This window comes from Oreochromis aureus, linkage group 22, assembly GCF_013358895.1.
Source record: "Oreochromis aureus strain Israel breed Guangdong linkage group 22, ZZ_aureus, whole genome shotgun sequence".
NCBI classification, from domain to species: domain Eukaryota; kingdom Metazoa; phylum Chordata; class Actinopteri; order Cichliformes; family Cichlidae; genus Oreochromis; species Oreochromis aureus.
Window position 1 is genome coordinate 36,107,020 of NC_052962.1, and position 144,179 is coordinate 36,251,198.

The following is a 144,179-nucleotide window of genomic DNA, read 5'->3' on the forward strand; positions in this document are numbered from 1 at the left end:
CACCATCATTTAGACAGGGACTGAAGTATGGGTGGAGTTTCTGAATGAAGGAGCAGCTAGTAAAGGAGTAGATAAGAGCTGCAGTATCCACATCATAAAAAGAGACCAGACCCTCCTCATAATCCACAAACACCCCCACCTTCTCAGGACCAGACTGAAGACAGAGACGGACTGAAGGGCTAGCAAAAGCTCTGTACTCATTTCCATTTCTCAAGCCTTTACTCCAGAAACCATCCTGAGGAGTCAGTGTGATTTTTCCCTTCCTGTTGACCAACTCGCTGGCCACTCCTGAATCCCATGCAGTCTTTCCTTTAACCTGAACTTCGAAATAAAATCTGCCTGAAGATAAACTCTGCTTTCCTAAAACATTAGGACATGGTGAAAATCTCTGTGGGATGTCTGGAAGATTCTTCCTCACATCACCACAATGCACCTGTTTTCCATCATCAGATAGGATGAGTCTAGAATTTGCTGTATCAGGATCAAGAGTCACATCCACTGCATACTGCTGGACCCTCTCCAGCTCAGCCTCAAGCAGCTTCTTCTTCATGCATTTCCTGAGTTTCTCCTCCAGCTGAGCCACAGCTCTAACCACAGTTCCCTCATATGAAGGTGGATGAACTCTGATCTCTGTCCAGTCCTTTGTGGGTAGAACAGTTTTCAGGGAAGCGTTGGAGGAGGTGTAGGTGGTCTTCAGAGTGTGAGAGCTGCTCCAACTGAGAGCTTGTCTTCTTCAGCTCAGAGATTTCTTGTTCCAAATCCTTGATGAAACCTTCAGCCTGTTTCTCTGTTGTCTTCTGTTTGCCTTCAATCTCCTTCATGAGCTTCATTCCTCTCTCAGCAGACTCCTGCAGAGCAGTGAACACCTGCAAACCTTCTGCTTTCTCTCTGTCTGCAGAATCTTTACTCATCTTTACTGACTTTTTGATCTCCTGAATTTTCACTTGTCTCTTCCGGATCATCAGCTGAATTTCAGCCTCTGTCTTCCACAGCTCTGCCTTCTTTCCCTCATATTCTTCTCTCAGAGGAACAAACTCATGAGTCTTGTGTTTGAAAACAGAGCAGAGCGTGCAGACACATGTCTGGTCAGTCTTACAGAACAGCTCCAGAGGTTTATCCTGCTTCATACACATCCTGCCTTCCAGGTTCTCCACAGGCTCTACCAGCTGATGTCTTCTCAGACGTGAAGCTGTCAGATGAGTCTCCAGGTGCGCCTCACAATAGGAGGTCAGACACACCATGCAGGACTTCAGGGCCTTCAGTTTGCTTCCAGTGCAGACGTCACAGGGAACCTCTCTTGGTACGGCAGCTTGTTGCTCTGAGTTGGCAGACAAACTCTGCAGCAGATCATTCCTGCAGATTCTTTCTAAAACCTTCCTGGTCACCTCCACAGCTCCAGGAAGAGTGTAGGTGTGCACCATCAGGTCCACGGTGTCCCGTCTTTTTGTCGTCTGCAGTCGGCTCTTTTTGATGGTTGGTCGACTTGCAAGGACTTCGCCCTGCTGCAGGCGCCACTTAAAGCCTTCAAACTCATCATCTGTTAAATCTTCCAGGGTGTTTAGGAGCTCCTCTGGTCTCATCATGGCTTTCTGATGAAGTCAGAAGAATATTTTAGCAGTTATACATTTGGGAATATCCCCCATTCACGTTAGCAACAAACAGACTTTTTTCCTTTTTTCTGTGGGTCTTTTACATTGAATGAATTAAATTGTGTAATTTAAACTGTGTTTGATGAAAAATCAAAGGAAGGAATCTAGTTCTGCCCCCTGTGACCCTGAATATTATAAAATGATTCAAGCAATCATTTTTCTAGCTTTGGTAGCTAACCCTCGAGCAATGAAAGGCAAGAAATGAAACCAGACTTCTTCCTGGTGACTCACTTCTTCTGGCAGGGACACAAAGGTTGATGATTCAGGTCCTGTGTTTTCATGACCTCACTGAGATCAACAAATGCAAATAGCTGCCTGTCCCTTGATGATGCTTGTAGATATACTTGAGTTTTGATTTGTTCGGTCCCTGTGTCACTGTCCTGGGTTTTGGATCCACAGTTTTTGATTACAAATTGGTATGGTACATTTATCACATACATGTCAATAATAAATGGACGCCTCCGTCTGCTGAGGAAGCTCATGTGTTGTCACTGAAAGCTCTTCAGCAGGTACTGTCTGTATCTCAGGGTAAGATTGTTTCATCAAATGTTTAGATTATTTAAAATAAGACCTCGTGTTTTCTTTGAGTTGTATTGAGTTGAATTTCAAATATGTTAATGACAGTTTTTTTTTTTTGCTTACCTGATTGTTCATACTTAACAAATCATAGATTATATTGATATCATCTAGTAAGAAACTGGGGTCAAAGGTCAGGAAACATTTTGAAATAACTGTTCCACTTTGCTACCTCTTGACTTTTTTAAAAACAAAAATGAAAAAAAAAGGAACAGCATTTTCTTTTAATGTATGTGTTCATTTATGATTGGATAAAACCCCTCCCCCCTCTGTGTGTGTGTGTGTGTGTGTGTTTGTGTGTGTGTGTGTGTGTGTGTCCTCAGTGAACTGTATCAGTCTCTGCAGTATCTTCCAGCTGCAGCAGTCAGTTCAGTTTCTGTTCAGTCTGACTGAGGGAGGTTTTTGTACGACTGTTTTTCACTGTGTGAACACCCACTGACTGTTGATGACATGAGCACTCTGACAGTAATAAACTGCTGCATCTTCAGCCTGGACTCCACTGATGGTCAGAGTGAAGTCAGAGTTTGATCCACTGCCTGTAAAACGAGCTGGAATCCCTGATTCTCGAGTGCTAGCATAGTAAATGAGCAGTTTAGGAACTCCTCCATCTTTTTGTTGATACCAGGCTAAACGGTTCCCACCAGCTACACGCTGACTGGTCCTACACTTGATGTTCACAGTTCCTCCCACAGTAGAGCTCACTGCTCCAGGCTGAGTCACTGTGATCTGTCCTCTGGACTCTGAGGATACAGAGACAAAAACATAAAGCAGCTTCATGGTTTTGTGGGCTTCATTTCAGAGGGACAGATGTTGATAGAGGAGAGGAGTTTGATTCTCTGGACTTTACCTGTGAAGCAGCAGCAGAGGAGAGTCCAGATGAGGACGCAGATCAAAGTCATGTTTTTGATGAGGAGGATTTCTGTGGCTTCTGTTGTGATGAAGGACAGCTGTCAGTCATCCAGTGTTCAACTCTCAGGACTATAAACTCTCCCAGAGCACTGGAGCATGGTGCTGCTGATGCAAAGTGCTTCTCTATGGAAATCATCTGACTTTAGCTGTTTATCAATAGATCAAACAGTATGTTTGGAATTTATTCTGTGCACGATGACTATATGCAACATTTGACTGCTCTTGTTTATGTCATGTCCTCAAAGCAAATTGCTTATTTCCCCTAATTATCAGTGAAATGAAATAGAATGCATAATCTTTCTGTCTATATAAAATATGATTTATATTTATTAATTATATTTAATAATCTATTTCAAATTTGTTGATTCCAACTTTTTTGCCTGGTAACAAAATTCTAAAACCACTGACACTGGAATAATGTTTAGAATTAGAAATCACTTACCGCTGTGGTTGAAGACTCTAACTTCTGTTCAGAAATTGTTCATTTATTTTTCTGTACTTTTTTCAAAACTAAAAAAAAATATTCTAAAATCTACTCTACACACACCTTGAGGCCATTGAAATGGGAGACGTTAAAGAGATAGTGAGACTCCTTCTCCCTATCAGGGATATAAATCCTTGGGTGACTGCTAAGCAGAAAACGGTCATAATTCTCTCTGTGAGGGAGAAGGTATGACCATTGTTTGGGAGGGTAAATAAGAGTTCAGGGCAGTGTCCATTCTCAGAAAACTGTTTGGTGTTTGATCGGAACATTTTCTCCAATGCAGTATTTTTCAATTTCTTTAATAAACCTCACTTCAAAAGACACGCTCACCTGGTAGTTGCAGTTTTATTTAAGATTTTCCACAATGATCTTTTTCTATAACTCCATGTATTTCAATGTAACATAAGTTTTGTGTGTTTTCAGTTGAAGGTAATACTGTAATTAAGATTAAGAGGGACTTCTTTTTTTTTTACACTTGATGGTGGAAATACCTGATGGCAGTGTAAGATCTATTAAAGGTTATTTGATAATGTATATTGTGTATTTATGACTTAATAATTTTTACACTAAAGACAGTATATAGGTTGTGTTGTGGTTGACTGGGTGAGTGAGTTGTTGAATTGTCTAGTTTTTATTATTCTGTGTAGTTTGTTTTTCATTTCTATTTGTTAGTTTGAGTTTTTTTCTTTCTATTATATTTTTAGTGGCTTGTGTGGATTTTCTTCTACTTTTTTTCAATGTCATTGTATTTTATTTATTTATTTATTTCGTTATTGATTTATTCTTTATCTACAGTCATTTGTTTCTAGGAAACATGCATCGTTTTTCACTATAGGATCAGATTTTTGATTGGATGTTACCGGTCATGTGACCATTCACAGTTGAGTAGTGTTTAGTGTTTCATTGAGTGATAAAGAGCTTGAAACATCACTAGTTGCAAGAAACACATAAACTGGAGTTCTGCAGGGTGGGAATCGTGAATTCTTTTTTCTTTGTCTCATGTTTCTGGCTCTACACCTTCCCCACAGGATGAGGAGGATGTGCTTAGATTTCTTTTTGTGCTCCATTGGTCTTTCTCCTTTTATATCATGGAGGATGAGATCAGCTTTGCTGGAAATTGTAGCTCAACCTTTGCTTTTTTCTGTCTCTGTAATATTATACAGCCATACACAGGATACTGTCACAGTCCAGGTGAGCTGCTGGAAAATTCCACTGAGTCCATTTTCTCCTGTGCCTGCCCCAGGGCGGAGCTGTCATCACCTCAGCAATCTGATCAGGATATTTAAGTCCAGTGTTGCCGTCTCTTCACCACCAGTTTGTCAACTTACTCACATTGGTAACAGGCTCTCATGTTTTTTTCTCAAATCTATGTACTTACCATGTTTTTTTGTGCTACAGTTCTTTCGTAATGGCACGGCTCCACTCTTCAGTTCAGCTCCTCACTTGGACACCCAGACATACTCACTGCCATTAATGCTCCTGTCATGGCCGGGTGGCCAACACAGGAGAGTGGACTCAGTTGCAGACAACGCTTGGAGGCACAGGAAATGTGTAGTGCTGAACTTTATTACAGAAAGTCAGGGGTGTCAAACAGTGAAAGCAAAAGCAATAAATGCTTAGCAAGTAAACCATAAACTAAAGGCGAGCGACCCAAAAACAGGCTCTATATTACAACTCAAAATAATACTATGATCTAATATGAAGTATGATGCATTGAACACTTGCACAGTACCAAAGCATAACTAAAAGAATTGTATGACACGCTATGAATAATCCTACGAGACACTTCTAGCAGTACTATGAGTCACACAAAATCACAACATTGAGCTAGAGCTTTGAGCTAGAATGTCACCTTCCTGTCGTGTTTACAAATTAAAAAAACTCATAAATATTGTGTTTTACATCCAATTACCTCAAGGCCTTATGACATCCTCCACACTATGCGCGTGAACATATAAAAGTGATGAGCACCTCTTTCGTTGAATTTTGAGTGTTTTAATCCATTTTGTTACATCCGTGGTGTTCCCGGTCAAAAGTGACTGCCATAGAAAATGAATGGGAATCCACCCCCCACCCACCCCTCTGGCGTCTGACCCACTGAATGACCACTAAATGTTTCTTATGTTAATTTAAGATCTGTTAAAACTGACTGATCAATTGTGACTGGAACACTAAAGTAAGGGGGGGATGCACACAACAGGAGGGTTAACAGGACAGTGATGGAGTCACTAGTTAGTGTCACTAACCTGACACTAGTTAACATCCAGTGTAGGAACCTTGAAGCAGGAGGCAACGGGTAGTTATGAGGTGGGGATCTCAGAGTCATTGTAATGAGGGAAACAGGAGTTAACAGGGATTCCAGATGCAGATCTGGAGAGAGAGTAGCAATTTACAACACTCTTACTTATCGCAGGTGGAGGTGAAGCATAGAGAGGAAAGACTCACTCTGAATGAAAAGTCAGAAGGTGGTTTATTTACCTGGGACACCTACTTTCACCTGGACCATCTTTCCCCTCTATGCTTGTCGAAAGTAACATTCTCTGTTTGCAAATGTAACCCACACACAGGATCTGCGTCCTGAATTGTAACTAAGAGGTTGTTTCCTTGTTTCAGTGACTTTGAGTTTCACGATTCCTCCCTATCTCACTCATATCCATTTCCCAGGTTCCTGCTCTGGACATTACCAGTGTTGGGTTCCCAACTCATATCCACAACAGCCCCAAAGCTCCCTCATGGACTCCCTCACTGACCACTTAATGATTGATGTGCACCTCGTTCTCTCAGTAGTGTTTTTAGAGTAACTCATGTGGCATTTCATTGTAAGGCTCCGGTTATGTAATTTCTCAGGTTGTGTTTGTGTTGTGCTTGTGTTACTTTTTTAGGATCCAGCAGATCTGAGTCTAACGTTCATTCATAGTATGTCTAAGAGGCATTGAGTACATGGCTGTTGTTTGCTGCTGGCCTTTCCTTAGTGCATTGTGAAGTGCATCAACCTGTTGATCTAGTATTTGAAGTTATAGCCTAAGTCAGCAATACCCGCATTTATGTTATTACCACGAGTTAGCAAATCACACTTAGCATCGCTTTAATTTAAGTGTCACCCTGACATTCCTGTTATACTCTGTAAATAAAGTTTTGAAATTTTTGTATTCACTTTTGAGTGGTGTCTGCACCTGAGTCCCTTCACCTGTGTTGCCCTGCCGGCTGTGACACCCTGACTTTGGCACAAGTCATCTCTTTTTATGTGACATCCCCTTGCGATTAATACATGAACAGGATCGCCTTTCATGTGTCCCTGATTAGGCTTAATTGCTTTTATGTTTGAAGGCTTGCAGTGATGAAATAATAACTCCCCTCAAATGATAAAGCAAAAGCAACGAGCCTTTTTTGAAAATGTAAGGAGTAGAAAGTAAAAAGTAAGAAAAAAAAGTAAAGTATGCAGCTCAAGCCCTTGCAACTGTCACAGTATATTAAAAGTAGTCTTAGAGAGCTTTAAAGCATAATTTTTATTTTTTATGACAATTTTAATATTTATTATTCTTCTGTTATATGATGGAAGGTCACTCAGTGACTGGTGGAGCAGAAAAAACACCTGACAGAAACTTCTTAAAGGAGACAAACAACTTGTGGTTCCTGTCCTCTAATCTGATATTTGTTTTCTAGATGACACCCGCCCCACCCTGACAGTGCTGCCCCCCTCCATTAAGGAGCTGGAGAATGGGAAGGCCACGCTCACATGTCTGGCCAACAAGGGCTTCCCCTCAGACTGGAGTCTGTCCTGGAAGGTGGATGGAAGAAGCAGCAGTGACGGGGAGGAGAGCAGGAGCCCTGGTGTGCTGCAGAATGACGGCCTGTATAGTTGGAGCAGCACCCTGAAGCTCTCCACATACCAGTGGATGAAGGTGGGCTCTGTGACCTGTGAGGCCACCCAGGGCTCCCAGACTCTGGTCTCAAAGATACTGAGCAGAGATCAGTGTTCACATTTGTGACCTGACTCACTGAGACTCTGCTGCTGCCCTCAGTCTGTTCTCTCTCTGTCTCTGTTTCACTCTGATTTTAAATGTCATGTTTTACTGCTTGTAGTATTGCTAATGATTAAAAAAATAACAATAAAATTTTCTTCAAATGGTGATTTTCATGTGTTTCAATTTAACTGTTGTTCTGTCTGAAAACCATCCTGAGGTTTCAGTAAGGATGTTTCCACAGATCAGCACATCTGTCTCTTACACACATTTATGACACTCACATGTGCTGATTCACTTTACATCAAACTCTTGAATGTAGTTATTATTAAATACTGAGAAATAAGAAAAATGAATTGCATCCACCAGCTTCACCCAGGTATGAGTAGTTTCTTTGTTGTAATTTCCATCATGTATGACAGTGATGGCTTCCTCTGGGTGTAACAGAAACAGTAAAAGATCACGACGGGTTTCTGTAACCTGTATTTGACTAATGATGACACACTTCCTCGCTTTCTTCAGTCAAAGCCTGACTTTAGAAAAGATGAAACTAAACAGGAGACCTAAACGGTGTGCAGTCACTCATGAGGTGGGACACCTGGTCATCTTACTTATCTGCTCTTATTCAAGTGTACTGGGGACAAAATACTGCATTCTTTATTTTATTTTTTATATATTCATTTATTTATTTTAACAAGAAAGACAAGAAAGTTAATTTAAAAAGAGGCTTTTGAACATTTAGTGTTATATTTTTGGAAAAGTTTTGTGAGGCAGTTCTGCCCATTGATCCATCCAGTCATTGTCTTCTGCTTATACAAAGTGGTGGGTTGTGGTGTCAGTAGACTACAGATGCATCCTGGACTCTATTGTATTGATGGTCAAAGTCTGTGTTTGATCCATTGCCTGAAGTCGGGGATGCACAGGTACTAGATAAATAAATGAGGAGTTTGGAATTTTCTCTGTCTCTGTCTTTGTCACAGTATAATCAGGGTGTGTGAATGATGAAGATAAACATTCTGACTGATTGTACGCTTGATGGTGGCGGATCATCCCAGAGTACAGGTCACTGCTCCAGGTTGAGTCACAGTGACCTCGGGCTTGGACTGGAATGAGAGAGTCAGTGACATCATCATTGTGCTGCTGGTGTGTGAGTGGCTCTGAAAGGCCTGGACAGCCACTGATCAACACTGGCCTCTTAACAGCTGTGAGCAGAGAGGCAGGACACATATGCAAACACACAGAGTCAGTCAGCTGCAGCTGTTTCCAGCTCAGTGCTGAGAGCATCACAATATATATTTACATTATTTCTTTAAACAATGTCTTTTTATTAAGAGTTTTTCCTTTTATACATATAAACAGAAAGAAAAGAAAAGGATTACAGATGATCTGTACCTACGGGTTAAGTAGCCTGCACATTTTGGCTGTGAAATAAAAGGAAGAAAAAGAAAAAAGGGAAATAAAGACAAGAAAAAAAGAGAAATATAAACATATTTATGATATTTCGTAACGTAATCGCTGCAAAATAATCCCATTTATTCCCACCCAGGTCACTGCCCTAGACCTGTACACTATATTTCCACACCTGACATAAGAGAATTTGCTGAATTTTTTTTATAGATTTTGAAATGCATCAAGAAAGGGACCCCACCTGCTGTGAAATTTCCCAGTAGAGTGAGTGTCTTATTTTTTCCAGTTTTAGACACACCATGAGGTCACATAACCACTGTTTGTGAGTGGGAGGCGCAGCGTCCCGCCACCTCATTAAGATTGCCCTCCTGGCCAACAGGGAACAGAATGATGTCTGTTTTTCAGAGGCCGGTAGAAGCACCTCATTCCCCCTGATGCCAAACAGAGCAAGAAGGGGGCCAGGGCCCAGCGTCACACTGAGAATCCTGGACAGGGTATGAAAAACATCTGTCCACAACTGAACGAGACCGGGACAAGACCAGTACATGTGGATCAGTGAGGTTTCAGCAGTTTTGCATGTGTCACAATATGGAGTGATTTCAGGATAGATACGAGATAATCTGGATTTTGAGAAATGGGCTCTATGCACCACTTTGAACTGGATTAAACAGTGGTGGGCACATAATGATGTTGTGTTGACGTGTTTGAGTATAGAGGCCCATGTTTCGTCAGAGATTGTCATGTTTAAGTCTTCTTCTCACAGTGTCCTGAGCTTGGATGAAGAGGTATGTGTCAAATTTAACATTTTATTGTAAAGCAAGGAAATCAGCCCTCTACTGGTTGGATTGAGTTGTAGGATAGTTTCTAATAGTGTAGGCTCTGGTGGAGCCTGAAGTCTGGGAACAAATAAAGTGCCTGACTTGAAAGTATCTGAAAAGGTGTGATGGTGAAAGACTATATTTATTAGCGAGTTGTTCAAATGATGTTAGTTTGTAGGCTATGAATAGGTCCTTAAAGCAAGTTATTCCACTTCTCTGCCACTCCACAGACCCACCGTCCTGGATAGAGGGTTTAAAGAGATGGTTAGATGCAATGGGGCTGAGAAGGGAGAAGTCAAAGAGTTTAAAGTATTTCCTAAACTGGCCCCATATTTTTAATGAGTGTACCACTACGGGGTTGGGGATGGAGTTGAATGAAGAGGATGAGAGTAGAGAACAAAGTGCAGCTGGTAAGGATATACTGTTGTCACTATGCAATTCCATAGTCACTCAGTCAGGACAACCACTCCGATTGTGGTGAAAATACCAGAACACCGAACATCGTATGTTAGCAGCCCAGTAATGAAAACTAACGTTGGGAAGTGCAAACCCACCCTCAATTTTAGATTTTTGAAGATGCATCTTATTACCTCGGCCAACGCGGATGCAGCCTGTGACACTCTCCACTCAGTGGTCAGCAGACTGCAAACACAATCTCCGAGAGCCCTCCTCATAATTTCAGGGGACTTCAATCATGCCTCACTGGACTCCACACTGCCCACCTTCACCCAGTATGTGACCTGCCCAACCAGAGACAATAAAACACTGGACTTACTGTATGCCAATGCTGAAGAGGCATACAGTTCATCAACTCTCCCTCCCCTGGGCAGATCTGATCACAACCTGGTGCACCTTGTCCCTGTGTATGAGCCCTTAGTGCGCAGGGAGCCACCAGCCACCCGCACAGTGCAGAGATAGTCGGAGGAGAGCGAGGAGGCTCTTAAGGATTGTTTTGAGTCGACTGTGTGGGAGGTGATCTGTGACGACCACGGAGAGGACATCGACAGCCTTACTACATGCATTACGGACTATATTAATTTCTGTGTGGATAACACCGTACCTACCAGGACTGTACGGTGTTTCTCCAACAACAAACCTTGGATTACCCCAGAAATTAAAGCTGTCCTCAAGAAGAAGAGGAGGGCCTTCAAATCCAGAGACAAAGAGGAGTTGAAAAGGGTGCAGAGAGAGCTGAGGGGACTGATAAGGAATGGGAAGGATAGCTACAAGCAGAAGATGGAGAACCAGCTTCAGCAAAATAACGTTGGTGAAGTCTGGAGAGGCCTCAGAACCATCTCAGGCCACAAACATCAGAACTCTCTGCCTAGGAGGGATGTGAGGTGGGCAAAGGAACTGAATCATTTCTTCAACAGATTTGATTCAGCCATGAGGCAGTCTCCAACATCGGCTGCAGACTCACCCACCCCCACTGCTGCTGTTCCACCTCTGACACCTCAGACACTTCACACCTCCTCTATAGGGCTTTGGAGCGTGATGTCACAGGGGTGGGCGTGGAAAGGATTTTGGCCCGATCCGCCATTTTCGGGGTCTAGCAAGTGAAAAGGGAGCGAAGGCACACACAACAGCCATGGTTCGTATTTGCTGTGTGGTCCGCTGCAATGTTCGATCGCACGACCGGCAAGAGAATAAGCTTGAAAAGGGTTTGTCTTTTCATTCTTTCCCAACCTGGAAGCAACATGAGGCAGCTCGTGTATCGATGTTACCAAACGAAGGCGTCTAGCCTGGATAGCAGCTGTGAGACGAGCTGATATCCAGTTCTCTTCCATCTCCAAATATCTGTTGGTGCTCCAGACATTTTCATTCCGGTAAGTTCTAAATATGTTCATATCACTCTTTATAGCCTATTAGTTTTATTTTCGATGCGCTTTGAGGTCATAGCAAATTAGTACAAACATCCTACTGAGTGATTTTGCAGAACTACCTTCTATTTATAGAGTTGCTAATTATTTGGCATTATTGCAGCAAACCAGCCTATGAAATGGATGAAACACATCGTGACTGGGTGCCAGCGCTACATAACGGACCTGCTTCAAACATACCACCATGCCAATCAGATTACTTCTTCCATGTGAGGGTGAAGAGGTGACCCTTCTGGATAAGATGGTGAAGGTTTGCTGCGTTTGTTGAACAGTGTTGTAGTAAAACCAGGGAAAATGAAACTTGCTCCTGTTAAATATTCTTAAGTCTTTTGCTGTATAAATAGTGGTATTTATTTTCAAAAGATACAGTAAATAATGTTAGTAGTGTGTGATATCATGTAAACACTGTCATGATTTTATGTAAACATTTTGTCTTTTATAAACTATAAATGACATGGATTCTACATTGTAACTGTTGTGATGTTCTATAAAGTGGTTTTAATAATAAAAAAGAGGCAAAAATTAGTTTGTTTCTTTATTCAATTTTTGAACGGTGGTACTCAGTCAGTACATATTCAGTAAATGCAAATTATTTACATGGCAGTGCACTTCAGGTATAAATCTAGACCCCTAGATAAAACATTATGGCATTATAGCAGTGACAACTCCTCCACAGTAGCAGGTGGGATTTTTCTTTTTTGAGGACGGCTCCTTTTACCTTTCAATACGGATGGTCTGTTTATGTTTTGATCAAGAGCCTTTTTTTGGGCAGGTGAAGAGGAGAAGTCTATCTTATGGCCAACCTCTGGCTGTATCTTGGTCACATTACCCAGCAAAACCCAGTATGCAGGTTCATCTGTAACAGGCCTTGTGCCACGGATCAACACTGTTGCTTCTAGATTAAACAGAAGAGCAGCGACATGGGTGCAGGTCTCCACGACTCCGGCCATACAGGTGCAGTGGGCGGCTTCAACCTTCCCTGTGATGCTCACAGTGACCCATGGCTGCAATGCTGTTCATTCAGTCTTTGAGAGTGCAGCACCTGAAACACACACAGACAAAGTTCAATTAAAGACAAGAACTATGAGCCAAGGCCGACATAAATGTGTTTTATCTACTTTATCATAAATGTAACAAAGTGTTTAGAAAGTTAGCACATACATGTAATTTTTCATTTCTTTATGTGTCCATCTATAGAACGCTGCATGTTATATTCTAAATCTGCCTGTTCTCTGTCAGAAACCTGCCTGCAGAAAATGAACCTAAAGTATGTAATGCAAGGATGTCATCACTTTCAAGATGGAGAAAGCATAAAGTGACAATTATGAATCACTTAATATGATAAGGAGATTCTGCAGGTCATTAATCAATGTATAAAATTAAAATAAAATGTATTTTTAGTGACACAAGATACAAATATTGAAGCAAGATCTATAATTAGAATTATTTATAATAAATATGAATAAATCAGTGCAATTTCTTTAACCATAAAGAATAACTAAATCCTTCAGGAGAATGTCACATCAATGCACTGAACTCACTATGTTATCCCTCTAACAGCCTCCACATGTTCTCACTGTAATTTCCCCCTCATGAATGAATTTATGCTGCACTAATCTGAATGTTTGCAGGGAAATCAAACGCATTTCACACGCAGTACTCGAGCTGACTTACCTTTGTTTGAATGACAACTTGTACGCGCTGACTCCACAGATAAAGTACGAAAATATGTCAGGCTATAGCGGTTGCTCTTCAGGGTTTCTACTCCACGGCAGTGTTTCATACGGGTCCACATTTCCAATGCACGCAATTTTCTGCAAGTACCGCTGCTTCGCCTCTGGACGCAATCGGTCTCTATACCGTCCGTTTTCTTTGGAGCTGCTTTTAAGCATGATTCTTGTCGTTGTCGTTCCAACACTGTGTCTCTTGATTCGTAGACCCCGAAAATGGCGCCGCGCTCCGCGGCGTGACGTCAACTCCAAAGCCCTATTCACCCTGCTCACTCCTCCCCACCCCCAACAACAGCATCCAATACACACTCAACACAAGGCTCCAGCCTGTCTCTCTCAACCACCCAGGTTAGGAGGGAACTGAGGAGGATTAAAGCCAAGAAGGCAGCGGGTCCAGATGGCATCAGCTCGAGGGTCGTCAGGTCCTGCGCGGACCAACTGTGTGGTGTGATGGAGCACCTCTTCAACCTGAGCCTGAGGCTGGGAAGAGTCCCACAGCTCTGGAAAACCTCCTGTGTTGTACCAGTGCCAAAGACTTCACGCCCCAAGGACCTCAACAGCTACAGGCCGGTGGCTCTGACATCCCACCTGATGAAGACCCTGGAGCGGTTGGTCCTGGCTCAGCTTCGGCGCCTTGTGAGCTCATCACTGGACCCACTTCAGTTTGCCTACCAGCCTGGCATTGGAGGGGATGATGCCGTCATTCACCTCCTACATCGTTCCCTCTCTCACCTGGAAACCGCTGGGAGCACTGTGAGAATCACGTTCTTTGATTTCTCCAGTGCCTTCAACACTATTCTTTATTCTATTCTATTCTGAAGGACAAGCTGGAGAACTCAGGAGTGGACCATCACCTCACTACCTGTGTTCTGGACTACCTCACCGACCGACCACAGTATGTGAGGACTCAGGGCTGTGTGCCGGACAGGGTGGTCTGCAGTATGGGGGCCCTACAGGGAACGGTTCTGGCTCCGTTCCTCTTCACCATCTACACTGCAGACTTCTCCCACAACTCCACCCAGTGCTTCCTGCAGAAGTTCTCTGATGACTCTGCAATAGTCGGCCTCATCACTGATGGGGACGACAAGGAGTACAGAGGACTGACTCAGGACTTTGTGGACTGGTGCCAGCTGAACTACCTCCAGATCAACACCAGTAAAACCAAGGAGCTGGTGGTAGACTTCCGCAGGCACAAACATCCTCCACGGCAACCACTGAACATCCAAGGTATGGACATCGAGGCTGTGGACAGCTACAGGTACCTTGGTGTTCATCTGAACAGCAAACTGGACTCGACTCATAACTCAGACGCCCTCTACAGGAAAGGGCAGAGCAGGCTGTACCTGCTGCAGAGACTCAGGTCGTTTGGAGTGGAGGGCCCACTCCTGAAGACCTTCTATGACTCTGTGGTGGCCTCAGCCATCTTTTATGGTGTGGTCTGCTGGGGCAGCAGCATCTCTGCTGGGGACAGGAAGAGACTGAACAGGCTGATCTGCAGGGCCAGCTCTGTTCTAGGATGCCCTCTGGACCCAGTGGAGGTGGTGAGTGACAGGAGAATGGTGGCTAAGCTGTCATCCCTGTTGGACAACATCTCCCACCCCATGCAAGAGACTCTGACAGCACTGAGCAGCTCCTTCAGTGGGAGACTGCGGCACCCACGGTGTGGGACGGAGAGACTTCGCAGGTCTTTCCTCCCCACTGCTGTCAGACTCCACAACAAAGACTTTAACTGATCAATCACACACATCCACAAATGTGCAATAACACTAATGTGCATAACCTTTTCTGGCATCGTTGTATTTTTACTGAGTTGTATATAGCATTTGTATTCTATTTTTATCTTATTGTATATTTTATTCTATTTTACTCTACTGTGTTTATAGTATTTTATTTTATTCTGTAACAGTTGTGTACTGTATTTATTCTTATTTTATTTTATTCTAATTTTTGCTTCATAACTTTTGCACTGTCCACTTCCTGCTGTGACAAAACAAATTTCCCACGTGTGGGACTAATAAAGGTTATCTTATCTTATCTTATCTTATCTTATCTTATTAATCCTTGGGCGTTTACCCTGCCATACGTAAGATGAAATGACAGAATCCAGCTCACTGAAAAAAGTGTTGGTAATGAAAATGGGTAAGGCCTGGAAAAGGTATAAAAATTTGGGTAGAATGGTCATTTTAATTGAATTGATACGTCCTAAATTTACTTTATTTACAAGTATACTTTTTGATTAGATTAACCAACAAGCTCAAGGATTTAGATGAGAGATAAATATAAAGTGGACTAATTCATCTAATTGTATTTTAATGTGATTGATCTTTGACCTTTGAATTTATGCATTTATTTTAAGCAATGTCAAACCTGATGTCAGTGTTTGTGTTTTTATCTTTAGTACTGAAACCTTCTGTTGCCATGGTTCAGCAGTGATGCCTGTCTGTTGCCATAGTTACTGAGCTCAGAGTGGGAAATGAAAGATCAGCAGAGTTGAAACTTCTTCTACTGAAATCCACAGCTGGCAGTCCTTCTCTGAGCAGTGGTTGGAGCTGCAGCAGGTGAAGGTCATGCTCATGTCTGACCAACAAGGTCATCTCCTCAGACTGGAGTCTGTCCTGGAAGATCATCGTAGCATCGATGCTAACTTCTAAAGTGTTTCTGTTTGAGTGCAGCTTGTTGAGTATTGCAGCATCGACAGCGATCAACTTGAAGGAAAATGATGACGGAGGAAAAAATATCTTTAACATTTTGGGAATATTATTCCACGTTAACACCCACCAAAACCTTTCCTCGTGGATGCCATTTTTGTTGTGGTACAGTGTCTCTCTGTCAGGGACAGGATTACGAATAGGGCTGGGTATCGTCACTGATTTCTAGAATCGATTCAATTCCGATTCACAAGGTCCCGAATCGATTCGATCCACGATTCGATTTAATTCGATTGATTCAATTCGATTTGAATCTGGGAACTTTTGACAGTCAAAAATATTATAATTCAGATCAGTACATTTACATATTGTTGTATCAATAAAATGGAAGCTGACACACGCAAGACTTTATGAAAGGTGTGAGCGTCACAGCAAAGTGTCAAAGTAGCTAAAGATAAAACACAGAAAAACATGAAGGTGATTTTCCTGGCTTGGGATTTTATAAAAATATTCTGCAGTACATCAAAACGAAAGAAACTCATTAATCAACATATGGACATTACCTCTGACATTACAGCGGTTTAATTAGAGACACGGCTGAGCGTTTTGCATTTTGCATAATTTTAAAAAGTTTAAATTTGTTCAGTATTGAACGGCAGAAATGAGGTTTTTTTTTTTTTTGGAAGAATGTAAAAGGAAGAAAAAAACAGCGGCCGACAGCGCTGTAAACAACGGTAGACTTGTGCGTAACAAGCAAGCGAATAATGCAGAAAACGCTTTTTAGACGGGAAACTGAGAGAGACAGAGAGAGGTGGAAGCAAAACAGTAAAAGTCAGAGTGACGATGTTTATGTGAAGCGTAGTTTGGATCTTCTTTTGCTGCTGGTTCGGTCAATATTGTTTGGAGCGAGATCAAACTAACAGCTTTAGAATCAGCGCAAAAACGGCGTGAACACAAAGCGCGGAGCCGCCGACAGATCAGAATCAGCCAGCTGTCAGCTTTCAGCCCGACCGTGTCCGTGCCGTCAGGTGAGAAAGGCGACATCTCACTGATTCTGATCCACGCTGTGTGTTTACGTCTTTGTGCAGAATCCGTGTTCCTGCTCTCATTTACTGTCTTAGCTGTTTGGTGGTTGTTGAAATTTTTTGAGATTTCACTAGAGATTCTGGCATTTCGGGTAAAAAAAATTTATATTAATAAAATCGATTCTGGATTTTAATGAATCGATTTTACGTTTTCCAAGCCAGAATCGATTTTAATCGATAAATCGATTATAAAAACCCACCCCTAATTACGAAGCATACGTGACCTTACAGTGAAAACAGTGCCCCCTTGTGGTGACAACTAAAATATTGCCTCTCTGTTAGACAATAGTAACCATAATGGAGTTGAACACATTCTACAATATGAGTACACACAATGTATATCTTGTATGTATAGCTATTGGTCAGTTCTGGATGGTGAGGGTAAAGTCAGTCAGAAGCTGATCAGAAGCTCCAGACTGTTGGTTTGTAACATGAAGAGATTCATAGTTTCTCTGGGTTTCTGAAGGTAATTACTATGTGTGTTTCGATATTGAACATATACATTGTGTAATAACTGTTGTTATAACATGTTGTGGAGTAAAAAAATAGTAAAAAAATAAATAAATAAAACTTCCAGTTTAACCCTGTCTGGTCCAAGTCATCACTGAAGAATACAGCAAACCCTAACTGTTCATCTGGACTGTATCACTTTATCAGAATCTGTGTTTTTTAGCAGTCAGTGAACAAAACGAAAGAACACAAATGACAAACAACAAAATATAATCCTGAGACCACCAAAAGTAACACCTTCAACTCATCTATAAATCATTTCCATAAAAGTTATGAATGGAATTGGTGGAAATGTTTAGCCTATCAGGAATAAGTCTGCAGTATTGTGGGAAAAACTCTGAACAACCTATCAACAGGCCTGATATCCCATACTTCAAGTTTATTCCCAACAGGACACTCCAGGGGACACAGTCAAATATCTGCAAGTCCACTGAACTGAACTGCTGGGCAAACTCTCCATTCACCCTCGAGTGTCTTCAAAACTTTAAAGAGCTGATCCTGTGATCCACAAACAGGACAACAGGACATATATTAAGAAAGGAGAAATATGACTGATTGTAAGAAATTCTATTAATGAAGTCAAACTTACTAATGAAAAGATGTTAGTAGTTTAATTTAAATGCAGTGTGTGTGTGTGTGTGTGTGTGTGTGTGTGTGTGTGTGTCCTCAGTGAACTGTGTCAGTCTCTGCAGTATCTTCCAGCTGCAGCAGTCAGTTCAGTTTCTGTTCAGTCTGACTGAGGGAGGTTTTTGTACGACTGTTTTTCACTGTGTGAACACATACTGATAGTTAATCTCATGATAACTCTGACAGTAATAAACTGCTGCATCTTCAGCCTGGACTCCACTGATGGTCAGAGTGAAGTCAGAGTCTGATCCACTGCCTGTAAAACGAGCTGGAATCCCTGAATATCGAGTGCTAGACCAGTAAATGAGAAGTTTATGAACTCCTCCATCTTTCTGTTGGTACCAGGCTAAATAGCTTCCACCATATACCCTCTGACTGGTCGTACACTTGATGTTCACAGTTCCTCCCACAGCAGAGCTCACTGCTCCAGGCTGAGTCACTGTGATCTGTCCTCTGGACTCTGAGGATACAGAGACAAAAACATAAAGCAGCTTCATGGTTTTGTGGGCTTCATTTCAGAGGGACAGATGTTGATAGAGGAGAGGAGTTTGATTCTCTGGACTTTACCTGTGAAGCAGCAGCAGAGGAGAGTCCAGATGAGGACGCAGATCAAAGTCATGTTTTTGATGAGGAGGATTTCTGTGGCTTCTGTTGTGATGAAGGACAGCTGTCAGTCATCCAGTGTTCAACTCTCAGGACTATAAACTCTCCCAGAGCACTGGAGCATGGTGCTGCTGATGCAAAGTGCCTCTCTATGGAAATGCTCTGACTTTAGCTGTATATCAATGGATGAAATTGTATTATTGGAATTTATGCTGTGTACATTGATTATATGCAACATTTGACTGCTCTTGTTTATCTCATGTTCTCATAGAAATCCCTTATTTGTATAATCTCCCTGTCTAAATAACATAGAATTCATATAGTAATTATATTTAATAATTTATTTGAAATGTGTTGATTCCAACTTTTTTTCCTTGTGACAAATATCTTAAACCAATAACAGTGGAATAATATTTAGAACAAGAAATCACTTACCTCAACAAACATGTTTTTATATCATCTGATAAAATTGATATGAAGAGTGAATTATTATTTTGATCTTAATTGTTTTTATATGTTTCACTGTGGTTGTTTAAGGCTTTGAACTGGTGTTCAGAAATTATTTACTTTTACAGTAAAAACAATATTTTAAAATCTATTGCAGTTTTTAAAAAGTAATTTAACACAAAGAAATATCTTGTTTTAGAGTAAACTTTTAATATTTATGGTCTTTCTTTCTCCTCATATCAGAAAGGATGAGATCAGTTGTGCTGGAATTGATTTTTTAATCTTTATCTCTTTCCAACTAGAAATGGACTTTCATCATTTCTAGAATGTATTTTAGTGCAATATAAGTTTGAGTTTTTCCTTTATATTTCTTATAGATTTGTGGCTTTTCAGTTGAGGGTAATATTGTAATTAAGATTAAGAGGAGTGTTTTTACACTTGATGACAGAAATACGGCAGTGTAAGATCTATTAGTTTTTGATAATGTACATTGTCTATGTACATTTTCACATTTTTTTACACTACAGACAGTATACAGGATGCATTGTGGTTGACTAGGTGAGCGGGTTGTTGAGTTGTCAATTATTTTTCTGTGTAGTTTGTTTTTCATTTCTATTTTTTGTGGCTTGTGTGCATTTTTTCAGTATATTTTATTTATTTATTTGTTTATTTATTTATTCTTTATCTAGAGTCATTTGTTTCCAGGAAACATGCATTTCACTTATATATTGTTTGGCTAATATGGGATCTGATTTTTGATTGTTTGACTGTTGTTACTGGTCATGTGACCATTCACAGGTGATTTAAGAAGGCACTGCTTGGTGTTTCATTGTGTGATGAAGAGCATGTGTGCTTGAAACATCACTAGATGTGATAAATAATGAAACTGGAGTTCTGCAGTGTGTGAATCCTGTAATTGTTTTTCTTTGTCTCGTGTTTCTGGCTCTAAACCTTCCCCACAGGATGAGGAGGATGTGCATAGATTCCTTTTTGTTCTCTGTTGGTTTTTCTGCTTTTATATTACAGAGGATGAGATCAGCTTTGCTGGAAATTGTATCACAAAGTTATTTCTTTCTATGTCTATAATATTTAAACAGCTTATGGCGTACATTGGATACTGTCACAGTCCAGGTTAGCGACTGGAAAATTCCACTGAGTCCATGTTATCAACCCTGCCAGACCTACTTGGATGAGGGTGTCTAGTGATAATGGCCAAAAAACCCGATGAATCCAAGGTCCACTACTGATGATGTGTCCCAAACTGGTAAAGTGTCTGGGCTGCCTTTTCTCATAACAGCCGTCCCTCAAGATTTTCTCCATTTAAAGCAATGCATTATCAGGGACTGTAACATCTAGTCCTTTTTACTGAATCTCCTGTTCCTCCCCTGGGGCGGAGCTGTCATGACCGCATCATACAGTCTACCACTGGGACTTTAAATGTATTTGTAAAATTTAAAGCCATTGAAGCAACATTAAGAATACAGATTATGTATATTTTTTTTAATTTTTGTTAAATTTCTTATTTGTTTTTCACTGGCAGGAGAAAGCACTCCCTGGAGAACAGAAACAACATCCAAGGCCTCCCTGAGTTTGAAGCTCAGATGTAACCAGGCGTGGCAAAAGTACGTAGAAGAACAGGCGCTACTGTTAAAAAAATATGTCAGTAAAAGTTGAAGGAAAATATCTCTATTTTCTGTTCCATACATTGTGGAGGGTGCTTTGTCTCTAACCAGGAAAATGTGTGCAGTCAAGAGTTAAAGTGGATTCAGCAGGTGGGGAAACACTAAAATTGGTTGTAATGGCTCAGTGTGGGGGAAAAACAAGGTGCAATAATTTTTACTGAGAGCTCAAGTAGATTTTCTTAGTGTGCAGGCTGTGATCAGCTGACCTGCTGCGCTTTGAATTCAGCTGTGTACATCCACAAACAGATGCCAGCAGATGTTTCAGGAGTTGTCCGGGCTGATTTCCATCCTCTACACTGACAGGACACTGTTTATGATGTCTGTTTTCTAGATTGTGTGAATGTGGAATTCAGTGAATGGATCTCAGCATCATCACCTAAAATTCAGGCGAATCTCTGCTACACTTGATGTAACCTGACTGTCACAATAAAACCACAGCCACTGTGAACCACACTGTAAAAAAAAATAAAATAAAAAAACAGTAATATTCCAGCAGCTGCGGCGCCAAAATAATACCAGAAAATACCAGAAAATAACTTTCTCATAAAAATACGGTTATTTTCAGTAATAACAATACAATTTGCTGCCCTAATTGTACATGGGATTTTGCCTTTTTCAAGTGCTTTTAAAAATTAAATTAGGACAGCCAAACCCATCTGTTCTCTGATTGGATTGTTACATTTGTGATTGACATGACATTGACCAATCAGATGAAAGGAAGAAAAATAGGGTCAAAATTCATAATTGTAACTTGCAGAGTTTCACATGTTTTTGGTTTTTTTTTTTTTGTTTTTTTGGCTAAGTCCACACACAAATCTTGTTTTACACACACACACAAATTCTTTTTAACACATACGAATCTTGATTTACAAGTACTATAATATGAATAAATGTAATATTTATGACCACAATTTGAGCCCATAGACTCTGTCCCCTCAGACTGGACTCTGTCCTGGAAGGTGGATGGAAGAAGCAGCAGTGACGTGGAGGAGAGCAGGCGCCCCGGGGCGCTGCAGAATGACGGCCACTACAGCTGGAGCAGCACCGTGAAGCTCTCTACATACCAGTGGATGAAGGTGGGCTCTGTGACCTGTGAGGCCACCCAGGGCTCCCAGATTTTGGTCTCAAAGATACTGAGCAGAGATCAGTGTTCACATTTGTGACCTGACTCACTGAGACTCTGCTGCTGCCCTCAGTCTGTTCTCTCTCTGTCTCTGTTTCACTGATTTCAATTCTCATGTTTTACTGCTTGTAGTATTGCTAATGATTTTAAAAAAAATAACAACAAAATTTCTTCAAATGGTGATTTTCATGTGTTTCAATTTAACTGTTGTTTTGTCTGATAACCATCCTGAGGTTTCAGTAAGGATGTTTCCACAGATCAGCACATCTGTCTCTGACACACATTTATGACACTCACATGTGCTGATTCGCTTTACATCAAATTCTTGAATGTAGTTATTTATAAAAACTGACGAATAACAGAGAAAAATGAATTGCATCAACCAGAGCAGTGGTTGGAGCTGCAGCAGGTGAAGGTCATGCTCGTGTCTGACCAACAAGGTCTTCTCCTCAGACTGGAGTCTGTCCTGGAAGATAATGGTAGCATCAATGCTAACTTCTAAAGTGTTTCTCTTTGAGTGCAGCTGTTGGAGTGCAGCTGACTTCACTCTGACCAACAGTAGATGGTGAGAGTGAAGTCAGTCTCACACTGATTCCCACTGAAATGATCAGAAACTCCAGACTGTTGGTTTGATACATGAAGAGATTGATAGTTTCTTCGGGTTTCTGAGGGTGCATGTTTTTGTAATTACTATGTGTCTTTTCATATTCAATATATACCTTATCTAATAACTGCTGTTATAACATTTTGTGGAGTTTAAAAAAAGACTAACTTCCAGTTTAACCCTATGTGGTCTAAGTCATCATTGAAAACTAAAGCTAACCCTAACTCTTCATCTTAACCATAAAACGTGGATCTGTGATTTTTGCAGACAGAGAAGAAAAAGAATGAAAATGACTAACAAACATCAAAATATAATCCTGAGACCACCAAAAGTAACACCTTCAACTCACATCTATAAATCATTTCCATAAAAGTTATGAACAGAATTGGTGGAAATGTGCAGACTATATGAATGAGTCTGATTTATTGCAATAATGTGGGAAAGACTCTGCGGACTGAACAGCCCATCAACAGGCCTGATAGCTCATACTTCCAGCTTCTTCCCCACAGGACACTCCAGGAGACACAGTCAAATATCTGCAAGTCCACTGAACTGAACTGCTGGGCAAACTCTCCATTCACCCTCGAGTGTCTTCAAAAGTGTAAAGAGCTGATCCTGTGATCCACAAACAGGTCAAAGCACCTGTTCTTCCTCATGGATCCAAACTTTGACTAACAGGCAGCCTCTCGGTGTGAGAACCCTGCTGCAGATGTTTCTAGAGAGGCTGAAGAGTGTGACCACCTTAAAAGATCCTTTGTCTGTGTTTATTTTCATTTATATTTTATTAAAGGAGAAATATGACTGATTCTAAGAAATTCAACTAATGAAGTCAGACTTACAAATTAACAGATGTTGGTAGTTTAATTTATATGCAGTGTGTGTGTGTGTGTGTGTGTGTGTGTGTGTGTGTGTGTGTGTGTGTATACTCAGTGAACTGTATCAGTCTCTGCAGTATCTTCCAGCTGCAGCAGTCAGTTCAGTTTCTGTTCAGTCTGACTGAGGGAGGTTTTTGTACGACTGTTTTTCACTGTGTGAACACAGGCTGACTGTTGATCTCATGATAACTCTGACAGTAATAAACTGCTGCATCTTCAGCCTGGACTCCACTGATGGTCAGAGTGAAATCAGAGTTTGATCCACTGCCTGTAAAACGAGCTGGAATCCCTGATTCTCGACTGCTAGCAGTATAAATGAGCAGTTTAGGAACTCCTCCATCTTTCTGTTGGTACCAGTGTAAATAGTGGTAGATGCTCCAAACATGAACATTCTGACTGGTCCTACACTTGATGCTCACAGTTCCTCCCACAGCAGAGCTCACTGCTCCAGGCTGAGTCACTGTGATCTGTCCTCTGGACTCTGAGGATACAGAGACAAAAACATAAAGCAGCTTCATGGTTTTGTGGGCTTCATTTCAGAGGGACAGATGTTGATAGAGGAGAGGAGTTTGATTCTCTGGACTTTACCTGTGAAGCAGCAGCAGAGGAGAGTCCAGATGAGGACGCAGATCAAAGTCATGTTTTTGATGAGGAGGATTTCTGTGGCTTCTGTTGTGATGAAGGACAGCTGTCAGTCATCCAGTGTTCAACTCTCAGGACTATAAACTCTCCCAGAGCACTGGAGCATGGTGCTGCTGATGCAAAGTGGCTCTCTATGGAAATGATCTGACTGACTCACACATTTTATGATGTTGTTTTTCTTTGTATAAAAAAAAATAAATAAATTTGAGAAATACAAATATTCAGTTCAATCCAAATTGTTGATCGGTCTCTTCATCTGTATATTAGTTTATATTATATTAGGTGGAGGTAATTATGGTGTACAAAGCTGACGTACAAGCTTAATGTCCAACTATTTTCTTGTATTCTGTAACAACTCTCGATATTGTTATTTTTGGTCAGATAAAAATGTGAGGAACATGATAGCATATAGATCTGTCTCTCTTATTTTTGTTTTCTTTTATTCTTTTCAGACAGTAAACATTCATTCTATAAATAGATTCTGATTCCATCGGTCAGCTCTCTGACAGCACTTCCATTCTGCACATTTCTAGATCTTTCCTCAGGTTTGTTTGTACAGCAGGATGCTCTTCCTTAATGTAGCGATAATATGAAGGACAGCTGTCTTCAACATAACATACTGTTTCCTCTCAGTGATTCCTGATTGATTAAATAATTCATGGCAGGTCAGGGGGTGAGGAATTCCAAAGTCAAGGGGCAGAGCAACTAAAAGCCCCGCTCCCCATGGTAATAAGACGAAATGAAGGAACAGAAAGAAGAAGAGAAGGATCTGAGGCACCGGGATGGGATGGACATCTGTACCAAATCAGGGAGATATGCTGGGGAGAGAGAATGAATAGCCTTAAATGTGTAAAGGAGTATTTTAAAATTAATGTGGAGTTGAACCAGGAGCCAGTGAAGCTGCTTCAGGATAGGGGTGATGTGGTGAGTAGAGGGAGTCCTAGCAATAATACGGGCAGCAGAGTTCTGGACACGTTGAAGCTTGTTGATAGATTTTTGTGTCCGGCCAAATAAGAGTGAGTTACAGAAGTCAATCCGAGAGGTAACGAGACTATAGACGAGAATAGCAGTGGCATGTGGAGTGAGGAAGGGGCGGAGGCGGTTGATGTTACGGAGTTGGAAATATGCTGAGTGAGTGATATTATTGATGTGAGAGTTAAAGGATAACGTACTGTCAAGACATTAGACTTATCTGTGTTGAAATTGTTCCTTTCTGAATGTCTGTTATTTAAACCCACTTAATTTTCCTACAACATTATTTTTTTCATACCATTTTAAAGCTCTTTAAAGAAGTTAAACATTTTCCACTTTTATTTTTATATTCACATCACATGTGTCCTTTTTACAAGTTGGCTCTCTGTGTTTTGAGGTTCAAAAGCTTCGTCCAGCACTATGTCTGGACTGAAATATTGAGAACTGAAGAGCAGAGGGTCTCTTTTTTGCTGCATGCTTACACATCACACTAGAAAACGGTTAGAAGGATATTTTCTGGGCCAAAGGGAGTCCGAACAGAATGTCCCTGTCACGACCTGCAGGATCGTCAAGGTGCTGATCAGAATCTCTCTACTCCTAGCCCTCCTCCTCTTCTCTTTTTCCTCTCTCTCTCCCTCTCCCCTTCTCTCCCCTGTTTTGCCGGGGCGGAACTCATGGCGGGTTCACGCCCTTGGTCCACGCCTTCCCGGATTGTGCACACCTGGGCCTCATCAGACCAGCTGGTATATTAGAAGGAGGAGATCAGCTGTTCAACGCTGGATTGTTGTGAAGGCTCTTGTCAGTACACGTCTAGCTCAAGTTTCCTGTGCCTCCGTCTCAGAGACTTAACGAGTGTTTCTTTGTTCCTAGATTCCCCGGACCCGTCCCCGTGTTTCCTCGTGTGGAGTGTGGAAGGAGTGACTGGTCGCTAGCGGAGAAGAGAGAGGTTGAGCTGAGCGTGTGTGTGATTTCCCCGTTTTCCCTGGAGCCCTGGACCCCTGCCCCTCACGTCTTGTATATAGCACTAACCCCGCACTGTCTGTACATACACTTGGTGAAGATCTGTAAATAAACAGTCTCTGTTTAAACGCTACTCAGGAGTCCTGCGAGTGGATCCTCTAAGCAACCCGTGACAGTCCCGAACTAGATGAATAGAATCAGTATCAGGATAATATTAAATAATCAAGGCTGAGCAGGCAGGTGTTTTTGTCTCTGTCATTCCAGGAAAAGGAGCTGATAATGAGGGAGGTGAGCGGAGAAGGAGGCTCGAAGGGAGACAACAGGGTCTTTCTGAGGTTCCTGTTTGAGTATTTCTCTGCAATTACAAACTCTGTGTAGACAATCTTGGTATGAAATAAAGCTGACACTTGTGAGATTTCATCAAAGGTGTAAATATTACAGCAGATGTTACTGTATCAAAGTTACTGAGGCTGGAACACAGAAAAAGTACGTAGATTTTTTTCCTCGCCCAATTTATTTTTGGATTTGATTGCATATAACCATTTTCTAAATATGCTTCACAAGACAATAAACTCCAGAAAACCAGTGATTAACATTTGAACATCATCTGTGCAAAGACTGATGCTGCTGAAGTGAAACACAGAAATGTTACAGTGGGTTGTATAAACTCATAGTCAGGCGTTTTGCCAATTGGCACATTTTGGTACCATCTGTGAGTTGAAATTTCTTAGTTATTGAACAGCAGAAATGATCTAACTTTATGTAGATGCTGTGGCGGGGGCGTGGTTTGCTGGCCTGCTGCAGAGGAGGGGTGACACAGTGAGCTCTCTGGGCGGCACGGAGGCGGGAAGGGAACAGGTGTACAGGACTGTTTTGATGAGGGAGATGTGTCTTATGTGTGTTCGCAGTGAGAAGGAGCAGATGATGCTGGGAGAGAGTCGGAGTGGCTGCGTCCGAGGCGGGTGCCAAAAACCGCAGATTATTGCTCAATAAAAGACAGTCTAAGCATAAACCAGACGTGTGTGTGTGGGTCCTGTGTTACAGATGCCTAAAGACGCTTGTTTCGAGAATATTTTGAAATGAGCTACAGAGAAATGGCATGCATAAGTCTTGATTATCATATTTGACTTTTTGACATATTTGTGATCTTCTTTTGCAGCTGGTTCAGTGAATTTTGATCAGAGCATGAAGAATTTGTGAGATCTCTGCTTTTGGAAAATGTTTCATTTTCCTGTTAGATGCTGAGAAGTGAACATGGGGTTCAACTTGTGTTTACGCAAGTTTTGCAAAATGACACAACTGCTCTTTTAATTGTTTGTTGTTTTCACTGTGTTTGGTGGTTATAGAAATGATTTATATGAGCTTTTAGCTGAGATTCAGAGGTTTCAGTGGATACCACACATGCTGGTATGTACATAGCCGACCTCGTGTTACAGCTAATGAAACAGAATCACCCCCCTTTGTCCCCAGTACCAGTGGCGTTGGGGCTCAAGAGGTAGATGCAGCCTCATATGCTGATGGAGAGACTTGCCTCTCATGTTAAACTTCCAGACCAAAACTTTCTTAGTGAAAGGGTCAACAGGTTCTCCTTAACGGACAAATGTAGGATTGTGTTGAGCTCTGCTTCACCTCAGGGCTGTGTTCTGTTACCACTTATTTCATTATTGTGTTGGAGGTGTGGTCTTTGGCTCCACTGCAGGGGAGGGGTGGTGCAGCAAGCTCGAGGAGCAGTGTTAAGGTTCAAATATATTGAGGAGGAATCCAAAATAACCACTGACCCGGCCCTGGTGCAATTAGACGGCATTTTAATGAACACATGTGTGAGTTCAACAGCCCAATCAGTATTGAACTCTCTTACAATAGTCAGACAAAGGCTTTATAGGGTTAAGATAGTACAGCCCCTTTCTTCTGTTGTCAGGCAGCCTCAATATAGCATACGTCACTTCAAAACCACAAACGTTCTGTTGACAACTTTTAACATAGTTTTAAAAAGAACATCGTCTTCGGCTCGACCCCAGGTGCTTTCCCCAGCTCGTCTTCGCTGTCGCTTATCTCTGGGACATCTGGTGTACTTCCTGGAACAGACTGACACGTACGCACCCCAACTTTGCAGTTATAGCAAAACACATCTTAACTTCTTACCTACTAAATGAGTCTACTTATCTGTATGTGTATGCGTCAGCTTCTGCTGCCCTTTGTTTCACCCTTCACTTCATCGGCTAAACCTCGTAACCTTTCCACCAGACAGAAGGCCAGCATGTACTGAAACTATGTGTGTGTGTATGTGTGTAATAATCTTGACTGATATATAAAATATATAAAACAAATGTTTCAATCTAATACAACTACTTGAAGCATAATCAAAGCTTAATCAAAGATAAATGCAAAATAAAATAACCTGCTCAAAATTCTTGCACTCAGACTCTGCTTTCGGTTTCACTTCTGCAGAAGCATGCCTTGCAGAAGTGTTTCCTGTCTCATCTTGGCACAGAGTTACTCTACGTGGGGGCCTTTTCTTTCACCATGCAGTCTGCATATAAACATTTAAGATTATAAATTCAACTCAACAGTTTAAAGTGGTTCTTCTTGGACCTGTAATAAAGACTAATATAATACCAATATATTTGAACATCTGAATGCATTTGGATGCAACATCACTATTAATAATGAAATGGTAATGATGATTATAGAAATAGCAGCAAATAATAGCAATAAAATATTTCTCCTTTTGACAGCAGTAATCACACTCTCACCTTTTTTCAGTGACGCTGGGACCTGAGGTGAACAGTGGAGACAACTGCAAAGCTGTCTGGCCAGAGTGAGAACAGAAAGAAAAACTGTGTGTGCTGTAAATAAAACTCTCCTCAAGCACGCTGCGCCTCACGAGTCATGACGGAGGTTTACAGTTATGTACACCAACAGCTGCAGGACTTATGAGAACAGATTTATAATCAGGGTTTCTGATGACACCGTCCTCTTTTGTGAAGTGATTTGTGAAATAATCTAATGATAAATATTTGAACCTAAATAGTTTCAGAAGCTGTAACACTGAGAAGGAAGTCAATGTTATTCATGGACTGGACGTCCAGATTGTACCAAGATATTTGTAACTCAACACAATCTTTCAACGTCAGCTCAAGTTTAATGTGAAGAGAGTCCATCGTAAAACACGGTCAAGAGAGAATAAATAATCGTTAAGAAGGCTGAACTCTTTTAGTTTAACTTTATAGAAAGGAACCTGGAGGCCAGCACGTGGATGTGGACCCAAACACAGATTCAATCACAGGAAGTCGGGATAAGGTTCCCTCACAAGCTTTATTATGCAACACAATAATAAACAATGGCACCGGAGAAGATTTCTTAGCGTGGGGATCACAAAAGTGAAGGTTTTGGCAGGTGGAGTGGAGGTCGCTCCAGTGGAAGCGATGTTGGCTGGGTGAGCTGGATGGATGAAGGTTTTGAGCTCAACATGATGAATCCAGTGATGCAGAACAGTTGAAGGCAGGAGAGCAGACAGGTGATGAAACATGAGTCTGTGAACATGAAGCAGCATGAGCATGACCAGCGTAAAGGTAGGTATGCAAACTGCTGATAATGTGACTGATGGATCTGAGAAGCTACTGAGAGCACAAGGACAACAAGGAAAGTTAAACACAGCACGAGACGTAAGGTGGCCTGTAACTGTCACTTCCTGCGGGGGGCAGATCGTGTGGCGTGTGTGTGGAGGACCCAGGTGTGGACACAGATGAGGAGACAGAAGAATTCCAACAAAAATCGAGCCTGTATTTGTCTGAGACTCAGGAACAGAAAACCAGGCAAGAACAAAACTAAACTTAAACCTATACTGGTGAAAAACTGAAATGACTATAACTTACTATGAACATGATGCAGCGGAACATGAAAGAAGCTATAAAATATCTATGAGAACCAGAAACATGAACATGTCCTGCACCACATCATGAAAGACCCGAGGTGACAAGAAGGGTGAGGAAACAGACGGCATGATGAGGAACGAATGGAAACGCAGACTAAATACACAAGAGGTGATCATGGGAAGTGGAAACACAAAGGAAACAGCTGACACAAATGCACATAATGACACACTGGGGAGGTATAAAACTAAGCACACTGACCAAGGGAAACACAGGACCTTTACAAAATAAAACAGGAAACACAGACAAGACAATACCAGCTTAACAGACATGGCACACATGATAAACTAGACAAGAACCCAAACACAGAAACCAAGGTGACAATGATAAATAATGGCTAACTTTAACCTCAACTAAAAGTTAAATAGGAATAACACATGAACTATAATCGCAAATCTAACATAAGACGAATACAAAATACACTCAGAGCGCTGGGTCAGAAACCCAGCCAGTGACAGTAACTAACATGTTTTGAGCAGACAAACCAGCAAAGAAGAGATATCGATGCTGGTCTTAAATACTGCCGCTTGTCCTGGATCACAATCAAGTGAGCATGGCAGGTGTGCTGACGAGGGCTCCGCCCAGAGGTGGAAGCACAGAGACATCATGGAAAAATACAGCCAACTCCCCCTGACCATGACACTTTTAATGTCCATTTATAGAAAGTCATTTCTTTAACTGCTGGTTCAGTGTTTTATTTATAAATACCTGCTCCAAAACCACGGAGGTCAGGCAGAAAGATTTGTGTTCACTCTGAAAATGAAGAAGGAAAAAAACATTATTATCCATCCTGAACGTGTTTTGTCATCTGAGTTCAGGAAGTTGTTCTCAGGTCACCGTTACCTTGTACCTCAGTGTAGTCAAGTCAAGTCAAGTCAAGTTGGCTTTATTGTCACTTCAGCCATATACAGTTGTACACAGTGAGGCGAAACAGCGTTCCTCCAGGGCCAAGGTGCTACATGCAACATAAATTTACAACATAAATTAACAGAAAAAATTACTAAACTAGCTAACTCGAGACAGGGCAGACTGACCTAACATAAATTACAACATAAATTAACAAAAACTGTCTAACTAAAACTAACTATTCTAACTAGGTAAGTAGTGCAAAGGAAACCGTAAACATACTTGGTATGTAGGTAGTGCAGGAACAGTAAACATAAAAAAATATTGTGCAAAAAGAGCATTTTCAGAATGATGTGTAAGTCCAGTCTCAATGCTTTGAGGTAGTTGAGTTGAGCTGAGTGATAGTGTGTGTGTGTGTGTGTGTGTGTGTGTGTGTGTGTGTGTGTTTATCAGTCCAGTTCCTTTTTGTTGAGGAGACGGATGGCTTGTGGGAAGAAGCTGTTGCACAGTCTGGATGTGTGTGCCCTAATGCTTTGGTACCTTTTTCCAGATGGCAGGAGTGTGAAGAGTGTGTGAGAGGGGTGTGTCCGATCAGCCACAATGCTGGTGGCTTTGCGGATGCATCGTGTGGTGTAGATGTCCTTAATAGAGGGGAGAGAGACTCCGATGATCTTCTCCGCTGTTCCCACTATCCGCTGTAGGGTCTTGCGGTCCGATATGGCACACTTCCCAAACCAGGCAGTGATACAGGAAGCTGGTGTTGAGGGACCATCCGAGGTTTTTCTCCAGGTGAACGCCCAGGAATTTGGTGCTGTCGACGATCTCCACGGAGGAGCCGTTGATGCTCAGCGGTGAGTGGTCGCCTCGTGTCCTCCTAAAGTCAACAACCATCTCTTTTGTCTTGTCAACATTCAGAGACAGGTTGTTGTCTTTACACCAGTCCGTTAGCCTCTGCACTTCCTCTCTGTACGCTGACTCGTCGTTCTTGCTAATGAGACCCACCACGGTCGTGTCATCAGCGAACTTAATGATGTGATTTGAACTGTGTGTTGCTACACAGTCATGAGTCAGCAGTGTGAACAGCAGAGGACTGAGCACACAGCCTTGTGGGGCCCCAGTGCTCAGTGTGGTGGTGCTGGAGGTGCAGTTTCCGATCCGTACTGACTGAGGCCTTCCGGTCAGAAAGTCCAGGATCCAGTTGCAGAGGGAGGTGTTCAGGCCCAGCAGGCTCAGCTTTCCGATCAGTTGTTGGGGGATGATCGTGTTAAATGCTGAGCTGAAATCTATGTACAGGATTCGAACATGTGTGTCCTTGTCCAAGTGTGTGAGGGCAAGATGGAGTGCAGTGGAGATGGCGTCATCCGTTGAGCGGTTATGGCGGTATGCAAATTGCAGTGGGTCCAGTGAGGGGGGCAGCAGGGTCTTGATGTGTCTCATGACGAGCCGCTCGAAGCACTTCATGATGGTGGGTGTAAGTGCAACAGGACGGTAGTCATTGAGACAGGACACAGAAGACTTCTTGGGCATGGGGACGATGGTGGTGGCCTTGAAGCACGTGGGAACGACGGCACTGCTCAGAGAGATGTTGAAGATGTCGGTGAGAACATCTGCCAGCTGTTCAGCACATTCTCTGAGCACTCTGCCTGGGATGTTGTCTGGACCAGCAGCTTTGCGTGGGTTGACTCTGCATAGAGTTTTCCTCACCTCAGCTGTAGTGAGTCACAGCACCTGGTCGTTCGGAGGAGGGGTGGACTTCCTCGCCGCCACGTCGTTCTGCCTGTCGAACCGAGCGTAGAAGTTGTTCAGCGCATCTGGAAGGGAGCCGTCACCATCACAGGCAGGTGTTGTCGTCCTGTAGTTGGTGATGGCTTGTAGAACAAACAGAAACTTCAAATCCTTCATTCCCTCAGCTGTTAGATTCCTGAACGCTGACAGGAGTCATTTAGATGAATGTTTCTGTGATTGTTCATTTTGAGACATTTACCCTTCATATTCTATTTATTTATTTTGAACATTTTTGTTCATTTTGATGTATTTATTTACTTTTTCCTTGACCTCATTGCTTGTTTATCTCTGCCTTGACCTGCAACAGTGCTTGTGATTATTGTTTAAACACTGTAGGCTGTGTGAGTTTGACCATGTGAGCAGGTAGTGTGGGAAAGCTGCAAACAAATTTTGGAATTAATAAATTATCTGAACTGTGAATCTAATTTTAAAAATGCAACTTCTAAAATCATGTTGCATTATTTCTTGTTTCAGTTCTAATTTTTATAAAATTATGCAAACAGTGAATTATTTTGTTGAGTTTGTTTGTTTCAGAGTCAGAGAGCCGTGTCTCTCTACAGTCAGAGGTTTTTGTACGGCGGCTCAATGAGTTTGTATCACTGTGGTACACGTTCGGTGGAGGAACCAGACTGGATGTTAACTGTAAGTACATTTGACTCATTTATGAAGCTGAAACCTGCATCATTAAGTTTCATTTCATTTCCTTCTACATAAATACTTCATGTTTTTCATAAATATAAAATCTAATATCAGTGTAAATTTTGAATTTAGACTAAAATCATCTTGTGCATTTATTTTTACTGGAAATTAAACTTTTAAAAAGTTTTTTTTCTTGAAGAAAAGTAGAAAAAGTTTATATATTTTACATTTCCATAAAAGTTTTGTCTTCGACCTTTTGCTGCAAATAACGTGACATCCATTTAAAACTAATAGTTCTTACAGATTTAACATTATTAACGACACATTAACAGTGTGCTGTCTGAGGTTTGATCATTTTATGAATTTTAAAGTGTGAGTAAGTACAGTTATCTTTATTGTTCCCAAATAGAGTAAAAACAAGTCTATACTTTTTTTCTTTTTTACATACTAAATTGTTTATGACAAAATTCTCACATTTTAATTTTTGTTTGTTTTCTAATTATAAAACTAATAAATTATTCAAACATAACACACACGAGAACATCAGAAGTCAAAGAAATGCTTTAATATTTTTATCTTTGGTACTGAAACTCGTCTGTTGCCATGGTTCAGCAATGAAGCCTGTCTGTTACCATGGTTACCAAGCTCAGAGAGGGAAGTGAAACAACTGGAGAGCAGTTTCACCCAAACTCCCAGTTTCTCTAACATCTATTCTCTCTCTCTGCAGTGGGTCGAGTCCCCCCCTCCCTGACTGTGCTGGCGCCCTCTAGTGAGGAGCTGCAGCAGGGGAAGGCTACAGTCATGTGTGTGGCCAACAAGGGCTTCCCCTCAGACTGGAGGCTGTCCTGGAAGGTGGATGGAAGAAGCAGCAGTGGAGAGGAGAGCAGGAGCCCCGGGGCGCTGCAGAATGACGGCCACTACAGCTGGAGCAGCACCCTGAGGCTCCCTGCAGACCAGTGGGAGAAGGTGGGCTCTGTGACCTGTGAGGCCACCCAGGGCTCCCACACTCCACTCTCACAGACTCTGATGACAGACCAGTGTTCCCAGTCCTGAGCTGACTCACTGGGACTCTGATACTGGCTTTAGTCTGCAGCTTCTCTCAGTCTGCTCCCTCTGTGTCTGTATTGCTTTGATAGTTTTCATGTTTTCATGCTTGTGGCACTGTTGATGGTTTTAATACTTCAAATAAAAACTGAGGTCTTCAAATAGTGGTTTTCATGTGTTTCCATTCAGCTGCTCTTCTGTCTGATAATCATCCTTCAGGTTCAGTAGTGATGCTTCCATACACTGAAAATCTCTCCTTCAGTAACTTTTACTGAGAGAATCACATGTGCTGTATCACATCAGAGTGTAAATGTAAAGAAAAAAAATATACATGAACAAATAAAGCAATAAGTCAATAAATAAAGTCACAGCCAACATTTGCTCCCTGCTATAAATAGTTTTAAAACCTTTTTCGTTTTGTAGTTCTATTCCCTGTTGGGTGTAGCAGAGGCAGCAAAAGATGGTGACAGAGTATTGTAACCAGCATGTGACCCATGATAAGACCCTTCTTTATTTTATTCAATATCATTAAATAAAAGTCAAACATAAAAAATAATATTTTTCTAAAAGTGACAAACTCTAAAATGAATTCATGTTTCATGTGTGTTATTTGAAGTTTAATTCTGTGTGTGTGTGTGTGTGTGTGTGTGTGTGTGTGTGTGTGTGTGTGTGTGTGTGTGTGTGTGTCCTCAGTGAACTGTATCAGTCTCTGCAGTATCTTCCAGCTGCAGCAGGCAGTTCAGTTTCTGTTCAGTCTGACTGAGGGAGGTTTTTGTACGACTGTTTTTCACTGTGTGAACACAAGCTGACTGTTGATCTCATGAGCACTCTGACAGTAATAAACTGCTGCATCTTCAGCCTGGACTCCACTGATGGTCAGAGTGAAGTCAGAGTTTGATCCACTGCCTGTAAAACGATTTGATATCCCTGATTCTAGAGTGTCAGCAGCATAAATGATCAGTTTAGGAACTCCACCGTCTTTCTGTTGGTACCAGGCCAAAAAATGGGTATCTAAAAGAGAATAAACATCTTCACTCGTTGTGCACTTGATGTTCACAGTTCCTCCCACAGCAGAGCTCACTGCTCCAGGCTGAGTCACTGTGATCTGTCCTCTGGACTCTGAGGATACAGAGACAAAAACATAAAGCAGCTTCATGGTTTTGTGGGCTTCATTTCAGAGGGACAGATGTTGATAGAGGAGAGGAGTTTGATTCTCTGGACTTTACCTGTGAAGCAGCAGCAGAGGAGAGTCCAGATGAGGACGCAGATCAAAGTCATGTTTTTGATGAGGAGGATTTCTGTGGCTTCTGTTGTGATGAAGGACAGCTGTCAGTCATCCAGTGTTCAACTCTCAGGACTATAAACTCTCCCAGAGCACTGGAGCATGGTGCTGCTGATGCAAAGTGACTCTCTATGGAAATGATCTGACTGACTCCAACACAGAGTTGATTAATCTGATTATAGAATTTTCTGAAGAGGAGGAATTTCTCTTTATGCCTTTGGATGAAAATCATTGTTAAGTCTAATTGTTGAATGTTGTCATTGTTTTTCCTAAATTTGTAGAGTGTTAGTTCAATCTATAGGATCAAGACATTCCTTTGATCCTGACCACCTCTCCAGCCGCTCTGTGCTCGGGGAGGTTTTATTGTAGCTACATTCTATGTGGAAGATCTGTTTCTTTGGTTGTAAGCTTCCTGCTTTTATGACCCTTTTAGTCAGCATGAGGTCACACAAACGCACCCCCATGACACACACACACACACACGCACACACACAGACACACACACATTCTCACATGCATACACACACACACACACACACACACACACACAAACACACACACACACACACTCTTGCACATGCATACAGGTGCTTACACATACACACACATAGTGCCTTGTCTTAGAACCATTGGGGGGTTTTTCTGTGGGAGGTGCTTGTGTTGTGTTGTATTGTGTATTGTAACTGTCATGTCAATAAAAAGGCTACGAGGAAGCTGCTCTTTGAAGGATTTGGGCTGGAGTCAGGTGAGGAGCGTGAGCTCCACGAGCTGGTTTTGACCCAAACTTCCCTCGTTAGTGGGTTAAAAAGCCGGTTGAAGATGTTCTGTCTTGTTTTCCGCTCTTCATGAGGAATAAGTCTCTAAACTAGCGGGGCTTGTGGAAACACAGACCCAACAATCATTTTTTTTAAATTTTAGACAAATTGAAATTAAGCAGAGGTTGTAAGTAACGAAGTACAAATACTTCATTACTGTACTCAGGAAGAATTTTTAGATATCTGTACTTCTACTTTTTACTTTTACTAACTACATTTTAACTCAAATGTCTGTACTTTTTACTTCTTACTCTTATAAGAAGACTAAGAAAATAAATATACACTTTAGGACCAGGGTTAAAGGGATCAATAACAATTTAAAATTTATAATTTACAGTTTGATGATTTAAAGTTTCACACACAACTTGTCGAAAGGGGAGGGGGGCCGGCTGTTTCCAAATAAAGCACATTTCATTCATAATGTTGTAAATCTAAGCCCATTATGTATTCATGATTTGAATCCTGGGTTGTGTGAAATCCCAGAAATAAACCCGAGACAAAGTGACTCTCTGAACTAAGGTGTAGGTCTATTAGGTTATGTTGTGGTGATCCTCGAGTTGGGGGATGGGTGTTCATACTGGAATGCAAAATTAAAACCAATGGTTGATGTAAAAGAAAAGTTCAAAGCCATCAGGTGCTCAGTTTAGAAAAAAGAGAAAAGAAGAGGAGGAGAAACGAGCAAAAGATACAGGTAAGCAGATGTGTCATTGGATAATGGCAGGTCATCCTGAAACAATCAGAATCAGAATACTTTATTAATCCTGAAGGAAATGATGTGGGTAACAGTTGCTCCAAGAAGAAAAGGCAAAAATAGTAACAGTAACAGACTAAACTCCAAACAATACATTACGTTACAGATTTTAATATTAATTAGTCAGTGTCAGTTGTTGATTTGTCCTGTTCTCATTGTATGACGAATTAGGATGGCTGTTTGGTAGCCGTTTGCATACAATGCATACTCTCTCTCTCTTCATATGTGTGTGTGTGTGTGTGTGTGTATGTCCGGGGGGGGGAGTGTTCGCCCGGGGCGCCAAACAGGCTAGGACCGCCACTGCTCATGTGTTTGTTTTATCTCTTTATGCATTTCTATTGGTGTTATTTCAGTTCTAAAATGATATCTGTTCCATGACAATTTCTGAGCTAACAGGCCAGAGAAGAAAAAAAAGGAAGGGGAGGGGGGAGGATGTAACTACTGCAACTTTTAGAAAAAACAAAACATAGAGCACATGGAACACAAAAATATGAAAATGCACAGATACATAAATCAACAAGCTTGTTGTGGTGTGTTTGTGAGAAAGTGATTGTCTGTGTTTGTGGGAATCCACAGTAACGCCCCCAGAAGCCAGAGGCAGACAGTGATAGAGCCAGGAGATCAGTTTGTCCACATAAAGACCACTTTGTTTATCCAATGTGGCACCAACCAAACAGGCCAGTTCTACTCTGGAGTAGAAGGTAATGTAGTGAAAGAGAGGCCAGTAAATCTGTCTTCTCCCAGTTTTGAGTTGTTCTAGGATAAAGCTTCATTTAGGGAAGGAAGGACAAGAGCAGGTTTCATCTCAGGAGAGACTCTGAAGTGAAGAAAATTAATGCAGATACAACCACAGCCAGGACTGAGAGAAAGGTTAAAAATAAAAAGGTAGAAGCAGAGATTGTCATTAAATTGTTTTGCAGCTTTTTTCAGTATTTCTGATTGTTTTATAAATTTCCATATTTAGTAATAAATATTATGTTGTGCATAATTTCAGATTTAATTTGAAAATATCAATTTTAGGTATTTCTTGTAAATTATGTCCACCGGCCACACTTTGCTGATCACTGTTCTGTGGTGCTCACCTTGCTAGGCTAATGAGTTAGCATCAGTGACTGAGATAATATCAGTGCATAAATTCAAGAGTTCGTTATAATTCATCACAATTAACACGTGAGTTTCTCACTGAAGCTTCCAAGCTGACAGATGACGTTGTCTTAATCCAAAAACACAGTTTCATCCACTAGATCTTGGGCCAATATAGTCCCAAGAAGCATTAGTAGTATACTTACTAGGTAATGTATACTTAGACTGATTTCCTTTCTATATGTTACATTTAGACTAATGTTTAAAAGTTACTTCATTTAGCAGGGTGTAGCTTTTTTCTCTTCTTATTCTTTCTTATACTGGAACTTCATTTTTTTTGTATAAGGAGGTACTTTTAAGACACCTCTGCCTAACTACAGTGAACTAACCAGAAGTCTCGGAATATGCTCTGGTGGTCATTTTACACAAGTTCAGGTGTCACATCCATGAAACCTACACCACTAACCAGCATCAGTCCTACAACTTCACTCTCAAATTTAATAAATTCTGGGACAAGCAGAAACTGTATTTTTAGCGGTGCATTTTGTGGCAGGCCAGACTGCTATTAAATGCACTCTCCTATAGAAATAATTTCTTTGTAGCACCACTTCATCTTGTTCAGAAGAGATGTCCTGGATATACATGATAATGTAACACGGGTGTTTCTGTTTGTTCATGTTTAGCGCGTTGGGTTGTGTTTTTAAAGCGACTGTTACGTTTTTAAACCATTTTATGCGACAGGTGTGTGTAGCACTTGTTACACATCTCAATGGGAGAGCCATAGTCGACACTACACCTTTACCTGACGTACAACGTGATGTATGGTGCACACGTCGGGTATTCACTTTCAAAACAACAATGGCGGATAGAAGATATTGATCGAGGCGGTTAATGCTCCTTTCGCTGGTTGCCAACCACCATTAAATAACAACAAGAAGAAAATATTGACCTGCTTTTCTTAGTTGTGCACATTTAAGACGCAATTCAGACTCAAACAAAGCTGCAAAGCAGGAGAACAACATGACCATCAACTATTCTGTGCCACAGTCCCAGTTTGCTGCAGCACAGAGTGATGATGAGATGGTGGAAGAACAACAGAGACAATTTACGGACCGTTAAGATGTGCAACTTAGAAGTAGTCAGAGGTAACTGGATGGAGTTCAATCAGGTTAAATGCACAGTTGATTGGATTATATCTGAAGATCGTATGTTATTCGTGACAACTCTGCTAGACTCCAATTTTCTCATCCAATTAATGCGGGAGTATCTCAAAAGTAAATGAAACATCTAAACTTAACACTTTTTCCCTAATACTGACTGACATGGGACACACCAAAGTTGAACTTGAACCAGTTAATCAGTCTGAAGGTAAGTGTTTTTTCACTTATTTGAGAGAATGGTAAATGGTAAATGGCCGGTACAAGGACAGGACACAGTTAATCTATTAGAAGACAGGGATTCACAGCACAATACTACTGATGAAGATTTATTTCTATATCGATTGGCTTTGTTTTATTTAAAAATGCAGGCTAAAATGCTCTTGCCAACCAGCACTATACAGTGCACCATAGAGGAATTTCAGGATCTTCACAGCTGTGCAATGCACGATGTTCTGGCAAAACTGTCTGACAAACTGTCTGCATTTAATATTCCACAAGCAGAAGTGGATAACATCATTCAAGAACTTTCACAGAATGATCTCTTAACACTGTACAATAAAGGTGTGTTGAGATCTGACAAAACAAGGAAGACATTTTTCAAAGAAAATTTCAGTTATGTGGAACCCACTCAAATTTTTTTAGGATCTGACAGTACAAGCAAACAGCGTTATTTTCAGTATGTGCCAATTAAAGAAAAACTGAAGTCTCTCTTGAGACAACCCACAATCTGGGAACAGTACAAACAGTCAAAACTGCGCCGATCACCAGACATGGTTTTAGAGGATGTGTCAGACGGTCAAAATGTCAAGGATAATGCACTTTTATAGCACTATCCATCATCTCTTTCACTCATTCTCTACCAAGATCCATTTGAAGTGGTTAATCCATTATGGTCTGGCAAAAAGAAACATAAAATCCTGGCAGTGCACATGACTCTAGATGAGATCTTACCACACAACCGGTCCTCTGTTGATGCAATGCAACTTGTTCTGCTTTGCAGGGACACTGACTTCAAAACTTTTGGCCATAACAAAGTTTTTTCCAGTCTTATTGCAGACCTTAAAGACATGGAAGAGACAGGGGTTCTGGTAGAGGATGGAACCATAATGAAGGCAGCTTTGATAGCCATCTTAGGAGACAATCTGGGCTCCCACTGCGTAGGTGGTTTCACTGAGAATTTCAGCTGCAGCAAACATTTTTGCAGATACTGCTTAATTGACAGGGAAAGCTTTATCAATGATCCACTATCACTTGGACAAAAAAGAACAGCTGATAACTATAAAGACAGTGTTGAGGTCCTCTCTACAAGTGACCACTCGGTTGTGAACGACATTAATTTTTGACTCTGTGTTTAATTCACTGAAGTATTTCCATGTGTGCTCTGGGTTACCTCCATGTTTGGGCCATGATTTATTTGAAGGAGTGGTTTCCAGTGACTTGTCGCTATATATTGATACCTTTGTGCAAGTGGAAGGGCATTTCACATACAACCAGTTAAACAGAGCAATTGTACAGTTCAAACACGTAGGAAGTGATGCTTTAAGTAAGCCATGTGAGGTGAAAACAGGGCAGAGGCTGGGGGGTTCAGCAGCCTCTGTACATTGGTGAAAAGATAAAACATCCTGTGGATAGTGAGGTTTGGCAGTTATGCCTTAAACTTAGAGACATTGTTGATCTTGTATGTGCCCCCCAAAATAAGTCACAATGACATTGCCTACCTAAAGATACTGATAGAGGACTATATACATCTGAGACACAGTAGGTTTCCTGACAAAGCTTTAAAAGCTAAACATCACTATTTGTTACATTATGCAGAGCTTATCCTTCACTTTGGACCCCTCATTCGTTTGTGGACCCTTAGGTTTGAGAGCAAGCACTCGTATTTCAAAGCATGTACAAGAACAGTGCACAACTTTGTCAACTTATGCAAGACTCTGACAGAACGGCATCAGTTACTGCAGTCCTACCTCTCAGTGGGCCAACTGTTTCCACCTACAGTTCAAATCACTGGAGAAGCAAGTAATTATAATCATCTTTACAACGCTGTCATTCAAGAAGCTGCGGCAAAAGCAGGCTGCACCAATCAGACCACTTTGGATGTGTCAGCAGTTGTCTACAAAGGTACCAAGTATGTCAAAGGCAATGTTTCCTTTGTAGATGACACTGATGATGGCTTGGTTTTTGGGAAGATAGCTGTTATACTTGTTAACGATTCTGAATTGTACTTTGTGCTCAAGTTGCGTCACTCAGTACTTCTCATTGACCTTGGCACTACTTGCGTTGCCCTACAGAAAGAAGTGTGTGTGTAAATGCTGACAGTCTGATGGATTATTACCCACTACCACTTCATAACATGGCAGGCCTTTTTGTTGTCTCCTTACACCTTAATTCTTTTTCAGGGATAGAAATTGAAGAGGAACTCACAAGCCTCCTGCCGGCACTAGACAGAGAGAAAATAATCTGCATTGTACAACATCTGACGGACGTCATTGGTGTACAACAAAAAAGTGATCTTTTGTTTGTGGAGGCAGAAGATCTCAAACCCTTTCTCACACCAATTCAAATACGTAAACTACTTCTTGCATTTAAAGGAGGTTTGTGTAGGTTCTGTACAACTCACAGACTTGAGTCTATGATTTGAAGGTCACTCATAGACTCGTATGTCACTGATTAGCTTGATTAGCTGTTTTTTTCTCTTCACCATACTACACATGTACTTTGACAGTATAATATTGAAGAGCGTTTTGGGGCTCACATTGTCTGGTAGATAATTAACACGGAAAACATAAACAAAAGTAGACACTAAATCTAACACCATTAACCTTTCATTGGTAGTGGTACAACTAAGGGTGGAAATTGTGACATACTCTAAAATATATCGTATTACAACTTTTCAATGCAAGACCTTGAGTTTGTAGTTCCTTTGCAGTCCTGGGACACAGCTCATCCAGAGGACAGGAGAAGTATGGTTAGAATTGTTGTGGAGGCCATGCAAGTTCACTGCAGAAACGCTAAACGTGCATCTTGTGAAGAAGTTGCTAAAATCATTGTAAACAGATGCCCTCAAACATTTGCAGATTTTACTAAAAGGGAGAAAGACTGGGTTGTGGACATTATTCACTACTAAGAAGCATCAAATCTAGAGTTGAACATGTTAATCGAGATAATACAACACATAGACTTCATCAGACAAAGAGAACCAGGAATGAGGAAGACTGCAGTCCCAACAGTAGTGCAACCTCACCTAAAAAAGTTAGATGCCTTGTTGATAGCTATGGTTGTATTAATTGGCAGCCAGTTGAACTTCCTGAGGGGGAAACACCAGCTTCTTTAGAGGAAAAGAAACACATCCTGTTAACAATTTTTAATTCACAAGGACCTGGAGCTGTGGAGAGACCTGATGTGGATGACTTCATGTGCCTCACATATATTTCTCAGGGGCAGCTTATCAACAGTTGTCCCTCACTTTCAGTAGCTGATATTCAGGAGCAGTGGCCATTCTTGTTTACTCGGAAAGGTCTTTCGAACCACTTTTACAAACTCACACGCATCGATATCAGTGAGCGCTTAGGTCAGGCCCTCATAACCAAAGGCAGAAGGATTATTAACTATTTCTCCAGCCAGAAGCTCAAATGGAACCTTGGTATAAGGACACTCATCCAGCAGATAGAAAGTGAGGGAGTTTTGACCAACAACAAGGTTGGCACAGCAGCCATACTTCTGATGATGAAGTATTACAAGGAAGACGAAGACTCCCTCTTTGTCTTAGCAGATGTAAGCTTTTTTCATACAGCTCTAGGTTTAATGCTGTTGCTTGCTGTCCTGTTTATTTCGGGGGAGGGGTGGTTGTTACATAAAATGTCCTGGTCCTTTTTCTGGCAGGAAACATCTACCAGGATGTCCCTTGAAGCAGAGAGCAACCTGCCGATCACCCCGAGGCTGATTATGCTTGGTAAGAAGTCATTTATGAAATAGAGCTGATTAGACAATATTATAATTTCTGTTTGGCACAGGAGCTTTTCGTGGACACAGGTATCCAGTCTCTGTTTTGTTAGCTCAAATTTCTGTAATTTCCTTTATAAACCAAGGTTGTTGGACATGTGTCTCAGTGAATGCAGTAAAGTAACAATATCAAATTTCACATTACATATTACTGATCAACATGGTAGTCTAGCTACACCAACAGCAGAAATACTGAAGTCAATACTGTAAAGCTTAACAGCAACACAAACTATAAACTCCAAATTAACCATACAGTTGATTCATCTCCGGTAATTTAATTGGGCTGACTCTTTGTTAGGTGTGTTTAATGTGCAGAATAATTCCCAATTATGTACAATTATAATATGTTAAAACGGACTTATGTACATAAGGCCACTGATAATTAACTGTACGTAGCTATTTGCTTTATGACTATCTAGACAGTGTGAAGAAGTGAAGTATTGAAATTGTTTTATGTTGCATAATGACAACATGTTGCCCCTATACATTTAAGGACAAAGTTCAATGACCGCCACCAGCTGGATGATGAGTGCAGAGGGCCGTGTAATTGTTGAGCTGGACAAAGAGAACACCTTTGCTGATGCGATGTCAGTCTTCTTTGGTTCATTCTATGTATTGAACCTGGAATACCAGGAGTCAGCGTGTGCAACATTGGAACTGATTCAGAGGTATGTTTGAACAGTTAGCTAATAGTGATAGATGATGAATAAATTATCCCTAAGTAACTCATTATTTCACATCACAACTCAGTGTTACTGTATGTTACTATTTATTGTATCAAGCTTTAAGGTTTTTTGTAAGGATAAACCCTGAAGAGGGAACAAAATGTACCTCCAAGGTTGGGACAAGCAGAAAGACTGGGACCACTGTGAAGCAGGGGCGGATCTAGAAGGGTGGCATGGGGTGGCAAGTGCCACCCGAAAATGATCCCTTGCCACCCCAAGTGCCACCCCAGTTTTGCATATGACAGTGTTGTTTATTAAAATAAGATAGCATTAGCAGTTTGAACGTAGTTACAGTCAACACTGAATATAAATGCTAAAACTGAATATATTGCATAGTGTTCCCCCCCTCCACCATTAACAAATGGTTCAGCCCATAGCACACACCGGCTTTTTTCTTGTTTTCAGTAGCAAGCGATGTTTATGATTGTGCCAGAGCACATTTTGAACAACACCATGGGAATTTCGGAGTTTACACAGGTGGTTGGATGTTACACTCTGGAAATAAAAGGAAGGTGAGTGTTATTAACCCTCTGTGGTCCAGGGACACGCTGCACCTCCAAATCACATGACTGGTCAACAAGCTGCAGCCACGCTGAGTCTCTATTTCAGCCCATATTGGAAGTTCAGACTTCAAAGTTTTAAAATTTTAATTACAAGCCAGTAAATCCAGATTTATGATAATATATATAAGCCATGCTTTTTTTCTAAATACTGTCGTCAGTTTGTGTGTGTGTGTGTTCTAAGCGTTTTCTAATGACAGCGCGAAAACAGTAAAGAAAGGAAAGAAAGCCACCTCTTTCCTATCGGTGGAAAAATGTACCATGTCGACCAATAAAAAAAAAAAAGTCAACACGTGGGATTTGGTTGTTTAGGAAGAGGGGAGAGTTTTGGGAGTGACGGTAACGGCAGCGAGACAGAGCGAGCGAGTGAGAGAGAGGGAGAGAGTTTTTAGATGTGGGAGATTTGTGACGTTTAGTGTGGAGTGTATACTTAGTGTGTTGTGTTGTCTTGTGTAGTTGTTCTGTTGAGTAGTCTTGTTTTGTGTGTCAGTGAGGGCACTAATGAATGTCACTAAGGCACATTGCAATGTAAACACTGTCACTAAGTAGAAAACCAGCGGAGTGATACACCTGCTGTTGTCAGGCCTGCAGGTTTATCCCTGTGCTGTTCTCCTCTGTCTTTTGGTGGACAAACTTTTTTTTTTAACTGGCACACATCATTTGTGGGGCATCTTATTGCGACACCTGATTGTGCTCTCATTTTAGTTTTAGTAATATTTTTAAATGGTTGTACAAAATGAAAAAAAAAAACGGCAGGTGTATTGGCTGCATTTTTAGATAAATAGTTGTATATGTTTACAAAATGTACAATTTATATTTGCATTTCAAGTTATAAAGATTTACTCAACATGTCTGTTTTTTTTTTTTTTTTACAGTAAAAAATACTACTAGGATTTGAAGTTCTTTGTGTGATTTCAGATCAGTAATACTAATGCAGTATGTCAATGAAAAAAACAACTAAATTCAGTTGAGCTGAAAAGAATGATACCAAACAAGGCAAGGGGGAAAAAATAAAATGAAACAATCTGAGGGTGAAATACAAATGTAAACTCAAAAGGAGTCAAAAATGGCCGGTTGTATTTCAGACCTCAGTGGGTTAATCCAACAAATCATGAAAAATTAGGTTTAAATTTTTGTTCATGACAGTGCAGATTTCTGACATTTCGTGTAATTTAAGCTGTAACAATGTGATTGTTTTCTAACAAAAAAACAGTGAAACTTAAGTTAGACCTGTGTTTGTAAATGAACCGCCCCATGTTGTGTAGCTTTCTGGATTTTATACTTATTGGGCTACATGTTTATTTATTATACAGGCTATACAGTACATAAGGTCAAAACTCACATGTTTTATGTAACTAAAGTGTGTAATTATGTGGGCTACAGACGATAATTAAGTTATAGACTATATTTATATGAAAAACATGTATACTTACTGCATTTGAATCATTATAACTATATGTAACCACCTGCATATGTGTTTGAAAAGAAAGGCTTTGATTTTGCCACCCCATTTGATTTTTTTGCCACCCTCATGCCACCCTAAGAAAATTTCTCTAGATCCACCCCTGCTGTGAAGCGAAAGGTTGTTCACATTAACCCCCATATCACAACTTTCCTCCAGCGGCTTACTGAATTTGAGTGGAAAACTTCAAATTAGGTAACTGTTGTTCCCATTTATAGTGAATTTCTTGTATAATTTAAGTGAACAATGTGTTGTTACCTGTGTCTCCACAGATGATCCATGGCCCATGCTTTCTGGACATTTACACAAGACGAACAACAATGAAGACGAGCTCTCTCACCATCTTGCAAGAAGCTTTCTCTGTCCAATAGGTTTTTTGAGTGCAACAGTTTTGATTTTTTTTCCTTCTTTTACCTGTTTATTAAAAATTATTTCAGCTACTTACACTTTAATTGTCACATGTATTGGCTCACCCTACAAATCAATGAACTCAGTCCACAAAGCAAGATCAGGGTTCAGTGCAGGTCAGTCAAGTTCCGTCACACCACACACACTCATCCATGTCCTTGTGGACCCTGCTTTGTGCATTGATTTGGTGGTGTGAGCCAGTATTTTGGACAAAGTGTATATAAAGGCAGAAGTGTAGGGCTTGATATTCTATTCATTACAATTCAGTTTATTTGTATGGTGCCAGCAAAATGAATGCCAAGGCACTTCACATTGTAGGTTTAAGACCCTACAAAATATAACTAAGAACACCCAACACTTGAGCATGTGTTGTCTGCCATGATATAGATATGACATAATATCGTTATTGTTTGTACAACCATCTGAGAAAATACATGGATTACATGGTTTAGTAAAAAGAAGTGCTTCCTCAATCAAAATATGTTTTCAGTTCTTTTCGGTTCTTGATTTTGGAAATGTGTATTTCAGCAGGGAAAAATCAGAACAGAAATAAAAAGTGGTGTGAAGCACATGAATTATATATTGTGTGTGTGTCCTCAGTGAACTGTATCAGTCTCTGCAGTTTCTGTTCAGTCTGACTGAGGGTGGTTTTTGTACGACTGTTTTTCACTGTGTGAACACAGCTTGACTGTTCAGCCAGTGATAACTCTGACAGTAATAAACTGCTGCATCTTCAGCCTGGACTCCACTGATGGTCAGAGTGAAGTCAGAGTTTGATCCACTGCCTGTAAAACGAGTTGGAATCCCTGATTGTCGAGTGCTAGCAAGGTAAATGAGCAGTTTAGGAACTCCTCCATCTTTCTGTTGGTACCAGTGTAAATAGTGATAGCTGCTATAAAAAACATCCTGACTGGTCGTACACTTGATGTTCACAGATCCTCCCACAGCAGAGCTCACTGCTCCAGGCTGAGTCACTGTGATCTGTCCTCTGGACTCTGAGGATACAGAGACAAAAACATAAAGCAGCTTCATGGTTTTGTGGGCTTCATTTCAGAGGGACAGATGTTGATAGAGGAGAGGAGTTTGATTCTCTGGACTTTACCTGTGAAGCAGCAGCAGAGGAGATTCCAGATGAGGACGCAGATCAAAGTCATGTTTTTGATGAGGAGGATTTCTGTGGCTTCTGTTGTGATGAAGGACAGCTGTCAGTCATCCAGTCTTCAACTCTCAGGACTATAAACTCTCCCAGAGCACTGGAGCATGGTGCTGCTGATGCAAAGTGCCTCTCTATGGAAATGATCTGACTGACTCCAGCAGAGACTTGGATCAATCTGATGTCTAAAAAGAGTTTTCACGGCATATTTGACATGTGACTCACATGAACCCTTCATGATTTAAAGACAAATGAAAAATTAAGTCAAAATTTGCTCGTGCAGTGAAGAGAAGTGAAGGCTGTTCTCCTGCAGGGCATTTTGCTGAAATGATTCAAGACCACTTGTCACTGTCCTGTGTCATTCGACCTAGCAGTTTGAGTTTCCTATGTTTTTTGTCATTTTTTGTATTATACTAACTCTACTTGTTTATGTTAAGGATCATTCTTTAATGCCTGGATTGTTCTGTCTAGATTTGGTTATTAGATTTCCCCTTGTGTCGTTGCCCTCTGTGTCTCCCTCTGTGTGTCTGTGTTTATATTGTGGTGTGAGTTCTTGTGCCTCGTTTCTCCTCCTTGTGTTTCATTCCGTCATGTTTATCTATGTTTCCCAGCCCGTCGTGTCTGCTCTCTCCCTCGTGTTCCCTCACTCCCTTTCGTCTGGCTCTTCTCCACTCCCGCATCATGTTTCCTGTTTTATTGTGAAGGTCTTGTGTTTCCATGTTCGTTCTGTCTCGTTATGGTTATTCGTGTTAGCTGGGTTCCCCGTGTGTTCTCGCTTCCTTGTTATCCCTCTGTGTATTTAGGTCAGCGTCTCCCTCAGTCCTGTGTTGCGTCCTCCCTCATGGCTGATTCCCTGTGTGCCTCTTTGTGTTTGTAGTTTATACTTTCCCCAGTCTAGTTTTGTTTTGTATTTCCATTCAGCAAATAAAGCTGGTTTTTGATTTTACGTCCTGTTTCCTGCATTTGAGTCTTTTCCTGCCTGCACAGCCGTTTTATGACACCACTTATTCTTTGACATAAATCATATAAAGTCTCCTTCAAGTCCTTCAGACTTTAAGACAGTTGAACATCTGTGGGTGAATTTGGATCGATGTGTTAGAGTTAAAAGAGTCCAAATTTGGTAAATATAGTTTGAGAGAAATAACGACACATGGCATATTAGACTATGTCATTATTTATTCACCAAAGAGTAATGAACTCACGACTCTTCAGTTTAATTTGAAACACAGCATGGAATAATTTACTTGATAGAAATGTGAAATATTCGACCCATAACAGAGACACCATTTTATTTTTCTGTGGGCGCTCCACTGTGTGCGACTCGGGCAGCTTACCAGTTGTTGTTGTTTGTGAGTTTTACTGAGTTTTTCTTGTGGATGAGTGTTGTGTTATGTCAGACGCTTTACTGATAATGAGGTTATTTGTGGTCTTTTATCTCCTTTTGCTTTTGAACACACTGTTTCTTGGATTTTTTAGAAATTCAAGTCACGACTGACATGTAACATGTTTAAGTGGCTTTATTGTCATTTCAGCCATATACAGTGGTGCAGTACACAGTGAAATGAGACAGCGTTCCTCCGAGACCATTGTGCTACATATAACAGTAAATCAACATAGGACTATAATAAAGTGCAAGTATACAAGAACTAGAAAAAACAGAACAGAGTGAGACAGACACAAGACAGTGCAACAGAAAAGTGCAAGAATACTTTTCAACAAATTATGCAATTATGAGATAAATGCATAATTATGCATTTATGATGTAATTATGATTTCACACTAAAATCTTTTTGAGCATTTTGTTTCAATGAAAATTGAATTTTTAAAACTTTTTTAGAATTTTATCTTCAAAAACAGTTCATAGATGGTACATTTTTGTTTCCATGTTTTAACCTTTTGCCAAAGTATCTGCAAATAATTTGTCATCCATTTTATTTCGTCTTTGGTGAAGATTTAAAATTACTATACTGCCATATGGTTACCATTTAACTATACTCTAAAAGCATGCTGACTGAGGTGGGCTCAGTTTATGAGATTTAATTTGTCATTAAGTTATTTTTATTGTTCCCAAATACACCAAAAATAAGTTGTTTTTTTCTCCATTTTTATGAACTAAATTGTTTAATTTTTGAGTGTTGATAAAATTCTGAAAATTTATGTGTCTCATTATTTTAATTCTAATTATAAAACTAAGAAATAGTTCACAGATTACACACGAGAACATCAGAAGTCAAAGAAACACTTTAATAATTTTATCTTTGGTACTGAAACTCGTCTGTTGCCATGGTTCAGCAGTGAAGCCTTTCTGTTACCATGGTTACCAACCTCAGAGAGGGAAGTGAAAGAACTGGAGAGCAGTTCCACCCAAACTCCCAGGGCGTTTCTCAATATGCGTACTTGTGCGTACTTGTGTTCTCGTGTACTCGTGATACGTCATCAGTCGGAGACCAAGTACTGTTCCAATTCGAAGTACGCATCAAGCCGAGAACGCGAAAAAGTCCCGGATGTGTTCTCGCTCCGCCCGTTTTATCGAGCATGCATCGGTGTGGACTTTGTACAGCTAAATATCCCAGAATGCATTTCATCCAAAACTCAACAGCGGACTCCCGGCACATCGTTTTCAACCCCCCCCCGCTCGCGGTCGTCTCACTACTCAGGTTAAACAAACCCCAGCAGCTGTCTATAGTATTGAGTGTCCACTAAAATAAAAATAAAAGCGTTCTAACATCTCACCTGCTTGTTTTTATTAAGGTATGTACACGTATGTACATGTACACTATTTTTATTAATAGAGGTTTCACTACTGAGGTTAACAATGATATATAAGTCACTTAGATCACTTCTAAATGTTAATGTTTGGTTTATTTCAGTGTTTTATTTGTTCCTGAGTAAACCGGTTTGGCTGTGATTAAAGTTAAGCTTCATAACATGTTACTCACACTTAAATTAAGAGGGGACGGCAGTAAAAACTCCGGACCTGTGACATCATCACGTACGCTGGTGTTCCAATTGTACAAATCGCGAGTCCGTGCTCGCGTTCTCGGCCAGTACGTACTCGCCGAGAACGCGAGTACGTACTCGCGTACTTGAGGATTGAGAAACGGCCCCAGTTTCTCTAACATCTCTTTCTCTCTCTCTGCAGTGGGTCGAGTCCCCCCCTCCCTGACCGTGCTGGCGCCCTCTAGTGAGGAGCTGCAGCATGGGAAGGCTACAGTCATGTGTGTGGCCAACAAGGTCCTGAGCTGACTCAGTGAGACTCTGATACTGGCTTTAGTCTGCAGCTTCTCTCAGTCTGCTCCCTCTGTGTCTGTATTGCTTTTATAGTTTTCATGTTTTCATGCTTGTGGCACTGTTGATGGTTTTAATACTTCAAATAAAAACTGAGGTCTTCAAATAGTGGTTTTCATGTGTTTCCATTCAGCTGCTCTTCTGTCTGATAATCATCCTTCAGGTTCAGTAGTGATGCTTCCATACACTGTTTCTCTTCACATCAGACTCTAAACCTGGAAAAAATAAAACAAAACATGAATGAATGAATTATTTAATTGCAGCAAAAGATGGTGACAGATTACTATAACCTGCATGTGACCCGTGATGGGACCCTTAACTATTTTATTCAAATTCATTCAGTGAATTTGGAACTTTTCATCTTTTTTTATAAAATTGAGACACACTGAAAAAAGTTTAATGAAAAAAATCACTTTAGAACAAAACGTGTAAATTTCACAGTAAGTTTACACTTTAATTTTGGAAATAATAAATGTGAGGCAGTTTTATCCATTTTTTTTCTGTTCATTAAAAGTTAACTGATGGTAGAAGCAGGAAGTTGAAACAGAAATTAAATTGCAATAAAGACATCATATGTTTGATTTTTTGTTTGTATATTCAATTGTCTTTATTTCATGAGTGCTATTTTAACTTTTATTAAAGTGTGTGTGTGTGTGTGTGTGTGTGTGTGTGTGTGTGTGTGTGTGTCCTGGTGAACTGTATCAGTCTCTGCAGTATCTTCCAGCTGCAGCAGTCAGTTCAGTTTCTGTTCAGTCTGACTGAGGGAGGTTTTTGTACGACTGTTTTTCACTGTGTGAACACATGCTGACTGTTCAACCAGTGAGCACTCTGACAGTAATAATTGTAACACAGCAGACACTAGACCATTCTTCATGAAAGCTGAGGAGATATAAAGCCCCACAAGTCATAGAGAAACACGATGTTCAGACTGTTTCTGTAGACAAAGGATCAACATGACTGAGAAGTGATGCAGATTGTCAAGAGATTTATTCTCCATGACACTTCTTCAGCTGAGAGTCTAAGAGTGAAGACACACACAGACGCTGCAGTTTTAACTTGCAAGGGCGTTTCACAGAGCGCTCACATCAGAGTGGGGGCCCTGTGAAGTGCGCGCTCTGTTCTTGCACTTGTCTTTATTTATACACAAGAAAAATTAATACATTTGACGTGAGCATGTGCGTATGTGATTGTGTGTGTGTGTGTGTGTGTGTGTGCGAGGTCAGAACTGCTTGTTTGACTTCTTACTATCGCTGTGGGAAGATTCAGATACAAATATCAGAACACGTTTCATAAACAACAATCAGTCCAAAACAATGAAAAGTACAATCAGTTCTAAGCTAGGAAATTATCATCATGCAGCATTCTATCACAAGTAAACTTATATCATTAAAAGCTTATACTGACTAAAAAATACAATTTTCTATTGACACAGATCATGTAAATATTAACTGATATTTTCTTTTTCATGCCATCACCTGCTAATACCATAATTCAGCTTGCAGAGTTTAAGCATTGCTTTATTGTCAGTCTTTAGGATTATCATTAATTATTTTTAGTTCAGTCACAGAAAGCTTGAATGAAGGAGGAGTTACACTGAGTCATCTCTCCAACATTGTGTTAACAGACACCTGAATGCTGCACAAACGTCTGCTTTTATTGAGGTGCTCACACTTGCTGCTGATCAATTAATCAAATACATCTGATTATCAGCACCTGATTTCTAATTACCTTCTTAATTCCTATGAAAGCAGTGTGTGTGCACTCAGTGTTTCACACATTGCTTCTGCATTTGGCTTAGTTTTTGTTAAACAATGATAATATGTGTAGTTATTAATCTGTGGTTGGATTGATCCCATCTAGGACATGCAAATTATTTGTATTATGTCCTGATACATAAAGTTGGGGAACTGAAGATGGTGCACATTTTTTTTGTCATGACAGTATGTGTATAATCAATTAGTTTAAGTCTCTGAAGTTTGAAAAAAAAGAAATCATGTTAAATTATATTAAACTCCAACAATTGATGTCTCTGTGTTGTTCAAAGGTTTTGATATCATTTTACAAAATCAAAGTTTTTGGTGAGTTTCTCAGAAGATTACATGAAAATACATATATCCTTTAAAAATCTAGGTAGAGCTTCGTGTGTATCTGTGTGCATCTGCAAATAAATACATGACTAAATAACTCTGAGCGTAAAAATATAATTATTTTATAATGTTGTTGTCATATCAGCTGACAAGTGAGACAAAGAGTGAATGATTTTGTTGAGTTTGTTTGTTTCAGAGTCAGAGAGCCGTGTCTCTCTACAGTCAGAGGTTTTTGTACAGCAGCTAAATGAGTTTGAATCACTGTGGTGGACTTTTAGTGGAGGAACCAGACTGGATGTTGGAAGCAAGTTCATTAAACTGTGTTTATTATTGTTATTATTATTATTATTATTATTATTATTAACCTTTATTTAACCAGGAAGATCCCACTGAGATTAAAAACCTCTTTTTCAAGGGAGACCTGGCCAAGATAGGCAGCAGCAAGTGTCTCACAGTTACAGAAATTACTCAATCAAACACAGGCAGCATTGGTAAATCTAGTAAAAGTGTATATGTAGATAAAAGAAAATGTTTTTTTTTTCCTTTTACAATTTTTGTATTCATGGTTCTCCTGTTATATCATGGTGGGTTATTAGAGCAGACTTTTTTTCTTGTCTAGTAAAGTATCCTGGGAGGAATGGTGTATTTATCACATGCATGTCAATAATAAATGGACGCCTCCATCTGACTGTGTGTTGTCACTGAAAGCTCGTCAACAAATACTGGCTGTATGTCATGGTGAGACTGTTTCATCTGAAAGTCTAAAGTGCAGGATGAACTTTGAATCTCAGAGTAAGGGTTATATTTATGTGACTGATATGTCACTGCATATTTCATTTCATTTCATTTATTTATTTATTTCACAAATGGTTCAACAGTGTTTCATTGCCTACATACAAATCCTCCTTCCCATTAATATAACACTGCACCCATGGGTGAAAAGGAGCAGGAAGAAGAATAAATTCTTATTAGCACCTGCCCCCTATCTGCAATCTAATTATTCTTACAAGAGTGCGCCAACAACCCAAAACCCCCTCTAACATGTATCTTTATGTAACAATGCAAAACTAAACAACCAATCAGTATAATCAACAATATACAGCACTACTAAATGACAATGCAAATTTTTCCTTCCACATTTAGCCCAAATTACTTTCATGTTCTTCATATTGATTTATCCTTTTAAGTATGTAACACATTTTAAAACGGTGAATATTTGTACAACTCTTGAGATTATCTTGAAGAGAATTCCATATGATTTGGATGTTATGTATATGTAGTTATGGACACATATGATTTATCATGAAAGCACCTCATGACTTTTTGTTTTGGCACTCAGTCATTTTTTAGCCTCAAATTTATGTTTTGATTATTTAAAATAAAATTTATTTTTTATGTTGAGCTGTATGATATTTAATGATTTCATTTTTATATCTGTTAACATAAAGGTCTCATTTTATTGATAACTGTTAAAATTTAACAAATCATAGATGATATTATGGCGGCTCTAGTATGAAACTGAGGTCAAAGGTCACAATGAGTGACCTTGAAATGGTAAGCTATTTTTTAGATTGGAAGCAAACGTGTGTGTGTGTGTGTGTGTGTGTGTGTGTGTGTGTGTGTGTGTGTGTCCTCAGTGAACTGTATCAGTCTCTGCAGTATCTTCCAGCTGCAGCAGTCAGTTCAGTTTCTGTTCAGTCTGACTGAGGGAGGTTTTTGTACGACTGTTTTTCACTGTGTGAACAGATACTGACTGTTGATAACATGAAAACTCTGACAGTAATAAACTGCTGCATCTTCAGCCTGGACTCCACTGATGGTCAGAGTGAAGTCAGAGTTTGATCCACTGCCTGTAAAACGAGTTGGAATCCCTGATTGTCGAGTGCTAGCAAGGTAAATGAGCAGTTTAGGAACTCCTCCATCTTTCTGTTGGTACCAGTGTAAATAGTGATAGCTGCTATAAAAAACATCCTGACTGGTCCTACACTTGATGTTCACAGATCCTCCCACAGCAGAGCTCACTGCTCCAGGCTGAGTCACTGTGATCTGTCCTCTGGACTCTGAGGATACAGAGACAAAAACATAAAGCAGCTTCATGGTTTTGTGGGCTTCATTTCAGAGGGACAGATGTTGATAGAGGAGAGGAGTTTGATTCTCTGGACTTTACCTGTGAAGCAGCAGCAGAGGAGAGTCCAGATGAGGACGCAGATCAAAGTCATGTTTTTGATGAGGAGGATTTCTGTGGCTTCTGTTGTGATGAAGGACAGCTGTCAGTCATCCAGTCTTCAACTCTCAGGACTATAAACTCTCCCAGAGCACTGGAGCATGGTGCTGCTGATGCAAAGTGCCTCTCTATGGAAATCATTTGACTGACTCCAACAGTCAATGGCTTTCTTTGTTTGTTTGTTTTTATGATGTTGTTTTATTTGTATTTCATATTTATGATTATGTACATGAGAAATACAAATATTCAGTTCATGCCAAATTGTTCACCACTAATCTTTCTGATGCCGACCAGTGTCTTAATAATAATACTTGTTTTTGTTGTGGTATAAAACTGTATTACCACTCCCTTTTTGTGAAGCTGACTGTTGGTTCACATTGACGTGCAGCATGCTGTCAATTGTAATTTCAACTGCTGAAATGAATTAAATCTTTTAAAAGACAGTCACTCTCCTGCATTTTCTTAAGGAAAAAAGAACACTAACCAAGTAATTTTAATATCTTTTGCAGTGCAAAGATGAAGTCAGACACACAGAAACTGTGACACACTGGGTTGTTTGGCTTGTTGGCCAATCAGACAGGATGGTCAGTGTCAGGGTTGTTACTGATTGAATAAAAGGACTAGATCATACAATCCCTCATAATTTATTGCTTCAAATGGAGAAAATGTTGAGGGATGGCTACTGTGAGGAAAGGCAGCCCGGAAATCTTACCAGTGGGACACATCATTGTGTGCCTCAACTTCACAGCATGTTTCTGTCACAATCCTGGGTCTTTTGACCCAGTGTTTTGAGTTTTAGCTTATTTTGATGTTCATGGTTTATGTTTAAGTCCTTTAGGTTCTCTAAGTTCATTTCTACTATGCCTAAGTTGCCATTATAGTTTGTTTTTCGGATTCCCCTTGTGTCTTCTACCCCTGCGTTTAAGTTTCCCCCACCCTTTGTGTGTTTCATTGTTGTCATGTCTGCATTCCATGCTGTTTCCTGTTTTACTGTGAAAGTCCCTGTCCTGTGTTCAGTGTGTCGAGTTTTGCTTCACCTTGTCTCGTTAGGTCTGATTTGTCCCAGCTGTGTTCCCATCTGTTAACCATCCTCTCATTATCTGTGTACTTAAGTCCTCTGTCCTCCTTTGTTCAGTGTCATGTCGTCTGTTATTCCTTGTCATACCACCATGTCGCCAGGATTTTCCATGTTAAGGTTTTTTTTTTTATCACCTTCAAGGTTTTGTTCTTTGTCTTTTGTGTTTAGCATTTAGTTTTCCCAGTTTGGTTCTAGTTAGTTTCTTCCCAGTGTGCATCTGCCTTTTGTTTTTGTTCCCTTTTTATCAGCCTTATTAAACATCTTGCCTTTTGTTAATATTCAGGTTCTGTTCCACGTTCCTTCATGTCTGCATTTCGGGTCCACTCTTCATACTTCACACAGTCTGCTACTCCACCAGACTGTGACAGTTTTGGTCTTTTATCACAAGCTATACTGCCATTTTTTCCTTTTTACCTTCCTTGTTTAGGTTTAGGTATTAGAAATTGGATCTGGATTATAATTTTAAAATTTAAGGACACATCATCAGTAGTTGACCTTAGATTCATTGGGTGTTTCGGCCATTATCACCAGACACCCTCATCCAAGGAGGCCCTGCCAGGGTTGATCAGGCCCCAGAGTGTGTCACTGGTTTATGTTAAATTGTTATTTCTCTTCTACTTTCCTCTGTTTAGTTTTCTACAATTTATTGTGTCAATTCACTGCAAAACATGTCAGAGAAGTAATATTTACCTCTTTATTATTTTAAGAGCCTCACTTCTTCAAAGGGATAGAAAAGGTGATAGTGAGAAGTAAGACAAAAGAAACAAGCTAGGAGAGAGGAGAGCTGGAAGGGGGGGTTTCTGATCTGGCATCCCACACCTCTCAGTTGGATCGGGCTGTACGCTCTGCCTCCCCACTGCCTCCCAGAAAAGGGAAAAAATGGAAAGGAGAGAAGATTGGAACATTTTACATTTATCCCTTAGGTTTCACTACCATGTCAACCAGGTTTCTGGTTCATCACAGTAAAAGTTAACTATTTATAAGATAAGATAACTCTTTATTGCACAGTTATACATAGTACAATAGTACAATGAAACTGGAAAACTGTCCCACGTTGGCACTAGATACAACACAACACAAAGCGACACGACACATCACAACACAACACAGTAACTTAACTTAGTAATGAAATGAAGAATAAGTGTATTGCACATTATTGCCGCACAGCAAGAAGGTCCTGAGTTCAATTCCATCATCAGGCCGGGGTCTGAGTGAGTTCTCCCTGGGTACTCCGGCTTCCTCCCACAGTCCAAAGACATGCAAATAGTCGAGTTAGGTTAATTGATCTAAATTGTCCATAGTTGTGAATGTGGGAGTGAATGTGAGTGTGAATGGTTGTCTGTGTGTTAGCCCTGCGACAGACTGGTGACCTGTCCAGGGTGTACCCTGCCTCTCGCCCTATGACATCTGGGATAGGCTCCAGCACCCCCCGTGACCCTGAAAAGTATAAGCGGATGGATAAATATTATTATTGTTAGTGGTGTTATCCCCCCAAAAAAGTCCAGGGAGGTAGCCAGTCAGGTCAGGCCCACCATGGGTTGATCAATCCTTGACGTGTGTCTCACGGTTAGCTGACTGCCTTAGCTGCCCAAGTGATGTCAGCCCTCTTCCATAGCCAGTGACTGGTCCTCTCAGCAGTGTTAGCTAATTCTCTTGTAGCCTGCCATTGGCAACAAAGCCCCTGCACCCCACTTCCACCGGGCGCACTTTGATCTTCCAGCCTCTGTCCTCTGCCTCAGCTGCCAAGTTGGCACACTGCAGCTCAAATGCTTCTTCAATTGCATCATCCCATGGTACGGTCAGCTCAGTGACGTAAGCAAGTTTTCGGGAGTTGGACCAAAGGACAAGGTCTAGTCGCAGAGTAGTTGTTACGATCTCTGTGGGAAAAATGAGCCACTGATCCAAGTCAACTTAAATCTGCCAATCTGCTCACTGCAGACCCTGGCGACCTTCAGCGGGCCAGGTCCAGGGTTGAAGGGCTAGTCCTCGGCATTTGTCCCCTCCCACACTGTAGTGGACCGAGTTGAAAAACAGGAGGAGTCCCAGGAATTATTAGAAAAATATGGTTTTCATTTATTTAACCCCCAAAAACTGCAAACTTAACAAACCAAATGCCTGTGGTGTTCTCCTCTGTCTTATAGTGGAAGGAAACATTTTTTTTGGAGTGGCACAAATAATTTGTGTGCCTTCTTATTTGATGCAGCACACCTGATTGTTCTGTAAACAGTTTTAAATGGTTATAAACGCCTGAGGCCTTGGCTGCATTTTTAGATAAATAGTACCACATATGAGTTTGTTGTTTGCAAAATATGTGCATAACGTTTAGAAATGTACAATTTCTATTTGCATTCGAAGTTATGAAAATGATTCGTTAAACATGTTTGTGGTTTTCACAGTAAAAAAAAAGTATAACTTTTTTGTACTCGGATTTTAAATTTTTTCTCTGAATTTGTGCTAATATAGTATGTCAAAATGAAAAAAAATACTCAAATTTCAGATATTTGAGGTTGTGTTGAAAATATTGATACCAAACAAGGCAAGATAAACATATTTTAAAGGTGAAATATAGAGGTAAAATCAAAAGTAGTCAAAAACGGCAAATTATACCGAGAGGGTTAATAAACTAAACACCAAAAAAGAAAATCAAAAACATTAAATCCTAAACTCAGATATTTAATTAAATACAAATACTTTGTTTTTAATTTGAGAAAACACACATTCTCCCCTTCAGCAGGAAGTGGTGGTGCGGTCCAATTATTCCTCTTTGTATTTAACGGCTCTAAACCCTGGCCGCCATCTTTTGTCTGGCAACTCCCAAGGATGATGGCAGGTAAGAAGCAAATAAAGAAACAAAGGTTATTCAGAAATCAAACAAAGCAATGAACTGGTATGCATACATAAGTAAACTAAATGTGCGCGCTTACAAATATAATAAATGTATCCAAACCAATCAATAAACTTATTGGAAACTAAAGTGTGTTATTGTGTTCAAACAAAGGAATTAAACTACAAGAGTTACTGCCTTTAGAGTGTTGCCATGGGTTTGGCCATCACACAGACAAAGGCTGATAGATACTGACGCTCCTCTTGGTTCGTGAAAGGCTGCGTGTTGATGGATTTCCTTTTGCACTCAACTTGTTTAGCTACACAACTGAGGGCCTGGTTGTGTCTCCATGTGTGTCTGCCCTGAGTAAGGCTAGTCCTACAACCAACCAAGATGTGCTTGAGTGTGGCTGGGACTGTACACAGGGGGCAGGATGGGCCCTTTCCAAACCACAGCTGCAGATTTATTGGGGAAGGTAGCACATCGTCTGTCGCTCGGATGATGAAACTTAGTCTGTTAGACTCCATTCCCCAGATTTCACTCCATGTGAGTTTCCTCTTTTCAACGCTCTCCCAATTCATCTAGCGACCCTGCTTGGCCAGCGCTACGGCTCTGGCATGTCTGGCTGTTTCCTCCTGTCGACGCACCTCCTTCACCACCATTTTTCGACGTTCGGTTACAGATGCCTGTTGCCACCGAGGTGTTACTGCGCCAAGACCAAATGCTCCTCTGCCCTGTTGGACGTGACCCACCACGTCACAGTGGCGAAGAGCTGATTTGCCCTGTAACACAGCTGTGGCTGGGGTCCACTTCCTCCCAGAGTATATGACACATGGAACGCAGGGAAGATACAGAAACCTGAAACTAGAAGCCAGAAAAACAACAAATTTAACATGAACAGAAAACCATCAAGAGAACTCAAAACGACAAATAACAATAATCAAGGAATGTAAAATAAACACAAACTCAAAACACTGGATCGCATATTTTTCAATATTTATGAATACAGACGCTAAAAATATAGCGAATAAACAAACGCTTAATTAATACTGATGCATTTTTATCAACATTTAAAATTTTGGAAATTGGATCCACTGTGTTATTCTGAGATTTTGATATCACAAAAAGTCCCAAGACATCAAAATCAAAAGTTTTACATTCCAAATGAATTATTTATTATTTAAATGTGATGCACTGTAATATTTTCAGTTTTCACATCAGCTGAAAAAAATGATACAAACAGTGAATTATTTTGTTGAGTTTGTTTGTTTCAGAGTCAGAGAGCCGTGTCTCTCTACAGTCAGAGGTTTTTGTACGGCGGCTCAATGAGTTTGTATCACTGTGGTACACGTTCGGTGGAGGAACCAGACTGGATGTTGGAAGTAAGTCAGTCTTAGATGCGTTTTTAATTTTTTTTAATTTTCTTCCATTTAATTTTATAGGAAAGGCTAGGAAACTTTTTGTGTAACTGTTAAATTATTTTAGACATAAAGTTTGTGTTAAAGAAAAAAAATCAGCTTTGGAAATGTATATTCAAAACCTCACTACAATTTTAGATAAAAATCTGGGATGTTTCATAGTATTAATTATTATTTCTGGTTCTGATGATAAAGTTGTATTTTGAGGGCTTGTAGGTTTAGTTCAGTATAACAGAGTCAGAGAGCCGTGTCTCTCTACAGTCAGAGGTTTTTGTACGGCGGCTCAATGAGTTTGTATCACTGTGGTGGACTTTTGGTGGAGGAACCAGACTGGATGTTGGAAGTAAGTTAATTAATCTGTGTTTATTGTTAAATATTTTTATCATTTTATTTTATAACCACTTGTTTGGCTGCTTAGATGAGAGAAAAGTATTTATTTTATTAAAAGTAATTTTGTGTTTGATGTTTGTCCTGTTTTGACTAATTCAGATTAGCTCTGCAAGTTTCTCTTGTTTAATCTACATTTCTGTCATAGTAAAATATATGTAGACAAGAGTAAACTTCATCTTATGGTTAGTTTGTAAATTTCCACCACATCAGCTGCTGTTTGGATGAGTTAAAGTTTGCTTTCTGATGTTTTTATCGTGTCAGATGTTTCAGATTTAGTTTGAAATCATGTGAGCTGTTCAATAACATTTCAAATCTATATGAATGAGTAGCTGCTCTGTGCTTGTGTTCACTCATTTCTTCAGTCATCCATGATTTAGACTTCTAATCATTTTAAAGCCAAACTTCTGCTGTAAATGTTTCCACATCTGCTTCTTTTATTTCCAGTGTAGTTTGAACATATTTCAGGTCAAACTGTGTGATGATTCTCTCTGTGCTGATATGCATGAGAGGTTTCTTAAAGGGAAGTGAAACAATGTGTGAGTGAATGACTGGTGGAGCAGAAAAAACACCTGACAGAAACTTCTTAACGGAGAAATTCAAATTGTGGTTCCTGTCCTCTAAGCTAATTGGTGTTTCCTAGGTGATACCCGCCCCGCCCTGACAGTGCTGCCCCCCTCCAACAAGGAGCTGGACCAGGGGAAGGCCACGCTCATGTGTGTGGCCAACAAGGGCTTCCCCTCAGACTGGAGTCTGTCCTGGAAGACGAGCGACAGCAGTGGCAGCAGCAGCATCAGAGGGGAGGAGAGCAGGACTCCTGGAGTGCTGCAGAATGACGGCCTCTACAGCTGGAGCAGCACCCTGACGCTCACTGCAGACCAGTGGGGGAAGGTGGGCTCTGTGACCTGTGAGGCCACCCAGGGCTCCCAGACTCTGGTCTCAGAGATACTGAGGAGAGACCAGTGTTCCCAGTCCTGATGTCAATCACTGAGTCTTTCATGATGTTTTTCTTCTGTCTCTTTGTTTCTTTGTGTTTGCAGATTTTAAAAAATAAACTCATCAAACAGTCATATTTTCATCTCAAAATGACAAAAATCATATCAACAATCTCCTCTAGTTTCATCGTTTTGTGTCTGCTGTAAAGCTGATATTTCAAACTCTTAAAAGAATAAAAATGTAACGAGGAAACATGTTCTTTAAATCTGTGAGTTTAATAAATGCACATTAAAAAAGTTAAGATTTTGTAATATTTGTTAAACCAGAACAAAATTAAAATGTAAACGGACACATCGAGTGTAATGTGCAGTGAAATGGTTAAATATATTTTAAATCCATATACTAAATATTTTCTATAAGATGTTGAGGTCATGTCAACCATAGATAATCTGTGTGCTCATCATAATTTCTAGTCTCAAAGCTGTTTTATGATCTACATTTTAATCTGACCTAAAACCCAATAAGTAAAATTAAAGAGCAGGGTGTCATCTGTATGTTTAAACAGAGATCATTTAAATGCAGATTTACTGAAGTTTGATTAATGAACTATTTGGCAGTGAAACTCTGATGAAGCAACAAAGCAGAGAAGAGTCTAGAAGCTGGTGGTGGCAGAGATGAAGCAGGTGGAGACTTAGGATCTCTAATTGTCCAGGATGAGGTGGAGATAAGGAGTCTGAGATTTAAAGCACACAAAACAGAGGCTGAGTGACTCACAGAAGGCGGCGAGAACAGACTAACAGAACAAACACACAGGAACGCAGGCAGGTGAGAAACTACAGGTCTGCTTTAATCAACTTACATAAAAGTTAATCTCTTCTAGTCTTTACAGCAAAATGAGAGAAACTCACTTCACTAAACCTCTTAAAACAAGAAAAAGACCACAGTCTGTCAGGAGGATGATCACATCTTATTTTCATTGGTTTCAGATTTAGGTAGGACTTTATATTAATGTCGTACTTTTAAGCATTAGTAAAATATTATTTTAAAGAGAAACTTTTTAGTTCTTTGTTCTGTCTACATTAATACTTTGGAAATCGACTAAACTGACTAAATAACTTTAGGTTTTTACAACAGTAACAGTGATTCGTTTGTGCTGGAAATATCCAAATGAGGCTAAATCTTCACTGACATGAGAATGAACACATTCCCTACAAATACGGTTATAACAGCCTGCGTCATTTGTTATTCAGCAGAATATTAGAATATTATAGACACTAGTTGTGATGTGACGACAGTGATTTTTTGGATTTGTGTGATGAAGAACTGCAGCTGAGCTCCACAGAAGGATCAGTTTAATATTTAACAGCTTACAAATAGAAAAGAGCTACTTATCAGTGCAGAAACACTGACAACAGTATTTGTGTTGTTAATAACAGCTTGTTATATTTTACAACTTGGATTAATATAAAAATATTTAATGAGCAAAAACAATTTTTTTTTCTTTGTGAACCTTCCAGTTATGTCTTTTCATTGGAACTCATTGTTATAAATGTAGAAACTAAGAATGAGTCAGATTACAGAGAAGAATAGTCATCTAAAAATAATGTTCATGTGTTAAAAATCTGGAGCCAGTGTTGTGTCCGTATTCTGTAACTCATTAAACATTTATGTTTTTATTCGGGGACACCACTTCATGTTTTTTTGTTTTGTTTTTTTCATGTTATTAAAAACTTTTTTGATAAATTTATGAACGTTAAACTTAAACTGAGTGTACACAAATAAAATTTCACAGTAAATATTAAAGTAATCATTCCTCCCAGTCTTTTAGTTTGTTCTGCAGCTGTTGCTTCAGATCAGTTCCTCTTCAGCTGAGAGGTTTTTGTATGACAGTTTTTCACTGTGTGAACGGGCGGCTGTAATCCTGCTGACAGTAATAAACTCCTGCATCTTCAGCCTGAACTCCACTGATGGTCAAAGTGAAGTCAGTCCCAGATCCACTTCCACTGAAACGATCAGAAACTCCAGACTGACGGCTTGTTGCATAATAAATGAGCAGTTTAGGAGCTTCTGATGGTTTCTGAAGATACCAGTGGAGGTAGTTACTCATACTTGAACTGGCTTTACATCTGATAGAGACAGTCTGTCCTAGAACAGCAGACTGAACTTTAGGAGTCTGAGTCAGGACGATGTCTCCAGATGAACCTGAAAACATGAAAATGAGAAGAAGATTTATTGAGAAAAACCCAGTTTAAAGAAAAATCAACATCCAAACATTAGAGGATCATTCCTTTAACATGGAGAACAGATGGAAGAAGGTCAGTGCTGCTTGTTCCAGAGTTTCTCCATCATAGCAGAACATCATTGTGGTGAACCTGGCTGCATGCTGAAGCAAAGTTTTCACAGAGAGTCTCACCCTGAACAAGGAGCCCCAGGGTGGCCAGCAGTAGAGTCAGTGACATCATCATTGTGCTGCTGGTGTGTGAGTGGCTCTGAAAGGCCTGGACAGCCACTGATCAACACTGGCCTCTTAACAGCTGTGAGCAGAGAGGCAGGACACATATGCAAACACACAGAGTCAGTCAGCTGCAGCTGTTTCACACTCACTGCATATATTTACATCATATACAATTTGACATTTATTATTTTATTTTTTTGTTCTATTGAGTTTTTGGCTTGAGGTGCAAAATAAATACAAAGCAAGCCGAAAATATCCATCTGACTTCATTTTCATGATTAACCTTTTAATTTTTGTATTGATTTGTTAAAAAAATGTTAAAACTGAAGTTTTTTATCTTTAGTTCTGAAACTTTCTGCTGTCATGGTTCAGCAGCCATGCCTGTCTGTTGCCATAGTTACTGAGCTCAGCAGGAGTTGAAGTCTTTTCAATGAAGTTCACAACTGATCAGGTTTACCTGAAACAAACTTGATGCTCTCTAATAAGTGGTTGGAGCTGCAGCAGGACGTCCCCTCAGACTGGAGGCTGTCCTCAAAGATCACTGACAGCATCATCAGAGGTGAGAGAGCACAAGAAGCTGCCCTCTGACCTGTGAGGCTCCCAGACCCCAGTATCAGAAACACTAAGGAGAGACCAGTGTTCCCAGTTCTTACCACTGTGACTCGCTGTGTCATCTCTTTGGCTGTTTAAGTTTGGCATTCACACTTTAAAGTTGGAATATTTATGAAGACAGAACACATGAGGACATTGGTTAATATGTTGTATTGTAAAAATGTTAAATATGTTCTTATATCCTGTTACGCTGTGGGAGTGTGTGGGTGGGTGTGGGTGGGGTGCTTGCCCGCTCTCTCCGCCTCCTCCTCTCTTGCCACTCCTACCCCCCCCCCCCTTCCTCTCACTCTCCTCTCTCCCCAGGACACAGCTGTGGTTTTTCCTCTCTGTGGCTCTACGCATTTTTCTGCTAGGTTTTGGACAGACAGCCTCCTTCAACTAGTGAGTAGATGGGCTTGTGGGCCCTGAGAGTGTCTCCCCATGGTGAGGAGTAAAGTAGGAAGTGGGAAGTGCCTCCCTTTTTTGTGTTTAGTAGTTTTCTTTTCTTTTGTTGCTGCGAGTGTTTCCTTTATTTCTTTGGCATTATTGGTAAAACGGCGTTGCCGGCTCTTTAAGTTAACCTCATTTGTAATAAAACTATATTATTATAGAACAACTCTGTCTGTTTTCCTTTTCATTCTGTTTCCGGACCCATTTGTTACTGGTCCCCTCACTCGCATGCCTAGATCCCTTCGGGGGGGACGTAACATATCCACAGTTTATTTATTTTAGTTGAGATCATGCCAGCACTGAGCCTGACTTTAATGTTGAAATCTAAGCCAGACTAGATTTCTCTCACAGAACACGAAAGAAGAACTGAAAAACTGCAGATAAAGTTATTAAAATACAATCAAAATATGAAAAATTATTTATATGAAGTTTAAAGTCTTTGAAATTGTATCAGTTATTTTGTTGAGTTTTCCAGGGTCAGAGTTGTCTCTCTACAGTCAGAGGTTTTAGGAACCAGACTGGATGTTAACTGTAAGTACATTTGACTTATTTATTAAGCCACATTTTATTTTTTTAACATTATTTTTAACATATTATACATAAAATATTAATTTTATCTCATAATTAGACAGTTTACTGTCATAGTTTAAATTCTGTCTTGTGATGTAAATATTGATCATTTTCTCTCACTGGAATTTTAAAACCAGTTTTATACATTTTATTTAAGAAATGTTTTGTAGATGTTGTTTCCAATAGATGTTTGTCAACTCCATATTATTTAATCTTTGTTGAAGATTTAGAGCATTTAAAGAGATCAGTCTGTCACATAATATAAGTTGTGGCACAGACAGTAGCTAATCCTAACATTAAGTTCATTTAGCTCATTAGTCCAGATGCTAACAGAGTGACAGACACTCATCATGTCTGATGGTATTTTGGGGGCAACATAACTGTAACATTTTCCAAACATTTAGCAAACATTGATGGATTTTAAGCTATTTGTTATTACGGGTCACCCTGTGTACTTTTGCTTTTACACAATATGTTAATTAGTTTTTAAAAAGTCAAAAATATTAAAATTCAGCTTAACATGAACTGTGAAAATGTTGCATCGACTAACTTTGTCCAGCATTGCTAAAGAAGTCTGTGCAACTTTTTTTTTTTTATCTTTCGGTTTCACTTCATTCACTTTATTTCTACAGCAACAATGGAAATAACTGTTTGACGAGTTAGAACAAAGGACATCATAAATGTTCACAGCAGAGTGAGCTTTAGGAGTCTGAGTCAGGACGACATCTTCAGATGAACCTGAAAACATGAAAATAGGCAAAAAAAAAAAAAAAAGATGATCAAATATTACAGGATCATTTGTTTAACATGGAGAACAGATGGAAGAAGGTCAGTGCTGCTTGTTCCAGAGTTTCTCCATCATAGCAGAACATCATTGTGGTGAACCTGGCTGCATGCTGAAGCAAAGTTTTCACAGAGAGTCTCACCCTGAACAAGGAGCCCCAGGGTGGCCAGCAGTAGAGTCAGTGACATCATCATTGTGCTGCTGGTGTGTGAGTGGCTCTGAAAGGCCTGGACAGCCACTCATCAACACTGGCCTCTTAACAGCTGTGAGCAGAGAGGCAGGACACATATGCAAACACACAGAGTCAGTCAGCTGAAGCTGTTTTCCAATTTTTTTTCTGTGCTATATATGCCAGGTGTGACATAGTTAAGCCTTTGTTTTGTGGCACTTTCACCAAGTTAACAAGTAATATGATGTTGAGGCTGAAGAGCTCAAAAAACGTTCTCAATAGAATACAACCATACAGAATGAATGTGTGAACAGCCACAAAAAATGAAGTTAATTTTCTGTTACGGTTCAAAAGATTTCTTTGTTATTAGTCCAGGTCAGCTATAAAAGTAGGTTTTGTGAAGATGTTCACACATGTCAATAAAACTATTTAAACACAACAACCATTCAGAATCTGGTCTTCAGGTTTGTATTAGAGATGGCACGATACCACTTTTTTATGTCCGATACCGATATCATAAATTTGGTTATCTGCCGATACCGATATGAATCCGATATAGTGTGTTTTTTAATCAATAAAACTGTTTTTTTTTTAATATCTTGCTGCATTTTGTATACGTTCATACTCAAGTTTAAATAAACAAGAACACTAAAGCTATTCTGTTATACCTCTATGTAAAAAATACACTGCACCCAAAATATTTCATAGTTCAGCAACACTGATCAATCTAATAAACTTAAACCTACTCCATCCTCCCTATTCTGGTATTTTAAAGAGTACTTAGCAGAAATATTAAGCAACCTAACTAATAGGGTTGCAAACTCCCAGCAAAAAAAAATAGGGAACCACCCCCCACCCTCCACCTCATGATGCTTAATCGACGTAATCAACTTTAATTTGATGCAGTGTGAAAAAGTGCACAGAAATAAATTATTTTTCAAGAATAATTAAATAGATTCAACATCTTTCTTCAACAGAATTGCAGAATTCACAGATGGTACTTTCCCAAAGGAAAAAGTACTATAGCTTACTAGGGTATATTAGACTTAACAGTTACTATATACAATAATGGACTTCTATACATTTTACATCAGATTAAAACTTTGGGTGTAATATTCAGATAATTATTTATTAAAAGCGAGACATTTTAAATGAGAATAAGAAAGAAAAGTATGTCTTTGTGCCCCCTTTTCCCTGTTCATGCCCTATCGGCCCCCCTGGCTACACTTTGCTAGATCCGCCCCTGCATAGTTACCAGCGTCAGCTACGTAGAAAAGGATCCTGGTGTAGAAAGTAATATTAAATAAATTCTAACAACAGCTTATCAAGGTTAAACGTGCAGCTGTTGTTCAGCCGCTGGTTTCATCTTTCTGGTGCAAAGTGGGCCAAAAACAAAGAAGAGAGACGGACTCCCGACAGAAAAGCCGATCAGCTGATCATTGATCAGTTTCACGATTGAAGTAGCAGCAGGAGAGGGAGAGAGAGAGAGGCAGTCGCTCCATATATCGGTTGTTAAGCTTAACATGGGAACGCTTTACTAACATTCAGAGATGAACTTACACACTTGCTTTACTTCTCTCTGGGATAACTTCCTCAGAGATGAAATGCTGGTTTGGTAGCGAGGCTACAAATACACACAGCCGCTCTATCACGTGACCACACTGCTCCGACGTGCTACGGTTATAAGCCGAGTTACGCGTGTAGCAAGTTTTGTGAGGTGCTTTTTTGATATTTAATGGATCGGATTACATTTTTTATTTCTCGCCGATATCCGATCCAGTAATTTAGGTCAGTATCGGACCGATACCGATACGTAATATCGGATCGGTCCATCTCTAGTTTGTATCACATGATCTTCCTCAGCACATGAAGTTTTAATAAAAATTAACTGTGCCAAGGGTTGGTTCATCCAGCCAGAGTCACCTGATCAGTGACGTCCGAAGCTTTATTTGTTACATCACTGCTTCAGTACTGTTAGGGTTCAGAAATTGAAGGAGGAATACAAAATAATGACCACTGATCCGGCCGGGTGAAGTTAGACGAAGATTTAATGACACACGTGCGGAGAGATCTAACCCTGTTCGCAGACAGCATCAGATCTCTGTCTACCAATACTCAAACAAAGGTTTTATAGGGTTGGGGTAATACAGCCCCCCCCCTTCATGCATAAAGCAGACACAATACAGCATACGTCAACCCAAAACCACAAACGTTCAGTTGACTTTTGACACAGTTTAAAAGAACATCGCGTCTTCGCCTCCATACAGGTGTCTTCCCCTACAGCTCGTCTCACCGCTGTCGCTTATCGCTGGAATCAGCAGATCGGTTTCCTGAAACAGCTCAGTCGCGTACGCCAGCACTCTTGCAGTTATAGCAGAATTAAATCTGAACTCTTTACCACAAAATGGGCCTACTACTATGTGTATGTCAGTATGTGGTTATGTCATCACCGCAGGAGCACTTTGTCTCACCTCTCACCTTCTCCCCAGACAAAGGCCAGCACATACACAACTGAAACTGATGTGTAATATATTGAATAAATGTCTTACTTAAATGGTACTACTTAAAACTTAATCAAAGAATGTAAACAAATAAGAGATCATAAAAATAACCTGATATACATGTCTTGTAAGTGTGTGTTGCGATCCTTCCACAGTTCCAGTCAAACTCACAGTAGATTGGCTGATCATAACGCCAACCAAAAGTTTTTGACCCTCACTTGACCAAGGAGCGACAGCTCTTTCATAAGCACAAAATGCAATTGTGTATAGATGATTATAATCATTTTCATAACAGAAGTTCCAAAGGTTTCAAAGGTTGCCAATATGTTTGCTCATCTTAATATAGTCTAAAAGCAACCCCAAGCAAAACATGATTAAACTTTCACCTATAAATGATTCCCTCTAACTAAGTGTGTGTGTGTGTGTGGGTGTCTACGTGTGTGTCTATGTGCTAACCACAATCGCACCCTATTTCACCTCGCCGACTAGCTCCTCAGAATAACTCGCACTCAGACTCTGGTTTTGGTTTCACTTCCTGCAAAGCATGTAACTTCAAAAACATGTAACTTCCTATCTTATTTTGGCACAGAGTTACTCTTTCACAATGCAGTCTGCATATAAACATTTAAGATTATAAATTCAACTCAACAGTTTAAAGTGGTTATAACTGCACCTGTAATAAAAGCTTAATTGGGTGCCAATATGTTTAAACATCTAAATGCAATATCAATATTAATAATTAATGGAATGGTAATATGATTATAAAAAATAGCAGCAAAAATAGCAGCAAAATGTCTTTCTACTCTTTACAGTACCTGATTCAGTGGTTTAAGGAAGTGAATCATTGGTTGAATTTGTGTTTTGTTTTGGTGGCGATTTTGTGCGAGATGTTGAGAATCACAGAGCAAGTAAGTGTTACACCCTTGAAAACAGGGGGAAAAGAATCACGAGAGTGATTATGACTTGCGTCTCTCATGCAGTCGTTTATTGCAGTGAAAATGAACAGAAACGTTTCACATTCTGTACTGCTAAATGTCACATGTTGGAAGAAAAACACTAAATAATAAACCAAAATACTAAATTGCTTACTATAAATGCCAGAACAGGTTTCCTGACAAAATGGCTGACAATAGCGGCGTTTTTAGCTCCTGCCGTTATCTTACTGGTCATTACACAGTACAAAACTGAGGCTCAAAACCACCACGTATATGTGCACAAAACTGTAATATAATGCTTCTAACGCTTACAAAACAATGAAGGATTACCTCTTAAATATCTTAACAGTGTACAAATTGGAAATATATCAACTTTTAAACATTTTTACCTGAAAACAGGGGGAAAAGAATCACGAGAGTGATTATTACTTGCATCTCTCATGCAGTCGTTTATTGCAGTGAGGAGAACGCGCGAAAGCCCCCTAGTGGAGAATAGAGACACTACTAATCGATCCCAGAAAAGGCTTACTAGCCGATCACTGATGTATAGATTGCAGTTCTCTTAAGTAACATGAAAGCCATTAATATAACATGAAAAATAATAAACTCTTAACCATTTTCTTACTATATTTACATTATTTTTGTCCTTTATATCAACTGATATGAATTAGTATTAACTGAACAGTTTTATATGCAGTAGTCCTTCAACAGTAGTCCTTCAACCTGTCAGATAAGGACGTTCTGCCTATCCTTAAGTAGCAACCAAATTGTTTTTATTTTACCAGTTCACAAGCAATCTTACCTCCAGGTAAAATGTACATAAGAAATACACTATACATAAGTTATAATAGCTTATATTTAAATGTACCTGTCAACTAGTTAATTACTGTGAGATTATTCTGTTATCATATGTTACCATATATATGTAATCAAAGTAGTTGAATTATGATACTGCTGTAGATCATATTATACCCCTTAATATAGAGTGTGTGATCAGTATGTAGTTTTAGTTTGCATTATACTTCTGACTTAAAAGAGTGTGAAAATCATTAGATCTATTGGATTGACCTGTATTATTCGACACTGTTGAAAGTGTTACATGGTTTCTTGACATTGCATACTGCTGAATCATGAAGAGAATGTTGGGTGCAGAAGGCCTTGTTGTTCTGATAGCAGAAGAGACGACCACATTCCATACCCCCACCTTTACAGAGAGCAGAAAGACAGGGAGCCGAGGTCATAACTTAGGCGCCGTGTGAGAGAAAGAATGTGAATGTTTAGGCTTTTACGACTAGGTGGGGGCTACTAGAGGCTATAAAAGGCTGAGTAACCCGTCACCATTTTGAGACTTGCTGTGACCCTCTGCAGGCAGGTCTCCCCATCATGATGGTTCTTATGCTCTTAAGTGTTGAATTATATGGAAATAAAGTATTGTTGATTGAGCATTTATACACCGAGTATTGTCCTTCCTTCAGCCCAAAGATTAAAAGAATTGGGAGATTTTAACATTACACAACTGCTTGGAGCCAGGACCTCACAGCACAGCACATTCCCAACCTATCATAACAGAGTGTTGTACAACATTATACTTAATGTATTTTTATCTCTTATGTTTACAGATGTCAAGAAGTCACAAGCAAAGAGAAACAATATCATCGCACATGTTTAATCAAGGAAGGTTTATTCATCAGAATTATTGTTAATCACATAAACAATACATAAATAAGTAGCCCAAAGTCAGGTACACTGTAAGACCGAATAGTAATAGTTTGATAAATGAAATGAGTTCCAACTACTTAAAAACCTGTTATAAGTTAATACACCTTTATTTTTTTGAGTAGTATGAACAAGTGTTTTGCATGAATTATGCTAATAAGCTCACATTTAGTATAACACATTATTAGTCCCAGCAGAGGCACTGCTCGTACTTTTCTAATCTCTTACTATTTTAAAATAAGTCTTTAGAAGGCGTTTCTGGATTTGCAGATTATAAACTGCCTTGTGGTTAAATTGTTGAATCAATATGCACTGCTGCGCTGCTTCACACTTAGCACATACATGGATATTGACTTTGGCTAACCCATTTGCTAACTGGTGGAACTTGAAACTTACGTTTAGTTCTCTGGAGTTGTACATATTAAAACTGGGGCAGCAAAATTGTAGGCACAGGGCACACTTACAAAAGCAGTAATTAATCATTACATAATTAGGCGGTAGAACTTGGTTTACGTTGCAAATAAATGTAGAAGCTTCTGAACTGTAAAATTGTTGTGCCTGGTCTATTTTAGTTTAACGTAAAGGTGAATCCATCAGTAATATATTTACCAAACAGTTATTTTTTCGTTTTATTTTATTCTAGGTTTTTATTTTAGGTTTTTGTTTTTTTTTCTGTCAGGGGCTGGGTCTGTGACCCAGCATTTTGAGTTTATTTTGTATTTTTGCTTTCTTATGTTATATTGAAATGAGGTGAAGTTCTTGTATTGTTGTTATTATTAGTTAAGGTTTAGTTGAGTTCTGGGCTAGTTATGTTTCATCTGTGTCTCCTTGGTTATGTGTCTTTTCTGTTCTCTGTGTAGTCTGTCTTGTCTTCTGTGTTTTACTGTTATGTTCATGCCAGGGCAGAAGTAAATTTTTAGGGGTGAAGATGCTGTTCACCTTGACCAGCTAAGACTACAGATTGTAGATGAAGTCGAGAAAAGTGAAAAGGTCAGATCCTGGATCGCTGGCCTACTCTGAAATCCCAGTCCCAGGTAATCTTGTATCTAACAAGATGTATTTTATATCAACTTCTGTTATCTGGCCTGTGTGAACAAATTATGCCTTTGGAGTGTAAGGATTGTGATGTATTTTGCAAAGATTTATAGACTAATTAAAACTTGTAAACATAAATTTATCCTGTGTGTTCAGATCTGTGCAGAATTCCACAGGATTACAAACCTCGACCTGAAGAACCACTTTTATGCTGTGTTGGACCAACATGCTCCCCGGCTCCAGAGCTTATTCAGAAAGAAAGCTGTTTGCACAGGGAACGTGTCTGATGTCCTGTGTCAGCTCTTCAGAAGCTAGAATCTCCAGGTTAGTGGGTTTTTGTCTTGTTTTTTGAGCTTTATTTAATTTGACAAATTTTTCAATTTTAACTACCATTCTTGACTAGGTAAGTCAATAATTTAAAGATTTTCTTGTGATGTAGGAACAAGCTGATATCCATGCCCAACGTGCTGGTGTGCTTCATGCCCTCCCTGCCTATTTGTACGAAGACACCTCTACCTTCATCAAAACTTGGGGTGTAAGTTTTGGACAAAGTTGTGAACAATATCTTAGTAGCATCCTTGTTTAGATTTCACAAAACATTATGACACTTTGACAGTGTGAGAAGCATCTCCATGCTTTGGGTCTGTCTACAACAGTGTCCATGTCACTTAATGGGAAACACTACATGTTTTTAATGTGTGTAGACCTTCTATAATGTTCCTAGCCCAACCATACATCACTGTACAAATGAAAAAAATATATAACTCCTATTGACTTTCTGTTGTTATTGCTACGAAGAGGTATGACTTTGCTTTACTGAAAGTACTATTTTTGTCAGTTTATTTTTCTCAAATCTTTGGTGTGTTGTGGCTTTTTTGTTGTTCAAACAATTGATTTCTGAGCTACTAATAATCCAGAAATGTGACTTGTATAGATGAAACTAAGAGAAATAGGAATGCACTAACATGTAGTAATTTTGTTTTCTGTAGATGAGGCATACTGATAGACCAGATATTAGTGAAGTGCCACTTGGACTCCTCCTGATCAGAGCGAATACCAGCAATGCAACATTCTTCTGCCCTGAGAAGACTGCAGTTTTGGTCAAGGTTAACATGATCATTGATTTCACCACCCTGGCTGATGCATTTCTAGTAATATTTGGACTTACCTACGCCCTGCACCTAAGCTACCCAAAATGTTTGGCCAAAACTTTTGACTTTATTCAGAAAGTTTTGATGGGTCTGGAGGGTGGGAAGTTGAAGCCCAAAGTGCTGAGTCTTAAAAATGAACTTTTGGCAGCAGAATAATGTCCAGGATTCCTACACAGCCATCAAGTGCCTGTTAAAGCAAGTAATTCAGTTTATCATGTTTCCAAGTCCAGATAAGTTTTTAAAAAAAAGAGAGAGAGAGAGAGAGAATAAAGAAATCTTTGCAGGCTCTGTTTCATACTTCATTATCTAAAAGCCACATCCAAAGTAAAAGGGGTGATTTTTTTTTTTTTTTTTTTTTTTCCCCATCATCACTTGTGTTTTAGTTGATTTTGATTGTGTTTTTAGTCAGATAACTGTAAATCCATACAGAAAATGAAGGACAATCTCACTACATTTCTGGCTTCTAGGTGGAATCTTGAATGTCACTTAAGGAACGTTCCTCCTGAACTACTCATAACTGACATAAGGCGCTAAGGAGGTTTATAACACTTTGTTTTATGTTTCTAAAGAAGTATTTTTCTGTTTTATTGCTCTGTTGTTGAGACTGTGATTGCACTCTACAAATGTGCATTTTGCATAACCACAGTATTGGCATATTAAAAAGGTTACCAATTATATTTCAGTGTATTAGCTGCACTATACGGTAATTTACTTTCATTCAGTTTTCCCACCTAATAATGCAGGATTTTCTTTTCCTTTTGTTTTTTAATAAAAAGGCCATACTCATGTGTTAATCAAATCTGAATACTCTTAAAACATGTTGTGGTGTATTTATGTCTTTGGGCTTTTTGTCAGAAAAGCTATGTGTTAAAGTAACTCAGTAAATTTGTAACTTAAATATATATTTTATGTCTTGTGTTTTTACAAGTGTAATTATTTTGGGCACAGTTTTTTTTTTTATATATAAAATTCAAAACACAGTAGATTTGGATATTCCAAGAGTTTGTATTTTAAATTTTTGAGTTGTATTAGCTTAAAATGGTTAACATTTTGAAACTAAATATTAATTCCTAAAAGTTACTTAAGCTAGATTTGTACTTGAAACTCAAAATATGAAGTAGAGCGTACTAAACCAAAAATGTGGATATAACATAAAAACATTTATCAATGGTACTTAAAAATATTTATCTAAAGCTAATAAATAAAGTGTGTTTATTTAACTTTTATTTTTAAGTTTTAGTTACTTAAAATATTTTATGTAATCAGTTTCACCAAAGGTTTTGAGTTAAATTAACTTATTGGGTTTTACAGTGTAGAACTGTCACATGATATTAAACAGAAGCCAACTCAGCTCTCTGGAGTGGGCAATTCTAATAAAGTGGTTCATTTCAAGTTATAGATTAAAACTGCTCTTTAAATTTTGTTCACCAGATGCCATCAAAGAGCTCTGTGTTGAAAAGCTTTGAGTAATGAACCCTTTTTCAATCCAACCTTCAATGCTTCATAAAGCTTCATTTGGCCATCGCTATTAACTATCACTTTTGTGATAATCTTGATGGACCAGGGCCGATAATTTAGTAACAGCAATGACAGAAAAAAAGAGTCAGTCCTTTTACTACAGGTGAGTGATGAGTGAATGAGAAACAGGTGTGTCAGTCAGGAAGCAGCTGGACCTCCCAAGGATGGCGAGGACCTGCCATATTGACAGACACCAAAATTGGAAGGACTCCAAGAGAGAAAAAGGAAAGGAAAAGAGTAAAAACACAAGAGAAGGTGAGACCTAGCGGGGACCGTGGCTGTAATTGTTACGTGTACGAGATATAATTTTCCAAACATATTAAACATGTGATTATCAAATATTTGAAGAATTCATAATTTTCTGTATCATACTTAAACGTGAAGGTTTATTGTTTGATCTGTGCGTTTATATGTGTATTATTTACTTTGGGGGAAGCTGTGATGATGGGTGATGAACCAGAGGTGCATATTTTATTGCATTTTTCAACTTCTGCTGATAAATAAGATGAAGTTAAATTCAGTTTTAGTGTGAAGAGTTTGAGTTTAAAGGTAGTATAAAATAAAGTGTGTGTGTGTGTGTGTGTGTGTGTGTGTGTGTGTGTGTGTGTGTGTGTCGTCAGTGAACTGTATCAGTCTCTGCAGTATCTTCCAGCTGCAGCAGTCAGTTCAGTTTCTCTTTAGTCAGGCTGAGGGAGGTTTTTGTACGACTGTTTTTCACTGTGTGAACACATGCTGACTGTTAGGATAGTGCCAACTCTGACAGTAATAAACTGCTGCATCTTCAGCCTGGACTCCACTGATGGTCAGAGTGAAGTCAGACTTTGATCCACTGCCTGTAAAACGAGCTGGAATCCCTGATTGTCGAGTGCTAGCACGATAAATGAGCAGTTTAGGAACTCCTCCATCTTTTTGTTGGTACCAGTTCAAAAAGTCGTTGTTATAAACATTCTGACTGGTCCTACACTTGATGCTCACAGTTCCTCCCACAGCAGAGCTCACTGCTCCAGGCTGAGTCACTGTGATCTGTCCTCTGGACTCTGAGGATACAGAGACAAAAACATAAAGCAGCTTCATGGTTTTGTGGGCTTCATTTCAGAGGGACAGATGTTGATAGAGGAGAGGAGTTTGATTCTCTGGACTTTACCTGTGAAGCAGCAGCAGAGGAGAGTCCAGATGAGGACGCAGATCAAAGTCATGTTTTTGATGAGGAGGATTTCTGTGGCTTCTGTTGTGATGAAGGACAGCTGTCAGTCATCCAGTGTTCAACTCTCAGGACTATAAACTCTCCCAGAGCACTGGAGCATGGTGCTGCTGATGCAAAGTGCCTCTCTATGGAAATGAACTGACTCCAGCAGGGACTTGGATCACATTGAAATGTGTTTGCTTTACACAGGTTAATATGTGATGTACAATTAAAGTTAAAACATCATCAAATATAAAAATGTATAACAAGGCTTCTCTAGTCTGGTATAACAGCTGTCATTATAAAAAGAACATGCTGTGATCATGAAAAAAATTCACCATCTATAAATTCTAAGGTTTTACATATCAGAACAATCAAACATCTGCTGATCCTTACCATGTTAGAATATTGTGTAAAATAATCTCAGATGAACATCAACACAACATATGAAACTGTCACACATTGTGTAAACATGTGTGACTATCAAAGGTTTGTAGAACCATATAAAACTTGAAGTAATCACTTCCTGTATGACTTCATCATTCCTCATATCTTTGTAGAGGAATTTTGGCCCCCTGCTCTTTACAGCATTGCCTCAGTTCATTGAGGTTTGCAGACATTCATTTATGCACAGCTCTCATCACAGCATTTCAGCTGGACTGAGATCTGGACTTTGACTGGGCCATTGCAACACCTTCATATTTTTTCTTCTGATGTCATTCTCTTCTAGATTTGCTGCTGTGTTTGGGATCATTGTCCTGTTTTGTGACCCAATTTCAGACAAACTTCAAACAGATGTGCTCCCAGACTCGACTCTCAGGACAGTGTTGCTACTCTTCAACTGGGACGCTGGGACTCTGTTACTAATACAAAGTAACATGTTATGGTAATCACATTACATTTTTCACTAATGCAGTAATATAACACATTGATGTACTAAATTTAATGATTATATTACAGTTACTATAATGGTGTTATTACCTTTAAAAAGTGTCTTCAGTTATCTGTGTGGCAGGTGGATAGAAAGAAAAAACAAAAATCAAACAGACATGTTTTTTTTTCATATTCTTGTACACTTGCACTACAATCAGCTGATTTCAGTTTGTGTGCAGCAGCACAGATATACAGCTTTTGAGAAGTGGAGATGTGGATATTACTTTTATTTTTATTTCAGAAAAGGACAAGCGTGTGATGATAAAAGTGGAAACTACATCAGAGACAGAAACAATCACATTTTACTGGAAACACAACTTCAGCTCTCTGCATGTATCTGCACAGACAGCATTTGAATGCAAAGCTAGCCAAGAACCCAGAGTGATTTCAAAGCTGAGTGAAGCCGACACCAGCCCAGCAGCCAGACCCTGAACTCCAACAGGTAACAAAAGCAATGATGAGCAGTCAGGCTTGAAGCCTGTGTTTCTACCTGCTCATGTTTCTCCAGTAGAACCACTGTGGTGATCGCTCTGAGGTCTGTTTGGGCTGCTTTTCATCGTTGCTTTGTGGTGTTAGCATTGTGTTTATAATTACACACTAAAAAGACAGATTGTATGTGTGTCCTCATTAAGATACAGATTTGTGTTGGTGTACAGTTGGGACTGTAGTCTTTAGGTTTATAGTGTTCACTGGTAATTAAGTGACAATGCATTTCAGGTCATTTTACAGAGTAACAATGAAGTAATGTAATGTAAGTACTTTCTCTGGTAAGTATTGAAGTAACTTTTGAACATGTTTAAACAATGAACTATTATTGCAATTTGTACATTTTCAGACTGAAGACATAAAACTATTTTCTGCTTTTTAATGAATATGTTTGATATCAGTATTAGCATTATTGCTATTTGATTGGGAGATCAGCCATCTGATGTAAAGTGTTTGGAGACTCACTGATTTTAAAAGACTTTAATTATTTTGACAAAACAATCTAATATTTCTTTACTGAAATACATTTTTGTACTTCAGTAAAGAAATATATATAGATATATATACTCAAAATGTCTTGATTTAATTTGATGGGATTATGAGATTTGGAAATGATTGCATTATGTGAAAGTTGTCTGAAAAGCTGTGTGTGTGTGTGTGTGTGTGTGTGTGTGTGTGTGTGTGTGTGTGTGTGTGTGTGTGTGTGTGTGTGTGTGTGTGTGTGTGTGTGTGTGTGTGTGTCCTGGTGAACTGTATCAGTCTCTGCAGTATCTTCCAGCTGCAGCAGTCACTTCAGTTTCTGTTCAGTCTGACTGAGGGAGGTTTTTGTACGACTGTTTTTCACTGTGTCAACACATGCTGACTGTTAGGATAGTGCCAACTCTGACAGTAATAAACTGCTGCATCTTCAGCCTGGACTCCACTGATGGTCAGAGTGAAGTCAGAGTTTGATCCACTGCCTGTAAAACGAGCTGGAATCCCTGATTGTCGATAGCTAGCAAGGTAAATGAGCAATTTAGGAACTCCTCCATCTTTCTGTTGGTACCAGTGTAAATAGTTGTTGTTATAAACATCTCGACTGGTCCTACACTTGATGCTCACAGATCCTCCCACAGCAGAGCTCACTGCTCCAGGCTGAGTCACTGTGATCTGTCCTCTGGACTCTGAGGATACAGAGACAAAAACATAAAGCAGCTTCATGGTTTTGTGGGCTTCATTTCAGAGGGACAGATGTTGATAGAGGAGAGGAGTTTGATTCTCTGGACTTTACCTGTGAAGCAGCAGCAGAGGAGAGTCCAGATGAGGACGCAGATCAAAGTCATGTTTTTGATGAGGAGGATTTCTGTGGCTTCTGTTGTGATGAAGGACAGCTGTCAGTCATCCAGTGTTCAACTCTCAGGACTATAAACTCTCCCAGAGCACTGGAGCATGGTGCTGCTGATGCAAAGTGCCTCTCTATGGAAATCATCTGACTGACTCACACACAACCTGAAATGTTTTTTACATGTTAATATGTAATGTACAGTTAATGCTAGAACCTCACCAAATGTTACAATGTTTTCAGTCTTATTCAGATAACAGCTGTTATTTAAAAAAAAATAAAACTAATGATAAAAAGAAAGTACACCCTCTTTTAGTTCTAATTTTTTAAATATCAGGACATTTAAAAAACAAACAGAAAAAAACAATTTATTTTCACCTTGTTACAAAATGATTTAAATAAAATCTCAGATGAACAACACCATGACATATTAAACCATGTCGCCATTTATTCAACAAGAAGTAAGGTAAAATACAGACATGTTGTATGAAAACTACACTCATAATCAGTCAATAACCTGCATTAACGTGAATCGATCTCTTTCTTAATGTCTTTATCATTTCTCATATCGTTGTAGAGGAATTTTGGACCCTTTACAGCATTGCCTCAGTTCATCAAGGTTTGCAGACATTCATTTATGCATTTCAGCTGGACTGAGACCTGGACTTGCAGTATGAGTTTGAGTTCTGGTGTTTTTGACAGTTTCAAGCAGGCGTTGCTTTCATTGTTGGCCAAAGCAGTTACTCAATTGAAACCTACAAAATGCCCCCTAGACATCATTCCCTCTCACCTACTTGAGGGTATTATTGACACTGTGGAGATAAGAGTGTTGTCTATTATGAATACCAGTGTTCTGTCTGGGTGTGTTTCTGATTATACTGGACATGCTGTAGTGGAGATTGATTTCTAAACTCCTATTTATTTCAAGTATTCTGCAGAAAATGCTGGTTTTTCAGCTCCAGGACTTCAAGCTCAAAACATTATTAGTGGAGTACAAACCCAATTGCAAAACCACTGTGTGAAATTAATAAATATAAACTGACAGGAGTCACTAAAGTTACTCTTTGGCTGAAAATGTGTTGTATCGACAATTTTACTCTTTTAAGCCAAGTTTGATGATAAATTTCAGTCCTCTGCATTTCAGTATTTTCAAACTGAGCTCAAAGGTCATAGCTAAGCTTTTTCAATACACTGCCCAGCTTACTTTATCATAACTGTGTGCATCATGGTTTTGTCAGCTTGTGTGTGTGTGTGTGTGTGTGTGTGTGTGTGTCCTCAGTGAACTGTATCAGTCTCTGCAGTATCTTCCAGCTGCAGCAGTCACTTCAGTTTCTGTTCAGTCTGACTGAGGGAGGTTTTTGTACGACTGTTTTTCACTGTGTGAACACGTTCTGTCTGTTAGGATAGTGAAAACTCTGACAGTAATAAACTGCTGCATCTTCAGCCTGGACTCCACTGATGGTCAGAGTGAAGTCAGAGTTTGATCCACTGCCTGTAAAACGAGCTGGAATCCCTGATACTTGAGTGCTAGCATAGGTAATGAGCAGTTTAGGAACTCCTCCATCTTTCTGTTGGTACCAGGCTAAACATTTGGAGATATATACATTCTGACTGGTCCTACACTTGATGTTCACAGTTCCTCCCGCAGCAGAGCTCACTGCTCCAGGCTGAGTCACTGTGATCTGTCCTCTGGACTCTGAGGATACAGAGACAAAAACATAAAGCAGCTTCATGGTTTTGTGGGCTTCATTTCAGAGGGACAGATGTTGATAGAGGAGAGGAGTTTGATTCTCTGGACTTTACCTGTGAAGCAGCAGCAGAGGAGAGTCCAGATGAGGACGCAGATCAAAGTCATGTTTTTGATGAGGAGGATTTCTGTGGCTTCTGTTGTGATGAAGGACAGCTGTCAGTCATCCAGTGTTCAACTCTCAGGACTATAAACTCTCCCAGAGCACTGGAGCATGGTGCTGCTGATGCAAAGTGCCTCTCTATGGAAATGATCTGACTGATTCACACATTTTATGATGTTGTTTTTCTTTGTATGAAAAAAAAATAAATAGATAAAAAAACGAGAAATACAAATATTCAGTTCAACCCAAATTGTTGATCAGTCTCTTCATCTGTATATTAGTTTATATTATATTAGGTGGAGGTAATTATGCTGTACAAAGCTGACGTACAAGCTTAATGTCCAAATATTTTCTTGTATTCTGTAACAACTCTCGATATTGTTATTTTTGGTCAGATAAAAATGTGAGGAACATGATAGCATATAGATCTGTCTCTCTTATTATTGTTTTCTTTTACTGTGTTCAGACAGTAAACATTTGTTCTATAAATAGATTCTGATTCCATCGGTCAGCTCTCTGACAGCACTTCCATTCTGCACATTTCTAGATCCTTCCTCAGGTTTGTTTGTACAGCAGGATGCTCTTCCTTAATGTAGCGATAATATGAAGGACAGCTGTCTTCAACATAACATACTGTTTCCTCTCAGTGATTCCTGATTGATTAAATAATTCATGGCATCTTTTGGAAGAACATAAATTTGATTTCCACCAGTGAAAATGTGAAACACTATAAACAGAGAAAACATTTTAGACACATTTCTAATAAAGATGATTTTAATTGAAGAAGCTTCTCGGATGAGAGGTGAAACATCTTGAAGAAACTTAAAGAAGTCCAGCTGTTTTCTTTTCAAGCTCCTTACACTACCATGATCTGGATGACTGAGGATCTGCAGATCAATGATCTGACTCACACAGAGACTTGGATCAATCTGATGATTTCTATCATTGGATCAATCACTTCATGATAATATTGACCAACAGTGTCCAATTAATAATAATAGTAATAATAATAATAATAATAATAATAATAACACATTTGATTTAAAAGCGCCTTTCAAAACACCAAAGGACACTTTACAGAACAAATAAGACAAGCATAAAAACAGGAAATGAACACAATAATGAAACAAAGTAAGAGCATGGAGTAGTTATACAGAGTAGGCTATCTTGAACAGGCGGGTTTTGAGGATGGACTTAAAAAGGGGGAAAGAACTGATGTTTCTGAGGTCAGGGGGTGAGGAATTCCAAAGTCGAGGGGCAGAGCAACTAAAAGCCCCGCCCCCCATGGTAATAAGACGAAATGAAGGAACAGAAAGAAGAAGAGAAGAGGAGGATCTGAGGGACCTGGATGGGATGGACATCTGTACCAAATCAGAGAGATATGGTGGGGAGAGAGAATGAATAGGCTTAAATGTGTAAAGGAGTATTTTAAAATCAATGCGGAGTTGAACCAGTGAAGCTGCTTCAGGATAGGGGTGATGTGGTGAGTAGAGGGAGTCCTAGCAATAATACGGGCAGCAGAGTTCTGGACACGTCGAAGCTTGTTGATGGATTTTTGTGTCCGGCCAAATAAGAGTGAGTTACAGTAGTCAATCCAAGAGGTAACGAGACTATGGACGAGAATAGCAGTGGCATGTGGAGTGAGGAAAGGGCGGAGGCGGTTGATGTTACAGAGTTGGAAATATGCTGAGTGAGTGATATTATTGATGTGAGAGTTAAAGGATAACGTACTGTCAAGACATTAGACTTATCTGTGTTGAAATTGTTCCTTTCCGAATGTCTGTTATTTAAACCCACTTAATTTTACTACAACATTATTTTTTTCATACCATTTTAAAGCTCTTTAAAGAAGTTAAACATTTTCCACTTTTATTTTTATATTCGCATCACATGTGCCCTTTTTACGAGTTGGCTCTCTGTGTTTTGAGGGTCAAAAGCTTCGTCCAGCACTGTGTCTGGACTGAAATATTGAGAACTGATGTAGAAGAGCAGAGGGTCTCTTTTTGCTGCATGCTTACACATCACACTAGAAAACGGTTAGAAGGATATTTTCTGGTCCAAAGGGAGTCCGAACAGAATGTCCCGAACTAGATAAATATAATCAGTATCAGGATAATATTAAATAATCAAGGCTGGGCAGGCAGGTGTTTTTGTCTCTGTCATTCCAGGAAAAGGAGCTGATAATGAGGGAGGTGAGCGGAGAAGGAGGCTTGAAGGGAGACAACACGGTCTTTCTGAGGTTCCTGTTTGAAAATGACATGTCCAAAATGAATAGAATATTTCTCTGCAATTACAAACTCTGTGTGGACAATCTTGGTATCAAATAAAGCTGACACTTGTGAGATTTCATCAAAGGTGTAAATATTACAGCAGATGTTACTGTATCAAAGTTACTGAGGCGGGAACACAGAAAAAGTACGTAGATTTTTTTCCTCGCCCAATTTATTATTGGATTTGATTGCATATAACCATTTTCAAAATATGCTTCACAAGACAATAAACTCCAGAAAACCAGTGATTAACATTTGAACATCATCTGTGCAAAGACTGATGCTGCTGAAGTGAAACACAGAAATGTTACAGTGGGTTGTATAAACTCATAGTCAGGCACTTTGACAATTGGCACATTTTGGTACCATCAGTGAGTTTAAATTTCTTAGTTATTGAACAGCAGAAATGATTTAACTTTATTTAGATGCCTAAAGACGCTTGTTTCGAGAATATCTTGAAATGAGCTACAGAGAAACCGCATGCATAAGTCTTGATTAGTTTTTGACATATTTGTGATCTTCTTTTGCAGCTGGTTCAGTGAATTTTGATCAGAGCATGAAGAATCTGTGAGATCTGTGCTTCAGGAAAATGTTTCATTTTCCTGTCAGATGCTGAGAAGTGAACATGGGGTTCAACTTGTGTTTACGCAAGTTTTGCAAAATGACACAACTGCTCTTTCAATTGTTTGTTGTTTTCACTGTGTTTGGTGGTTGTAGAAATGATTTATATGAGCTTTTAGCTGAGATTCAGAGGTTTCAGTGGATACCACACATGCTGGTATGTACATAGCCAACCTCGTGTTACAGCTAATGAAACAGAATCAGCCCCCCTTTGTCCCCAGTACCAGTGGCGTTGGGGCTCAAGAGGTAGACGCAGCCTCATATGCTGATGGAGAGACTTTCCTCTCATTTTAACCTTCCAGACTAAAAACTTTCTTAGTGAAAGGGTCAACAGGTTCTCCTTAATGGACAAATGTAGGATTGTGTTGAGCTCTGCTTCACCTAAGGGGTGTGTTCTGTTATCACTTATTTCATTATTGTGTTGGAGGTGTGGTCTTTGGCTCCACTGCAGGGGAGGGGTGGTGCAGCAAGCTCGAGGAGCAGTAATCACACTCTCACCTTTTTTCAGTGACGCCGGGACCTGAGGTGAACGGTGGAGACAACTGCAAAGCTGTCTGGCCAGAGTCAGAACACAAAGAAAAACTGTGTGTGCTGTAAATAAAACTCTCCTCAAGCACGCTGCGCCTCACGAGTCATGACGGAGGTTTACAGTTATGTACACCAACAGCTGCAGGACTTATGAGAACAGATTTATAATCAGGGTTTCTGATGACACCGTCCTCTTTTGTGAAGTGATTTGTGAAATAATCTAATGATAAATATTTGAACCTAAATGATTTCAGAAGCTGTAACAGTGAGAAGGAAGTCAATGTTATTCATGGACTGGACGTCCAGATTGTACCAAGATATTTGTAACTCAGCACAATCTTTGAACATCAGCTCAAGTTCAATGTGAACAGAGTCCATCGTAAAACAGGGATAAGAGAGAATAAATAACTGTTAAGAAGGCTGAACTCTTTTAATGTTAATAAAATAAGTTTAGTTTAACTTTATACAAAGGAACCTGGAGGCCAGCACGTGGATGTGGACCCAAACACAGATTCAATCACAGGAAGTCGGGATAAGGTTCCCTCACAAGCTTTATTATGCAACACAATAATAAACAATGGCACCGGAGAAGATTTCTTAGCGTGGGGATCACAAAGTGAAGGTTTTGGCAGGTGGAGGGGAGGTCGCTCCAGTGGGAGCGATGTTGGCTGGGTGAGCTGGATGGATGAGTGTTTTGAGCTCAACATGATTAATCCAGTGATGCAGGACAGTTGAAGGCAGGAGAGCAGACAGGTGATGAAACGTGAGCCTGAGAACATGAAGCAGCATGAGCATGACCAGCGTAAAGGTAGGTATGCAAACTGCTGATAATGTGACTGATGGATCTGAGAAGCTACTGAGAGCACAAGGACAACAAGGAAAGTTAAACACAGCACGAGACGCAAAGGTGGCCTGTAACTGTCACTTCCTGCGGGGGGCAGATCGTGTGGCGTGTGTGTGGAGGACCCAGGTGTGGACACAGACGAGGAGACAGAATTCCAACAAAAAGCGAGCCTGTATTTGTCTGAGACTCAGGAACAGAAAACCAGGCGAGAACAAAACTAAACTTAAACCTATACTGGTGAAAAACTGAAATGACTATAATTTAATATGAACATGATGCAGTGGAACATGAAAGAAGCTATAAAATATCTATGAGAACCAGAAACATGAACATGTCCTGCACCACATCATGAAAGACCCGAGGTGACAAGAAGGGTGAGGAAACAGACGGCATGATGAGGAACGAATGGAAACACACAGACTAAATACACAAGAGGTGATCATGGGAAGTGGAAACACAAAGGAAACAGCTGACACAAATGCACATAATGACACACTGGGGAGGTGTAAAACTAAGCACACTGACCGAGGGAAACACGGGACCTTTACAAAATAAAACAGGAAACATAGACAAGACAATACCAGCTTAACAGACTTGGCACACATGATAAACTAGACAAGAACCCAAACACAGAAACCAAGGTGACAATGATAAATAATGGCTAACTTTAACCTCAACTAAAAGTTACATAGGAATAACGCATGAACTATTAATCACAAATCTAACATAAGACGAATACAAAATACACTCAGAGCGCTGGGTCAGAAACCCAGCCAGTGACAGTAACTAACATGTTTTGAGCTGACGGACCAGCAAAGAAGAGATGTCGATGCTGGTCTTAAATACTGCCGCTTGTCCTGGATCACAATCAGGTGAGCATGGCAGGTGTGCTGACGAGGGCTCCGCCCAGAGGTGGAAGCACAGAGACATCATGGAAAAATACAGCCAACTCACTCTGACCATGACACTTTTAATGTCCATTTATAGAAAGTCATTTCTTTAACTGCTGGTTCAGTGTTTTATTTATAAATACCTGCTCCAAAACCACGGAGGTCAGGCAGAGAGATTTGTGTTCACTCTGAAAATGAAGAAGGAAAAAAACATTATTATCCATCCTGAACGTGTTTTGTCATCTGAGTTCAGGAAGTTGTTCTCAGGTCACCGTTACCTTGTACCTCAGTGTAGAACAAACAGGAACTTCAAATCCTTCATTCCCTCAGCTGTTAGATTCCTGAACGCTGACAGGAGTCATTTAGACGAATGTTTCTGTGATTGTTCATTTTGAGACATTTACCCTTCATATTCTATTTATTTATTTTGAACATTTTTGTTCATTTTGATGTATTTATTTACTTTTTCCTTGACCTCATTGCTTGTTTATCTCTGCCTTGACCTGCAACAGTGCTTGTGATTATTGTTTAAAGACTGTAGGCTGTGTGAGTTTGACCATGTGAGCAGGTTGTGTGGGAAAGCTGCAAACAAATTTTGAAATTAATAAAATTATCTGAACTGTGAATCTAATTTTAAAAAATGCAATTTATAAAATCATGTTGCACTGTTTCTTTTTTCAGTTTTTATTTTTATAAAATTATGCAAACAGTGAATTATTTTGTTGAGTTTGTTTGTTTCAGAGTCAGAGAGCCGTGTCTCTCTACAGTCAGAGGTTTTTGTACGGCGGCTCAATGAGTTTGTATCACTGTGGTACACGTTCGGTGGAGGAACCAGACTGGATGTTAACTGTAAGTACATTTGACTCATTTATGAAGCTCAAACCTGTATCATTAAGGTTATTTTCATTTCCTTCTAAATAAATACTTCATGTTTCTCATAAATATAAAATCTAATATCAGTGTAAATTTTGAATTCAGACTAAAATTGTCTTGTGCATTTATTTTTACTGGAAATTAAACTTTTAAAAAGTTTTTTTTCTTGAAGAAAAGTAGAAAAAGTTTATATATTTTACATTTCCATTAAAGTTTTGTCTTCGACCTTTTGCTGCAAATAATGTGACATCCATTAAAAATTAATAGTTCTTACAGATTTAACATTATTAACGACACATTAACAGTGTGCTGTCTGAGGTTTGATCATTTTATGAATTTTAAAGTGTGAGTAAGTACAGTTATCTTTATTGTTCCCAAATAGACCAAAAACAAGTCTATACTTTTTTTCTTTTTTACATACTAAATTGTTTATGACAAAATTCTCACATTTTAATTTTTGTTTGTTTTCTAATTATAAAACTAATAAATAATTCAAAGATAACACGCACGAGAACAGAAGTCAAAGAAACGCTTTAATATTTTTATCTTTGGTACCGAAACTCGTCTGTTGCCATGGTTCAGCAGTGAAGCCTGTGTGTTACCATGGTTACCAAGCTCAGAGAGGGAAGTGAAACAACTGGAGAGCAGTTCCACCCAAACTCCCAGTTTCTCTAACATCTCTCTCTCTCTCTGCAGTGGGTCGAGTCCCCCCCTCCCTGACCGTGCTGGCGCCCTCTAGTGAGGAGCTGCAGCAGGGGAAGGCTACAGTCATGTGTGTGGCCAACAAGGGCTTCCCCTCAGACTGGAGGCTGTCCTGGAAGGTGGATGGAAGAAGCAGCAGTGGAGAGGAGAGCAGGAGCCCCGGGGCGCTGCAGAATGACGGCCACTACAGCTGGAGCAGCACCCTGAGGCTCCCTGCAGACCAGTGGGAGAAGGTGGGCTCTGTGACCTGTGAGGCCACTCAGGGCTCCCACACTCCACTCTCAGAGACTCTGATGACAGACCAGTGTTCCCAGTCCTGAGCTGACTCACTGGGACTCTGATACTGGCTTTAGTCTGCAGCTTCTCTCAGTCTGCTCCCTCTGTGTCTGTATTGCTTTGATAGTTTTCATGTTTTCATGCTTGTGGCACTGTTGATGGTTTTAATACTTCAAATAAAAACTGAGGTCTTCAAATAGTGGTTTTCATGTGTTTCCATTCAGCTGCTCTTCTGTCTGATAATCATCCTTCAGGTTCAGTAGTGATGCTTCCATACACTGAAAATCTCTCCTTCAGTAACTTTTACTGAGAGAATCACATGTGCTGTATCACATCAGAAACTTAAAAACAATAATAAAATCACCACCAGCTGCTTTCTGCTATTAATAGTTTCCAAGTTGTTTGTAGCTGCATTATTTTCCATCATATGGGACTTTGTGGTGATATTTGCTGTTGGGTGTAGCAGAGGCAGCAAAATATGGTGACAGATTATTGTAACCTGCATGTGACCCATGATGAGACCCGTCCTGGTTTTCTCCAAAGTCATTAGATCAAAGTCAGAATTGATAAAATAACCCAAAGACAAAATTAAACTTTCTTTATCAACATAGGAGACACCAAAAATGTCTCTTTCAGAACATCAGTGCAGTTTAAAAAGTGTAAATGTCAGAATAATTTATGTCACAAAGGTCAAGTTAGGTTAATGTTAAAGACTTGATGAACTAAATTTTAAAATAAATCTTCAGATCAAATCATGTGAAATATTTCTGTGACCAAGAATGTAGCTGTAGCTGAGCAATCTACATACATACATATATCAGTACTGCAGTTTACTAAAATATTCTCATTTAATAACAACTTCCCTGTTTGAATATTTACAGGAGAGTTTCTTCATCACAGATCTGACTCACAGTATCAACTGTTTTGTGTATATCACATGTTCTTCTGTACTAGCTCGTCAGGATGGACATAAGTCTGATGTTTTGAGTCAAACCCATATTAACATTAGTGTTAGACTGTGTGTGTGTGTGTGTGTGTGTGTGTGTGTGTGTGTGCGCGTGTGTGTGTGTGTCCTCAGTGAACTGTATCAGTCTCTGCAGTATCTTCCAGCTGCAGCAGTCACTTCAGTTTCTGTTCAGTCTGACTGAGGGAGGTTTTTGTACGACTGTTTTTCACTGTGTGAACACAGGCTGACTGTTGATGTAGTGATAACTCTGACAGTAATAAACTGCTGCATCTTCAGCCTGGACTCCACTGATGGTCAGAGTGAAGTCAGAGTTTGATCCACTGCCTGTAAAACGAGCTGGAATCCCTGATGCTCGATAGCTAGCAAGGTAAATGAGCAGTTTAGAAACTCCTCCATCTTTCTGTTGGTACCAGGATAAAAGATGGTAGTTGTTATAAACACGAACATTCTGACTGGTCCTACACTTGATGCTCACAGATCCTCCCACAGCAGAGCTCACTGCTCCAGGCTGAGTCACTGTGATCTGTCCTCTGGACTCTGAGGATACAGAGACGAAAACATAAAGCAGCTTCATGGTTTTGTGGGCTTCATTTCAGAGGGACAGATGTTGATAGAGGAGAGGAGTTTGATTCTCTGGACTTTACCTGTGAAGCAGCAGCAGAGGAGAGTCCAGATGAGGACGCAGATCAAAGTCATGTTTTTGATGAGGAGGATTTCTGTGGCTTCTGTTGTGATGAAGGACAGCTGTCAGTCATCCAGTGTTCAACTCTCAGGACTATAAACTCTCCCAGAGCACTGGAGCATGGTGCTGCTGATGCAAAGTGCCTCTCTATGGAAATGAACTGACTCTTTTGCTGTGAGTCAGTTTGCTGCATTGACTTGGAACCAGTTGTCCTCTTAGACTGAAGGGTCACTGAAAATGTATTAAAGTTGCTCTAATAAGTCATCACTATCCCCTAATTACATATTTATATCCTAATTTTTTTGGTCTCTCTTCATTTTTTACAAATATATTAGACAGAGCTCTCTTTCACATCAAATGAGGAAATATGTTTGGGAAAATTAATTTCCATCCCTTCCTTCCTCTTATAGGAATATGGAGACTCTCTCACATCAGCTGTTTTCTCTACATTTATGTCAAACTGATTTTTTTTCTGTAAACAAGATTACAAAACTACATCCTCATATGATTCAATTTGAAATTTGTACCACATTAGTTGTTCTTTAGGTTCATTAAATTTCAATTTTTCAAATAAAACTTTTTATTTGTAAATATATAAACTCTCTCATTTTTTTATTTAGTCAGTTATTGCTTCAGATTGATTCTGATCATGAATGAAATTTACATGAAATATATTTTATAGCAGTGAGTAGCTGTAGTACTTGTTTCCTCAAATCCCTTCAATCTCATATATGATCCAGACTTTAAATGACCTCACAGAAAAATGTTTCTGTAAGTGTTCCCATATCTGTCATGCTGTATAGTCCTGCCTATATTTAGGGGGAAGAATGAAGAAGTCATCACATAAAACCACATAAAATCCTACCAGGACAAAGACAAGGCAACTGTCTGCTGCTTTTTCTCACAAGTTTCTTTGTCTGAAGTTTATATATTAACATGTGTGTTACAGTAATGTGAGTGTTCTGAAGCTCTTCATGTTTCTTTAAGAATATTTCAATCATTCTGGACTCTTGAGGATACAAAACAAGTTCATGCTTGATGATAAAAACATTCTAGTGTCTCATAGTTCTGCCTCTAGTTTCCTGTGATGGGTAGAGAACATCTCTCTGTATGTTCACGCCTTCAGTGGAAGCAGGGTGGACATTCAGAGGACCAGCATTTAGAGCTGGGCGAGTCTCCTCAAGCCAGACTTCCTGTACTGGGGCCGACTGGTCGAATCTACATTGTAATGCAGCACGAGCAATGAGCCGTCATTGCAAGAGGACAATGCAACTGAAAGTAAACTGGACCATAACCTTCATATTGATCAACATTAATGAGGTTCTTTGCACTGACTGTTTAAAGGTTCAATATTAGTGTTTAAAGGGTGTAATATGAGGCTAATCATGTGTGGATACTTTCAGCTGGAGTGTGATCTATAAAGAAATCTTTTTATTTTTATTTTTTAGGACAAAATATAAAACCTTACAGTCAATATGGACAAGAAATCAAAAAATAAAATTGTGTGACACTGTGTCCTGACTGAAAACTGAAAGATTTGACTGTTTGTATTTTTGTTATCTGTATTGTTTGTATCTCTGTGTGTCCGTGTATAAGGTTTAGAAGTTTAGACAGTAAACAATATGTTCAATAATTATTAAACATGCAGGAGGAAACTTTAGCTTCTTTATGATTCTGGTTGACACTGAGATTTTCTTTTCCATAAATATAAATATTATAAAAGGACGTTTTGAGCGTCGTCTTATGTTTTTGTGTTGCTGACTGTGAAGGATTCTGATGCTGATCTTTGTCTTCATGTGTGTCATTTTTAAGTGTGAGTAGCTGAGACGTGTGTGAAGTTCAGGTGAAGACATGATGGCTGAACATTTTCTCATTAGGTGTCACAGCTCAGTTCATGTTGATGTTTTTGGAAATGAGATAAAATGTGGGATCATGAGATGGATGCTGAGAAACTGATGCAGAGAAATTTCCTCCAATCATTCATTTTAAACATGTTTTAGTTTCACCTCAGTGTGTGTGTGTGTGTGTGTGTGTGTGTGTGTGTGTGTGTGTGTGTGTGTGTGTGTCCTCAGTGAACTGTATCAGTCTCTGCAGTATCTTCCAGCTGCAGCAGTCAGTTCAGTTTCTGTTCAGTCTGACTGAGGGAGGTTTTTGTACGACTGTTTTTCACTGTGTGAACACAGGCTGACTGTTAGGATAGTGAAGACTCTGACAGTAATAAACTGCTGCATCTTCAGCCTGGACTCCACTGATGGTCAGAGTGAAGTCAGAGTTTGATCCACTGCCTGTAAAACGAACTGGAATCCCTGATTGTCGATTTCTAGCAGTATAAATGAAAAGTTTAGGAACTCCTCCATCTTTCTGTTGATACCAGCCTAAACGGTCCCCACTATCTACACGCTGACTGGTCCTACACTTGATGCTGACAGTTTCTCCCACAGCAGAGCTCACTGCTCCAGGCTGAGTCACTGTGATCTGTCCTCTGGACTCTGAGGATACAGAGACAAAAACATAAAGCAGCTTCATGGTTTTGTGGGCTTCATTTCAGAGGGACAGATGTTGATAGAGGAGAGGAGTTTGATTCTCTGGACTTTACCTGTGAAGCAGCAGCAGAGGAGAGTCCAGATGAGGACGCAGATCAAAGTCATGTTTTTGATGAGGAGGATTTCTGTGGCTTCTGTTGTGATGAAGGACAGCTGTCAGTCATCCAGTGTTCAACTCTCAGGACTATAAACTCTCCCAGAGCACTGGAGCATGGTGCTGCTGATGCAAAGTGACTCTCTATGGAAATGATCTGACTCTTATCAGGGAGTGGGATCGATCTGATGATGCGGGTTGTTATAAATAACAAATTCTTCGAAACATATTGTTATGGAAATTTAATTTAAAAAGTCCACAGACACAGTGAGCAGTAGCTAACACCTTTAAATCTCAGCACATGTGTTTTATTGAAAGGAAAAATGGTTTTCATCCTTCCAGTAGAGCTCAGAGAGTCAGAGCATAAATGTAGAGGAAGTGATAAGACACTTTATTTTGAATGATCTTGTTCTTTCCTTTGACATGGCTTAATTGCCTGTGTATCAGCATTTATCAGGGGATCTACTGTTATGAGTGTTTATTTTATTAAACAAAATTTAAAAAAAAAACAACCCTACCCAAGGTCTTTTATATCTTAAAATCCCATAATTTACTAGAAAATGAAAGACTTATTTTTTTGAATTCTGGAAATTTTTGCCACTCACCATGTTATTCTGAACTTTTGATTCTGTGAAACATTTAAAATAAATAAAGAGATGCTGGCTTTACTCTGATACTGGTTCATATACAGTTAAAATAATTTTGGGTAGGAGGTTAACACTGACCCTAACCCAGAGCAAACATGTTGTTCAGCTTATTTGTTCTTCTGTTTGATCATCATCATGATGCTTCTCTCTTTTTCAGTTTTTTGTGACATTTTACAAGAAGGTGGATTCACAATTTAGGGCCTTATTTCAAAATATCTTCTTCTTTCCATATATCTAATTATTTATTTAAAAATGTGCTAAAAAGTTTATTTTGGGGGTGAAATACCCTGTTAGAAGACAAGTAGACAATATTTGTCTCCTTTTAAAAGCCAGTTCTCAAAGCCAGTTTAGCTCCTCTGACTGTATGACACAAGGCTCAGTGCAGAAACCTGGGTTCACCTCCGACCCAGATCCTTTTGCTGGAATTTAAATAAATGTACTGTTTATAAAACTTTGTTGTTTACATTTGTTTTCATGTTGGCTGACAAACTGGACAAACAGTGAATTATTTTGTTGAGTTTGTTTGTTTCAGAGTCAGAGAGCCGTGTCTCTCTACAGTCAGAGGTTTTTGTACGGCGGCTCAATGAGTTTGTATCACTGTGGTGGACTTTTGGTGGAGGAACCAGACTGGATGTTAACTGTAAATACATTTAACTGTTTTATGAAAGTAAATTAGTTTTATTTAGTTTCATTTTATGATTCTAGAAATTACTACTTTCAAACAATATTATATATAAATGAAAATATGAACGATGAACTAGTTATTTAATGACTTCAGACAAACTAAATGTTTGACATTTTCTGTCTCTGGAAGTGACTGCAAATTATTTCTCATCCATTTATCTTGATCTGTCAAAAAGATTTCAATTAATAATTACATATTCAACAGATTTGAAGAGTTTTATTGTCTACTTCACTGCAGTTGATACTTATCTTTCTCAAAAGGAGCAAAAATTCATTTTTTTTTAGTTCTTTGTCGGTTTCACATATTTAGTTGTTGAAAGTAAGAATAAGAAAATGTTGGTAGTTTGATCAGAGGTAGTTTGTTTTGTTAACTGTTAAACTAATAATGAGTTTATAGACGGGGATATATTAAAATACAACACAATGTTTTAACTTGTTTGTCTACTGAAACTCATCTGTTGCCATGGTTCAGCAGTGATGCTTGTCTGTTTCCATGGTTACTGAGCTCAGAGAGGGAAGTGAAACACTGAAGACCAGTTTCATGTAAACTGTCAACTTCTTTAAAATGTTTTTTCTTTCTCTCTCTGCAGTGGGTTTAGTCCAACCCTCCCTGACAGTACTGGCCCCCTCCAGTGATGATGAGCTGAAACAGGGGAAGGCTACACCCATGTGTCTGGCCAATAAAGGCTTTCCTTCAAACTGGACTCTGTCCTGGAAGGTGGATGGAAGAAGCAGCAGTGGAGAGGAGAGCAGGAGCCCCGGGGCGCTGCAGAATGACGGCCACTACAGCTGGAGCAGCACCCTGAGGCTCCCTGCAGACCAATGGGAGAAGGTGGGCTCTGTGACCTGTGAGGCCACCCAGGGCTCCCAGACTGTGGTCTCAGACATAATAAGCAGAGACCAGTGTTCCCAGTCCTGAACTGACTCACTGGGACTCTGATACTCCTCTCTCTTTGTCCTCTTGGTCTGATTATTCTCTTTTCTCTTTTTGTCTTGTTGTTTTGCTGATGAATTTATTAGCCCAGTAAAGATTTATTCAAATATTTTCATGTTTATTGCCTTCTTTACTCTTTCATGGGTTTGGAAAATTGCTGCAGGTTTGTGTCTTATGCAAAAAGGACATTTATGGTCACTCTTACAAAATATTAATGATCCTTTTAAATTACTGATATCTGTTATTGGTATTTGTGTAATTTATGAATAAAGTTTGCAGAGGACTGAGAAAAATCCACCTTAAACTGTTCATCAATGGATCAATTGATGCTTATCGAATATAGGCTTTGGTACATGACTGTACTCATTATATTTACATTATCTGCCCCAAAAATTTTCTTTCATTTTATTATGTACTTGTAATAACTCCCTAGGAAAAATTATCAGTGGTGCAGCATTAAATGATTAGCCTCTCTATATAACATAGGATTTACATGTATTCATAATATTTATTTTTCTCTTTGAAATATGTTGATTTCAACTTTTTCGACTTGTGACAAAATTCTAAAACTACTGACATTGAAATAATTTTGCAGTTAAATCACAAATTTTTAACTTGTCAAAAATATTTAATATTCTACTGTATTTTGTTCTAAATTATAGATTTGAAAACGTTGATACTGCTTCTATTTTCATTTTTTTAGTTCGTATGACTGTGGTTCACGTTTGTTGGAGGAACCAGACTGTGAAACTTACATCCAACATCCCAAGTAAAAGCTGTTTCATACATTTTAACTGTTAATTTATTTTCAGTTAGGAAAAAAAGACCCAAATATTTAAACTGTCACTGCCACACTGTCACTGCATAGGTCAGCAGGCTCTCGGTGGTGGACCTGTAGAAGGTCACCAGCAGTGGGGCGTTTAATTGCTCCTTCCTGAGCACCCTTAGGAAGTGTAGCCACTGCTGGGTTGTCTTGACTAGGGCCGTGGTGTTAGCTGACCAGGAGAGGTCTGCAGAGATGTGGACGCCAAGGAATAAGAAGGACTCCACTCGCTCTACACATTCTCCGTTGATATGCAGGGGGGCTGGGGCAGTTCTGTTCCACCTGAAGTCCAGGATGAGTTCCTTGGTCTTGGTGATGTTAAGTGCCAGCTTGTTTGATGCACACCATTCTCCCAGTTTCAGGGCCTCATCTCTGTAAGCCGCCTCATTTCCCCCTGTGATCAGCCCCACCACCGTTGTGTCATCAGCAAATTTGACAATGATGTTCTCTGGTGGACGGGACTGCAGTCAGATGTGTAGAGGGAGTAGAGTAGCGGGCTTAGTACCCAGCCGGTGCTGAGAGTGCGAGGGGAAGAGAGGTGAGGACCCAGTTTCACCTGCTGGGGTCTGTTGACCAAGAATTCCTTTATCCAACAGTAGGTGGATGGTGGGAGCCCCAGGTTGGCTAACTTGGTGATCAAAATGTCTGCTATTATTGTATTAAAGGCTGAGCTGAAGTCAATGAAGAGCAGTCTGACATAACTCCCCTGTTGTTCCAGGTGGGTCAGTGCTGTGTTGGGAGCTATGGCTATGGCGTCTTCGGTGGATCTGTTAGTCTGGTATGCGAATTGGTGTGGGTGCAGAGTGGGGGGGAGACAGGTTCTGATGTGTCCCCGAACCAGTTTCTCAAAGCACTTGATGATGACAGGGGTTAGTACAATTGGACGGCAGTCACTGAGACTGGTTATGAGTGACTACAACAGTTACATAGGAACAGTTTCTTTCCCCTCGCCATCTCCCTTCTAAACAGTTGAACTGTCACACTGCCAGACTGCAACTGCACCTTATGTACATTCTGTAGTATTCATTCCACTTCATTCATTTCTGTATTTTATGTATATAAGTTTAGATTAGTTATTTATGGTTGGTTTACACAGCTTTGTGTATGTATGTGTATGCATGTGTAATGTATATATAGACACGTGTGTGTGTGTGTGTGTGTGTGTGTGTGTGTGTGTGTGTGTGTGTGTGTGTATGTGTGTGTGATTTAAATTGCTGTGCTTGAGAGCCACCATCTACCGGAACCAAATTCCTTGTATGTGTCTGCACATATACTTGGCCAATAAACACGATTCTGATTCTGATTCTGATGTGCTGGCATTATAACTTACCAGTATACAGAGCTGAGATCACACAAACATGTTTTCTGAAATATTGTTTTTCCTTCTTCCAGCTGCTACCTGAGCATTGTTGATGGTTCCAAGCTTTAAGCACAAGAATCAGTCCACTCCATAAAATGCTTCTGTTCGGTCAGATGAGCAATTGTACGATTTTGCAGCAGAGCAGCTAATCTCCAAATTTTAACTTTAAAGCACCAAACCAACCTCTGGCTCCTTTTTCTCAGATATAAACTCAGATTTGCGTGAACAACAGTCCCATAATGCATTGTGTCGGTCACGTCAAAATCCAGATCGATGCAGCAGTTTACATGTGGTGGTGTGGCTGCTAAAATTAGAAGTGTTAGCGCTTGATCCTTTATGTGTTTAAACATTGGGATACAAACTTCTCAGTGAATCTGGACAAAAGCTATTTTTAGCTCATACATGTCAATAATAAATTGACGCCTCCATCTGATCATGTGTTGTCACTGAAAGCTCCTCAACAGGTACTGGCTGTATCTCATGGTGAGATTGTTTCATCTGAAAGTCTAAAGTGCAGGATGAACTTTGTCTCTGATGTATATATGTGACAAATATGTCACTGCATATAATTTGGATGTAATTTAATCATGAAAGCACCTCATCACTTCTGTTTTTGAGCCTCAAACTTTTTTTAAAATTATTTAACCTCCTAAGACCCGAACTCTTCCACAGCATGCATTTTTAATTTCTCTTTGATATTTGGGCATATTGGGACTTGATGAATGTAAAAACAAAGAATTACCAGATTTTTTTTTTTTTTACCAACTTTTGTTTCTAAGAAAAATGAGAGCCACATATGAGGATATTCGTTTAAAATTTCGATAGAACAGTAGCAGTACAATGTCCTCGTAAGTGGATATCAGGCCCTTGTAGAGCAAAATTGAGTATTTTGGTCTAAATAACCCAAAATGTGATGTCCACATATGTGGACGCCAGGTCCTAGGAGGTTAAAATAAAATGTATTTTTTATGTCGAGCTGTATGATATTTAATCATTATATTTTTGTATATGTTAAAAGGAAGGTCTTATTTTACTGATAATTGTTCAAATTTAACAAATCATAGATGTAGTATGAAACTGAGGTCAAAGGTCATGATGAAGAGTTTTCTCAATAACTGTTCGACTTTGGAACATCTGACTTATTTTTAGTTAAATTTAAAGGATAAAGAGAAAGAAACTATTTTTAGTTTGAAATCAAATCTCTGTGTGTGTGTGTGTGTGTGTGTGTGTGTGTGTGTGTGTGTGTGTGTGTGTGTGTGTGTGTCCTCAGTGAACTGTATCAGTCTCTGCAGTATCTTCCAGCTGCAGCAGTCAGTTCAGTTTCTGTTCAGTCTGACTGAGGGAGGTTTTTGTACGACTGTTTTTCCCTGTGTGAACACACGCTGACTGTTGATCTCATGAACACTCAGACAGTAATAAACTGCTGCATCTTCAGCCTGGACTCCACTGATGGTCAGAGTGAAGTCAGAGTTTGATCCACTGCCTGTGAAACGAACTGGAATCTGTGATTCTCGAGTGCTAGTGTAGTAAATGAGCAGTTTAGAAACTCCTCCATCTTTCTGTTGGTACCAGGCTAAAAGGTTAGAGCTATAAACATTCTGACTGGTCCTACACTTGATGTTCACAGTTCCTCCCACAGCAGAGCTCACTGCTCCAGGCTGAGTCACTGTGATCTGTCCTCTGGACTCTGAGGATACAGAGACAAAAACATAAAGCAGCTTCATGGTTTTGTGGGCTTCATTTCAGAGGGACAGATGTTGATAGAGGAGAGGAGTTTGATTCTCTGGACTTTACCTGTGAAGCAGCAGCAGAGGAGAGTCCAGATGAGGACGCAGATCAAAGTCATGTTTTTGATGAGGAGGATTTCTGTGGCTTCTGTTGTGATGAAGGACAGCTGTCAGTCATCCAGTGTTCAACTCTCAGGACTATAAACTCTCCCAGAGCACTGGAGCATGGTGCTGCTGATGCCTCTCTATGGAAATCATCTGACCGACTCCAACAAAGAGTTGATTAATCTGATTATAGAATTTTCTGAAGAGGAGGAATTTCTCTTTATGCCTTTGGATGAAAATCATTGTTAAGTCTAATTGTTGAATGTTGTCATTGTGTTTCTTAAATTTGTAGAGTGTTAGTTCAGTCTATAGGATCAAGACATTCCTTTGTCTCTGACCACCTCTCCAGCCGCTCTGTGCTCGGGGAGGTTTTATTGTAGATACATTCTATCTGGAAGATCTGTTTCTTCTGTTGTAAGCTTCCTGCTTTTATGACCCTTTTGGTCAGCAGGAGGTCACACAAACGCACCCCCATGACACACACACACACACAAACACACACACATTCTCACATGCACACACACACACACACACAGACATTCTTGCACATGCATACAGGTGCTTACACATACACACACATAGTGCCTTGTCTTAGAACCATTGGGGGGTTTTTCTGTGGGAGGTGCTTGTGTTGTGTTGTATTGTGTATTGTAACTGTCATGTCAATAAAAAGGCTACGAGGAAGCTGCTCTTTGAAGGATTTGGGCTGGAGTCAGGTGAGGAGCGTGAGCTCCAAGAGCTGGTTCTGACCCAAACTTCCCTCGTTAGCGGGTTAAAAAGCCGGTTGAAGATGTTCTGTCTTGTTTTCCGCTCTTCATGAGGAATAAGTCTCTAAACTAGCGGGGCTTGTGGAAACACAGACCCAACAATCATTTTTTAAAATTTTAGACAAATTGAAATTAAGCAGAGGTTGTAAGTAACGAAGTACAAATACTTCATTACTGTACTCAAGAAGAATTTTTAGATATCTGTACTTCTACTTTTTACTTTTACTAACTACATTTTAACTCAAATGTCTGTACTTTTTACTTCTTACTCTTATAAGAAGACTAAGAAAATAAATATACACTTTAGGACCAGGGTTAAAGGGATCAATAACAATTTAAAATTTATAATTTACAGTTTGATGATTTAAAGTCTCACACACAACCCGTCGAAAGGGGAGGGGGCCCTGCTGCTTCCAAATAAAGCACATTTCATTCATAATGTTGTAAATCTAAGCCCATTATGTATTCATGATTTGAATCCTGGGTTGTGTGAAATCCCAGAAATAAACCCGAGACAAAGTGACTCTCTGAACTAAGGTGTAGGTCTATTAGGTTATGTTGTGGTGATCCTCGAGTTGGTGGATGTTTGTTCATACTGGAATGCAAAATTAAAACCAATGGTTGATGTAAAAGAAAAGTTCAAAGCCATCAGGTGCTCAGTTTAGAAAAAAGAGAAAAGAAGAGGAGAAACGAGCAAAAGATACAGGTAAGCAGATGTGTCATTGGATAATGGCAGGTCATCCTGAAACAATCAGAATCAGAATACTTTATTAATCCCGACGGAAATTATGTGGGTTACAGTTGCTCCAAAAAGAAATGGTAAAAATAGTAACGGTAACAGACTAAACTCCAAACAATACATTATGTTACAGATTTTAATATTAATTAGTCATCAGTGATTTATCCTGTTCTCATTGTATGACAAATTATGATGGCTGTTTGGTAGCCATTTGCATACTATGCATACTCTCTCTCTCTTCATGTGAGTGTGTGTGTGTGTATGTGTGCCTCTCTGGAAGGAAGGGATGGGGGAGGATGTAACTACAGCAACTTTTAGAAAAAACAAAACATAGAGCACATGGAACACAAAAATATGAAAATGCACAGATACATAAATCAACAAGCTTGTTGTGGTGTGTTTGTGAGAAAGTGATTGTCTGTGTTTGTGGGAAGCCACAGTAACGCCCCCAGAAGCCAGAGGCAGACAGTGATAGAGCCAGGAGATCAGTTTGTCCACATAAAGACCACTTTGTTTATCCAATGTGGCACCAACCAAACAGGCTAGTTCTACTCTGGAGTAGAAGGTAATGTAGTGAAAGAGAGGCCAGTAAATCTGTCTTCTCCCAGTTTTGAGTTGTTCTAGGATAAAGCTTCATTTAGGGAAGGAAGGACAAGAGCAGGTTTCATCTCAGGAGAGACTCTGAAGTGAAGAAAATTAATGCAGATACAACCACAGCCAGGACTGAGAGAAAGGTTAAAAATAAAAAGGTAGAAGCAGAGATTGTCATTAAATTGTTTTGCAGCTTTTTTTCAGTATTTCTGATTGTTTTATAAATTTCCATATTTAGTAATAAATATTATGTTGTGCATAATTTCAGATTTAATTTGAAAAATATCAATTTTATGTATTTCTTGTAAATTATGTCCACCGGCCACACTTTGCTGATCACTGTTCTGTGGTGCTCACCTTGCTAGGCTAATGAGTTAGCATCAGTGACTGAGATAATATCAATGCATAAATTCAAGAGTTCGTTATAATTTATCACAATTAACACGTGAGTTTCTCACTGAAGCTTCCAAGCTGACAGATGACGTTGTCTTAATGCAAAAACACAGTTTCATCCACTAGATCTTGGGCCAATATAGTCCCAAGAAGCATTAGTAGTATACTTACTAGGTAATGTATACTTAGACTGATTTCCTTTCTATATGTTACATTTAGACTAATGTTTAAAAGTTACTTCATTGAGCAGGGTGTAGCTTTTTTCTCTTCTTATTCTTTCTTATACTGGAACTTCATTTTTTCTGTATAAGGTGGTACTTTTAAGACACCTCTGCCTAACTACAGTGAACTAACCAGAAGTCTCGGAATATGCTCTGGTGGTCATTTTACACAAGTTCAGGTGTCACATCCATGAAACCTACACCACTAACCAGCATCAGTCCTACAGCTTCACTCTCAAATTTAATAAATTCTGGGACAAGCAGAAACTGTATTTTTAGCGGTGCATTTTGTGGCAGGCCAGACTGCTATTAAATGCACTCTCCTATAGAAATAATTTCTTTGTAGCACCACTTCATCTTGGTTTAGAAGAGATGTCCTGGATATACATGATAATGTAACACGGGTGTTTCTGTTTGTTCATGTTTAGCACGTTGGGTTGTGTTTTTAAAGCGACTGTTACGTTTTTAAACCGTTTTATGCGACAGGTGTGTGTAGCACTTGTTACACATCTCATTGGGAGAGCCATAGCCGACACCACACCTTTACCTGACGTACAACGTGACGTATGCCGCACACGTCGGGTATTCACTTTCAAAACAACAATGGCGGATAGAAGATATTGATTGAGGTGGTTAATGCTCCTTTCGCTAGTTGCTAACCACCATTAAATAACAACAAGAAGAAAATATTGATCTGCTTTTCTTAGTTGTGCACATTTAAGACGCAATTCAGACTCAAACAAAGCTGCAAAGCAGGAGAACAACATGACCATCAACTATTCTGTGCCACAGTCCCAGTTTGCTGCAGCACAGAGTGATGATGAGATGGTGGAAGAACAACAGAGACAATTTACGGACCGTTAAGATGTGCAACTTAGAAGTAGTCAGAGGTAACTGGATGGAGTTCAATCAGGTTAAATGCACAGTTGATTGGATTATATCTGAAGATCGTATGTTATTCGTGACAACTCTGCTAGACTCCAAATTTCTCATCCAATTAATGCGGGAGTATCTCAAAAGTAAATGAAACATCTAAACTTAACACTTTTTCCCTAATACTGACTGACATGGGACACACCAAAGTTGAACTTGAACCAGTTAATCAGTCTGAAGGTAAGTGTTTTTTCACTTATTTGAGAGAATGGTAAATGGTAAATGGCCGGTACAAGGACAGGACACAGTTAATCTATTAGAAGACAGGGATTCACAGCACAATACTACTGATGAAGATTTATTTCTATATCGATTGGCTTTGTTTTATTTAAAAATGCAGGCTAAAATGCTCTTGCCAACCAGCACTATACAGTGCACCATAGAGGAATTTCAGGATCTTCACAGCTGTGCAATGCACGATGTTCTGGCAAAACTGTCTGACAAACTGTCTGCATTTAATATTCCACAAGCAGAAGTGGAGAACATCATTCAAGAACTTTCACAGAATGATCTCTTAACACTGTACAATAAAGATGTGTTGAGATCTGACAAAACAAGGAAGACATTTTTCAAAGAAAATTTCAGTTATGTGGAACCCACTCAAATTTTTTTAGGATCTGACAGTACAGGCAAACAGCGTTATTTTCAGTATGTGCCAATTAAAGAAAAACTTAAGTCTCTCTTGAGACAACCCACAATACGGGAACAGTACAAACAGTCAAAACTGCGCCGATCACCAGACATGGTTTTAGAGGATGTGTCAGACGGTCAAAATGTCAAGGATAATGCACTTTTATAGCACTATCCATCATCTCTTTCACTCATTCTCTACCAAGATCCATTTGAAGTGGTTAATCCATTAGGGTCTGGCAAAAAGAAACATAAAATCCTGGCAGTGTACATGACTCTAGATGAGATCTTACCACACAACCGGTCTATGGGCTCAAAATGTGGTCATGAATATTTTGTACTTGTAAATCACTTTTGTACTTGTAAATCAGGATTTGTATGTGTAAAAAGAATTTGTGTGTGCGTAAAAAAGATTTGTGTGTGGACTTAGCCAAAAAAACACCTGCAAGTTACAAGTACGAAATTTTGACCCTATTTTTCTTCCTTTCTTCTGATTGGTCAATGTCATGTCAATCACAAATGTAACAATCCAATCAGAGAACAGATTTGGCTTGGCTGTCGGAGGGGCGCTTTTTTGAACTGCAGGTCCTTGAAGGGAATAAATGCCCTTTTATTTGCCAACCCAGCGTTTTCCTTCATCACCATGAAGAATGAAATGACAGTCTTCACTACAAAGCTTTCTTCGTTATGAATTAGCATACATGTTTTTATTGAACATCTGAAGAACTAGCAAAACAAACTCTTGTAGAGGACATAAAGTCAGAGATAGAAACGACAAGGAGCAGGTGCATCTAGCACAGGTAGAGCTGCTGCAAAAACCCACAGAGCCCAGCAGCCAGCGCAACAAATTCTGGATCCTTTGCTTTTAGTTAGCATTAGCAGCACATCCTGCATCCGACGTGAAAGGACGTTTGTGCTGCGCACTGTGACTCACAGCAATGGTCCCGGGTCAGCCCTGACTTTGTGTTAAACTAATCCTAAAGTAATAATGGTATTTCTAACCACTGATATACCACAACTTTATCCTTTCAACAGCTGCTGAAAGTTAGGGGATTTAGCTTCTATCGGATATTTATATAGAGATCCTCCAGCTTCAAACTGTATTACCCTTCAAGGACCTGCAGTTCAAAAAAGCGCCCCTCTGACAGCCAAACCCATCTGTTCTCTGATTGGATTGTTACATTTGTGATTGTCATGACATTGACCGATCAGATGAAAGGAAGAAAAATAGGGTCAAAATTCGTACTTGTAACTTGCAGGTGTTTTTTTGGCTAAGTCCACACACAAATCTTTTTTACGCACACACAAATTCTTTTTACACATACAAATCCTGATTTACAAGTACAAAATTGATTTACAAGTACAAAATATTTATGACCACATTTTGAGCCCATACCGGTCCTCTGTTGATGCAATGCAACTTGTTCTGCTTTGCAGGGACACTGACTTCAAAGCTTTTGGCCATAACAAAGTTTTTTCCAGTCTTATTGCGACCTTAAAGACATGGAAGATGGCATTAAATTTGACTCTGTGTTTAATTCACTGAAGTATTTCCATCTGTGCTCTGGGTTACCTCCATGTTTGGGCCATGATTTATTTGAAGAAGTGGTTTCCAGTGACTTGTCGCTATATATTGATACCTTTGTGCAAGTGGAAGGGCATTTCACATACAACCAGTTAAACAGAGCAATTGTACAGTTCAAACACGTAGGAAGTGATGCTTTAAGTAAGCCACGTGAGGTGAAAACAGGGCAGAGGCTGGGGGGTTCAGCAGCCTCTGTACATTGGTGAAAAGATAAAACATCCTGTGGATAGTGAGGTTTGGCAGTTATGCCTTAAACTTAGAGACATTGTTGATCTTGTATGTGCCCCCAAAATAAGTCACAATGACATTGCCTACCTAAAGATACTGATAGAGGACTATATACATCTGAGACACAGTAGGTTTCCTGACAAAGCTTTAAAAGCTAAACATCACTATTTGTTACATTATGCAGAGCTTATCCTTCACTTTGGACCCCTCATTCGTTTGTGGACCCTTAGGTTTGAGAGCAAGCACTCGTATTTCAAAGCATGTACAAGAACAGTGCATAACTTTGTCAACTTATGCAAGACTCTGACAGAACGGCATCAGTTACTGCAGTCCTACCTCTCAGTGGGCCAACTGTTTCCAACTACAGTTCAAATCACTGGAGAAGCAAGTAATTATAATCATCATCTTTACAACGCTGTCATTCAAGAAGCTGCAGCAAAAGAAGGCTGCACTAATCAGACCACTTTGGATGTGTCAGCAGTTGTCTACAAAGGTACCAAGTATGTCAAAGGCAATGTTTCCTTTGTAGATGACACTGATGATGGCTTGGTTTTTGGGAAGATAGCTGTTATACTTGTTAACGATTCTGAATTGTACTTTGTGCTCGAGTTGCATCACTCAGTACTTCTCATTGACCTTGGACTTCACTGCTTGCGTTGCCCTACAGAAAGAAGTGTGTGTGTAAATGCTGACAGTCTGATGGATTATTACCCACTACCACTTCATAACATGGCAGGCCTTTTTGTTGTCTCCCTACACCTTAATTCTTTTTCAGGGATGGAAATTGAAGAGGAACTCACAAGCCTCCTGCCGGCACTAGACAGAGAGAAAATAATCTGCATTGTACAACATCTGACGGACGTCATTGGTGTACAACAAAAAAGTGATCTTTTGTTTGTGGAGGCAGAAGATCTCAAACCCTTTCTCACACCAATCCAAATACGTAAACTACTTCTTACATTTAAAGGAGGTTTGTGTAGGTTCTGTACAACTCACAGACTTGAGTCTATGATTTGAAGGTCACTCATAGACTCATATGTCACTGATTAGCTTTTTTTTCTCTTCACCATACTACACATGTACTTTGACAGTATAATATTGAAGAGCGTTTTGGGGCTCACATTGTCTGGTAGATAATTAACACGGAAAACATAAACAAAAGTAGACACTAAATCTAACACCATTAACCTTTCATTGGTAGTGGTACAACTAAGGGTGGAAATTGTGACATACTCTAAAATATATTGTATTACAACTTTTCAATGCAAGACCTTGAGTTTGTAGTTCCTTTGCAGTCCTGGGACACAGCTCATCCAGAGGACAGGAGAAGTATGGTTAGAATTGTTGTGGAGGCCATGCAAGTTCACTGCAGAAACGCTAAACGTGCATCTTGTGAAGAAGTTGCTAAAATCATTGTAAACAGATGCCCTCAAACATTTGCAGATTATACTGAAAAGGGAGAAAGACTGGGTTGTGGACATTATTCACTACTAAGAAGCATCAAATCTAGAGTTGAACATGTTAATCGAGATAATACAACACATAGACTTCGTCAAACAAAGAGAACCAGGAATGAGGAAGACTGCAGTCCCAACAGTAGTGCAACCTCACCTAAAAAAGTTAGATGCCTTGTTGATAGCTATGGTTGTATTAATTGGCAACCAGTTGAACTTCCTGAGGGGGAAACACCAGCTTCTTTAGAGGAAAAGAAACACATCTTGTTAACAATTTTTAATTCAGAAGGACCTGGAGCTGTGGAGAGACCTGATGTGGATGACTCTGTGGCGTGTCCAGCGGGGTGGCCTGGGGGGGCACAGGCCACCCCCCCAACCAGGCTGGCCACCCCAGGTGCCACCCCGAAGCCAAAACAATAAAATCCAATGAAATATCAAATGTACGATTATGTTTTCACAGTGAAGCTCAGATATCCGAGTGTAAGTGAATGCAGCATCGGCTTCTGCGCTATGAGCATCATGTTAGCAAAGGTAGGAGAGCCAAGCACGAAAGACAGCACCACAGAAAACAGTTTTTCGGCGAAAGATTAACAGTTTAACATAGCTGGACTGGCCATCGAGCATGGCGGAGCTTCATGGCGGCTAGCAGGTGGATGAGGGAAGGGTAGGCAGGAGGAGGAGAGACCCGAGGCAGCCGCCAGTCCGAGTGTCAGGTGAACTGAACTTCAGGTAAGAAGTTAATGACCTGCAGTCTATCTGGGTCAGATATAAACCAAGTTTAGGTGGAGTTTATTTTCGTTGTGCTGACTTTTTACAGTCAGTTACAATAACTCTTACTGCGTACTAGCTAGCATGACGGAGTTTATATACAGCTGGGTGGGTGCTGTGATGTTACTGATGGTGAACTTTATTTTATTCATAAGGTTAGTTAGTAGAGTTGCCAACGGCTCCTTAAAAATGGAATGGTCCCTCATTCAGAGACAATATTACAGGTTTCGTGTTGAGCTGAGAAGAGACGCAGTTTGTCCCGGACTTCAGCTAGAATGAAAAAAAGACACAAAGCTGGAGTTATTCTGTGTCTTTGCTGCACAGCTGCATCTTCTTCTCTCATTCTCTCCCCCTCCCTCTCCTGTTGCTACTTTAATCATGAAACTGATCAATGATCAGCTGATCAGCTTTTCTTCTTTGTTTATCGCCCACTTTGCGCCAGAAAGAGGAAACCAGCAGATGTCGCGCTAAACAACAGCAGCACGTTTAAGCTTGATCAGCTGTTGTTAGAATTTATTTAATATTAATTTCTAGTATCAGCTGATGTTTGCTGGAGCCACAGCTGTAAAGCTGCTGGTCATGATATCGGTTTGGATATGTGGTGAGAGGGAAACATGAAGATGAAACCAGGAGATGTCCTTACTGAATCATCAGAGCTGAACAGGTGATGGAGAAACAGGTTTACCTTTTAGGTGACATGAATGAGTTGAAGGGAAGTTATGAACTGTTTCTGAGAGACAAATAACACCAGGATCCTTTTCTATGTAGCTGACAGCTGGTAACTGTGCAGGGGCGGGTCTAGCAAAGTGTTGCCAGGGGGCCAGGTAGGGCATTAACAGGGAAAGGGGGGCACAAAGAAATACTTTTCTTACTTATTCTCATTTAAAATATCTAGCTTTTATTAAATAATTATCTGAATCTTGCAAACAAAGTTTTTATCTGACGTAAAATTTATAGAAATCATACATACAGTAAACCAACAAGACAGTGTACATCACTGTCACAACAGCGTTTGTTTTCATTCAAAGGCTTTATGGCTTTAATACCTGGTGGGCCGGTCTGTAGTCAAAATGCCCAATTTTTTGTCCCAGTGCAGCCCTGCAGGTTAATACTGGCAGTGTCACCATACCAGCTGACTGTATTTCATCATCAGCCAGTGTTGTTCTTTATACATCAATATTACCAAACTTTACCATAAGGCAGCATAGAAAGTATTTACTTGCTTTCAGGTTTCATTCAAATGTTAGTCTTTTCATTTGTTTCCCCACTTTTTTCCTGTTTCAAAATCAAACACCAGTTTGTAAGAAGATTATCTTCTTTTTTTAATAAAGCAGATAAAGTTTTGCATTGGCTAATTTGGCAATTGTATGTTAAAAATGTTTGTATTTTAATATTCAAAAATGTTTTTGCCCAAAACATATGTGCACTATATGTCAGTAAAAATACTATGCAAATATTGCTGTCCTTGAATGCTGAGTAAACACTGACAAAGCACTGATTGTATCTCTTGTACTTCATCAACGCAGTATCTAAAAACTTTGCACCGTAGTGGTTAAAACCTCATTCTAATAAGAGTCAAAAGCAAATTCAGTTATTAGGTTTACAGGGTTATTGAATGATGGTTAACGGTTGGTAGAATTTTTTTTTAACATTATCTGCCAATTACATCTGCCACCCTTCTCCAAATCTGTGCCCCTACCTGACCCCCCCAACAAAAATTTTCTAGACACGCCACTGGGATGACTTCATGTGCCTCACATATATTTCTCAGGGGCAGCTTATCAACAGTTGTCCCTCACTTTCAGTAGCTGAAATTCAGGAGCAGTGGCCATTCTTGTTTACTCGGAAAGGTCTTTCGAACCACTTTTACAAACTCACACGCATCGATATCAGTGAGCGCTTAGGTCAGGCCCTCATAACCAAAGGCAGAAGGATTATTAACTATTTCTCTAGCCAGAAGCTCAAATGGAACCTTGGTATAAGGACACTCATCCAGCAGATAGATAACTGTTGTTGCCATTTATAGTGGATTTCTTGTATAATTTAAGTGAACAGTGTGTTGTTATCTGTGTCTCCACAGATGATCCATGGCCCATGCTTTCTGGACATTTACACAAGACGAACAACAATGAAGACGAGCTCTCTCACCATCTTGCAAGAAGCTTTCTCTGTCCAATAGGTTTTTTGAGTGCAACAGTTTTGAGTTTTTTTCCTTCTTTTACCTGTTTATTAAAAATTATTTCAGCTACTTACACTTTAATTGTCACATGTATTGGCTCACCCTACAAATCAAAGAACTCAGTCCACAAAGCAAGATCAGGGTTCAGTGCAGGTCAGTCAAGTTCCTTCACACCACACACACTCATCCATGTCCTTGTGGACCCTGCTTTGTGCATTGATTTGGTGGTGTGAGCCAGTATTTTGGACAAAGTGTATATAAAGGCAGAAGTGTAGGGCTTGATATTCTATTCATTACAATTCAGTTTATTTGTATGGTGCCAGCAAAATGAATGCCAAGGCACTTCACATTGTAGGTTTAAGACCCTACAAAATATAACTAAGAAAACCCAACACTTGAGCATATGTTGTCTGCCATGATATAGATATGACATAATATCGTTATTGTTTGTACAACCATCTGAGAAAATACATGGATTACATGGTTTAGTAAAAAGAAGTGCTTCCTCAATGAAAATATGTTTTCAGTTCTTTTCAGTTCTTGATTTTGGAAATGTGTATTTCAGCAGGGAAAAATCAGAACAGAAATAAAAAGTGGTGTAAAGCACATGAATTATATTTTGTGTGTGTGTGTCCTCAGTGAACTGTATCAGTCTCTGCAGTTTCTGTTCAGTCTGACTGAGGGTGGTTTTTGTACGACTGTTTTTCACTGTGTGAACACAGCTTGACTGTTCAGCCAATGATAACTCTGACAGTAATAAACTGCTGCATCTTCAGCCTGGACTCCACTGATGGTCAGAGTGAAGTCAGAGTTTGATCCACTGCCTGTAAAACGATCTGGAATCCCTGATTGTCGAGTGCTAGCACGATAAATGAGCAGTTTAGGAACTCCTCCATCTTTCTGTTGGTACCAGTGTAAATAATTGTTGTTATAAACATTCTGACTGGTCCTACACTTGATGCTCACAGTTCCTCCCACAGCAGAGCTCACTGCTCCAGGCTGAGTCACTGTGATCTGTCCTCTGGACTCTGAGGATACAGAGACAAAAACATAAAGCAGCTTCATGGTTTTGTGGGCTTCATTTCAGAGGGACAGATGTTGATAGAGGAGAGGAGTTTGATTCTCTGGACTTTACCTGTGAAGCAGCAGCAGAGGAGAGTCCAGATGAGGACGCAGATCAAAGTCATGTTTTTGATGAGGAGGATTTCTGTGGCTTCTGTTGTGATGAACTGATTACATCTGGAGGGGCTCGCTCGGAATAACACCTCTGGGCGCAAATTGATCACATCTTGGGAAGCGCACCACAGTCGTGAGTTCTCAGAACCTGCTCTTTGACCACAAGAATGACAACACCATGGAACGTACGTTTGGATAACATCATAGAAAGCTCACGGCTCTCCAACGGGAGATTGAGAGACCAGTGTTGGACTGTTAGAACAGCTTTGAAATCTGGACATACACACACACGCACACAGACATGTACACATGCAGATATACACTCATCCCCCCCTCCCCCTCCAAACGCCTTCGACGCTTATTCCCTTCCGATGCTGACGGTGGATCATGGAGACCAGCGCATAGGCTGCAGGCCTGGATGTACTGTCTACATTGGATGTCTCTTACCCTTTACCCATCCCTGTTGCTTGTCATGTGTTTCTTTGGTGTATGAAGAGTGTTTTTTTTCATGTGCTATGTGCAGAGGTGTTTTTTTTTTTTCTGTTCTCAAACTGATCTCCCTGTTGGAGCTCAGTCTGGGGGGAGTTATTTTTTTCTCCTTATCTTTCCTCATGTTGTGCTTTTCCATGTTATACCTCTCTGACCTGTCTTCCCCATGTGATGTTTGTGTAATGTATGTATGGTCGGATGGGTAAGACAGCTGTGGCACGGCTGGCAGCCTTAACCCAGTTTCCCCCGGGATGAATAAAGTATAATCAATCAATCAATCAATCAATCAATGAAGGACAGCTGTCAGACATCCAGTGTTCAACTCTCAGGACTATAAACTCTCCCAGAGCACTGGAGCATGGTGCTGCTGATGCAAAGTGCCTCTCTATGGAAATCATCTGACTGACTCACACAGGGACTTGCATCACATTGAAATGTGTTTGCTTTACACAGTTTAATATGTGATGTACAATTAAAGTTAAAACATCATCAAATATAAAAATGTATAACAAGGCTTCTCTTGTCTGGTATAACAGCTGTCATTATAAAAAGAACATGCTGTGATCATGAAAATAATTCACCATTTATAAATTCTAAGGTTTTACATATCAGAACAATCAAACATCTGCTGATCCTTACCATGTTAGAATATTGTGTAAAATAATCTCAGATGAACATCAACACAACATATGAAACTGTCACACATTGTGTAAACATGTGTGACAATCAAAGGTTTGTAGAACCATGTAAAACTTGAAGTAATCATTTCCTGTATGACTTCATCATTCCTCATATCTTTGTAGAGGAATTTTGGCCCCTGCTCTTTAAAGCATTGCCTCAGTTCATTGATCTTTGCAGACATTCATTTATGCACAGCTCTCATAACAGGATTTCAGCTGGACTGAGATCTGGACTTTGACTGGGCAATTGCAACACCTTCATATTCTTTCTTCTGATGTCATTCTCTTCTAGATTTGCTGCTGTGTTTGGGATCATTGTCCTGTTTTGTGACCCAATTTCAGACAAACTTCAAACAGATGTGCTCCCAGACTCGACTCTCAGGACAGTGTTGCTGCTCTTCAACTGGGACGCTGGGACTCTGTTACTAATACAAAGTAACATGTTATGGTAATCACATTACATTTTTCAATAATAATAAAGTAATATAACACATTATTGTACTAAATTCAGTGATTATATTACAGTTACTACACTGGTGTTATTACCTTTACAAAGCGTCTTCAGTCATCTGTGTGGCAGGTGGATAGAAAGAAAAAAAAATCAAACAGACATGTTTTTTTAATATTCTTGTACACTTGCGCTACAATCAGCTGATTTCAGATTGTGTGCAGCAGCACAGACATACAGCTTTTGAGAAGTGGAGATGTGGATATTACTTTTATTTTTATTTCAGAAAAGGACAAGCGTGCGATGATAAAGTGGAAACTACATCAGAGACAGAAACAATCACATTTTACTGGAAACACAACTTCAGCTCTCTGCATGTATTTGCACAGACAGTATTCGAATGCAACGCTAGCCAAGAACCCAGAGTGATTTCAAAGCTGAGTGAAGCCAACCCCAGCCCAGCAGCCAGACCCTGAACTCAAACAGGTAACAAAAGCAGTGATGAGCAGTCAGGCTTGAAGCCTCTGTTTCTACCTGCTCATGTTTCTCCAGTAGAACCACTGTGGTGATCGCTCTGAGGTCTGTTTGGGCTGTGTCATGATCGGAGGCAATAAGACGCAGGGTTCTCAAGCACGAACTGCTTTTATTGAATTGTAGCAGCAGTGTACGTGGCTACATCCATTTCTGAAGAAACATATACACACCAGTATTATAGCGACCCCTAGTGGGTGCCCCCATGGTAGCCTTACTAGGACAACATAAACCGATTTCACAACATCTCCCCCTCTAACAAAAGTACTTTAAACATAAAACAGTGTTGACAGAACGCAGGACATCACAGGGGTAGACTACCCTCAGTCCTGATAAGGGATTATTCTGCCCTTAGAACATAGAAAGGAGATAGCCCTCAGTCTCTGAATCTGAGAGGTACTTTAATCTCCCGCCCCCTGGAAGTCACTCTCACAGGTGTGGTAGGGTGGAGAGGAGACCCCGGGACAGGAACTGGCAATGCCTGCCTTACTGGTGGTTCTTGGGAAGCAGCCGCTCCTTTAGTTGGAGTAGTCGGTGTAGCTGGAATAGTGCTCTGCTGCTGCTCCTCAGGATCAGCGGTGCCTGGGACAGGCTGAAGGTGTCGTCTGTTGCGGCGAGTCACGTTCCCATTCGCCATCTCCACCAAGTAGGATCTCGGCTCTTTAGACTTACTGATGACCTTGGCTGGAGTCGTCCACCCCTTTTCCCCGTCAAGCTTCACTACAACATCCTGGCCTGGGAGAAGCTCAGGAAGTGGACGAGCTGAATGTCTGCGGTTGTAGAAGAATCTGTAAGAGTCCTTAGCTGCAGCATCCCTTTGGCACACCGGACTGGACCGGGCAGCAATGTCTTTTCGAGTACTGGAACAGTGGTGCGGATTTGACGTCCTGTCATAAGTTGAGCTGGGCTTGCACCGGTTGCTGCAATTGGTGTAGAGGGGTAACTCATTAAGGCTAAGCAGGGGTCAGGCTGTTTGAGAATGTACTTGGCCGTTTGGACGGCTCTTTCAGCAGCTCCATTTGACTGGGGGTAATGAGGGCTCGACGTAGTGTGGGTGAAGCCATAACTCAGTTTGAAGTCTTGGAACTCTGATGATGTGAACTGCGTCCCATTATCACTGACCAGTTCTAACGGGATGCCCCATCTAACGAACATGTGTTTAAGCTTGTTAATGACCTGTCTGCTGGTTGTTGTAGTGAGGGAAGCAATCTCAATGTCTCTTGAAAAATAGTCAACAATGACAAGAAAGTTCTTACCCTCGAGCTTGCACAGATCAGCTGCAATCTTTTGCCAGGGGCCATTGGGCAGAGGAGTAGTCACGAGGGGTTCCCGTCGCTGTGTAGGCTTGTGCTCTCTGCAAAAGATGCATGACCTCACCTTGTGTGTTATTTGAAGTCCAATGTTGGGCCACCACACTGTTGATCTTGCGCGCTCTCTACATTTAGTTAGTCCTTGGTGGCCGTCATGTAATTGGTCAAGGACACTGGGTCTGAGTGCTGTGGGAATTATGATGCGATCATGGTAGAGCACTAGACCATCTGATTCTGAAAGGTGGCTTCTGGCTGCATAAAAGCCTTGCAGTGGTGAGCTCTTTGCCATTCTCCGAGGCCACCCTTGTCTGATGAAGATGATTGCTTTTTGAAGCTCTGGGTCCCTCTGTGTAGCTCTACGAATTTCCTCCAACTTATGTGACTTGATAGGTTTGCTTGTCACTACGTTGCTCACATATGCCTTGACCTGGCTGTCTGTCTCGGACGGGTAGCATCCGTGCAGTGGATGTCTGGAGAGTGTGTCCGCCACCACTAACTGTTTGCCAGGAACGTGCTCAGCAGTGACATTGAATCGCATCAGCCGCGACATTGAATCGCATCAGCCGCATCAGCAGTCTCTGACATCTCAGTGGCGTTTTATCAAGGTCGTACGAGTTGATCAAAGGCACCAAGGGCTTATGGTCAGTTTGTAGACGTACATGACCCATGCCTTGGATGTAGTGGGCAAAACGTTCGCAGGCCCAGACAGATGCTAAACACTCTTTTTCGATCTGCGAATATCTTTTCTCTGCGTCTGTGAGCGTGCGAGAACAAAAAGCAACGGGCCGTAACTCCCCCTCATGGTCCTGTAACAGTGCAGCACCCAGGCCATAGCTGCTGGCGTCCGCACTGACAACTGTTGGTCGGCCTGCATCATAATAACAAAGTGCTGGTGCAGCCACGAGCATTGCTTTTGCTTTGTTGAATGCTTGCTCCTGAGGCTCGCCCCACGCCCATACAGTCTCTTTCTTGAGTACGTTGGAGAGGGGGTGCAGCACCGTGGACAGGCCCGGCAGGAATTTTCCAACATAGTTTATTAATCCGAGCACCTGCCTGAGTTGTTCTACATTGGTGGGGCTGGGCATCCTAGCAATAGCCTCCACCTTGCCATCATCAGGTTTCACACCATCCGCACTGATGATGTGACCGAAGAACTGTAGTTCATTCTTTCCGAAGTGGCACTTGGACCTGTTGAGCTTAAGGCCTGATGCTTTGATTGTCTGTAATACTGCATCTAAGCGTTGGTCATGCTCCTCTTTGTTAGCCCCGAAAACCAGTATGTCGTCCATCGCAACGACAGTCCCCTCTAGGCCCTTGAGCAAGGTGCTCATGAGCCGCTGGAAGATCTCGGGTGCTGAAGTTATGCCAAATGGCAGGCGTCTGAAGCAAACCCTGCCCATGGGAGTTATGAACGTGGTTAGTTTTTGGCAGCTGGGGTCCAGTGGTATCTGCCAGAACCCGCTGGAGGCATCCAAAGTGGAGAAAACTTTAGCCCCTGCTAACTTGGGAGTTATGTCATCCAATGTGGGTGGCTGTAGCTCAGGTGGCAGAGCAGGTCAGCCACTAATCAGAAGGTTGGTGGTTCGATCCTAGGCTGTCTCCCGGCTGCATGCCAAATATCCTTGGGCAAGATACTAACCCCATGTTTGCCTACTGGTGGTGGTCAGAGGGCCCGGTGGCGCCAGTGTCCGGCAGCCTCGCCTCTGTCAGTGCGCCCCAGGGCAGCTGTGGCTACAATGTAGCTTGCCATCACCAGTGTGTGAATGTGTGTGTGAATGGGTGAATGACTGAATGTAGTGTAAAGCGCTTTGGGGTCCTTAGGGACCGAGTAAAGCGCTATACAAATGCAGGCCATTTACCATTTACCAAAATGTACCGTTCGCGCTTTACACCCTTATTCAGACGTTTTAAGTCCACACACACTCTGACCTCATCCTTGTTGCGCTTTGGAGCAGGCACCATTGGTGCACACCAGTCTGTTGGCTCGGTGACTTCCTCACTGATGCCAAGTTTGAGCATGCGCTTTATTTCCTTTTCCACCTTTGGGAGGAGAGGAAAAGGCACCCGGCGTGGGGTGGTTAAACTGTACTGCACTGCTTCTTCGGTCAGCTCGATTTTTACAGGTTCACAGTTCAGCAGGCCAATTTCTCCGAACACATCCTCTGTTAAGTCACTACTGATTTTGTTAACTCTAGCGACTAGTCCCATGCGCTTCGCCACTGTCTTTCCCAGTAGGTTACTTGCATATTGCCCTTTTATAACTGTAATCCAGTACTGGTACTTTTGGCCTTTGTACACTGTAGTAGCAAGGAATTTACCCATGCACTTGACTTTTCCACCAGGGCTGTACACAGTTGGCTTACACTGGATAAGTTTGGGTCTCTGCTGTAGCTTATTAAAGGTCGTTTCTGTCATAACAGTGGTGTCTGCGCCTGTATCAATTTTGAAATCAACTGGACTGCCATTTACCAGTAGCTCAATGTCCCAGTCGGCATCTGAGCCTGACTCCTCAATGACTGTTGTTTTGGCTCAGTTACTGCTCCCAGGAAAAGCTCCCCTATGAAGAATGAATCCTCATCTGAATCCTCTACAGCCTCAGCCCTGACCTCTTTTAGCATTTTGGTTTTGCATACAACTTCAAAGTGTCCCAATTTATTGCACTTTCTGCATCTTTTATTGCGGGCTGGGCAGTTTTCTCTTTTGTCATGCACCCTGTTGCATCTTTGGCATTTTGGGTTACTCTCACCATGTTGTTGCTCACGTACCTGACGAGGTTGGTAGTAACTCCTTCTCATGCTGTTATAATGCCTCTATTTCACCTCATTCACAGTGCTTTCCACTCGCTCCGCACTTTGCTGTTTGACTTGTTCACTCTGGCGTGCTAGTTGAATGGCTCTATCTAGAGTTAAGTCCGCCTCGAGCTGGAGTTTTTGTGAAACATCTTTGTCAATTAATCCAATGACGACACGGTCCCGGATCTGCTCGTCTTTACTGCCGCCGAACTCGCAGTGCTGTGCGAGCTCGTACAGGCTCCGCACGAAAGCCTCGACCGTCTCCCCGACCCTCTGGCTCCGTTTGTGAAAACAGGCGCGGTCGTGGATAACGTTTCTCTTTGGGACAAAGTGCTCATCGAACTTTTGTATAACCAGATCATACTCAAACTGCGGACTTGGCCTGGTCTCTGTAGCAGCAGGAAACACAAATGAGCCATATATTGGTTCAGCATCTCTCCCCATGGAGTAAAAGCGAGTTCACCTGCACCGCCGCTCTCCATCCCTAGCTTGGACGCCACTCAGCGGAGAATCTCTGCCGCCATATCGGCCACTCTGCCGGCTGTGTAAAGTCGAACGGCTCCGGAGGTCCAAATTTAGCCATTTCTCCATGTAACTCGGCGTGAAGTCCTCAATTCTGACACCATGTCATGATCGGAGGCAATAAGACGCAGGGTTCTCAAGCACGAACCGCTTTTATTGAATTGTAGCAGCAGTGTAAGTGGCTACATCCATTTCTGAAGAAACATATACACACCAGTATTATAGCGACCCCTAGTGGCTGCCCCCATGGTAGCCTTACTAGGACAACATAAACCGATTTCACAACAGGCTGCTTTTCATCGTTGCTTTGTGGTGTTAGCATTGTGTTTATAATTACACACTAAAAAGACAGATTGTATGTGTGTCCTCATTAAGATACAGATTTGTGCTGGCATACAGTTGGGACTGTAGTCTTTAGGTTTATAGTGTTAACTGGTAATTAAGTGACAATGCATTTCAGGTCATTTTACAGAATAACAATGAAGTAATATAAAAAGTAGTGTAACTAAGTACTTTCTCTGGTAAGTATTAAAGTAACTTTTGAATATGTGTAAACAATGAACCATCATTGCAATTTGTACATTTTCAGACTGAAGACATAAAACTATTTTCTGCCTTTTAATGAATATGTTTGATATCAGTATTAGCATTACTGCTATTTGATTGGGAGATCAGCCATCTGATGTAAAGTGTTTGGAGACTCACTGATTTTAAAAGACTTTAATAATTTTTGACAAAACAATCTAATATTTCTTTACTGAAGTACAAAAATGTCTTGGTTTAATTTGATGGGATTATGAGATTTGGAAATGATTGCATTTTGTGAAAGTTGTCTGAAAAGCTGTGTCTGTGTGTGTGTGTGTGTGTGTGTGTGTGTGTGTGTCCTCAGTGAACTGTATCAGTCTCTGCAGTATTTTCCAGCTGCAGCAGTCAGTTCAGTTTCTGTTCAGTCTGACTGAGGGAGGTTTTTGTACGACTGTTTTTCACTGTGTGAACACATTCTGACTGTTGATGTAGTGATAACTCTGACAGTAATAAACTGCTGCATCTTCAGCCTGGACTCCACTGATGGTCAGAGTGAAGTCAGAGTTTGATCCACTGCCTGTAAAACGAGCTGGAATCCCTGATTCTAGAGAGCTAGCATACTTAATGAGTAGTTTAGGAACTCCTCCATCTTTCTGTTGGTACCAGTACATATTGTTGTTGTTATAAACATTCTGACTGGTCCTACACTTGATGCTGACAGTTCCTCCCACAGCAGAGCTCACTGCTCCAGGCTGAGTCACTGTGATCTGTCCTCTGGACTCTGAGGATACAGAGACAAAAACATAAAGCAGCTTCATGGTTTTGTGGGCTTCATTTCAGAGGGACAGATGTTGATAGAGGAGAGGAGTTTGATTCTCTGGACTTTACCTGTGAAGCAGCAGCAGAGGAGAGTCCAGATGAGGACGCAGATCAAAGTCATGTTTTTGATGAGGAGGATTTCTGTGGCTTCTGTTGTGATGAAGGACAGCTGTCAGTCATCCAGTGTTCAACTCTCAGGACTATAAACTCTCCCAGAGCACTGGAGCATGGTGCTGCTGATGCAAAGTGCCTCTCTATGGAAATGATCTGACAGATTTTTCTTTCCTTTTCTTTAATTCTGTGGACTGAAATCAACGCTTCAAGTTCACAGAATTTGTAAAGGCTTTAAAGATTCACATGTGAAAAAAAACCCTGTTAAAACCCTCTCAGTCTGGAATATGTAATTATAAGGATTTTTTACGTATGTATTTTCATATGTCTTAACATACATGCCAATCTTTACCAGATGGGCCAATCTCAACTAAATTTTACATGAACATCGTCACACATGCAGCAATCAATATGTTTTTAAAACAATGAAGTTACTTGTTTATCACCTTTAAACACTAAAAGTTTATTGTAGGTGGAGCTTTAAGGAGCCGAGATGAGACATTTTTTCACTTCTGTCTGTCTGCCAGCTTTCTTCAACATCTTCATCATCGCTGTCCAGTATAGCTGCTATCCCTCCTCTGCACATATTCCAAACTATCTCAGCCTCACTTCTCTAACCACTGGTTATGTAGGAGAGCTAAGACTAACACTTCTCCTCTCATCTGCTTTTAGATATAAGCGAAATATGTAAGTCAGAGTTTAAAACTGTTTCAGGCTAAAGAAAAAAAAGACTTTCCATCATCATTTCATATTTATACCTTTTTTTTAACCCTTTTTTGCTTTGTGCCATGTATTTGCACCTTTTATTTGTTTCTTTCATATACTCTATGTGTGAGTGATTGCATAGGTTAGTTTTCCCATTTGTGCTTCTTTTTTGGAATCATGTGTGTTTGTGTTGTTGTTTTTGTCATTTTGCACTTGTGTAGTAATCCCAAACCTGGATTTGAACCCCCGACACCCAGTTATTACTCCATGTCCTTTTCCCCTTGCCTTTCTTCATCATTAATTTGATTTTTTTCACAAATGATCTTCAAGGTTGGAGATGGATGCCGCTGAAATCAAATAATTATAAAACAAAAATAACAGTTGTATAAGTTTACGTTTGCTGTAAGTCTGTTGTGGACATTTTTCTCTGACTGCTTTGAAGTTTGTTTTTATATAATTTTTACTCTTTTACCTGGTTACAAGTAACATTAATATTAAGTTCAAGTTCAAGTTCAAATTTATTTACATAGCACTTTTTAAAAGTGGTGACCAAAGTACTGTACCATAAAATGGGCAAAGCAGAAGACATCAACAAAAAATAGAATAGTGTTTTAGAAGAGAATAAAAAGAAAAAAGAATAATGGTAACAAATTCATGATGAATCAAAAGCCAGAGAATAAAAATGGGTCTTTAGACAGATTTTAAAAGTATCCAGTGTTGGGGAGGACCTGATATGCAAAGGCAATGTATTCCACAGTTTTTGGGCAGTCACGGCAAATGTCCAGTCTCCTCTGTGTTTTAGTCTGGACCTAATGACAACCAAAAGCATTTGGTTTGCAGACCTCAAGGATCTTGGGGGAGAATACCAGGTTAGGAGATCAGCAAGATATGTAGGGGCTAGTCCATGCAATGCCTTAAAAACAAGTGTTAAGATCTTAAAGTCAATTTGAAAGCTGACTGGCAGCCAGTGTAGTGATGCAAGTATAGGAGCTATATGATCTCACTTGTGTGTGCCAGTTAGGAGCCCTGCTGCAGCGTTTTGGACTAGCTGCAGTCGGCCAATCGATGAAGAGGTAACACCAGAGTAGAGGCTATTACAGAAGTCGAGGCGAGATGAGATGAAGGCATGGATCGCTTTCTCAAAAACCTCTGAAACAGAGAAAGGGCTTAACTTTTGCAAGGAGGCAGAGATTAAGAAGCAGGTTTGACTACATTATTTGTTTATCACAGGTTTAATTGCTGTCAAAAATCACCCCAAAATTTCTTGCAAACGCTTTTTTATAGTTTTCTAAGGGGCCAAGGTCATAATGGTCAGAAGGACCAAAGACAATGACCTCAGTTTTCTCTTCATTTAGATTGAGAAAATTTAAAGTCATCCACATTTTTTAAATTGTTTGTTTTTTAAATGTTTTTGCCAATGAAAACATGTAACTGTAAGGAAGTGATTTTGAAAAAGGTCACATTCAGTCACTGCCCAAAATGTTTATGCTGTGTTACATGACTCATTTATTGCACAATACTTCCACTGAATGCCCAGGAGATGCTGTTTCCCTGTCAGGTGATTATCATCAACTTGGAACACAGAGATAAGTACATCTGATCCAGTTGTACTTATCTTCTCCAACCTTTCTTCTCTAAAGAATCAGAACAAAATAATGATTAACTCAGAGAAAGTAAATTAGATAAGTATATTTCAGGTAAGTTGATTATTGATTGTTTTGTGACTATTATTATTGCTCTTGTTAAATCGCTTTAATCAAATTTCCTGCAGCCTAAATTGTTGACATTAACTGTGAAAAGATTTTGTTTATTATTCAAATATGCTTTGCTTGTGATTGTGTAAACTCTGAATGACGATTCACCCTGATAAAACATGAAACCTTGCCTATGCTTATCAAATGCCTGTGAAGACAAGTTCCTGTGCAAAGAGCAACGGAAAATGCCACTTAAGCAGACGTTTAGTATAGTACGGACAGAATGTTTAGTAAGATATGCATTTGTCAGTTAAGCAATATATTCTGAGAACAGGCGGAGACTGCCTCCGTCTGCTGTGTAACCTACGTGCCTATATAACCTGCAATAAAGAAGAGTACTGTGTGACTCTCTCTCTCTTTAGAGAGTTCACCCATGTACATATGATTTTTTATATTGTCTCACTGTGTCTCTGTTTTACTTTGGCAGCTTTCTATTTGACATTAACTTTTTAACATTTTGTGGAATAGTAAAGATAAAATTCAGAGTATTATTTCATATTGTCACGGCCCTGGGTCTGTGACCCAGTGTTTTGTGTTTTTGGGTTAAGTTTAATTCTGTGAATTATGGTTTTCTGTCTTTATGCCTTCCCTGTGTTTAGTGTTATGCCTACTCTGTTCCTTTTTCGTGGTCCACGGTTCATGTTCCGTCTCAGTGTCAGGCCTGCGTTTCTGTGTTATACCTCCTGTTTTACTTTGACAGTTTATGTCCCATGTCGGTGTGTCGTCATGTGTAATTAGTCCCAGCTGTTTTCCCTCCTTGTTACCATCTGTGTATTTAAGCCCTGTGTGTCCTTCTGTTTGTTACTGGTCTGTCTGCGTTACATCTGCATAGCATTCGGTGTGTTGCCCTCCATGGTGTCTCTGCCTGTCGTTCCCCATGTTCTGTGTTTCAGGTTTGTTTAGTTAGTCTTCACAGCTTAGGTTTTCTTAGGTGGTCCCTGCTGTCCCTGCTTCTATTAATTTTGTCATCACTTGTAAATAAAGCTCACTCACAGTAAATCGGTGCCTGCACTTGGGTGCTTCTCTCACCACTTCACACGTCTGCCGCTGCGACACAAATCAGCTTAAATAACTCTTTCAGGTCACTCCAACCTTTTAAATGTTCACAGTGAGCAAGTCAGGAACCTTTTAATGATCACTTCAATAAGTTTACCAGAACTATGTCTACACTTAAAACCCTTTTTAAAAAAAAAAAAAAAATTCTCACAGGCTTACATTTAATTACTCTGTGTGTGTGTGTGTGTGTGTGTGTGTGTGTGTGGGGGGGGGGGGACAGGTATTAACATCTTTGTGTGGACTAAAATTCAAAGTTTATTATACTCGTGGGGACCCTCAGCCCATGGGTTTGAAGGCATTTTTGAGACTCAAAATGTGGTTTTAGTGTCAGGGTTACAATTAGGCTATGGTTAGGTATCAGGAAGTTTTGCTTAGTTTTCTTTTAATTAAGCTTTGGTGCACGGTCCTAGGGGCCGACCGGACACCCTCATTCTCCTTCTGATCCTTTTGTGTGATTTCTGTGCTCCTCCTCTGCTTCACCTTGTGTGGTCTTGCTGAGTTGCATTTGGAGACTTGTAACGTTGGGTTGTGTTCAGTGGTTGAGAGGAGGCGGTAGAAACCTTAGCAGGATAGTAGGAAGAATATACGATCACACTGGTACTTGTCAGGAACCTGGGTCTCCTGACCCAGCGTTTTTAGTTATTTGTGATTTTTGTATTATTGTACTTGTGTGATTTATTCTATGGTTTCTAGTTTTGATCCCTTGCCCTTCATGTTTCTCTGTGTCCCCTCTGTGCTGTGTAAGTCTGTGTCTGCATGTTTGAGTTTCCCTCTGTCTTTTGGTTCTTAGAGTTCTCTCCCTTATGGGTTATGCCTCTGTGTTTCTTAGTTGCTGTCTCCACCGTGTCAAGTTCACGTCTCTGTGTCATACTTCCTGTTTTACTTTGAAGGTCGGTGTCTTATGTGAATGTGTTTAGTTTACGCTTCCTTGTCTCGTCAGTTCTGATTTCTCCCAGCTGTGCCCTCCTTCTGTGTCTCATTCCCCTCGTTACTTCCCAGTCTATTTAAACCCTGTGTTTCTCTGAGTCAGTGTCGCGTCGTCCCTCTTGCTGTGTGGATCTCCCTGTGAGTTTTAGTTTGTTATTTCCCAGTTTAGTTTAGTTTAGTTTAGTTTAGTTTGCGTTGTATACTTGTTTTCCGTGCCAGCAATTAAAGCTGTGGTTTTGAGTTCATCCCTTGTGTCTGAGTCCTGCCAGCCACACAGCAATTCATGACAGTACTGGGAATTCAACAGCGTGTCCTTTAATGCACATTCTCTTCATCAACCATACAAGGCCTGCTTGAACGGCTGCTGCTTTTCAAACATGACAGTGTTCATACAACCCGTAACGTTGCAAAGGTTTCTGGAGAGGTAAAACATATAAAGTCCGTCTCTCTCCATGTATTCTCATGCAAGCACGTTGCTCCCATAAATCACGGGGCGTTTCTCAATATGCGTACTTGTGCGTACTTGCGTTCTCGTGTACTCGTGATACGTCATCAGTCGGAGACCAAGTACTGTTCCAATTGGCACGCATCACGCCGAACGCGAAAAAAGTCCCGGATGTGTTCTCGCTCCGCCCGTTTTATCGAGCATGCATCGGTGTGGACTTGGTACAGCTAAATATCCCAGAATGCATTTCGTCCAAAACTCAACAGCGGACTCCCGGCACATCGTTTTCAACCCCCCCCCGCTCGCGGTCTTCTCACTACTCAGGTTAAAGAAACCCCAGCAGCTGTCTATAGTATTGAGTGTCCACTAAAATAAAAATAGAAGCGTTCTAACATCTCACCTGCTTGTTTTTATTAAGGTATGTACACGTATGTACATGTACACTATTTTTATTAATAGAGGTGTCACTACTGAGGTTGAAAATGATATATAAGTCACTTAGATCACTTCTAAATGTTAATGTTTGGTTTATTTCAGTGTTTTATTTGTTCCTGAGTAAACCGGTTTGGCTGTGATTAAAGTTAAGCTTCATAACATGTTACTCACAGTTAAATTAAGAGGGGACGGCAGTAAAAACTCCGGACCTGTGACATCATCACGTACGCAGGTGTTCCAATTGTACATATCGCGAGTCCGTGCTCTCGTTCTCGGCGAGTCCGTACTCCCGTGCGTTCTCGGCCAGTACGTACTCGCGTACTTGAGGATTGAGAAACGGCCACAGAGAGGGCAGTGGCGCACACTAATGACATCATAAACCTTCGACTTATGTTACATTAAAGAGACACCACACCATTGTAAATTGTAAATGGTAAATGGCCTGTATTTATATAGCGCTTTACTAGTCCCTAAGGACCCCAAAGCACTTTACATATCCAGACATCCACCCATTCACACACACATTCACACACTGGTGATGGCAAGCTACATTGTAGCCACAGCCACCCTGGGGCGCACTGACAGAGGTGACTGTTACAGACTGATCCACATAATTTCTCTATAAAGTGCAAAGCTTTAATGCCCATTAAAATTAAAAGATTGCCTACCACCAACAGGTGGGCAACCTTCCAGCACCTGCATAGAGGGGATCTCACCTCCACAGAATTAAACTTTTGTTTTATGTTTTTTGTTTTATTTCTGTAGTTGTTAGGGATTTTGGAGCTCATGCAGCTGTTGGTAGTCACACCAAGTATCAAGCAACTAGTTTTAGTTTTGAACTCACACTTTATTTACACATAAACATTAGTAACATCTTACAGTGATGGAAGATCTGCTTAACCTGTCAGTGCCTTTATTAACCACACAACACTTGGCTAATCCTTTTAATAAATAAGTAAACTATAAAAACCTCATATATAAAAGAACAGACCAATTTCTCCTCCCCTTGTAAATACTACATAAAAAAACATGCTACAGGATAAATGGACTGATTCTTATATAGTGCTTTTCTGCTCTCCTGGAGTACTCAAAGCGCTGTATACAACACGCCACATTCACCCATACACACCCATTCACACAAGCACTGTTGTCTATGCTTTGTCATCACTTTCTAACTAACATACATTCATACGCATTCATACTCCAATGGATGCATTGCAGAGCATGTGGGGGTTAGACTGAGTCACTGTGATCTGTCCTCTGGACTCTGAGGATACAGAGACAAAAACATAAACCAGCTTCATGGTTTTGTTTTTTGTAACTGAAATGTTTAATTATGTGGGCTACAGAAAATAATTCAGTTATAGTCTATATTTATATAAAACAATGATACTTACTGCATTTGCATACTTTTTAACCATATGTAACACCTGCATATGTGTTTTTTTGTCTTGGATTTTTTTAAGGTTTTGATTTTGACACACCATTTGATTTCCACTCCACCCTAAGAAAATTTCTTTAGATCTGCCCCTGACCTGATACATAACTAGCCAACTTAAGGTTTTCTGATTAAAGGTTAAAAGTGAAGTTGTCACCAAGTAAATAGAATACTGTCTATATTTGTTTGTGTACTGCTGCAGCTTTTTCAAGTATTATGATGGTAATATGACTGAAATGCAGAATGCTGCCCAGAAGTGACTACACTAGTTTTGAACTACAACTGTTTATGCTGGATCTGTCCTCTCCTGTACTCTGAGCTCTAGTACATCGACCTCCTCACCTTAACAAAGATTTCATTCAGGAATTTTCTGACTTTCTATCTGTGACATTGCCAACCACTGATAGGCTGCTAATCCTTGGTGACTTAAATATCCACATGTGTTGTCCCTCCAAACCTTTGGTTAGTGGAGTTTTACAACTCTTGGAGTCATACAACTTGACCCAGTCTGTCAATGGCTCTACTCACAAGCAGGGCCACACTCTGGACCTCATCTTGTCATTTGGGCTTTCAGTGATCAGTGTTGAGGTGATTAATGTCCATCTGATCATAATTTCATTTTGTTTAATATTCCCATTCCTCACTCATCTTCTAAACAAAACCGGACCCCCTCTCTTATACGCCCTATAACATCTGAAACTGCTCCTCAGTTCTCAGCCGCCTTTGCTGTATCTCCATTAGCCTTAGACAAGAAGAACCAAATAAACTCTGATCTCATAAGAGCTGAATGTAAAACTGTATATATTTTACTTTAAACGGATTCAATTTCTGGATTGTATTAAATTGTATTAAAAGAAGTTGTCTGCTTGTAACTGCATACAGTAAAGTTAGAACAGGATGTACTCAAGATGTGCTATATATACGATCATGGGCCTCACAACGAGAAACAAGAAACAGTTGGGGGTGAAAGAGCGTTGAAACCTTTAGTGAGGTATAAACATCAATACTGTAAAAGGGGATGCAGCTGTCACTGATGCATGATAATATACTCTGCTTACGCATACAGGGCGTATGCAACCCTTTAAATAGTGAAGCTTGTGTATTTCTTTTTTGAGATCTACCGAACTACGCTGTGTTTTGGTTAGTGTTGGGAAGTGCCAAATGTTACAGTGGGGAAAACGTGGTTGCAAGTTGGACATCTACTGTGTTAGAGTCAGTGTTACTCGTGGCACAGAATTAAAGGGGGTTGCAAATGGGAAGGTCATATTAACTCGCAGGTTTTTTTTTTTCTAAGCAGGAGTAGGGTGGAGGCAAGCTCCAGGAGTTGAACAGACTTAACATGAAACTCACACTGATTTCATTTCCTACCACAGGTTTGCAGGTCCAGAGCAAAGCTACCGGAGAGAATTTCTGATGTTTTCTGAGAAATAATGTCACTAACCTTTTTCATTTAATTTCCTAGTTGTGGTGAAGTGACACATGGAAGTGTGTCAAAAAGGGGGGAATTCTAGGTTTAACATGAAACAGTGACTTGTATGATCAGTTTTCTATGACTTTATGGTGATTTGTGTGATTAACAATTCAGGTACAGGTAAAACTCAAGATTATAATGAACCATAACTTCCCAGAACTTGACATGTTTTCCTAGGGAACCAGCGAGACGGCCCAGTCAGTGATTGAGGTCAAGGGTCGTGCTGTTTGGGGTGCAGCAATAACCACGAAGGGGGTTGGCGGAAATCCAGAAGGACCAGACCAAAAAGGCCAGCGCCCTGACTCAGCTGAGTCAGAGAAACACCCAGACCTCAACAAAAGGGGGCAGAATAATCCCCCAGTCTGTGGAAAAGACCTCAGGGTAATCCACCCCTGAGGTTGAAGCAAGAAGAGCGCAGAGAATCGCCAGTCCCGGAAAATTATTTTTTAAACTGTAAAGAAGGTCAAAAGCCCCTTAGACAGAGGTTCTAGTCTGAGCACAAAGGTAGAAGCTGGAAAGTAATGGGAGGTCTGAGAGTATTAGCTTTACTAATAGTCTGTGTGATTTTTATGTTATGTCAATTTCCCTCTCTGGACAGTCATCCCACATCTGGTCCACCCGTTAATGGGGGACAGACTGTCCAGAGAGGGAAAAAAGAGTGACAACTAAGAGAACTGACATGTACTGGGTATAGAAATAGCAACCTGTGGTTAGACTGGCTAATTCAAAATGCAAAGGAACAAAAGGTGTCAGACTGTGTGGCGTGCGGAGCCACCCGTCCATATCTGTTCACTGAACCGCCCCTCTCTATCACAGTGACACATGGGGATTTGGTGGTATGCTTAAAATAACCACAAGTGCTGTCTCTACAGGAAACTGCTTAACTCTGTCGAGCCTGCTTCCACTAATCATAATAAAACACCTTTCACCCTGAGAAAAGCTAACTATACTTGTATTAATTTTACAGTGAGCAATGAGGGAAGTCAGAAGTTTGACGCAGGAGAGATCCCAGCGGACTGGTGTATGGTGGTGTATCCAGCCCGAGGGAATGCCTGCAGGGAAAACATGACATAAACTGGCCCGTGGGCAGTGTTGGGAAGGTTACTTTTAAAATGTATTCCATTACAGAATACTGAATACATGGCCCAAAATGTATTCTGTAACGTATTCCGTTACATTACTCAATGAGAGTAACGTATTCTGAATACTTTGGAATACTTAATATATTATCATGCTGTTTACAACTACGTGAATGTACTATTGCTGTGATTTATTACTGTTACTGAAGGTCCATGACTCCGAACAGTAGTAAAGGGACCTCGGGCTAATACAGTGGGTTCCGTGTCGGGCTGGTAGCCGAAAAATAGCTTTACTTTGTTGTCTGGGTCAACTTTGCTTGCCAGAGACAGAGAGGCGTTGAAAGGCTGCTCCAACGGAACTTATTTTTCCGGAGGAAAACACGAACACAGTGTACAATTGAGTCTTAATAGCTTACTTAATAGCTTACTTAATAGCTTACTAGCTTACGCCCCACAGCTTACTTACTGTGGGGCGATCGTGGCTCAAGAGTTGGGAGTTCGCCTTGTAATCGGAAGGTTGCGGTTCGAGCCCCAGCTTGGACAGTCTCGGTTGTTGTGTCCTTGGGCAAGACACTTCACCCGTTGCCTACTGGTGGTGGTCAGAGGGCCCGGTGGCGCCAGTGTTCGGCAGCCTCGCCTCTGTCAGTGCGCCCCAGGGTGGCTGTGGCTGGACGATCTGATATCCTCGTGTTGGCGTTGTTCCCACATCATCATAATTAATGTTGTTCCAGGGTCCACATTACAAGTAACCAATCACCTTCTTGTGACGTCATACTTTTGCGACTTGAAAAATACCGCCTTAAAAAACAAATGTTCTTGAAACCGCCTTTTGTCCGCCGATCCAGCAATTTCAATTCCTCTCAAGATACTTTTCTTTAATAAGCGGTAAGCATAATACATATGTTTTCCTTGAAATGGATAGCTGTTTGTTTGCTAGTGACAGGCTACTTATGAACCAGTGTTCTCCAGACAGAGAATTGCGTGTCAATGTATTATGATTTATTATGAAAGTACAGGTGAATATAGCTCTCCGTCAATATATTATGATATATAATAAATGTACAGGTGGATATAGCTGTCATAACAATGTCAGGCAAAATTGCAGTAGCTTCCTGATCATTTTACAAACATAAGTGAAGAGAATTTGAACTAAAAGGCCTAGACTAATGGTTGTGTGCTGAATCTATGAATCAAACTATCACCTGGAAACATAATTAACTGGTCCATAGCCGTGAAACTGGACATGAGTTCTTGATTCTATGGAGATTAACAGTAATCCAGAAATTTACAAACTTGTCCTGGGCCATCGTGTAAATGTTGTCCCTGGGACATTGTGTTAAAGTTGTCCCTGGGACATCGTGTAAAAGTTGTCCCTGGGACATCGTGTTAATGTTGTCCCTGGGACATCGTGTTAAAGTTGTCCCTGGGACATCGTGTTAATGTTGTCCCTGGGACATCGTGTTAAAGTTGTCCCTGGGACATCGTGTTAATGTTGTCCCTGGGACATCGTGTAAATGTTGTCCCTGGGACATCGTGTTAAAGTTGTCCCTGGGACATCGTGTAAAAGTTGTCCCTGGGACATCGTGTTAAAGTTGTCCCTGGGACATCGTGTAAATGTTGCCAGAGACATACCATATGAAAGTTTAGCCTCTTTTAGCCCCTGTTTGTTTTATATTATAAGTCGCATGAAGTATGGCGTCACAAGAAGGTGATTGGTCACTTGCAATGTTGAACCTGGAACAACATTTATTATGATGATGTGGGAACAACGCCAACACGAGGAAATCAGATCGTCCGGCTGTGGCTACTATGTAGCTTGCCATCACCAGTGTGTGAATGTGTGTGTGAATGGGTGGATGTCTGGATATGTAAAGCGCTTTGGGGTCCTTAGGGACTAGTAAAGTGCTATATAAATACAGGCCATTTACCATTTACTTACAAATGGGCTCGTCAGACACTCTTCTTGGCTGCAGTGGTTATTATTATATTTACATGCTTCCAGCTCCCGTTTTGCTCCGTGACAGCTCGGACTTTGCCTTTCTCTCCTCCCTCGCTCACAGACACATAACGTGTATGGCAGTCCATTCTCCTGCAGCACGGACTACACTGCCCATGAGGCTACATTCTTTAGGGCCATGCCTGTAGCATTCTGCCTTTTAGCTTAGCACAACAACAACAACAAAAAGCGCTCTCTCACCCAGGAAACATGCAGAGAGAGAGCGCTTCACCCTGTAACCATGGCAACCGTAACGCTGCTGCCTGGAACAACAGAACATAGCTGTCAAACTAACCCAAATAATCCTGACCCGCGACAATATGAAACAGGAAAGTACCGCCGTGTAATCCATTTATTTCAACAAAGTAACTGTATTCTGAATACCACCTTTTTAAACGGTAACTGTAACGGAATACAGTTACTCATATTTTGTATTCTAAATACGTAACGGCGGTACATGTATTCCGTTACTCCCCAACACTGCCCGTGGGCAAGAGCGGGTTTGTACTATTATGCTGGGTGAAAAGGGGGTAAGGGTCTCAGGAAACAGGGCAGGGCAGCTCACAGCCCGGCGTAGACGCCAGGTGCTGTCCTGAAGGTCCACTTAGTTGTTTGACTTATGTTCGGGGTTTCTAATCTATATGGACGCCATAGGGGTCCCTAGGGGAGTCCCTGTTGAATATAATTATATTAGTTGATCAGGTCAGGTCAGAATTGGCCTTTAACCACTGTGCTGACAGAGGAGTAGCAGCATCAGAAGTATGGTGACCTTTTTGGGACACTGAACCTTTGATTTTTAAGTGATATGATGACAAATTCAGTCCCTTCATGAAATTGTGTATGTGCTCATTGAAATGTGTCAGTCTCTGCTGCAGCTGGAAGTTACTGCAGTTTCTGTTCAGTCTGACTGAGGGAGGTTTTTGTAAGACTGTTTTTCACTGTGTGAACACATGCTGACTGTTAGGATAGTGCCAACTCTGACAGTAATAAACTGCTGCATCTTCAGCCTGGACTCCACTGATGGTCAGAGTGAAGTCAGAGTTTGATCCACTGCCTGTAAAACGATCTGGAATCCCTGATGCTCGACTGCTAGCGTAGTAAATGAGCAGTTTGGGAGGTTGTCCACTTTTCTGTTGATACCAGGATAAATTATTACCATTAACATCCTGACTGGTCCTACACTTGATATTCACAGATCCTCCCACAGCAGAGCTCACTGCTCCAGGCTGAGTCACTGTGATCTGTCCTCTGGACTCTGAGGATACAGAGACAAAAACATAAAGCAGCTTCATGGTTTTGTGGGCTTCATTTCAGAGGGACAGATGTTGATAGAGGAGAGGAGTTTGATTCTCTGGACTTTACCTGTGAAGCAGCAGCAGAGGAGAGTCCAGATGAGGACGCAGATCAAAGTCATGTTTTTGATGAGGAGGATTTCTGTGGCTTCTGTTGTGATGAAGGACAGCTGTCAGTCATCCAGTGTTCAACTCTCAGGACTATAAACTCTCCCAGAGCACTGGAGCATGGTGCTGCTGATGCAAAGTGCCTCTCTATGGAAATCATCTGACTGACTCACACAGGGACTTGCATCACATTGAAATGTGTTTGCTTTACACAGTTTAATATGTGATGTACAATTAAAGTTAAAACATCATCAAATATAAAAATGTATAACAAGGCTTCTCTAGTCTGGTATAACAGCTGTCATTATAAAAAGAACATGCTGTGATCATGAAAATAATTCACCATCTATAAATTCTAAGGTTTTACATATCAGAACAATCAAACATCTGCTGATCCTTACCATGTTAGAATATTGTGTAAAATAATCTCAGATGAACATCAACACAACATATGAAACTGTCACACATTGTGTAAATATGTGTGACAATCAAAGGTTTGTAGAACCATGTAAAACTTGAAGTAATCACTTCCTGTATGACTTCATCATTCCTCATATCTTTGTAGAGGAATTTTGGCCCCCTGCTCTTTACAGCATTGCCTCAGTTCATTGAACTTTGCAGTTTCAGTTTCAGTTTCAGTTTTATTTCTATAGCACATTTAAAAGACCCAGGTACATCAAAGTGCTTCACAGACAAGCGGCATTTGCAAGGTTACAGCAGTAAAGGAGCAGGAAAATACAATTATCAGCAAAAGAAAATACATTTATAAGATTGTGACGTGGCAACAAGCATGAACCGGGGAAAAGTTAAAAAGTTGTTTGGAAGGCAAGCTTAAACAGGTGGGTTTTTAATTGTGATTTAAAGGATTGGATGGATTTTGACGCACGGACATCAATCAGCAAGCTGTTCCAAAGTTTTGGTGCGGCAAAAGCAAAAGCACGATCCCCCCTACTCTTCCGTCGAGACATTGGTTGCATTAAGAGCCCCTGGTTAGAGGATCTGAGTGCTCTCGTGGGGATGTATAGGTCAAGGAGGTCAATTAAGTAGCTGGGTGCCAGGTTATTTAAAATTTTAAAAGTGTATAAAAGGACTTTAAAAACAATACGGTATTTGACGGGGAGCGAGTGAAGGTTGGCGAAGGTGGGTGTGATATGATCATGTCTTCTGGTGCCGCTTAAAAGGCGTGCTGCGGCATTCTGGACTAGTTGCAGGCGTTGGATGAGGGAAAGTTGGAGGCCTAAATAAAGAGAATTACAGTAGTCCAATCTTTGCAGACATTCATTTATGCACAGCTCTCATCACAGCATTTCAGCTGGACTGAGATCTGGACTTTGACTGGGCAATTGCAACACCTTCATATTTTTTCTTCTGATGTCATTCTCTTCTAGATTTGCTGCTGTGTTTGGGATCATTGTCCTGTTTTGGGACCCAATTTCAGACAAACTTCAAACAGATGTGCTCCCAGACTCGACTCTCAGGACAGTGTTGCTGCTCTTGAACTGGGACGCTGGGACTCTGTTACTAATACAAAGTAACATGTTATGGTAATCACATTACATTTTTCAATAATAATAAAGTAATATAACACATTACTGTACTAAATTTAATGATTATATTACAGTTACTACACTGGTGTTATTACCTTTACAAAGTGTCTCCAGTTATCTGTGTGGCAGGTGGATAGAAAGAAAAAAAAATCAAACAGACATGTTTTTTTCATATTCTTGTACACTTGCGCTACAATCAGCTGATTTCAGTTTGTGTGCAGCAGCACAGATATACAGCTTTTGAGAAGTGGAGATGTGGATATTACTTTTATTTTTATTTCAGAAAAGGACAAGCGTGCGATGATAAAGTGGAAACTACATCAGAGACAGAAACAATCACATTTTACTGGAAACACAACTTCAGCTCTCTGCATGTATCTGCACAGACAGCATTTGAATGCAACGCTAGCCAAGAACCCAGAGTGATTTCAAAGCTGAGTGAAGCCGACACCAGCCCAGCAGCCAGACCCTGAACTCCAACAGGTAACAAAAGCAGTGATGAGCAGTGAGGCATGAAGCCTCAGTTTCTACCTGCTCATGTTTCTCCAGTAGAACCACTGTGGTGATCGCTCTGAGGTCTGTTTGGGCTGCTTTTCATCTTTGCTTTGTGGTGTTAGCATTGTGTTTATAATTACACACTAAAAAGACAGATTGTTTGTGTGTCCTCATTAAGATACAGATTTGTGTTGGTGTACAGTTGGGACTGTAGTCTTTAGGTTTATAGTGTTAACTGGTAATTAAGTGACAATGCATTTCAGGTCATTTTACAGAGTAACAATGAAGTAATATAAAAAGTAGTGTAACTAAGTACTTTCTCTGGTAAGTATTGAAGTAACTTTTGAACATGTGTAAACAATGAACTATTATTGCAATTGGTACATTTTCAGACTGAAGACATAAAACTATTTTCTGCTTTTTAATGAATATGTTTGATATCAGTATTAGCATTACTGCTATTTGATTGGGAGATCAGCCATCTGATGTAAAGTGTTTGGAGACTCACTGATTTTAAAAGACTTTAATTATTTTGACAAAACAGTCTAATATTTCTTTACTGAAGAACATTTTTGTACTTCAGTAAAGAAATATATATAGATATATATAGTCAAAATGTCTTGATTTAATTTGATGGCATTATGAGATTTGGAAATGATTGCATTATGTGAAAGTTGTCTGAAAAGCTGTGTGTGTGTGTGTGTGTGTGTGTGTGTGTGTGTGTGTGTGTGTGTGTCCTCAGTGAACTGTATCAGCCTCTGCAGTACTCTGCACTTACTTCCGGTTGCGCCGTAAGATGGCTGCACCGACGAGAGCTCCCAGTCATCTCAGCAAAAATGTTATTATTTATTTTGTACTGCTTTCTATTTCTGTGCGCTGGCAGCGATCATACACTCGGTATGACAGACAAACGCTTCTGGAGCTACGTTCGTCAGCCAGTTCGGACTTTACAGCGGGTTTCGACTCCGTGGACGCTCTGCTGCCTGGGATCCTTTGTTTACTCGCGCGACGTCGAGGGAAAACAAAGAGGGGGAAACGCGCCGGAGTTTTGTGCCGAACGCGACAGAGAAACAGCAAGCCACCTCTCCCCAGCATCCTGCTAGCGAATCTCCAGTCTCTGGACAACAAACTTGACGAGCTGCATGCACGGATTAAACACCAACAAGACATCAGGAACTGCTGCGTTCTGGCCTTCACAGAGACATGGCTGGAGCCCAGCGTCCCCGACTGCGCCATCACGCCGGATGGATTCACTGTTTACCGGGGAGACCAAACGAAGGACTCAGGCAAGAAAAGGGGAGGAGGGGTGTGCTTTATGGTTAACTCCTTGTGGGCTAGAGATGTGTGTATCTTAAAAACTTACTGCTCTCAGAGCCTCGAGCTGCTGACCATTAAAGTCAGGCCTTTTACCTCCCGAGGGAGTTCAGCTCAGTTCTCCTCTCAGCTGTTTACATTCCTCCACACGCTGATAAAGCTACTGCTATGGACGAACTGTATGACATCATCACTGGACTTGAGAACAAAAATCCAGAAGCTGCCTTTATTGTGCTGGGAGACTTCAACAGAGCCAACATGAAGAAGGTTCTCCCCAAATACTATCAGCACATTTCCTTCCCCACAAGAGGTGATCAAACATTGGACCACTGTTACACTCCATTCAAAGAGCGCTACAAACCCCTCCCCCGCCCAGCTTTTGGTAAGGCAGACCTTTGTTCCATACTGCTGCTGCCTGCATACAGACAAAGACTAAAACAGGAAAAACCAGCTTCCAGGGTTATTTACAAATGGGACAGTGAGGCTGAGGAGGTCCTGCAGGACTGCTTTGAGACAACTGACTGGCAGATATTTGTGGATGCAGCTGATGGCAACATCAATGAACTCACAGACTCTGTCATTGGATATATTGGAAAGTGCATGGATGATATCATCACAAAAACCGCATATATCCAAATCAGAAACCCTGGGTAAATAAAGACGTTCGCGCCAAGCTAAAAGTGCGGACCTCTGCCTTTAACTCTGGGGATGCTGATGCTTATAAAGCAGCCAGGTATGACCTCCGAAAGTCCATAAAAAAGGGCAGAAAGGACTACAGGGACAAAATGGAGTCCAGCTACCACAGCTTTGACACCAGGCGACTGTGGAATGGACTGCGTTGCATCACTGACTACAAGAAGGTAAACACAGTCAGTGTTCAGCCCACTGCATCTCTTGCAGACGAGCTTAACAACTTCTATGCTCGTTTTGACGCAGACAACAGAGAGCAGATCCTCTACCCTCAGGAGGACAGTGAGGCTGTAACTTTAACTCTGAAAACAGAAGCTGTGAGATGGTCTTTCAAAAAGGTCAATCCTCACAAAGCACCGGGACCGGACGGCATCCCAGGCCGGCTACTCAGAGTGTGTGCAGACGAGCTGGCAGAGGTGTTCACCAACATCTTCAACCTCTCCCTGAGGCAGTCAGTGGTCCCCACGTCCCTCAAAGCATCCACCATCATTCCTGTTCCTAAGAAATCATTGGTCTCCTGTCTGAATGACTACCACCCTGTTGCACTGACATCCGTCATCATGAAGTGCCTGGAGCGGCTGGTCAAAGGTCACATCTGCTCCTCCCTCCCTGACACACTGGACCCTCTTCAGTTTGCCTATTGGACAAACAGAGCCACAGAGGATGCCATCGCCCTGGCAACACACACCACCCTCACTCACCTGGAGAAAGGGAATACATATGCAAGAATGCTCTTCATCGACTACAGCTCGGCATTTAACACCATCATCCCCTCAAACTTACCTCGAATCTTATTGACCTTGGGCTGGGAACACCGATCTGCAGATGTATTCTAAACTTCCTCACAAACAGGCCCCAGGTGGTGAGAGTTGGTAAGCACACCTCCTCACCACTCATCCTAAACACAGGTACCCCACAGGGTTGTGTGCTTAGCCCCCTCCTATATTCCCTGTTCACACACGACTGTGTTGCTAAACATGAGTCCAACATCATCATCAAGTTTGCGGATGACACAACCATCATAGGCCTCATCACAGACAACGACGAGACAGCCTATAGAGAGGAGGTGATGGCGCTGTACGAGTGGTGCCTGGAAAATAACCTGACTCTCAACATCAGCAAAACTAGAGAAATGATAGTGGACTACCGGAAACGACCAGTCAGAGAACACCAGCCCATCCACATCAACGGTGTCAAGGTCGAAAGGGTCAGCAGCTTCAAGTTCCTTGGAGTCAACATCACTGAGGACTTCTCCTGGACCCTCCACACAGACACTGCTATCAGGAAAGCTCGCCAGCGGCTTTACTTCCTGAGGAGGCTGAGGAAGTTTAGCATGAACGCTAACATCACCTCAAATTTTTACAGGTGTGCAATTGAGAGTTTGCTGACGAGCTGCATCACAGTTTGGTACGGAAGCTGCTCTGCCAGCAGCAGTAAATCATTACAGAGGGTTGTGAAAACAGCAGAGCACATCACTGGCACGAGGCTTCCTGCCATTCAGGATATTTATCACCAGCGATGCCTCCGTAAAGCACACAGCATCATCAAGGACCACAGCCACCCAGCACATCAGCTGTTCTCCTTGTTACCATCTGGCAGACGTTACAGGAGTCTGTCTGCTCGGACTACAAGACTTAAAAACAGTTTTTACCACCAAGCCATACGACACCTCAACCACAACACTTAAACACACACAACACAGTCCACAGGACGCACTCAGAAGCTACCCTGCAGCTTCACAAGTACTCTGTTTAATCTGCACTGGTCACTTCACTTTATTGTTATTGATATTTATATTTAAAAAGTGCAATACTGTAATTTTCTGCTGCTCATTCCTGTGCAATATCCCATCTGCCCTCCCGTCATATTTCTTTTCAATATTTTCTTATTTAATCACTAGTGTACATATATTTATATTTATAGATACATATATATTTAGTCATCTTTTCTCTTTTACCATGTCTCTCTAATATTTTTTTATTTTATTTTATTATATTATATTATATTTTATTATATTATATTTTCTCCTACTGTATCATGCTGCTGAGTGACTGCTGCTCGTCAAACACATTTCATTGCAATGTTGACCCTGTGCTAACTTGTATATGACAAATAAAACTGAAAACTGAAACTGAAAACTGAACAGTATCTTCCAGCTGCAGCTGTCAGTTCAGTTTCTGTTCAGTCTGACTGAGGGAGGTTTTTGTACGACTGTTTTTCACTGTGTGAACACATTTGAGCTGTGATAACTCTGACAGTAATAAACTGCTGCATCTTCAGCCTGGACTCCACTGATGGTCAGAGTGAAGTCAGAGTTTGATCCACTGCCTGTAAAACGAGCTGGAATCCCTGATACTCGATTGCTAGCACGATAAATGAGCAGTTTAGTAACTCCTCCATCTTTCTGTTGGTACCAGGCTAAATAGTAGTTGCTATAAACATGAACATTCTGACTGGTCCTACACTTGATGTTCACAGTTCCTCCCACAGCAGAGCTCACTGCTCCAGGCTGAGTCACTGTGATCTGTCCTCTGGACTCTGAGGATACAGAGACAAAAACATAAAGCAGCTTCATGGTTTTGTGGGCTTCATTTCAGAGGGACAGATGTTGATAGAGGAGAGGAGTTTGATTCTCTGGACTTTACCTGTGAAGCAGCAGCAGAGGAGAGTCCAGATGAGGACGCAGATCAAAGTCATGTTTTTGATGAGGAGGATTTCTGTGGCTTCTGTTGTGATGAAGGACAGCTGTCAGTCATCCAGTGTTCAACTCTCAGGACTATAAAGTCTCCCAGAGCACTGGAGCATGGTGCTGCTGATGCAAAGTGCCTCTCTATGGAAATGCTCTGACTGACACACACAGTGATGCTGTTTGTCGATGAATCAGCCACTTCATGATACTGACAGAAACAAAGGTGCTCATTTCAGAATCCAATTAGACTTATTTAAGTGGAAATTCTTTTTCTGAATGTCTCCTTTTATTTATCCCTTGTGCCCTCATCAAATTTTCCACCCTGTCGACACCTTCATATACAAAAATGCACATGCAGAAAATCTGCCATAAAGTCCTCATATGGCAATGTTTTTTTTCCTTGTTTTTCAAAAATAAATTGAGCCCTTTTCCAAATTAGCTTATTTTCACAGTTTTATCCCTTTAAATGCCACTTTAAACAGTTGAATTATTAATCTTTATTGAAAAAACTCACAAAAACTAAATATTTTACATATAATAAATAAGATGGGGATGGGACATTGGTGATTATTTGTGTCTTGGACATGTCAAAGTTGAGCAACAAAACTAATTTGATTGCTTGATTATTTTTTTGTGTAGTGCCAGATACTCCCTCTCAACAGCCCATTCAGTTCCACTGAAACCACAGTAAATACTTATATTTCAAGGGTTAAAACCCTGAAAATAATGTAATGTTTCATCAATTTGAAAAGGGCTCAAGTTGGTTAAGCGATTTATGAAAAACAAAAAAAGCTGAAAAAATATTGCTGTATGAGGATTTAACCTCCTAGGACCTGGCATCCACATATGTGGACATCACATTTTGGGTTGTTTAGACCTACAAGGGCCTGATATCCACTTACAAGGATGTTATACTGCCACTGTGCTATCGAAATTTTAGACCAATATCCTCATATGTGGCTCTCATTTTTCTCAGAAACAGAAATTTGGTAAAAAAAAAAAATAAAAAAAATTGGGTATTCTTTGTTTTTACATTCATCAGGTCCCAATATGCCCAAATATCAAAGAGAAATTAAAAATGAATGTCATGGAGGAGTTCGGGTCTTAGGAGGTTAATGCCAGATTCTGTGCTTGAACATTTTTGTCCACGAAGGTGTCGACAGGGTGCAAAATGCATCAACAGAGTACGGATGACATGTAAAAGTAAAAAGACACCAGATTTCAAAAATTCTACCAAAAAGAAAATTTCCAGCAAAAATCCATGTCACAAGCTATAACACAGCCAAAATGATCACCAAATAAAAAAAAAGTATAAAACATGCTGGAGGGGGCACAAGGGCTGGATCAGTACTTTTGTCCATTTCTTGTTGTAGAGCTGAAAGTTCAACATTTTAAATAAATAAAAATGTATCAAATATGCTCTTTGAATTAAGATTGGTGACCACTTTAAAATGTAAAGATCTGTTGATCCTGTTCCAGTCCCTAAATTTATGGCTCAAAGCATGAGAGGATGAGATGAGATGCCACAAGGCTGCTGCTGTTCTTTTAATAAAGCTTTTAATAAACAGGATGTAGTTCCTCCCAAAAGGACAGACAAAGTTCCTCTCTTGCTGTGAGAGGTTTTTGTACAGCGTTGTATCACTGTGTGAATGGCGAGCTGTTACACTGCTGACAATAATAAACTCCTGCATCTTCAGCCTGAACTCTGCTGATAGTCAGAGTGAAGTCAGTCCCAGATCCACTTCCACTGAAACGATCAGAAACTCCAGACTGACGGCTGCTAGCAGAATAAATTAAGAGTTTGGGAGATTCTCCGTCCTTTTGAAGGTACCAGTGGAGGCAGCTGCCAACACTTGAACTGGCTTTACATCTGACAGAGACAGTCTGTTCTGGAACAACAGACTGAGATCCAGGAGTCTGAGTCAGGACTTGTTCTCCTGATGAACCTGAAAACATGAAAACAAGCAAAAAAAGATGACCAACATCCAAACATTTGACGATCATTTCTCTAACATGGAGAACAGATGGAAGAAGGTCAGTGCTGCTTGTTCCAGAGTTTCTCCATCATAGCAGAACATCATTGTGGTGAACCTGGCTTCAGGCTGAAGCAAAGTTTTCACAGAGAGTCTCACCCTGAACAAGGAGCCCCAGGGTGGCCAGCAGTAGAGTCAGTGACATCATCATTGTGCTGCTGGTGTGTGAGTGGCTCTGAAAGGCCTGGACAGCCACTGATCAACACTGGCCTCTTAACAGCTGTGAGCAGAGAGGCAGGACACATATGCAAACACACAGAGTCAGCTGCAGCTGTCCTCAACATAAAAGGCTGATTTACTCTTAGTGAGCAGTGAATAATTAAATAATTTATGATATCGAGTGGAGAGAAACAAGTCTAATTTTAAAAAGGGATGATGATTAAAACTGTGTAGTTATTATAAAGTATTGTGTCATTGTTATAGGATAGTACAGTAGCACTTAAGCTGGTACAGTAGGAACTGGTGTGAAATGACGAAAAGCAAGAGCAGTGACTATTGTGCTACATTTTTACCTTTTATGTGTCCGTTTACACTTTTTTGCTATGACCAAAGCTCGTTGATTTTACATTGAGACTTCAAAGGATAACGGTGACTTTTAGTCAGATATTTAAAGTGATGTCTTTTTATTTGTGTGTTCTTCAAGTGAGTCTAAGTTGTATGTGTGCTCTATCATAGTATATTAATGAAGAATGTAAATTACTTATTTTGGCATTAGGCATTTTCTGTCCTGCAGTTTGCCCTCTAGTGGTTGTTTTTGTGTATTTTTACTCTGCAAGATCTAGCCAGAGGCAGTTTCAGCTCTGTTAATCTGTTGACATCCATGCCTTCACAAGTTGATAAACGGCATCATCTGTAAGTAATGTCGTTTGTTATCACTGAGGTGACTTGTGTGCATTATTATTTGTTGTGAAGGCGTGATATAGTTTATAGTTTGAATGTAATTTGAATATATGTATAACCTAAGCTAGCTCATATGCCATGTGGTTCTTTAACATTTTGATCATGAGCCTGATTTCATTTGATGTTTTATTCGGGCACTCACTAAACAGATAAATATTGTGCTCATATTTTTGAATATGTGACTTACTGGTGTGTTTGTTATATTGTATATTGATGCAACATCTTTATTGGTTTATTTCTGGTTTTGTCAACAGTTTCACACTTTTTCCTTATTAAATCATCCAACTCAACACATCTTGATCTTGATATTGTTGGTCAGATAAAAATGTGGGGAACATAATAGCATATAGATCTGTCTCTCTTATTTTTGTTTTCTTTTACTGTTTTCAGACAGTAAACATTCGTTCTATAAAAAGATTCTGATTCCATCGGTCAGCTCTCTGACAGCACTTCCATTCTGCACATCTCTAGATCCTTCCTCAGGTTCGTTTGTACAGCAGGATGTTCTTTCTTAATGTAGCAGTAATATAAAGGACAGCTGTCTTCAACATAACATACTGTTTTCCTCTCACTGATTTCTGATTAAATAAATATTTCATGGCATCTTGATAAAGAACATAAGATTGATTTCTACCAGTGAAAAAGGTGAAACTCTAAAAGCAGAGAAAACATTTTAGACACATTTCTAACAAAGATGATTTTAATTGTGTGTCTTTTAGAACTGAAGAAGCTTCTCAGATGAGAGGTGAAACATCTTCAAGAAACTATTTTAAGACACACCAGAATATTTATTTTGAATTCAAGTTTGTGAAACTCCGTCTGCTGAAGAAAATCATAAGTTTTGGAGGATCGTGTGCCTGGCGGGACTGTCGATCGAGGACGCTGAAGATATCTACCTATTCGGAACCATGATAACAGGGTTCTTGCTGATCGGAGCTGGCCTGGCCCTGGCTTATCGAAGAATTAAGAAAGCAGAACCGGCTGTTCAAACCCCCCCAAGGCTGCCCGCTGGGATTGAAACGATGGGACGAGGCGCGACTTCTCAGAATGGGCTCATTGAGTGCAGCATGGATAAGATCTTGGAGAAGCTTACGGCTGCAGTGAACACTCAGAATAAGACCTCTGAGCGAAAGTTGGATCACATCTTGGAGCAGCTCACTGCGGTCGTGAGTTCTCAGAATCTGCTCTCTGAGCACAAGAATGACAAGACCACGGAGCGCAAGTTTGATAACATCATGGAGAAGCTCGGGGCTCTCCAACGGGAGATTGAGAGACCAGTGTCGGACTGTTAAGAACAGCTTTGAAATTCTTGTTCTTGTTCGCGTAAAAGAAAAACCACCATCATAATGCGGCTATCCCTTCGGCGCCAGCTGTGGGCTCAAGGCTGGAGCCGAACAAAAACACCCTGATAACGTCTGTGTTTAGACTGTTCTTCCCATTCCATGCAAGGCCACCTGGGTTGGCTGGAAGACTGTTTACTTAGCCTGGCAGGGCGAAGGACACTGTCTCAGCTGAACTATGGACACGCACATACATACACATACACTGATACGCACTCACTCATCCCCCCTCCCTCTCCAAACGCCTTCGATGCTTCTTCCCTCCTGGGGAACACGGCGGGTCTGAGCCCGCGCTGGAATGATAGCGCTGGGCAGGACGCCTGCTGTGTTTGCTTTGGATTACTCCTCCCCCCCCACCCAACCCTGTGGCTTGTCACGTCTTCCATAATGTTATGCTGTGGACATTTATGTGCTCTCTGTGCAGAGGAGTTTTTTTTTGTTTCCTGTTCTCATGCTGTCCTCCCATAGGAGCCCAGCATGAGTAGAGGTCTCTTTTTTTCCTCTTGTACTTTCCCATTGTAGTGTATATTTCAGTGTTTTTTCTGTAACGCTACCGATCTTCGACCTGTATCCCCATGTGATGTCTGTGTTGTGTGTGTAAGGTCGGGGGGGGGGGGTCCCCCATTTCACTGCAGGGCAACCTGCATGTGGCGAATAAAGCCTTGATTGATTGATTGATAAAAACTATTTACTTTGCCTTGTTTGGTATCTTTTCAGCACAACCTCACGTGTCTGAATTTACAGTTATGTTTTCATTTTGACTGTATTAACACAATTGATCTAAAATCAGACAAAAAACATAAAATCTGAGTAGAAAAAGTTATATCTTTTACTGTAACAACCACAAACATGTTTAATTAATCATATTTCATAACTTTAAATGCAAATATAAAATGTCAATTTTAAAATCCTATGCACAATTTTTGCAAACAACAAAGTTGTTACCCCCTTTTTTAAATAACCATTTCAAACTATTTACCCAACAATCAGCTGTTCTGCATTCAATAAGATGCCACACAAATTATTTGTGCCACTCCAAAAAGTTCTGTCCACTATAAAGGAGAACATCACAGCCTGATACCTGCAGGTCTGACAGCAGCAGGTGTATCACTCCTGTTTCTACCTGGAGACAGCAGTCGCCTCATTGTTCTGACACACAACACAAAACTATCCACAACACTACACACTAACTACACAAGACAACATATTAACTACACACTACAAACACGCTAAACGTCACATCTCAAAACTCTCTTTCTTTTTCTTCCGTCTGT

At 40.4% G+C, this 144,179-nt stretch overlaps 2 protein-coding genes, 2 long non-coding RNA genes and 14 gene segments (V, D, J or C); 6 read left to right on the plus strand and 12 right to left on the minus strand.

The window, feature by feature from the left end:
• Positions 1-2,642: 2,642 nt before the first annotated feature.
• On the minus strand, positions 2,643-3,124 carry LOC116312269. The segment is given in 2 exon segments: positions 2,643-2,965; positions 3,073-3,124. Coding segments are annotated over 2 exon segments (375 nt in total).
• A 4,046-nt stretch (positions 3,125-7,170) lies between these two features.
• Positions 7,171-7,607, plus strand: LOC116312280. The segment is given in 2 exon segments: positions 7,171-7,177; positions 7,282-7,607. Coding segments are annotated over 2 exon segments (333 nt in total).
• A 10,815-nt stretch (positions 7,608-18,422) lies between these two features.
• On the minus strand, positions 18,423-18,907 carry LOC116326031. The segment is given in 2 exon segments: positions 18,423-18,745; positions 18,853-18,907. Coding segments are annotated over 2 exon segments (375 nt in total).
• A 4,861-nt stretch (positions 18,908-23,768) lies between these two features.
• Positions 23,769-24,259, minus strand: LOC120435569. The segment is given in 2 exon segments: positions 23,769-24,100; positions 24,208-24,259. Coding segments are annotated over 2 exon segments (384 nt in total).
• An 8,237-nt stretch (positions 24,260-32,496) lies between these two features.
• Positions 32,497-34,603, plus strand: LOC120435570 (immunoglobulin kappa light chain-like). Its single transcript, XM_039605345.1, has 4 exons — positions 32,497-32,568; positions 32,664-32,808; positions 33,267-33,398; positions 34,123-34,603. The coding sequence occupies exons 1-4, from the start codon at positions 32,497-32,499 to the stop codon at positions 34,446-34,448; spliced, it is 675 nt and encodes a 224-aa protein (XP_039461279.1). The 3' UTR covers positions 34,449-34,603.
• Positions 34,604-35,226: 623 nt separating this feature from the next.
• Positions 35,227-35,718, minus strand: LOC116326032. The segment is given in 2 exon segments: positions 35,227-35,558; positions 35,666-35,718. Coding segments are annotated over 2 exon segments (384 nt in total).
• Positions 35,719-40,597: 4,879 nt separating this feature from the next.
• Positions 40,598-46,681, plus strand: LOC120435571. The gene is made up of 5 exons (XM_039605346.1): positions 40,598-40,687; positions 42,969-43,304; positions 43,413-43,482; positions 44,026-44,200; positions 46,552-46,681. The coding sequence occupies exons 1-5, from the start codon at positions 40,598-40,600 to the stop codon at positions 46,553-46,555; spliced, it is 675 nt and encodes a 224-aa protein (XP_039461280.1). The 3' UTR covers positions 46,556-46,681.
• A 672-nt stretch (positions 46,682-47,353) lies between these two features.
• Positions 47,354-47,842, minus strand: LOC120435572. The segment is given in 2 exon segments: positions 47,354-47,682; positions 47,790-47,842. Coding segments are annotated over 2 exon segments (381 nt in total).
• A 7,104-nt stretch (positions 47,843-54,946) lies between these two features.
• Positions 54,947-55,434, minus strand: LOC120435724. The segment is given in 2 exon segments: positions 54,947-55,275; positions 55,383-55,434. Coding segments are annotated over 2 exon segments (381 nt in total).
• A 5,555-nt stretch (positions 55,435-60,989) lies between these two features.
• On the plus strand, positions 60,990-62,378 carry LOC120432754. The segment is given in 2 exon segments: positions 60,990-61,102; positions 61,790-62,378. A coding segment is annotated over 1 exon segment (264 nt).
• Positions 62,379-62,508: 130 nt separating this feature from the next.
• Positions 62,509-64,661, minus strand: LOC120432753. The segment is given in 2 exon segments: positions 62,509-64,284; positions 64,496-64,661. Coding segments are annotated over 2 exon segments (360 nt in total).
• Positions 64,662-65,468: 807 nt separating this feature from the next.
• On the minus strand, positions 65,469-70,971 carry LOC116315883. The gene is made up of 3 exons (XR_005609869.1): positions 70,927-70,971; positions 67,075-67,195; positions 65,469-66,886 (listed from the first exon to the last, which is right to left on the minus strand). It is a non-coding gene; the product is annotated as an uncharacterized LOC116315883 (long non-coding RNA).
• Positions 70,972-72,958: 1,987 nt separating this feature from the next.
• LOC120435732 lies at positions 72,959-73,950 on the plus strand. The gene is made up of 3 exons (XR_005609871.1): positions 72,959-73,287; positions 73,445-73,612; positions 73,728-73,950. It is a non-coding gene; the product is annotated as an uncharacterized LOC120435732 (long non-coding RNA).
• Positions 73,951-76,671: 2,721 nt separating this feature from the next.
• On the minus strand, positions 76,672-77,153 carry LOC116324050. The segment is given in 2 exon segments: positions 76,672-76,994; positions 77,102-77,153. Coding segments are annotated over 2 exon segments (375 nt in total).
• Positions 77,154-79,399: 2,246 nt separating this feature from the next.
• LOC120435573 lies at positions 79,400-79,881 on the minus strand. The segment is given in 2 exon segments: positions 79,400-79,722; positions 79,830-79,881. Coding segments are annotated over 2 exon segments (375 nt in total).
• A 6,045-nt stretch (positions 79,882-85,926) lies between these two features.
• Positions 85,927-88,933, plus strand: LOC116324049. The segment is given in 3 exon segments: positions 85,927-85,957; positions 87,601-87,732; positions 88,453-88,933. Coding segments are annotated over 3 exon segments (489 nt in total).
• Positions 88,934-89,906: 973 nt separating this feature from the next.
• On the minus strand, positions 89,907-90,397 carry LOC120435574. The segment is given in 2 exon segments: positions 89,907-90,238; positions 90,346-90,397. Coding segments are annotated over 2 exon segments (384 nt in total).
• Positions 90,398-131,425: 41,028 nt separating this feature from the next.
• On the minus strand, positions 131,426-131,911 carry LOC116321251. The segment is given in 2 exon segments: positions 131,426-131,752; positions 131,860-131,911. Coding segments are annotated over 2 exon segments (372 nt in total).
• Between the last annotated feature and the right edge of the window lie 12,268 nt (positions 131,912-144,179).

Excerpts from the sequence above, each read along its gene's own strand:
- LOC120435571 (XM_039605346.1), top strand. The coding sequence starts at position 40,598 with ATGGAAGAGACAGGGGTTCTGGTAGAGGATGGAACCATAATGAAGGCA. Across the intron at positions 43,305-43,412 it reads CCCTCTTTGTCTTAGCAGAT|GAAACATCTACCAGGATGTC; the intron begins GTAAGCTTTTTT and ends TTTTTCTGGCAG. Across the intron at positions 43,483-44,025 it reads CCCGAGGCTGATTATGCTTG|GACAAAGTTCAATGACCGCC; the intron begins GTAAGAAGTCAT and ends TATACATTTAAG.
- LOC120435570 (XM_039605345.1), top strand. The coding sequence starts at position 32,497 with ATGGGGACGATGGTGGTGGCCTTGAAGCACGTGGGAACGACGGCACTG. Across the intron at positions 32,569-32,663 it reads GAGAGATGTTGAAGATGTCG|AGTTTTCCTCACCTCAGCTG; the intron begins GTGAGAACATCT and ends GACTCTGCATAG. Across the intron at positions 33,399-34,122 it reads AACCAGACTGGATGTTAACT|TGGGTCGAGTCCCCCCCTCC; the intron begins GTAAGTACATTT and ends CTCTCTCTGCAG.